This window comes from Lontra canadensis, unplaced genomic scaffold, assembly GCF_010015895.1.
Source record: "Lontra canadensis isolate GAN:19392208 unplaced genomic scaffold, GSC_riverotter_1.0 scaffold4, whole genome shotgun sequence".
NCBI classification, from domain to species: domain Eukaryota; kingdom Metazoa; phylum Chordata; class Mammalia; order Carnivora; family Mustelidae; genus Lontra; species Lontra canadensis.
In genome coordinates, this window is record NW_022630998.1 from 35,388,609 (window position 1) to 35,532,787 (window position 144,179).

General features: G+C 39.8%; 2 protein-coding genes and 1 non-coding gene across 11 annotated transcripts; 2 read left to right on the forward strand and 1 right to left on the reverse strand.

Annotated features, from left to right (window-relative positions):
• Positions 1–50,859: 50,859 nt before the first annotated feature.
• Positions 50,860–62,151, forward strand: ZBED3 (zinc finger BED-type containing 3). Of its 6 annotated transcripts, none has more exons than XM_032848078.1 (5): positions 50,860–50,972; positions 53,471–53,540; positions 54,456–54,555; positions 58,318–58,452; positions 59,082–62,151. In XM_032848078.1, exon 5 carries the CDS (start codon positions 59,096–59,098, stop codon positions 59,813–59,815), a length of 720 nt encoding a protein of 239 aa, XP_032703969.1. In that variant the 5' UTR covers positions 50,860–50,972; positions 53,471–53,540; positions 54,456–54,555; positions 58,318–58,452; positions 59,082–59,095; the 3' UTR covers positions 59,816–62,151. The 6 variants fall into 6 exon arrangements, with proteins under 6 accessions (XP_032703969.1, XP_032703958.1, XP_032703941.1 ...); XM_032848067.1 differs by lacking the exon at positions 54,456–54,555 and adding an exon at positions 56,779–56,930; XM_032848050.1 differs by lacking the exon at positions 54,456–54,555.
• AGGF1 (angiogenic factor with G-patch and FHA domains 1) lies at positions 52,472–110,676 on the reverse strand. 4 transcript variants are annotated; one of them, XR_004381492.1, is made up of 16 exons: positions 110,117–110,676; positions 107,321–107,423; positions 105,974–106,182; positions 104,439–104,603; positions 101,842–102,030; positions 96,945–97,275; positions 94,914–95,025; positions 93,892–93,943; positions 87,632–87,733; positions 86,597–86,762; positions 85,088–85,170; positions 78,371–78,498; positions 76,191–76,290; positions 74,436–74,638; positions 69,229–69,319; positions 54,829–55,208 (listed from the first exon to the last, which is right to left on the reverse strand). XR_004381492.1 is itself a non-coding variant. In XM_032848033.1 (15 exons), the coding sequence occupies exons 1-14, from the start codon at positions 110,324–110,326 to the stop codon at positions 74,438–74,440; spliced, it is 2,151 nt and encodes a 716-aa protein (XP_032703924.1). In that variant the 5' UTR covers positions 110,327–110,676; the 3' UTR covers positions 52,472–52,534; positions 74,436–74,437. The 4 variants fall into 4 exon arrangements, 3 of the variants coding, with proteins under 3 accessions (XP_032703924.1, XP_032703918.1, XP_032703908.1); XM_032848033.1 differs by lacking the exons at positions 54,829–55,208; positions 69,229–69,319 and adding an exon at positions 52,472–52,534; XM_032848027.1 differs by lacking the exon at positions 69,229–69,319.
• On the forward strand, positions 56,533–56,670 carry LOC116863992. Its single transcript, XR_004381893.1, has one exon. It is a non-coding gene; the product is annotated as a small nucleolar RNA SNORA47 (small nucleolar RNA).
• Positions 110,677–144,179: the final 33,503 nt, after the last annotated feature.

Sequence of the window (144,179 nt, forward strand, 5' to 3'; positions counted from 1 at the left end):
AAGCCTCTATGGCTTCTGACCAGAATCACTGTCAGAATTAACCAGGCTTCGTGCTAACCCTGCTCTTTTCCTTACCAAGCTACTGAGCAGAATGAGTCAGGTGAGTTCTCTATAATACCTGAACACTTGATTCCTTTTCTGAACGTTGTTACTGGCTCCCCACTGCCAGCAGTCTGTCCCTCTTGGATCCTCACACTCAAGCTTCTCAAACTTCCAAGGGTATTTAGGATGGTCTTCCCGAACTCTCTATCTAGACAATTCTTTCTCTCTCTTTCAGAAGCAGCTCCAGTAACAGCCCCTGGGAAGCCTACCATATCCGTCAGAGCCCACCCCGAAATATAGACACCACTTTCTAAATTCAAATGGAGTGGATTTAGTACAGGTGATGGAAAAACTGAGCCACCAACCAGGGGACAGTGAGGCACAGCAGAGATTAGCTCCAGCAAGAAGCTGCTACCACTCCCAGGCTGGAGGTGCAAACAGAGGTCACCAGATCCCAGGCCTGTGATCACCCTGCTGAAGCTGGACGCCAGTGGGCCTGTCCAGTAGGAGATGGAGTTATGACTCCCTCTCTTCCATCCTCTAATCTGTCCCCGTTGCCTCTCATTGGCTGAATCAGCCAGAAGCCAGCTGACATTGGTCTGCAGGAGTGCCCCACTCCCAACCCCAAAACAGAGCAAAGACAAGGAAGAGTGAGGGATGGAGCTGCTCCCCTTCCTAACTCCCTTAGGCACATTGTCATGGTCTTCCCTCTGCTCCCTTAAATCTGATCCCATCTTTTTTATAGCGCTCATCTACTAAGTTGTGATTTCTGTGTTTACAAGTCTGTTTTCCTTAATAGATTGTGTAATTCCAAGGGGAAAGACAATAGCCTTATTCATCTTGGTGTCCTTAGCTCTGGGCATAATGAAGGGTACATAACGGATATTTACTCTTTGTTGGGTATTTGTTAAAAGGAAACTCCTGGAGTCACCTCCGGCTAGCCCTCCTTCTCCACCTCCTTGCTTGATTTACCTACCTTGACTGAACTCTCGGCACTAAATAATAAACAAGAAGGAGCTTGGGGGTCTCTTGAACTCTCTGGGTCTGCAATCCATAGCCTTATATTTAAATATACCCATCAACAAATTACCATAATTATTTATACTCAGAGCATCACCCACATATCAACCTTCTACCTTCCCATAGCTACATGAAAATTACCCATGGAAATTCCCCCCAAATCTCAAGATACCATCCCTCCACCACCCAAGATGCTTCTAGGCCACCTCTCCCTGCTGTTAATCAGTGTGTGCTCAGGGTAAACAAACTAATTTTAAAATCAGCTTAAGCGAAACATAATTAGGAAGATAAATTAGCTGCCCCCCCAAATTGCATAATGAATGCCTAAGGAGAAATTATTTTTATTATCTACCATTTTCATGATCTGTGTAACATTTTCTCTTCCGTCACTGGAGAGGACACTTAGCTGACGGTGTAGAGAAATACCACAGAACCTAACTTCCGACCTTGATCATCTGTACAATGATTACCAAAGGAGAAAAACGAACTGTTTTGTTTTTGTTTTTCTTATCTTGAATTTACAACACCAGCCTAGCTATTGAGGAAAAGAAGCCTGTAATTACAGTCAGACAATCAGGGTTCAATTCTTGGTTCTGACTTATTGCTGTACAATCACAGGCAAGTTAGGTCACCTCTGAACAATCAGTTTCTTCACATGTAAAATAAGGACGATGACAAAGCCGAACTCAACCACGAGAGCCCACACGTCCTTCCTATCTGGTTCTAAGCACTTCATATGAACTAACTCCTTTCATCTTTGCCCTGAATTACCTACTGTTATTTTTATTTTACACATAAGGAAACAGGCACAGAGATTAAGTAACCTCCTCAAAGGGCTGCTGTAGAAATTTAGTGTGATTTTATATTTTGAAATCATTAAGAAATTATCTGAAACAGAGTAGGGGCTCAATTAATTTTTTCCTTTACAAGCCCCCTCACCCAACCCACCTCTGCATCAAAATAACTAGTGTTTCTAGAAATTGGTTTGTTATTGAAGCTTCTTTGTTAACAGGCCTGGATTCTTCATTCCTAGATGTGTATTAACTATGTCTCAGTTTCCCTCTGTGTAAAATGAAACGTCAGACTGTATCAGCAGGTGCCAATCAATGGCTCATGAGAGGAACCTGGCCTACAGTTACATTTTGTTATGTTGCACAATATTTATATTATTAAAAAGTAGCTGCTAACATATGAAAATCAGTAGGTCTATTTCCTTACACCACACACAAAAATAGACTCAAAATGGATGAAAAGACCTCAATGTGAGACAGGAATCCATCAAAATCCTTGAGGAGAATGCAGATAGCAACCTTTTCGACCTCAACCACAGCAACTTCTTCCTAGAAACATTACCAAAGGCGAGTGAAGCAAGGGCAAAATGAACTATTGGGACTTCATCAAGATCAAAAGCTTTTGCACAGCAAAGGAAACAGCCAACAAAACCAAAAGACAACTGACAGAATGGGAGAAGATATTCGCAAATGACATATGAGAGAAAGGGCTAGTATACAAAATCTATAAAGAACTTATCAAACTCAACACCCAAAGAACACATAATCCAATCAAGAAACGGGCAGAAGACATGAACAGACTTTTCTGCAAAGAAGATGTCCAGATGGCCAACAGACACATGACAAAGTCCTCCACATCACTCAGCATCAGGGAAATACAAATGAAAACCACAATGAGATACCACCTCACACCAGTCAGAATGGCAAAAATTAACAAGTTGGGGAACGACAGATGTTGGTGAGGATGCTGAGAAAGGGGAACCCTCCTACATTGTTGGTGGGAATGAAAGCTGGTGCTGCCATTCTGGAAAACAGCATGGAGATTCCTCAAAAGGTTGAAAATAGAGCTACCTTATGACCCAGCAATCATACTACTGGGTATTTACCCTAAAGATACAAATGTAGTGAACTGAAGGGGCACGTGCACCCCAATGTTTATAGCAGCAATGCCCACAATAGCCAAACTCTGGAAAGAGCCCAGATGTCCATCAACAGATGAAGGGATAACAAAGATGTAGTATATGTATACACACACACACACACACACACACACACACACACACACACTGGAATACTATGCAGCCATCAAAAGAAATGAAATCTTGCCATTTGCAACAACATGAATAGAATTAGAGGGTATTATGCTGAGCAAAATAAGTCAATCAGAGAAAGACAATTATCATATGAGCTCTCTGATATGAGGAATTTGAGAGGCAGGGAGGGGGGTTGTAGGGGGTAGGGAAGAAAAACTGAAACAAGATGGGATTGGGAGGGAGACAAACTATAAGAGACTTTTAATCTCATAAAACAAACTGAGGGTTGCTGGGGGTTGGGGGGGGATGGATAGGGTGGTTGGGTTATGAACATTGGGGAGGGTATATGCTATGGTGAGTTCTGTGAATTGTGTAAGCCTGATGATTCACAGACCTGTACCCCTGGGGCAAATAATACATTATATGTTAATAAACATAATTTTAAAAATCAGCAGGTCTCTCACTGTCTTCCTCTCTCTTTCTCACACACACACACACACACACACACACACACAATTTCAGGCTTCTCTTGAAAAACTGACCCATATGGCCAATCAGGCTCTTACTCCCACAGGTCAACATTCTTTTCGAGTTGTGCATGGCCACCTCCTTTTACAAAGGACACCTATTTCTTGGTTTGCCATAGTCACATTTCTTACAGCTTTTTGCAGAAATAGAAGTCTTTCCCCCTTCCATCACTAAGGATCCATGATTCCCTGACACCTGACAACATTTCCCACAAGAAGTACCCACTATAGGGCACCAGAGTTTTTCACTGAATGTTGTTGTCCCAAAGGGTGACCAATTCATTCCAGTTTCATTAGGACTTACCCCTTTTTGGACTGAAAGTCCTGCATCCGGGAAACTCCTTGGTCGCAGGTAAACCAGGTTGGTCATTCTACATCATAGCACAAAACAAACCCCCAATGGCCCTTCCCATCTAGGACATGCCACACTGCATCCTCTTGCTCTGGAGTCTCCTTGGGCCATTCTGCGATGCTAGAAGAGCATGTATCTGTGTATTGGGGGAGGGGGCAGAGTCAGGAATTAGAGAGCCTAGACCTTGTTATATGACTGGTTTTCCCGAAGGGGTTCTATATGACCTTAAGTGGCTCTTTGAGTCTCTGGGCCTCTCTGCTCTGCCATTCGTTCATTCGACATCTGCTTCTCAAACGTCTTCCATATGCCAGGCACCTTTCTAGGCACTGAGGACACAGCAGTGAATAAGCAAGAATAGGGTCCTTGCCCTTAGAGAACTCACATCTGTAAGAAGATACAGATATTAAAACAAGTAAACAATATCTGATAAAATTTCAGGTGGTGATAATGCCATAAAGAAACCATTGACCGCATGAGAAAGGCAAAGGCTACGGGGGCCATCACCAATTTTGGTGGGTGCCGAGGAATATCAGAAATCAGCCAAAATTCCACCTAGCCTCTTGTTTTAAACACTATGTAATTCTTAACTTGAGATCTTTTGGTGCAGGGGATATATGTCACAATTTAATTTTTCAACTGCAAAATATTTCTCAGTAAAAAAACTGCTTTATGGCAACAATCCATATCAATATCAAATATGGGTCTCATATAGAAGGATTGGAAATGTATCAAGACAAATCCACCCAAATAACAGCACAAGGGTTGAGAAAAGAGGGAAGCCCAAGCTTATTAACAAATTTGACAATATTTTATTAAACAAAATGTAGCTGGAGTCAGAGGCCCATGTGCTAACACTAGAAGCAGAAAAATAAGTGAATGAATGAATACACAGACTGTCCAATACCTGTCTCTCTCCCCTCCAAAGAGATGGATACTGCTTTAAAGAAGGAAGTAACCACTTGATAAAAATTCAGTAAGGAACACCACTATGGTATGCCACTCATTCATTCATTCATTCATTGCACAATTAAATATTGAGTACCTACTATACACCAACATTGTTATTAAAAATAATGAAAGAAGGTGATATATGGGAAGCCCAAAATATTTTTCTAGATTTAAAATAACCCTTATTGGAGGCTCCTAGGTGGCTCAGTCCATTAAGTGTCTCCCTTCAGCTCACGTCATGATCCTAGAGTCCTGGGATTGGGCCCTGTGTCGGGGTCCCCACTCCTCAGGGATCCTGCTTCACCCTCTCCCTCTGCCTACTGCTCGCTCCCCCTCCTTTGCTCTTTCTCTCTGTCAAATAAATAAAATCTCTAAAAAATAAAATAAAATAAAATAATCCTTATTTGATTTTTCTGGTTATCAAATAATAAATAGCTTTTTGTAATTTTGAAGCTTAAAAATGTAATACAAGCCATCCTTTAATAAGCCAGGGTTTTTCAACATTGGCACTATTTATATTTTGGGATGGGAAATTCTTTGTTGGGGGGCCATCCTGTGTGTATCACAGGATGTTTAACAGCACCCCTGGATTCTACCCACTAAATGCCACCAGCTTCCCCCACCCCGCCACCATACAGACACACCAGTTGTTAACACTAAAAATGTCTCCAAGCTTTGCAAATACCCCTAGGAGTCGAAGTCACGTCCTTGAAGAGCGCTACTACGAGGAATCCACTTTGCTCACATAGTAGGGAGCTCAGAAATGAAAGCCTATGGAGAGGCCCCTTTTTCCTCCAGGCAAATAAACAGGAGATTTCCACCTGGAAGATCCTCAGCACTACCCTTCCCTCCTTGATGCCAAGACACCAGCCCTCTGGAGAAAGGCAGCACTGCCCCAATCTGGGATGGGACGACAGGGAAGGGGGTGGGGACGGGCAGGCTTGGGCTCTGCTAAGGGGATCAGGGAGCTTCTGGAGCTTACACTGTTTGCGTCATGCCTGCTGATCCAGGCCATGCCCCAGACCTGTACGCCTCCAAAGGAGCTTTGCCAACAACCCTGGGAGAAAAGCTTCTGTTTGAGGCTTACCCACATGTAAGTCCAGCAGTCTGTGGCTGCTCTAAGCCAGGCAGATTAAAATTGCGCCTATCTTGAGCACTGATAGGAGCGAGTTTCTGAAGCTGGAAGCAGGGCACGCCTGCCCGTCCTCGCCCTTCTACAAAGACTTGACAAAGAGTTCATTGTGCACAACCTAATTGGAGACGGAATTAATGCACCTGCCTGGTCATTCACCTCCACCTTTGGCTGGTGCTTCAGAGCAAATGCTAGTTGTATAGAAGCAAACGTTTTCAGTTGATAGAATATGTCAACACGAGCCCAAGTCAGGCACAACGTTTGTTAAGTACCTGTAATCTGAGTCCTGGCTCTTAGAACAAAAGGGAAATAAGTCTTGTGTGTCACCACTTAGTGTCTCAGAGTCAATGGTTCCCAGTCACAAAAAGGAGGAGAGTTGAAGAAACGGAGATGGTAAGAGAATCCAGATTCTACTTTTATTCATTAATTTCCTAAATATTTGTTGAGTCCCGGTTATATGCCCAATAGTGTGCTCTACGCATGGGGAGAGCTTAGCTTTAGGTGGAAACCTTAGGGACTACTCAGCTCCAGCTGCTTCTTGCCATAATCATTGAGAAGCCAGTTTTGCCAAATCTTCCAAAATTTCAAGAGAAATTGGAAAACATGACTTTTATGTAAAATCTTTTAATTTTAAAGCATAAGCTGAAATTTTAAAATGAAAACAAAACAAAAAATTCCTATGTGGACAAAACCAGTCCAGTTTTCAAGCCTTCAAACCATAACTTCTGCTTTAGAGACAGTGAAAAGTTGTAGCTACGAGTAAGGTACTCTGTGATGAGCACTGAGGAACATATAGAACTGCTGATACCATATTGAACACCTGAAACTGATATAACACTGTATGTTAACTAAACTGGAGTTGAAATTTAAAAAAAAAACCTAATTAAAAAAAATTAAAAAGTGAGGTACTCTGGTTCTACCCCTTGCTCGCTGTGTGATCTTGGACAAGTTATCTAACCTCTCTGTGCCTGTGCCTTACTCTCCTCATGTATAAAATGAGTATGATAAAGCATAGTGTAGATTCTTAAATTTTTCTTAAAATTGAATTAATTAACATATAGTGTATTATTAGTTTCAGAGGTAGAGTTCAGTGATTCATCAGTTGCATAGAACACCCAGACCTCATTACATCACACGCCCTCCTTAATGTCCATCACCCAGCCACCCCATCCCACCTACCTTCCTCCCCTCCAGCAACCTCCCTCCTCAGTTTGTTGCCCATGATTAAGAGTCTCTTATGGTTTGTTTCCCTCTCTGATTTTGTCTTGTTTTATTTTTCCTTCCCTTCCCCCTATGCTTTTCAGTTTTGTTTCTTAATTTCCACATATAAGTGAAATCACATATTGTAGACATAAATGAGAGAATATATGTACATGCCCAATCTATAATATCTCAATAAATGTGAACTATTATTTTTGTAGGTCATCTGGTCCACTCTCCCAGGAATCTCTTTTACAACAGCACTGAGAGTCGAACATTTAATCACTGCTCATGCACATCCTGAGACAGGAAGCTCATGATTTCCTAGGAAATGCCAGTTGTATATTAATCCCTAAATCACAGTGGCTTAATCCAATATATGTTCATTTATCGCCCATGCCCCAAACTAATGAGCTCAACACACAGACTGCTCTGTTCTACTCTATGCCCTGTGAATCCATGTATCTCCTATCTGGTGGCTTTACCATCCTAAAGGACCTTCCCAGAATCCTCTAGGAAGCCAAGCATTTGACTCCTTTGGCTCAGGTCATGATCCCAGGGTTCTGGATCGAGTCCACATGAAGCTCCCTGCTCAGTGGGAAGTCTGCTTCTCCCTCTTCCTTTCCCTCTGGCCCTCTTCCCCTCCCTACCCCTGCTCATGGTTTCTCTCTCTCTCTCAAATAAATAAATAAAATCTTAAAAAAAAAAAGTAGACTGAGGGTAAGGGAAGAAGTAAAGCTATTTATGTTCATAGATGACCATCATTCTGTGCATAGAAAATCCCAAGGAATCCACACACAAAATGACCAGAACTGATAAATGAGTTTAGCAAGGTCGCAGGATACAAGATAAATATTCAAAATTCAATTGTATTTCTGTATTAGGAATGACAAATCCAAAACTGAAATTTAAAAAATTCTATTCATAAAGTATAAACCAAATAGAATATGTAAGCATAAATTTAATAAAAGAAGTACAAGACTTGTATGCTATTGTATTATATGTATTTAAAATGTGATTAAGAGAAGTTAATGAAGAATCAAATATATGGAGAGACATTACCCTTTTATGGGTTAGAAGACTCAATATTGTCAAAATGGAAATTCTCCCCAAATTGATCTATATATTCATCACAATCCCGCTCAAAATCCCAGTAGCTTTCTATTTTAGCTTTTTTAAAGTTTATTTTTTTACTAATTTCTACACCCAGTGTGGGGCTTGAACCCATTACCCTGAGATCACAAGCCACATGCTCTCTTGACTGAGCCAGTTACTGTACTTCTTGGGATTCTTTTTTGGTTTTCCTCACTCCTGTGCATGTGTTTAGGTATGTGTTCAGATGAAGGATGCCGGCTTCTGTAGGATACCCATGTGGACAAGGTCAAAGGCAACAAGAACAGCAACAAATTTTAATCTTTCCCGGTGGGACAGTATTCCTTATGTTCCTAAGATGCTAGCCTGCTTGTGATCTTCCCTTCCTGCCTACAGACTTCAAAGGTTTGACTGGGATCGGGTCTGCTTCCAAGTTCATGTAGCTATTAGAGCATTTAGCTTCTTGCAAGTTGTCAGATTGAGAACCTCATTTTCTTGCTGACTATCTGCTGGAGGCTGCCTTCGGCTCTTTGCTGTGTGGCCTCTCATATGGCAGCTCAAAACAGGGCAGCTTGCTCTCTCAGAGCCAGCAAGCGAGAGGGGGTCTGTAAGCAAGGTGGATTACAATCTTAGGTTATATAATCATGTACAAATAACCACATACATCCCATCGTCTTTGCTAAATTCTACTCGTTAGAAGGAAGTCATAGATCCCATTAACACTCAAGGGAAGATCACACAAGGGTTTAAACCAGGAAGTGGGAAATGTAAGGCTACTGTAGAGTCTGTCCATCACAGTCCACCCTCTGGTCCCCAATGATGTGTGTTCCTCCCACATAAAAACAAACAAACAAACAAAAAAAACACACATTTACTCCCTCCCAAATTCCTCAAGAGCCTCATTCCATTACAACATCTGCTTAAAGTCTAGAATTTTATTTTTTTTATTATTTTTTAAAGATTTTATTTGTTTATTTGACAGAGATCATAAGTAGGCAGAGAGGCAGGCAGAGAGAGAGGAGGAAGCAGGCTCCCTGCTGAGCAGAGAGCCTGATGCAGGGCTCGATCCCAGGACCCTGAGATCACGACCTGAGCTGAAGGCAGAGGCTTTAACCGACTGAGCCATCCAGGCGCCCCAAGTCTAGAATTTTATTATCTAAATCAGGTCCAGGTATGGATGAGGTTCTTGGGCATAGTTACTCTCAATTTATAAAACGAAAGACAAGCTATCTGGCTCCCAACACACCCAACATACAACGGAGGAACAGATACAGTAAAATAGTTACAGACGCTCCTTTTAAAAGGGGAGGGGAGGAATGGAAGGTAAAAGGAGTTAAGGAGTTACCAGTCCAAAGTAGTTTTTGACATTCAGCCTAGCAAACTTCTGCCAGAGCTCCTTGATTAGATTTCAGGGCCTGGGTATAATTCACTCTTGGTTAATAGCTCTTGGTTCTGCTCTCAGTCGTCTTTCCTTTTTCATGAAAGGTAGCCCATGTTTGCAGCTGAGTAGTTCTACCATCCTGCTCCTAGAACTGTGGAAATCTAACAGCCTCCTTTGATTTTGTACTCTTTCTGTCCTATTCAGTTTAAGTTGGCAGTGCTTTTGCTGACATAACGCATTTCTTAAATGCACTTTGGGTCTCTTGTCCGTTTCCCTCTACACAAAAGCAACATTTACCATTCTTTCTGAGACAGGCCCGCCTTTACCTACAGTCAGGATGCTGAGACGGTTGAAGGACAACTCAAACGTGGAAAGGTTCTATTGTTTGAGGAGTTGTATGAGGCACACATCTGTGTGGAGAGGGCCCCTTGTGAATGATTACTCTTCTGATCCTCTGATCTTCCTGAGATTTTAACAAAAGCTTGTACAATCACTACTTGGCTTTTTCTCTAGGCAAGGGCTTTTCTCTATGCCACAAGCTTGAAATTTCTTCCTTCCTTCCTTCTTTCCTTCCTTCCTTCTTTCCTTTTTAAGATTTTATTTATTTGACAGAGAGAGACTCAGTGAGAGAGGGAACACAAGCAGGGGAAAGTGGGAGAGGGAGAAGCAGGCTTCCTCATAAAAAAGCCCGATGCCAATGCCCCGCTTGATCCCAGGACCCTGGGGTCATGACCTGAGCTGAAGGCAGATCCTTAACAGTCTGAGCCACCAGGCATCCCTTGAAAGTCATTTCTTAATTTTAACACCTTTTGCCATCTGGAGAGACTAAGAATTTTCAAAGTCATCAAGTCCTGGTTTCTTTCTGACTAACAGTTCTTCCCTCAATTTTTCTGTCTCCCCTTGCACTTTATTACATGTAGCAAGAAGGACCAGGGGGCACCATCAACACTTTGCTTGGGAATCTTTGCTAGATGACCTACTTTATCACATACCTATTCTGCTTTTCCCATCATTGTAGGAGACAATTTTGCTATACTTTCTGTAACCACCCAACAAGAAAACCTTTTCTTCAGTCTCCAATGACATGTTTGTTATTTCCTTTTGAGCCCTCCCTGGCAACATCCTCCAAGTTTGAGTTTTTGCTGACAGTCTGTTCAAGACAACATGGCTTTCCCTACATTTGCTCCTCAAAATCCTTCTAGCCTCTAACCAGTGCCAAAGTCACTCCCACTGTTTTAACTATTTGTTATGGCAGCACCAAAATATTGGTATTTCAGTACCAAAATATACCCTTTTGTTTCTAAGTTTTATTGATTAGATCTGTTAGAATTTTAACTCCATGGAAAGGGTTTGTACGTTTGTAAGAAATTTCAAAACCAAGCATCTCATTCCTGTGCAACTCAAAAATGACTTTGTTTGCTTCCAATTTTAAGTAAATTACTATACCATCAGGCAAGTAAAGATACATACTTTAAAAAGCTACCCTATCCCCTGTAAGAGTACAAGAATATTTTTAAGAATAAGTATAGCAGGATGCTTGGGTGGCTCTGTCATTTAAATGTCTGCCTTCGGTTCCTGGGATGGAGTCCTGCACAGGCTCCTTGCTCAGCAGAGAGCAAGCTCTCTCTCATTCTCTGACAAATAAATAAATAAAATCTTTAAAAAAGAAAAAAGAGTAAGTATAGTGATAAAGAAATACATTTAAATATCTAAATATTTCACAAGTTTAAGTTTTAATGTAACCGTAAGTTTTGTAATCATTCTGAGGATTCATTTGTGTGTGTTTCTGCTTTTTAAGGCACTTGTAGCCTTTAAACTATTCAGATATAGGACATTCGTGATTTTAGCAGAGTCCAGTTAGTTTGGAAATTAGTGCTAAAATGTCTGGAAAACCCATTTGTTAACTTGATCAGCTTTAATTTTTTTTAGTTTTATAATAAGGGAGAATTTGAATTTTTAGAGAAATACTGTTTAATCTATTTATATGATTAATAAACTAAGCATTAAACAAAGTACGGATAGCAGAAAGGCACCTCTTGTGGACACAGGCCCCCTCAGACACCAAAGAATTTAATCAGATGTAAGCATTCCACAGAGATTTGTGGAGGAGATGCAGAAAGCTGCAGAGTGTAGGAGACATGAGCCAGAAGCCGGTACCAGTTGCTGTCCTGACTCCCTCTAGCGGCTCAGACTGCAAAGCCTGTCTTTCCAGGAGTACCAGGAGAAAGATGCTTATTGTAGGTCATCTCACTCTCCAGGAAGTTTCATTTGATTAGCAAGATAACAGTAACAATAACAACAACAACAATGACGACAACAACAATAATACAATAACTAAAGGTCCAGAATTTCTTCCACCAAGGTTCCTTCCTGTGAGGCATTCATCCAGCCTTCGCACAAACACTCCCTAGTCACTAGGCACTGCAATCTGCTTTGAGTACCCCTAAGGATGACAAAATGCTTGCTGCTTTTCTGTGGACACGCTCTCCCTGGACCCTGTACTCAGTGGCTCTGCGTTTGCCCTCTGGACCGGCACAGCACAGTTCTAATCTCTCTTTCACCTGACAGCACTTCAAATATTTGGAAAGAGCTTCTTGTCACCCCATCCCCTACCTCACTTCCACCCCCTTTAAAAAGGTTATCTTCTCCAGGCCAACGGAGCTTTTCCTTTCAACTGCTCTTCCTTTGACCCAGTTTCCAATTTCTGTTCCAGTTACTTTCCTCTGGAGGCATTTCTGCTTTGTCAACATCTGCCAAAACCACACTGACCATAGGGACTGCACTCGTTCCCTGGGACATGATGCAACTGTCCCACAGATGGTGGGGGCTGCCGCGGCCCTCCCTACACATGCCACTACTGGGGTTCAGTGCTCTTCGGAGAAGCTTTGCCAAATGATGGACAGGAAGCTGAGATTTCTCCTGTCTGGGTCTTCCCCACATGAGGCAAGTTCATATTTGCCTTACTCTATCCTCTTTGCAGTCCTGAAGCATTTTCTATAGTTGGGCAGAACTCCCCAGTTTCCCAAATAATAATGTACGCAAACAACAGAAGGCAGGTGACCAGGTCCTGGTGAACTTTGCCTGCTGCTGATCAGAGAGCTTAAAAAAAACCCAAGAATGACTTACTTCCCTGTGAGAGGGAAGCCTGGCCTCCGGAGAATGGGTTCTGATCTTCAGGTTGGGGACATCAACGAGCCCAAATCCCTTCTGTTGTTGTTTACACTAATTTTCTCTCATATTGCTCTGTGGGGACACTGAGGAAAAAAGAGACTTGGTGTCAATAATGTAACATCTTTTTATAGTTTCAAGACTGATGTTCAGTCTCCTCACACTTCACTTCTCTGAACTAATGCAGACTTTTCCCTGAAGGGCTATTTTTCAAAACCTTTCATCATTTACTTTGTCTCCCCTGGCTCCTTTCAAATGTCTCTGTAACATCCTCCACTCATGGGTCCCAGGACTGAACAGTATGTTTTAATGACTGATATTGGCTATAGATTAAGAATTATATCTGTGAAAATATTTCCATTATAACATAGCTCATTGTTACTAAGATTTATATACTAAGGAGTCCCTGGCTGGCATATATAGGTTATGTCTCCAAACTTACTTTGTAGATCAGATATCTGGTCACATTTTTCCACAGAAATCATGTTATATCTGGCACTTGGGCTCCCAGCCCAGCCAACAAAAGCCAATTTAATTCATAGAGCAATAATGCTATCAGGCTGAATTTACAAAATAAGAATTCTCTGATCTTAAGAATGAGAGACACAAAAAGAATGGCAATTTCTTCTTTTCTTTTTCAGTAGAGGCTACTACTTGAACTGGGAGACTCTTAACTTTGGGTATTTCCTTCTATCTTTTCTGGCCTTCTTCCACTTCTTTGGGTCCTTATCCCAGTAGCCTAGTGTTACTCAAAGTCTCCTACCCTGCTGCCACACTTAGATCTCCCCACACCAATTCTCTCTGCTTCAGCACATCTTGTTACCCTCTCCCACAACACAAGCAACCCACTCTCCTAGTGAAGCTAAACTCAGGTTGGTGTTAGGATGAACCAACTGCCATAGATGAGTTGTTCTCAATCATGCCTCTGGTTTTCCATGGGTACATTAGCTCTCCACAAGACTCTCGTTTGTGCACTTTTGGACAGGGTCAGGAAATGAAAAACTATGTGAATATGAAAGCCATTATATTAGGTTTGCTTCTTCTACTTGTGAGTCTATTCCAAATGGTACCTGCTTTCCATAGATTCCCTCCTTCCTCCACTTCTGAATCAAAGATCATATGTTCGAGACAGTTTTTCAGCAGTTACAAGATTTTTAAAATCATTTTTGAGAAATTGGTATTCTTTGGAGAAAGTTAGTGAAAGCAACTAGACAAAAAAAAAAGTACATACTGTAGGATTCCAGTATTCTAGATTGCATAAAATTCTAAAGAAGCAAACTAATCTATAATGATAGAAAGCAAATCAATGTTTACTCAAGTTCAAGGGAAACGGGAGAAATGGATTACAAAGGGGTGTGAGGAAACTGTTAGAGGAGATGAAAATGTCCATTATCCTGATTGTGGTAAAGGTTTCATGGGTATACACCTGTCAAAACTTATCACACTGGGGGCACCTGGGTGGCTCAGTGGGTTAAAGCCTCTGCCTTTGGCTCAGGTCATGATCTCAGAGTCCTGGGATCGAGCCCCGTGTTGGGCTCTCTGCTCGTCAGGGAGCCTGCTTCCTCCTCTCTCTGCCTGCCTCTCTGCTTACTTATGATCTCTCTGTCAAATAAATAAATAAATAAAATCTAAAAAAAACAAACTTATCACACTGTACACTTTAAATATGTATAGATTATTGTATAGCAATTATGCCTCAATAAAGTTATAAGAAAAGGAAAATGTAAAAAGGCTAATCTGTATGTGTATATATATTTTTCCTCTCAGAATAGATATTTTTTATTATATTTGCCTCAAGTGTTGTTCACAGAAAAGAAATGAAATAAAACAGATAATAGTGAAGTCTCCACCCACAGTTCCATTTCTTCACCCCAATCCCTACAAGCAACTATCAGGAATTTAGTATGTATCCCAGTCTGTCCCTTTGTAATAACTTCATATGCATACATCTATATTCTTAAACAATATATATCGTTTCTCTGTGCTTTAAAATTTACATAAATGAGAGCATATATTTTATTCCACAAATTAAGTTGACATTATGTAGAGAGATATTTTGCATATGGATATATTATATTATAGTTAAGTAATATCTATTCCTCCTAATGACTATTATAATAATTCATATCATAATATAATGGAATATAATGATAATCCATATCACAATATACTATGGTATTATGATAATTCCTATCATAATATAATGTGAATGTATCACACTTTATTTACCCATTTCCTCTCTGATAGGCATTTCAGTTGTTTTCAATATTTCATAATTATAAGCAATATTGCAATAAGCTGCAAGGTTCTCAAAACAAATCTCATGGTACTGGCAGTAGGAATTACTAGGTAGTGACCACCAAGGGCACAGACAGGTTTTCTGTGAGTCAGAGGTTGGTAAGGCAAATGTCCTGCTTCAAGGATCTATGAACTGCACAAAAACAGCCGAAGTTGGATATGACAATGTCTCCAGACTGCAGTGTAACAAAGCAGCTCTGTGAGGTATCCTGCAGTGTTGAGGATGATTCAAAGGACATTCCAGTGACTGACAGAGTTTAAATCTGACTTGGACACACTAGGAATCCAAAGCAGATGACCTTCCATGAAGCAGGTGGGGCAAATGCTCATGCAACAAGCCACGAGCAATTCAACTGTACCTATTGCTATTTAAATTCTTGAGAGTTTTAATGTTAAGTGAGCATCAGAAAGAGTATATTCAGGGGCTCCTGGGTGGCTCAGTCAGTTGAGCATCCAACTCTTGCTTTTAGCTCAATTCATGATCTCCAGGTCATGAGATCAAGTCCCACATTAGGCTCTGTGCTCAGCATGGAGTTTGCTTGAGATTCTCTCTTTCCCTCTGCCTTGCCCCTCCCTCCACTCACATGCTCACTCTCTCTCTCTCTCCCTCAAATAAATTAATAAAACCTGAAAAAAAAGCATATATTCACTGCTTCTAGATTAAGTTTGATATTTATGTATTAAAACTATGTTGTTTATAGCAATATTTGGATCCTTCCACTGTCCTTAATTTTTATTTTCTTGATTTAGTAAAGTCTCAAATGGAGCATATTAAAACCTCCATTACTGGAGCACCTGGGTGCCTCAGTTGATTAACAGACTTGGCTTTTGATTTCGCCTCAGGTCATAATCTCAGGGTTGTGGGATCAAACCCTGCCTTAGGCTCTGTGATCAGCAGGGAGCTTCTAGAGATTCTCTCTTTCTCTTTCCCTCCCCCATACACACTCTCTCTCTAAAAGAAATAAATAAGGGACGCCTGGGTGGCTCAGTCAGTTGAGCCGCTGCCTTTGGCTCAAGTCTTGATCCCAGGGTCCTGCAATCGAGTCCCACATCAGGATCCTTGCTCTGAGGGAGCCTACTTCTCTCTCCACCGCTACCTGCCACTCTGCCTGCTTGTGTGCTCTCTCTCTCTCTGACAAATAAATAAATAAAATCTTATAAATAAATAAATATTTTAAAAATATTATTTAAAAAAACAAATGTCCATTGCTCTTGTGTTTCTAAAACTTATTGCTTTGTATATTTTGATACGTACTGATTCAGCATAGACATATTCCCAAATGTTAGAACTTTGTTGTAAGTTTTACCTTCCGTCATTATAAAATTATATCTCAAGAGTGTGGAGGGACTATGGACTCTGAGAAACAAACTGAGGGTTTGGAGGGTAAGGGGGTGGGGGGAGTGGGTGAGCCTGGTGGTGGGTATTAAGGAGGGCATGTATTGCATGTAGCACTGGGTGTGATGCATAAACAATGAATGCTGGAACACTGAAAAAAATAAAATAAAATTTTAAAAAATTCAAAATGTTTAAAACAGATGGCTTTGGTGAATAAAGTCAATTATCTTTTTTTGTCTTAAAAAAAAAAAGAGTATGGAAGGAGAACATCCCACAATTCAGCGGACTAAGATGATGCAGAAGAGTTCCCCTTCTGCTACTACTGTTATTACAGAGAAACACTGTATGAAATAGTTGTATTTATAACTGAGAAAGAGAACAGGAGCTCTCCAGAATACAGAAGCAAAGAGGAAACTCAGAAACTGGGCGGTATGTATGGGCTAACACCACCGTAGCCTGTTCAGGGTTTGGACCAGCTCTAGGCCATAAGAGTTCCTGGTATTTTAACACCCTCGCAAGCCAACATGTGTTGTCTGGTGTGAGCAAGGAAGACAACTGGGATTGAGCACGCTCCAAAAGTTGAGCACATTCCGGAGTGCTAGGCTGTTGGCAAAAACAAGGTCAGACAAATTCCTATATCCTCAGGCTACAGGTGAAAACAAAAGTTCATCCAGAAAAACATGGAACCAAGCCTATGCCATATACTGACACGAGTTCTGAGTTTTCACTGAGAAGTAGAAATATCAAGCTGAGAAAAAGCATAAAAGCTGGTTGAGGACTGGTGATATCTCTAGGACTCGAGCAGAAGCAAACTCAGAAATACAGTCAAGGGACACTCTAACAGCCGCAAGGCACAAAGCTCTTCCCCAGGGGGAAAATATCCATGCTGACTATATATAAGTTCATAACAAAAATTACAAACCACAGGAGGAAAGCACATTGCATGGAGGATCACAAAATTAAGTCAGATCAGGAGAATTAATCCCCTCCAAATTGGAGAAAATAGATTTACAGATGATGATATAATAAGTATATTTTAAATGACTTATAAGATTTTTTACAAAAGGAATAGAAAATAGAATGAAAAACTGGAAAATATGTAAAAAGAAAGGCAGATTTAGAAAAGGACCAAGCAATTCTTTTGTAAATGAAATTTAAATTAATTTAAAGTCAAAACTAAAGATATATAATACCTGAATAGAAAATAAGGGAACTGGAACAAAGGAAATGACACAGAGTGCAGCAGAAAGAAAAATGGGGAAAAAATGAATGAGAGTTTTAACAATCACAAAGGACAGAATCATAAATGATAGAAAGGATATCCAATAAAGAGTTATAGAAGGGGTGAAGGGCACTTGGGTGGCTTGGATGGCTCAGTCAGTTAGGCGTCTGATTCTTGATTTCGGCTCAGATCATGATCTCAGGGTCATGAGATCAAGCCCAGTGTCAGGCTCTGTGCTGGGCATGGAACCTGCCTAAGATTCTCTCTCTCCCTCCTTCTGCCCCTCCTGCCCCAGGTTGCATTCTCTCTCTCAAAAAAAAAAAAGAAAAAAAAAAAAAGAGTTACAGAAGGAGTGAATAAAAAATGGGAAGGAGGTAATACGTGACTCATGATTAGCTTTTTCAGAACTGACAAAAGACGGATTCTTCAATTGACGAGCATACTATATTAGTATCTGTTGCATAACAAACCACCCCAAAACCAAGCGGATTAAAACAACAATCCTTTAAGTCATAATTCTGTGGCATTAAAGCAACCCTTTATTTAAATCGTAGTTTTGAGGGAGAACAACTTGGGCTTGGCTCAGCTGAGAGTTTATGGGCAGATGCGGTCAGTGGGCAGTGGCCTCACTCACATTAGCTGACTGAGAAATCAAGAAGAGAATGAGGCTCAACCCATGAGGGCTCCCTGCAGAGTTCTCTCTGTTTTACTTGGCAACTGTCATGCCAAAGACAAGTGAGCAGCGATCGAAGGCCTCTGTGTTCTGATTTAATGTTTTGCAGCTGGGTTTTCAAATGTGCTGTTGTATACATGTTCTGCCCTTCCACAAAGATTGCGACAGATGTTGACTTACTGGGAACAACCTGGTTTTAAGAGGGGAGTTGGAATCGTTTTCATTCATAACCTGGTGTTTCTTTGCCTCGCTCTGTTGCAAGCTTGAGGTAGCTAATTTTTAGTTTTACCTATGACCACTTCATCTTCCAAATTCAGTTCAAAGGAACTAAATAAAAAACAAATCTCCTTGGTCAGTGTTAAATTTTGCTCTGCTCGGACTGCAGCACTAAGATTTTGTGTGTGTGTGGATTATGGTTAATGTTTATAAGAATCAATAGGAATTATATTTACATAGTCTTGTAGATGGATGATGTGAAAAATATGAAAGATGGGTCTGGACTGTGGAAAATAAAAGGAGGTTGGAAAATTGGAAGTACAGATTAATTAAAAGAAGAAAACGACAAGATTTTCCTATTTGGGATTTCCTATACCATAAATCACTATTCCTTTCATCCAAGAAGTGGAAGCTAGAAAGTAATTTGTCTTTCCTAAATAAACTCCACATTCAAGTCTTTGATAAACTCATAGGAAATAAGGAAATCCTGTTCATAAGCACAAGTTTTCAGAGTGAGAGTAGCCTATTTACATCTGTTCTGGAAACTCTTTGTTCGGGAAAGGGCTGTTGGGCAGGTAATCCCCACACAACTGTTCTACTCAAAATATATAAGCTATTGGGCAAAAAAACCTGAGTGGCAAGAGAGAAAGGTGTCACCAATCCTAGCTAACATAAACACTAACGTAATCCATTTAGGATTAAGGCAGGACCAGAAGATGAAGAGTTGGGAAGGGTGGGTCTTGACAAGAAATCATTGAGGTGCTTCAGGGCGAGATGGGCTAGGAAGATGGCACTCCAGGCTCCAGATTTCCTAGGATGGTACCTGTTTCAAACATTCAGACTGGAATGTCCTTGTACTTGTCATATTAGATGTGCAGATCTGTGGTTTTGAAAATTTGGTCACTATCAACACAGGGAGTCTAAGGGGCTGGGGAAGTGCCAGGAGCCTTTCCTGTTGCCTGGGTAACCATTCCAACTTTCAGTGATTCTGGGGTGTCTGTGCCTTTGCTCTTATTAATCTGTATTTTATGTCCTTCCGCCACTGGCCTGAACTTTTCAGACTTTGAAGTCTGCTCTTAGCTTTAATGATGACCAGTCCCTGGCCATACAACCCCACATACCCCATATCCTATTTTACTCCTGCAGAGGAAAACACCCAAATTAGACAAGATCCACAAAGTGTGGGGACAGAGGAGAGCTCCTAACTAAAACAGGAGTGTGACTCTGAAATTTCAATAAGAAGGCCTTCTCTGCAGGGTACACAGAAGGCACTTGGTAACCACTTGTGCTTCTTCGTGTTAAGACACTGAGAACCAGAAAACAGTCTTCCCTGGGGCAGTAGCATCAAGACAGGCCTGACATGGCCACGAGGAAAGCTTGGACAGAAATTCAAATAAACTGCTTCAACTTTGGCTCTGCTTTGCCCAGCCCATCAATACTAGCACATCTCATATCTGTTCCTTCTTCCACATATGACTGAGTCCACTCTCAACCCAATCACCAGTTCCCATTCCAATTTTTTGAAAGATTTTATTTATTTATTTGACAGAGAGAGCGAGCAAGAGAGAGCACACAAACAGAGGGAAGGGCAGAGAAGGAGAAGCAGACTCCCCGCTGAGCAGGGAGCCTGATGTGGGGCTCAGTCCCAGGACCCTGGGATCATGACCTGAGCTGAAGGCAGACACCTAACTGACTGAGCTACCCAGGCGCCCCTCCCCCTTTCCATTTTTGAAATGGTCATTTGGAAAAGAGCTCTTTCCCAGCTCATTTTCCTGCCTTTGGCATTCAAGCCAGTTGCATCTGTGGACACCTCCCCTGCTGGACTCCCAACCCTCCTAGGCCAGGCCCTCCTGGGATAATCTACACAAAGTAGTTATAAACTAGGCATTTACTCTTTCAACATGAAAAGAGCAAAGACTTACAGTTTTAAGATGGTAGAAAAAGGCATTTTATTCTCCTTTCCCCTCTTAGGAGTGAGTAAGATGAAAACAAAAACACACATGCAGCATTGATCAAACTAGTAGGCACTTCTGTTCTCAAATCATAGTATGTGAAGACAGAAAGTAAGTGGAAGATTCCAGTCTTAGCAGACTTTAGCCTTTCTCTAAAAGTAGAAGACCTGCACCTGCAGAGAATGAAATCACCAAGAAGCAAATGGATTTTGTGTTGTACAACTCCTGAAAAGTTTGGGTGAGGCGATTGATGAAATAGGGAGATTTGTTCCAAATCTACTTAATGAGACTTTGGTCCTCACTCTCAACCTAAAGAAAGGGATAAAACCCTTTCCTACGTATATTTTTTTGGCGAAAAAAATGAACCAGAAATTTTCTGGTATGGTGAAGTTAGATTTTGGAGTAAAAATACTGAATGATGCAAATGTCTCTTTCTTGTAGTCCTATGATATGCAGTTAAATACAACTATCTTGTACTTTCGCCATTTTGTCTGGAGATCTCAGGCAGAAATCCAAATATTTGTAGGTGCACATTCTAACTTCCAAGTTACCAAATATTTATAAAGCAGTTCATCTCTACATAACACAGGTCATCATTTTCTTTCCAGTATCCTATTTGGCCTTTCCAGTTCCCAAACCAATGCCCCTTATGTTTTGTTCTTCTTGTGTCTCTAACCCACTACTGACACCAATTCCTAATTCCAATTAGAACCAATTCCTGAGACCAAAAGCTGTTGCCACAAAATGTTACATAGCAAACATCCAAAAACTCAGGACCTTCAAAGTAAATGTAATTTATTATCACTGATCTGTGAATCATCTGAGGGTCGGTAAAGCTCAGCTAGACTTGGGTGACTGCTCTGCTGACTTAGGTTGAACATGGCTAGGACCAATTGGCTTAGTTCTTTGTATTACTGATCTCCTTGAATTGTTAACATGTTCTTCTGCTTCTGGTGGTAGAGCATGGAAGAGCAAGCTCAGCCACATAAATGATTTCCAACCTTTGCTTTCAACATAGCTGCAATATCCCATTACCTGGAGTATGTCATATGGCCAACCTTAGAACCAAAGTGCAGGGAAGTACATCCCACCCATGTAAGTAGGAGAGTGAATATTTTTGAGCAATAATCTAATTTACCACACATGGTATTGTGGAATTTTAGATCACTTCCAAAGAGGAAAAGCTATCAGATCCAAAGTATTGGGAATTAGAACGGCAAAACTTCTCAGAGCAATTCCTAAAGTTAGAAGACAATGGAATGTCTTCCCAATTCTGAGTGAAATGATTTAAATCTAGAAGCCTATATCCATCTAAATAAGTCAATTATAAGGCTAGAATAAAATAAAGACATTTTGAGACATTCAGAGTCTCAGTCGATTAATTATCTCCCACATACCTTTCTTCAGGAAGTTATAGAATAAAATCCACCAAAAAGGGGGACTAGAAAGAGCAAGATGAGGAGTACAGGAAATAGGAAATCTAACACAGGAGGAAGATGAAGGAAATTTCCAGTGTGACAGCACATGGAAATTCCATAGAGCTGCATGGTGAGAAAGAACATTCTGGATCAGAGGGATGCTTTGTGGCTCTCTGCAGAGTGGACAATTTAATTGTGTAAAACATATATATATATAATGCTATTGTACAGAATGGGAAAACTCAGGTATGAGTACAATGAAAAACCAAGCAAACAAAAAAATGGTGAAATTATTAACTTTAGAAAAATACAAAAAAGTATATGAAAAATATATTCATAGTTCACTATGGTTCAGTTGTAAATAATATTTCATATTAAGGTAGTCATAAAAATTGTACTATTGGAAGAATGGGAAAAAGAAAGTGAAATCCTATCTACCACAATAAAAGTCATAGATAATATCCAACATGGATACATTAGTAAGCAATATATCAGTAAGCAATGTAATACAAATTATTTAGCAATATGGAAGAAATGTATTGACTCTGGAGAGTGGAATTAGAAAACATGAAGGGTGAGACATAGGACCGCTAGCTATCATAAGTTTTTGTAAATTATATCTCTCCTCCCACCAATGGCCTTTTTTGTTAAGAAGACTGTTTCTTCCCAACTTCCAATGCATCATACTTCTCCTTATATAGGCTTGGGCTTTATTTAGAAATAAATACACATTTTGTATATACCTACTGTATATTCACAATTTTGTATTCTTTTGTTTAAAAAGGGCTCCCCCCTCCAATGATATCAACTTCAGGTTCCATAAAACCTGAATTAATCCCTGTAAGTAATATATATCCCATTTTACAAATTAATGAATAAGGGTAAGTAGCTTTGCCCAGATTTCCACATCTGGATTTCAACCCAGGTATTTGAATGTTTGAACTCATTTTCTTTCTATTATTCCACAATACATGTCTAGATGGTGAAAGAAAGGTTAAGAGGCATCAGCTACTTTTCTGGCACATGGGTGGAAAGGGGGCAAACCTGAGCCGTGAGGACTTATGTGGTGGTGTTCTGGGTAATAGGCAGTGGCAAAAAATACAAAAGGAAAGGTCACTGAAGACAAACCATAATGACATCTAATCTATCTTCAGCTGGCTCTGCCAAGTGGTTGGAAAGCAACTACACTAAAACACCTCCTGTAAGATGCCACATACTTGAGTAGGAAGAGGAGGTCTCTTTTTTCCCAGATGTTTCTCCTTTTATTTTACTATTTTTTATTTTTTTATTTTTAAGCAGGCTCCATGTCCAGTATGGAGCCCAACGTCAGGCTTGAATTCACAACCCTTAGATTAGGAAATCAAAGATTCTTGGATTGAAAGAGACAGTTGTAGGGATTTAGCCCAACTCCTCAATGAAGGGAGACAGAGCATAGTGGGAGGCTTAGTGGTTAAGAGCATGGTTGAGGGACACCTGGCTGGCAGAGTCAGTGGAATGTGTGACTCTTGATCTTGGGGCTGTGGGTCTGAGCCCCATGTTGGGTATAGAGATTACTTAAAAATAAAATCTTTTGAGAAAAATGAGCATGGTTGAACTTGGCTTCTGTGTAGAAGCTACTCTGAGCAATTTATCTAATCTCTATGTCTCAGCTTCTTTACTTATAATCTAGGGATAGCAAAATGAGTCCCTATTCCCTTATGTACAATTCAGAATCCATAATCCTAAAATTACTTCAAAGCTTATTTGGTGGGTAGAGCTAATCTGAACTGATTTGGAAGCAAAACCTAACCTGCTTCATGTACAGGTATTTGTTCCTTTTAATGTAAAAATTGATATGCCTCCAGATGATGGGTATTAAGGAGGGCATGTGTTGTGATGAGCAACGGGTGTTACACGCAAATAATGAATCATTGAACACTACTTCAAAAACTAATGATGTACTGTATGGTGGCTAACTTAACATACTAAAAAAATTCATATGCCTCCAATAGACACATGAAAAGATGTTCAACATCACTCAACATCAAGGAAATACAAATCAAAACTACAGTGAGATATCACCTCACACCTGTCAGAATGGCTGAAATCAACAACACAAGACACAACAAGTGTTGGCGAGGATGTGGAGAAAGGGGAACTGCCTTACGCTGTTGGTGGGGATGCGAACTGGTGCAGCCACTGTGGAAAACAGTATAGGGGTTCCTCAAAAAATTAAAAATAAAATACCATATGACCCAGCAATTGCACTACTGGGTATTTATCCAAAGAATACAAAATACTAATTCAAAGGGATACATACACCCCAATGTTTATAGCAGCATTATCTACAACAGCCAAACTATGGAGTGTCCATTGACTGACCAATGGATAAGGAAGATAGTGTGTGTGTGTCTCATGGGATATTACTCAGCCACAAAAAAAGAAGGAAACCTTGCAATTTGCAATGGCATGGATGGAGCTAGAGTATATTATGCTAAGCAAAATAAGTCAGTCAGAGAAAGACAAATACCCTATGATTTCACTCATATGTGGAATTTAAGAAACAAAACAAAAACAAAGGGGAAAACAAGAGAGAGAGTGGGAGGCAAACCAAGAAACAGACTCTTAACTCTAGAGAATAAACTGATGGTTACCAGAGGGGAGGTGAATGAGAGGATGGGTTAAATGGGTGATGGGGATGAAGAAGGGCACTTATTGTGTGAGCACTGGGTGTTCTAGGGATGTTCACCTAAAACTAATACTACACTACATGTTAACTCTACTCAAATTTCAATAAAAACTTTTAAAAAATTCATATACAGGACCACAGAAATATTAATGTATTTAATTATGGAGTACAGTCCCCTGAGGGTACTTTCTAACACAAGATAGATGTACCATATGACTTTTCAAATCCAAAGATTTTTGAAACACATCTGGTCTTTCAGATAAAATACCATGATCTGAAGTACCTCTCTCATGAGGCTTAAATTAGTAACACAGGAAAAGTGCTTAGGATAGTACTTGGCACAAAATAAGTACTCCATACACAGGTGTGTTATTATTACAGGGAACCCCCCCAGAACCATATTTCTGAGAGATGTTATTTGGCATTTCTCTGACTCCTACAGAGGAGAATTCACTTGTTTATGAGACAACAAAGTTTAAATGCTGGACATTTCTAGTCTAATCTTATACTAGCTGCATTTTGCGTCCCTCTAACTTCTCCCCACTGTTCAGCTCTTGCAGACAGCTGCCGTGCTGCTGTGTCTGCCTAGTCTTTTTCTCCATGATTAACTGTTCATCATACACTACTCCCAGACCATCCTGTTAGCTCTGACCTAACGCACTCCAGTTTGCCAATCTATCCTCCCTAAAGTAGTGCCCAAGACAAAAACCCAGGAATCCATATGTGTTCTAAGAAGCATAAGTACACTCCATGTTTTTCCTGTGCTCCAGACTGTGAAAAACAACGGTGTCTCAGTGTGAAAACAGAAGTGAAATGGAAGGAGATTTGGAAAAACATAATCAAGGCCATCACAGAGTTTCATTAGAAAAACACACTAAAAAAATTCAATTTCAAAGCAATTTTTTCTGGTTTCCCTGAACAAAGATGGAAAACAGTGAGCAGCTTAGACTGATTCCAATACAAGAGTCAAGCAGTGTAGAAGTAAGGTCAGTGACGTTACACCAATTCATTTACTGTGAAATACTACAGACAGGGCTGCTGGCGCCTGTGTGAAGGTCATGGACCATATCCCACAGTCCAAGAAAAACTAATGATATTCCAACAGAAGGAGAAGAAGAACAGAGCTTAAAAAAAAAAAAGCAGGGGGGATAGAAAAGGAAAAAAAAAGAAAAAACTTTTGACAAGTATCAGCATCAATTTACAGAGAATTACTGAGGAACAGAAAGACACTGCTCCCTCCGGTGGGCAGCTAGACCCTTCCTCATCACTGGCCTTCACCCCTCTGGTTAAAAAGAACCTGAACAAATAAATCCACTAGAGGGGAAGAAATCCATTTCCAGGGGAGGCAATGTGATCACTCACACGAGCTGTGATGGGGAAAACATTCTTCTTTTGCAGTGGCCAACTTGGCTACCTGCATAGGATGCCTAGAATTAGAGATTCTTTGGAGTCTTGGTAAAAATCCCTCAAGAGCTGGTTGGTAGGTACATGGGGATTTGTTATTCTAAACTTTCTATTTCATGTATGTTTTAGATTTTCCTAATACAATGTTTTGAAAAATCCTCAAGCACTTACAACTTTTTAAAACAAATGATGACAATTTAATAATTTAATCTGTCCTCCTTTTCCCCAGAAATACTCCCCCCACTTTTTTTTAAAGATTTTACTTATTTATTTGAGAGAGAGAGATGAGACCGAGCATAAGCATGGAGGAGAGGGCAGAGAGAAAGGGAGAAGCAGACTCCCTGCTGAGCAGGGAGGCTGATGTGGGGCTCGATCCCAGGACCCTGAGATGAGAGCCTGAGCCAAAGGCAGCCAGTTAACCAACTGAGCCACCCAGGCACCCTTTGAAGATACTTTTTAAACCAGAAGTTACCTTCATTAATAAATTGGTTGGGAAAATATTGGTAATTTTTTATGTGGACCTATTAAATCATCTACTAGTTTCTATATCTAATAACTAAACACAGAAATAAGCTATTAGAAAGAGTTCTGACACTGAAAAGTGTGTTCAAAGCCATGTTGGTGAATGAAGGCCAATCCAGTTCATGTCTGGCTGAAGGCAAGGATGTTAGTGTGCGAATGTCTAGCCTGGTTTGTCCTTTAGTCCACTGAGGAATGGCTTTGTGATCATAGTCCTCAGACTCACACCAAACCTCATACCAGAACCACACAGATAAAAGCATAGTCAGAAAATTGATTAGGCAAATAGACTTTGACCTTCTTCTGCTCAAGTGCAGCTAGGAATGGACCTCCAATTTACTTGGGTTCAAGTAAATGCTCAGAATGGGCTGATAACATTTTATACATGGACACTCAGCTAGAGGCCAAGCCTCCAATGTCCCAGAAGTCTTGAGCAGCATTTCTTACCCTGGCCCTGCCATTTACTCCAGTCACTGCTACAGCCAATCAGCTCCACATCGGCCTGGACCAGCTCCACACTGGGGTAATCTGACAGCACCTCAGGCCCCGATATGGACCTCGAGGCTTTGCTTCAGGGCTTCTCTGACAACGAGATGTATGATGTCTGTGGAAAGCTGCTTGGCAGTGACACTTGCACAATCCAAAAGTGTTGAACAATTACTACTTGTGAGGATCCATTTACATGGGAGGTTGGAGGTGGACAGAAATAAAGACCCCATTGCTGGTGGTAAGTGTGGATCTAGTATCCACACAATTGGCTCTCACTTGTGGTGGACTGGGATGAGGTACAGGTAGAAGGGAGAGTGTGGGTGATGTGGTAGCTGTGCACTTGAACCATATGCAGACAATATAATAATAAAGAATGGAGACTTCACTGGCTTTTATGAACTGCTTTGGAAGTCTTAAAAAAAATAAAATGATGAATTCAGGTTAGCCAACAATCAATTCAAGCAAACTGGGAGCTTTAGGTCTCCATGGCAATGTTTGCAAAGCTTTATCTCGTGCAGACTCAGGGAATACTGTCTTGAACATTAAGCCACTGATTTAGTCATAAGATGACAAAGTCAAAACAAGAGAGAATTGCAAAACCTTAAGAGGTCTTCTATTTCAAAGTTAGGATCCAAATAGAAAAGTTTAAGATCTAAAGACCTGGGATAGGATATACAAGTCTGAGAATACTGAGTCACTAGATTGATTTTAATGTGAGCAGAACCAGTTTTCTTCCCCTTGGGTAGAAGAGAACACCCTCATCTAGCTAGGAGGGTGAACACCCTCACCCTGAGTCTTGACTTGCAAGGTGATGCCTGTCCTCATCAATACCTTAACCACTTCCACTCATTACCTCCAGGATAACAGGAGCCAAGTTTTGGCTCAAGTACGCAGGAAAATATATCCTTGCTCCCACAGGAAGTAGTTTACTGCAGAAACTGAAGGCCCTGGCTTTTGCATACATCCAGGAACCTCCAGATGCTAACAAAAGTGGATCTTGAGGATGCTGGACCAGGGTTGGGTGAGCGAATAATAGAGAAGTTTGACAGTGGAACACTCTTCCTTGATGTAAGCTGACCTGGCAAAAACACGTGGAGCAATCCACTGCAAGCTTGGTTTCATGAAGCTTGGACAAAATAATGACCTACAATAAATAAATTGCTGGAATTTGCCTGGCAAAGCTCTGAGGAAAAAGTTACAAAGCTCAGGCAAGCAGAAATATTAGACTAATCTTTTTTGATTATTCACTTAGGATAGATTACAAAAAGTATTGACTAGCAATTTATAGAGGCAACATGTAATTTCAGTTTCTACAAGCACCTATGTTTTCAAAAGTTTTCAGGAAAAACACATAGATGCCACTCTACGTAACTGAATTCCATCAAACTCTTCGTTTTCTGTCATCATCATCAAATGACTGATACTGGCAAATAAAGCATAGTTTGTTCTTAAACAGTGGTGAGTAACTTTAAAAATGTGGTAAAATATACATATATAAAATTTACCATTTTAACTATTTTTAAGTCCTGTATTCAGTGGCATTAAGTACACTCACACTGTTGTGCCACCCCCAGCACCATCCATCTCCAGAAAATTTTCAACCCAAACTGAAACTCTGAACACATTAGGCAATAACTCCACATTCTCCCTCCCTCCAGCCCCTGATAACTTTTACTCTACTTTCTGTCCCTAAGAATACACCTATTTTGAGAACCTCATTAATATGATTCATGGACCCATCCAGTATTTTCCTCTTAAATCTGGTTTATTTCACTTAGCATAATGTTTTCAAAGTACTTCCATACTTTGGCATGTTTCAAAATTTCATTTCTTTAAAAAAGATGAATAATATTCCATTTTACATATATACTACATGTAGGTTACCAGTTCACCTACTGATTGACATTTGGGTTGTTTCCACCATTTGGCTTTTGTGAATAATGCTTCTAGGAACATTGGTATACAAGTAACTGTTTGAAACCCTGCTTTCAATTCTTTGGATAACATACCTAGAAGTGGAATTGCTATATCATGTGATAATTCTGTTTAACTTTTTGAGGAACCACAAACTGTTTTCCACAGCAGCTGCACCATTTTACATTTCCACAGGCAAAGCACAAGCGTTCCAATTTTTCCATGTCCTCACCAATGCTTACATTTCTTTTGAGAAAAAAAGAAAAAGCATCCTAATAGACAAGAAAAATCAGACATTTTTTACTATTACCCCTTCAAATATTTTTTGATCCCTTCCCTCTCTTCTTTCCTTCTACTCTATCAAATGACTAAGTGGTAGACCACAAATATAATTCTGTACTTCAGTGATGTTTTGTTTTTCCAATCTTTTCTTACTGTGCTTCAGTGTGGATAGGGTTTTTTTGTTTGTTTGGTTGGTTTTTTGGGGTTTTTTTTTTTTTCTATGTCATTATGTTCACTGCTCTTTTCTTCTATAGTGTCTAATTTGTTATTATATCCAACCAGGGTGTTAATTCTCTAGAAGCTTGAGTTGAGTCCTTTTTAAATCTTCCATTTTTCATCTCATCATTTTCATGTTCTATCTTAAACTTTGAGTATATGGAACAAAATTCTAATATATGCGCTAACATTTCTGTCTGATAATCCCACAGTCTCTGTCATTTCTGAGTCTGGCTCTTGTGACTAATTTTTCTCTTATCATTCATATTTTCCTGATATGCACATGCATATGCATATGATCTGCATATAACTATTCATTTTATATTGAATTCTAGATATTATAAATTGTACATTGCTGGGTACAAGACTTTGTTGTATATCTTTAATGAGTATTAGACTTTTTCTTTTAGATTTTTACCTTAAGATTAGTCTGATCCTTTCAGGAATGTTTTAGGCTCTTCTAATCTGGTTTAGAATAGCATTTACTTGCGATACAACTCAGCCCCACTTCAAAGTGTTGCCTTTCTAGGATTTCTACTGAGTTTCATGTATATTCAGCAAGGTCTCTTTACTCTGGCTAGAGGGAATTCAAATGGTTTTCAACCCTACGTAAACTCATTATTGTTTGTCTCAGAGCTGACACATAACTGGTCTTTCCTTGGAAGTTGTTCTTGCTCAGATATCTGGAACTTCGCTGTCTTCCTGAGTAGATTGATATTCAGGCAAAGACTAAAGGGGATTCCTACAGAGATTGCTTGGGCTTTTTTTGCATAGTCATTCCTCTCAGGTATACTGCCTTGGTCTTCTTATAGTTACTCTAAATTATCTTGGTCTTCTTGAACTACAATCTCTATCTACTTAACTCTGTATGATTTCCCCTTTCTTAAACATAGCCTTAGAGCTACCTGCAAGCAGAAAATCTATATAATGTTAGGACTTGCCTAATTTACTTTCATTTTCTCAGATCACAATCTTGTTTGGCTCTCATCCAATGTTTGAAAACAATGATGTCCTATATTTTGTTTAGTTTTGTAGTTGCTTATGTTCCAAAGGTGATTCCAGACTGGCTTGCTCCATAATGGCTGGAAGAAGAAGTTCTTGGAAAGTCATTATAATAACTCAACTAACGTGTCAGCTCAGGGACAACATCCATTGTTAGGACACCATCCTCCAGGATATTATATATATATGTGCTAAAGTAACAGCTGGTATATGGTGCCATGTCCCCAACTTCTAGCAACACTGGTCCAAGAAACATGAAGTGGAAGAAGATTGGCCCCCCTCTCCCTGTCACTCTTCATGATCTAAATAAAACTTTGTGTTTCCTATTCCCAGTTGGATAGGATTGGATTTTGTTGGATTAACAGTCATATTTTTGGGTAGGAAAATATTTCCCTAGGGGAAATGGTTGTGCTTCCACTAAACTTGAGGACATTACTGCCACCAGTTAATTGGACTCCTCGTGGCAGTGAACCAGCAAACAAAGAAAGGTGTTACCATATTGGAAAGAGTAACTGGCTCTGATTACCGCGAGAAGCTAGGCTGCTGATACATAGTGTGTGCAAGGAAGAGTATGCTTGGAACACAGAAGATTTGCTGGGACATTGATTGATGATTCTAAGACTGAGGATGACGAAATGGGCAGTTGCAGCAATCATGGCCTTACAAAGACAACTAAAGCCTCAGAGGCCTCAGAAATGAAGGTCTGTGGGGCACCTGGGTGGCTCAGTGTGTTAAAGCCTCTTCTTTCAGCTCAAGTCATGATCCCAGGGTCCTGGGATCGAGCCCCACATTGGGATCTCTGCTCAGCAGGGAGCCTGCTCCCCCTTCTCTTTGCCTGCCTCTCTGTCTACTTGTGATCTCTGTCTGTCAAATAAATAAATAAAATCTTTAAAAAAAAAAAAAGAAAGAAAGAAATGAAGGTCTGAGTCAGGAAAGCAACCTAGATCAGTCAAAGAACTGACTGAGGACAAGGGAAACCTGAGCAGATAGTGGGAAAGGGAGATGACAGATTACAGACTTGGGAGCTGTTACAAAAGCAGGGATGGTAACTTCTTCCACTAACTTTCCTGTATTAAATCTTTGTAGTGTCTGGGTCTGGCCACTACCTCGAAGAAGACACTGGCTAGACTGGATTAAATGCAGAGCTTAAAGTATCTAAAAAGTAAAGGGTGAACTCTATAAAAAATCTGTTGTAGTTTAAAAATACATCCTCAGATGCTTTGATGGTCCTTCCTTCAAAAGGAAAACTAATTCCCTTCCCTTAAGTGTGGACTGTATTTAGTGACTCAGTTCTAAGAAACAGAACATGGTGAAAGCGACAGTGTGTCTCTAGACCTCTGAGACTAAATAAAAGGCATGTGACACACATCTCTCCCCTCCCATCCCCCACCTGCACACACACACACACACACACACACACACACACCTCCAACTATTTCTCCGCCCCCCATTTCATCACTCACTCTGGAGGAAGCCAGGTGCCATGTCATACGGACATCCAAGTTGTCCTTAATTATGAGGCTGAAGGAGTGGTTTTGTGCAGCTCCATATGGCATGGTTTCCTTCTGAAGGGTAGGCAGAGTCCTGTGGTATGGCTCCAGAGTCCCCAATCTGGAGGGCTTGTGGGACAGGAATCTGGGGACCAAAGTCTGAAAAAGTACTACTGAAAGAGTACCGAAGCCTCCTGCCAACAGCCATGTTGTGAGACACCTTGGAAATGGTTCTTTCAGCCCTAAATCAAGTTTTCAGATAAATGCAGCCCCAGCTTTAAATACTGGATATAATATCATCAAAGACCATGAGGTAGAACCACCCAGCTAAGCTGATCCTGACCCAGAAACTGTGGATAACAATTGTTTATTGTAAGATACTACAGTAAGATACTATGTAAGATACTAAGTTTTGGGGTACTCCCTCATGCAGCAATAGGTAGCTAACATAGTAGCTAACATATAACATATAGTTATATATGTTATAAGTATATATAACATATAGCTAACATATAACATAACATATATAAGAGCATATAACATAGCAGCACATTATATGCTCTTAACTGACTCTCAACTCCAGTCATAGCTACACGTGACCAGTTCTGCACCTGCTTTGAACAGCCGCACCCAGATGTAACCTGAAGCATCCCACCTTAGCCCATGCTGTGCACCTACAGTGGGAATTCCATAAGGGCCCCCCTCCAGTACTCGTGTGATGGGTAAATGCGTTCCCTTTCATCCCCCTCAAGCTAGGTTCTGAGTAGATTTCCTCAGAAGATTCCAATGGGCTTGAACACCACTTGCTGAGCTGTGTCTAACTTGACATGGTATTCTTCTTTTTACTCTACTCTTTATTATGAAAATTATCAAACATAAGGAGAAGTTTAAAGAATTTTACAGCCAAACCCCTGTATCCATTACCTAGACTGTACAATTAACATTTTACTCTCCCTTCATTACATGTCTATTCATTTATCTATTCCTCCATCTATTAGTTAATCCTATTTTTAATAAGATGCATTTCAAAGTAATTTGCAAGCAACAGACAATTCACCGCTAAATACTTCAGCATGAATATCACTGACTAGAATTCAATATCTCTTTATGATTTTTTTCTTTTAAGGCAAAATTTACATGCAATGAAATGCAACAATTAAGTTGCAGTAAAGTGCACCATTACATAATTTTTGAAAAATAAATTTGCCTGTGTAACCCAAACCCTCTGAAGATAGAGAGCACTCCCTCATGCCCATTTTCTGTCCATCCCCATTTAAAGACACACCGACCACTGTTTGGATTTTTCTTCATTGTAGATTGCCTGTTCTAGAACTTCGTATTAATGGAAATATATAGTACTCTTGTGTGTAAATGGAAACACATAGTACTTCTTTCACCCAGCATATTTTAATATTTACCCCTAGGTTGTAGCAAGAGTCCCCCTTTTTGGGGCACCTGGGTGGCTCAGTGGGTTAAGCTTCTGCCTTCGGCTCAGGTCATGATCTCAGGGTCCTGGGATTGAGCCCCGCATCGGGCTCTCTGCTCATCGGGGAGCCTGCTTCTCTCTCTCTCTCTCTCTCTCTCTCTGCCTGCCTCTCTGCCTACTTGTGATCTCTCTCTCTGTGTCTAATAAATAAATTTTAAAAAATTAAAAAAAATTAAAAATTTTAAAATTTTAAAAAATTTTAAAAAATTAAAAAAATTACTGCCAAGCAGTACTCCACAGCATGAACAAAGCAGTTTACTTATCCATTCTGTAAGTATGCTGGTTCTAGTCTTTTACTATTATAAATAGTGCTGCTATAAGCGTTATTATATAAGGCTGTTTGTATCTGCATATTTGATATTTGCACTGAGTAAACATCTAGGAAAGGAATTGCTGGGCCACGGAGATGGGTGTTTCATTTTATAACAAACTGCCAGAACTCTCTAAAGCGGGTGCAGAATTTTTACAGTCCTACCAACAATTTATGAGAGCTCCAACAGACTCGCCAACACCTGTTGCAACCCATCTTACGCTTTAGCCATTCTAGCAGACATTCAGCAGGTATCTCACTTATTCTAATCTTAATTTCCTCAATGACTAGTGATATTGGGCACTTTGCCATGTGCTTATCGCTCCCCTGTGTATTGCGAGTGCAATCTTGTATTGGTTTTCTCCACCTTCCCTGTTTCACTCCCCCATTCCTCACTCCTGGTGTCTAGTATTCCTTCTCAAATAAACTACCTCTTTATGATCCCTTGTCTTGACTTGACTTTAGGGATATCCAGGCTAAGATATCAGGAAAAGCTGAAGAGCTAAAAGGATACAGCTCCACCCTCTTCCCATTCCTGTGAAAATAGCAAAGGGGATGCTTCTCTGTTCTGGTGAAACCTCACCCCTCCTATGTTACTAGATGGGCTTCCACTTGATTTGGGGGAGGGTCCAGAAAAAGGCACCTATGACTGGGAGTATTCTGTACTGACCAAAGGCATAGAGGTTTCTAAAGCTTTCACAACTAAAGAAAACTTCTGTCTTTCAACTTTCTGTTGTCACTGTTAGAATCACTAAGATGGTCCTTCACACTCAGTTCAAACACAAGAGACACTGGTCTAAGAAACAGGCAGAGAAATGGCTTAGAAAACAAAATTCTTCTTCTATTCATCACTTGGGCCTCACAGGAGACCCAGATTGGCCTTCACATGGTGGACGCCACCTTTCCTCAGAACCCAGAGTACCCTTAAGTACCTGTGACTCTCCCATATCCAAGCCCAAGAGAACAAGGGGAGAGAGAAGCCCCCCTCCACTCACTTTCTCCTTCAGCCTGCCTTATGCTTACACTCAGCCCCAACCAACAACAGGAAAAAAAAATACTAAAGTTTAACTGAGGTTTCTAGACTTATATACAGAACTACCATCCGGAAGAGTGTCTTAGCACACATGCATTCAGTAACTGTTGGTTGAAAAATAATGAATGTAGATGTGAACAGATGCACATTTAAATAATAGGACAAAACGGTGTATGGTAAACATACACATATCACACAGAATGATACAAAGAGCAAGTTCCATAGGGAGGTCCAAATATGGAAAAGGAAAACACATGCTCCTCCCACCCCTCAACTGGTTTGGGGGCCATCAAATCTGCAGCCTCCCTACTCCCAATTATGCCCGAGAGACCCACATCAGTACCAGAGGTTCTGAGGAAGACAGACATACAGGTGATGGCAGACACGAGTGGTGGCAGCTAGGGGACCCTTGCACTCCTGCCACTGAAGTCCCCTGAGGAGGGGGTACACTTTGGACTCTGTAGGCTGTGACCACACTGCCCAGTTGGTCCATGGGGGTCATGGTTACAAAGCCACCAAAACGAAGCAGGAAGAGGCTTCACCTCTTACAGGGGACCTGGAAGCAGCCTCAGCTTGGGTGACAATTAACAGCAGCTTGAAAAATGACTCTCAGGGTGGACAGCTGTGAGGCCCTGCCATACAGATGCCTCTAGAAACATGTGGCACAGAGGGGTCAGGGTGTCAGGTGATGGCTGGGGTGAAAGGCATGGAAGTGACAAATGGAAAGCATACCATCTTCTCAGTGACAGCAGAAGAGGAGGCACTGGAGGAGGAAGAGGCCAGTAGGCAAAGAAATGGATATGTTCAAACTGAGATGTGCTGTAAGTGTAAAGTCTACAATGGACTTCAAAAACTTAGTACAAAAAAATGTAAATTACCTCAATTTTTATACTGATTACATGTTAAAATACTATGTTTTATATATTGTGTTAAATAGGATTTAAAAAATTTTTAGTGGAGGAAATCAGTGGGCAGGAATGGATGTAAAAGATTTGTGAAAGATGAAAAATCTGAATTGAGCCTGAATCGAGGATTGAGGTGGTGGGAGAAAAGGGAAGCAGCCTCTGAAAGAAGATCCAGCCTGTAAAGGCCTGAATTCTTTCTGATGACCCTCTTCCTGGCTGAAGTTAACTTTCATTGTAGCACTGAAAAGGTCAGGGACACTATAATCAAAGATTTAGGCTTAAAACCCCCTTTCACCATTGATTAGTGCTGGACAAATCAATAAATCTGAGACTCCGATTTCTCAATCTGAAAGCAGGTATCAGAAAAGCTCTACCTCACATGATTGCAGAGATATGTAAATTAGATAGCATGTTAAAGAACTTTATTATGAAGCATCTCGAAATAGATCATTCTCACTTCTTTCCAGTATTTCAGAATCAGCACATCTTCCCAACACTTTAGTTTAGTGTTTCTCCTTCAATGTCCATGCGTAGTAAGGGAGGCCTGTGTATTTCAATATATTTTCATATGCCTCACTCCCCTTCCAAAGATAGCACACTCTTCTTGTTGACTTTGAGGCAGCCATGGTAGAAAGAGTAGGGTATCTGCAGAAGAAAATGGCCATATGCCATTTCCTGAATTTCCTGCTCAATGAGTGGCAGCCCCACCCATCCAGGTGAGCAAGCTAACACCTAGTAGTTCCCCTTGTAACATTCCCTCTATCCCCACATCCAATCTGTGAATGAGCACTACCTATTCTGCCTATCAAATGTCTCTCACTTCTCTGGATGCCACCCAAGTCTAAGCTTTCAGCTTTGCCCAAACTATTGCAATCATTTCCTAGATGGTTCTATCCCTGACTGTTGCCCAACTCTCTACAATCCATTGTGCATTCTGCAGCCAAAGTGATTTTCTCAGTATTAAGGAAAAAGCATTCAGTCATTCACCATTCAGTCTGCTGTTAGATGTAAGGTTTTTGTAGATGTCCTTTGTTAGGTTAAGGGAGTTCCCTTCTGTTCCAAGATGTCAAAGTCATGAATGGATGTCAAATCCTGTCCAGTGCTCTTGATATTGTTTATTATAGGAACTCTGTCTGTTATCTAAGTACTGAAAGAAATTAGCCAAATGGGAGACAGAGTTGGAAGGAGAGAGCAAGATGGTATTGACTGAAATAATGGGGTGTACTATGGCCTGGTAAAAGGGAAACAGAGACCATCTGGCAGTCTCTGCTGCCCCCATGATTCAAAGGCAACTGGGTACATAGCATGCATCTGAAACAACTGATTCCATCTCAGTCTGTAGTGGACAACTGGGATCCATTCTCCCATCCTGGGATGCCCCTAGGAAGTTTTGGTTAGTATTCATTCCATCTGCCTTGCTGTCCTTCAACAAACAGCAATTATGACATCTCCAACATGAAATTGGGGGTGCAGATTACTTACTATTTACAGGCAGTCCTTCTAATTAGCTATTAAGCTTTAAGTACCAAACCCCAATGCAAATCTACTCAACAGAAGATAATTAATTAAACTTGACTTCCTCATTAGAAACCTACAGTTTTCCTAACCTTTCATTCAGGTCATGGATTCCAGGTGATGAATGTCACCTTAAAATTTATCCTATCAGTCAGATCACCGTATTTTATCCCACAGAATGGGAGAAAATATTTGCAATACATACATCTGACAGAGAACTTGTATGCAGAATACATAATGAACTAATAAAATTCAAATATGAAGACAGAAACCAATTAAATATAGGCAAAATATTTGAAAACGCACTTCACAAAACAAGATATATTAGTGACCAGCAAACATATGGGAAGACCTCAACATCATTAGCCATTACGAAAATGCAATTTAGGGATGCCTGGGAAGCTCAGTTGGTTAAGGGCCTGCCTTCAGCTCAGGTCATGATCCCAGGGTCCTGGAATCAAGTCCTGCATCAAGCACCCTGCTCAGTGGGGAGCCTGCTTCTCCCTCTGCCTCTACCTGCTGCTCCCCCTGCTTGTGCTCTCTCTGTCTCTCTCTTTGACAAATAAATAAAATCTTAAAAAAGAAAAAGAAAAAGAAATGCCAACTAAAACCAAAATGAAAAAAAAAAAATTAGGTCCTACTGCACACCCACTAGGATGACCAAAATTAAAGAGATAGACAATATTAAGTGTCAGTGAGGAAGTGGACCCCTGGAACTCTCACACATTGCTGGTAGAAGTGTAAAACATTACTGCTACTTCTGAGAACATTCGGTAGTTTTCACAAATTTAAACATACACTCACCATATTACTCAGTAATTCTACTTCAGGTTTTTATTCAAAAGAAATTAAAATACTTATCTACACATGTCTGGCTGGTTCAGTTGGAACAGCATGTGACTCTTGATCTTGGTGTTGTGAGTTTGAGCCCCACTGGGTGTAGAGCTCACTTAAAATAAATAAATAAAGCAAAGAAGAAGTCAAACTATCACTCTTTGCAGATGATATGATACTATATGTGGAAAACCCAAAAGGCTCCACTCCAAATCTGCTAGAGCTTGTACAGGAATTCAGTAAAGTGTCAGGATATAAAGTCAATGCACAGAAATCAGTTGCATTTCTTTACACTAACAACAAGACAGAAGAAAGAGAAATTAAGGAGTCAGTCCCATTTACAATTGCACCCAAAACCATAAGATACCTAGGAATAAACCTAACCAAAGAGGCAAAGAATCTATATTCAGAAAACTATAAAGCACTCATGAAAGAAATTGAGGAAGACACGAAGAAATGGAAAAATGTTCCATGCTCAGTCAGAATGGCTAAAATTAACAAGTCAAGAAATGACAGATGCTGGTGAGGATACAGAGAGAGGGGAACCCTCCTACACTGTTGGTGGGAATGCAAGCTGGTGCAACCACTCTGGAAAACAGTGTGGAGGTTCCTCAAAAAACTGAAAATAGAGCTACCCTATGACCCAGGGATTGCACTACTGGGTATATATCCTAAAGATACAAACGTGGTGCTCTGAAGGGGCACGTGCACCCGAATGTTTATAGCAGCAATGTCTACAATAGCCAAACTATGGAAAGAACCTAGATGTCCATCAACAGATGAATGGATGAAGATGATGTGGTATATATACATAATGGAATACTATGCAGCCATCAAAAGAAATGAAATCTTGGGGCGCCTGGGTGGTTCAGTGGGTTAAGCCTCTGCCTTCGGCTCAGGTCATGGTCTCAGGGTCCTGGGATCGAGCCCCGCATCGGGCTCTCTGCTCAGCAGGCAGCCTGCTTCCCTTCCTCTCTCTCTCTGCCTCCCTCTCTGCCTACTTGTGATCTCTGTCTGGCAAATAACTAGATAAAATCTTAAAAAAAAAAAAAAAAAGAAATGAAATCTTGCCATTTGCGACGACATGGATGGAACTAGAGGGTATCATGCTTAGCGAAATAAGTCAATCGGAGAAAGACAACTATCATATGATCTCCCTGATATGAGGGAGAGGAGATGCACCATGGGGGGTTAAGGGGGTAGGAGAAGAGTAAATGAAACAAGATGGGACTGGGAGGGAGACAAACCATAAAAGACTCAATCTCAAAAAACAGACTGAGGGTTGCTGGGGGGAGGGGGGACGGGAGAGGGTGATGGGGATATGGACATTGGGGAGGGTATGTGCTATGATGAGTGCTGTGAAATGTGTAAACCTGGCGATTCACAGACCTGTACCCCGGGGATAAAAATACGTTATATGCTTAATTAAAAAATAAATAAAATTTTAAAAATTAAAAAATAAATTTAAAAAAGAAAAATAAATAAATATACATATGTATGTATATTCATTTGAATATGTATATATATTCACACAAAGACTTGTACACATATATTCATAACAGCTTTTTCAAAATATATACAACACCCCCCCAAACCAGAAACAACATGAATGACCATCAACAGGGGATGGATAAACAAATTGTGGTATATATAACTCAGGAATTAAAAAAAAAAAAGAATCAATTGATACATGCCACATAAATGAATCTCGAAAGTATTATGATAAATGAAAGAAGCCTTTCACATTCCATTTATATGAAATTCTAGAAAACTCAAACTTTTCCATAGTGACAAAAAAACAGATCAGTGGTTGCCTGGAGTGGGAAGAAGGAAGATTTACTGAATAGGATATAAGAGAATTTAGGGGAGTTATGGAAATAACTGGATTTAGGTGGTGCTTACATGGCTGTACACATTTTTCAAAACCCAACAAACTATACATTTAAAATGAGAGCATTTGATTGGACATAAATTGTACTATAAGATTCATTGTTAAAAATAATAAAACACAAGCTCCTAAAATGCTCAACTAGTTGCCCATTTTCACCTGAGATCTAGGGTTACAAAGGGGGCATCTACTATCCTGAGACCCCTCCAGGCAAACACGTCCCTGGCTCCCAGGCCATCATGTGGTCTCTTACCACGGTGGAGAGACTAGCCTCATGTGAACCCCAGCATGGGGCCTGGATCACATGCTGGCCTGAGGGCCCTCTGTTCTCCCCTCACCCTCAGATCCCACTTCACTTTCTCAGGGGAATGAAGGGTACTTCCTCCCAAGCAGGGAGCTCAGTGGTCTCAGGAGGAAGGAGAGGAATAGAAGATATCCTTGTTCTGTTTACAACTCATTCACGGACGACTGTCGTGGTTTATTGATGACTCACACCGAGCTGAACATTGGGGTAGGAATTTTCCACCTGCTATCATGTTCAGTTCTTGTCCTAACCCTAAGAATGACTCCTTCTGTTAGGCCAGTTTAGAGAGGAAAAGGCAAAGGAAGCAGAGAAGCTAAGAAACCGTTCCAAGCTTTCAGAGCTAGTAGATGGCAGAGCTGAACCCAAGCAGCATGTCAAAGCCCTGTTCTTCACCACCACACTGCCTTTGCTTGTGAGCCAGCTCTGCTTCCGATTGCTCATGCCTGTCCTTCCCCTCGTCACCCTGCCCGAAGTGCACACAGCTGGGGGCAGGCCCAGAGGACAGTGTTCTGAACAAACAGGACCCAGGCCCAGAACACGGAGTCCTGTTCTCCCTGCTCCAGCTACATCAAGAGAGTCCAAAGTTTAGACTTACATTAAGTCATTTTCTCTATAATTCAAATACAGAAGTACTTTTGAGAGCCACACAGCATTCTGACTATTCCTGTGTGCTATAAATATGTGATTTATGGGGAAAATGGGTACTCTGTGTCACATTCAAACTGAGAAATAACTGAAAGAAGGAGAAAAAGATCCCATCCTATTGAGTATTGAAAAGTATGGAAAAATACTTACAGTGTGTCATAAGAGTAAATAGGCACGTAAAAACAGCTTCTGTTTGGAAGTGCAAATCAAATGTTAATGTGGCCTTGAGTTTATTTCAAGTATTTTTCATGAAGCATTTTCATTTTCACAACTCGGTAAGTTCCCCATATTAAACCAGAGTCAAATGATTTTAGATGCCTACTTGAAAACCCTTAAGATCAATGCATTCAACTCCCTTTGTAAAGAAGAAATACACTGCAACTGTTCTTTGAAAACAGATTATCATGGCATATAGGTCATTAGTCACTAAAGAACAGGATCCTTGAGGGTAGAGTCGCAGGCTGATTTTTCTTTGCCTTGCACAAAGCTCAGTGTGGGGTGGATGCCTCATTTTTCTTGGCCCAACGCCCCTTTCTCTCAGGAGGCAAGGAGTCCTCTTCACTGGGAAAACTCCCTCCCCAACTCTGAGTCAAGTAAGAGTGGCCAAACCCATCCCCCTGACCACACAGGGGAGAAAGCCATCCCCCCAGGGTCTCAACGTGTCCTGTCCCAAGATTCTTCACGCTTCCACTAAAGAAAGCGCGAACAGGGGCCCAAGAGCCCAGGAGCTGCTGGCAGCTGTGTTACTGGCTGAGAGGGGAAAGTCAGTTTGAGAGAAAGATCCCTTAAGGGCTTTCTTCTCTGAGTGGGGATGCCCCACAGCCACCAACTGGGTGTCTTCCAGGGATTCGGTTACATGTGGGATCACACATCACAGACAAGGCCATGTTGATCTGAAGGCACCTGTGGTCTACTTTCTTTCTTCTCAGATCCAAGTTAAAATCACAAAATCAAAGCATTCTTAGCTGCCATTTATAAACAAGGAGCCATGCTTTCCAGCTTCTATTCTGCCTCAAGTACCTGAGAGACATTTCAGGCCATTCCTATCATGTAATCCTCCCAACAACCCTACAGGGGAAGGAAGCTACTATTATCATCCCCCTTTTACAGACACAAACCAAACCAAACCGGACACTATATTGAGATCTTTAGTAAATTGCCCACATTCACACCATCACTACTAGCCTTCTGCCCTTACTTGGAGGGCAGCTGCAACACTGTGTGGTCTAGATTTGGACCTCTCCTAACCATTCCTGTGTAGGCATGAATTACAAAAACACATCTAAACTAAAATCCTGGTACAAATGTTCTCATTTAAAAAAGAAAACAAACATGGAGCTAGCAAGTGGGAAGCTGAACCCAGAGTCTAGAGTGGACCCAGCAAGCCCATCAAACTAGAAATTTCATTCACACACAGTATTTATTGATCCTACACATGGGCACCAGCAAGGGCAGCCAAGAGCAGAACTAAGGAAAAGCCTTAGATTTTTACAGAATGTGCCTTTTTGAAAACATTTTTTTTTCTACTGTGGTGAATATATATAAAACTTACCACTTAAGCCTTTTGTTTATTTATAGCCTTTATTTATTTTAGAGAGAGAGAGAGAGCATGCCTGCATGAGCAGGGGAGGGAGGGACGGAGGGAGAGGGATAAGCAGACTCCCCGCTGAGCAGGTAGCCCCACACTGGACTTAATTCCATCACCCTGGGATCACAACCTGGGCTGAAGGTCGTGATAACTGAGCCACCCATACACCCCAAGAAGAGTGAATCTTAAGCAGGCTCCCCACTCAGGACGGACCCAACATGGGGCTCCATCTCATGACCTGAGCCAAAATCAAGAGTCAGACACTTAACCAACAGCACCATGGAGACACCCCACCATTTCAACCCTTCTAAAGTGTGCACTGCGGTGGCAATAAACTCACATTGCTGTGCAACCGTCCCCACCATCCATCTCCAGGACTTTTTCATCTTCCTAAACTGAAACTCCATGCCCATTAAACATTAAAATTTCCATCCCATCCCCCAAGCCCCTAGCAGCCATCCTTTTACTTTCTGTCTTTATGAACTTGACTACTCTGAGTTTCTCATATAAGTGGTAGAGTACATGCTTTCAGTTTTCAACTCCTCCAAGTACTTACTGAAACTGACTACCTGTCCAGCACTGTGCTAGGCTTTATGAGGGGAATATATAAAAAATGAGCTCCAATTCCCACCACAGAGATCATTATACAGCTGACCCTTGTACAACATGGTTTGTACTGCACAGGTCCATTTATATGTGGATTTTTTTTTATCAATATGGTACTGCAAATGCAATTCTCTTCCTTGTGGTTTTCTTAATATTTTTTCTCTAGCTTACTTTATTGGAAAAATATAGCATATAATACACATAACATACAAAATATGTGTCAGTTGACTATGTTATTGGTGAGGCTTCTAGTTTGCAGCGAGCTATTAGTAGTTAAGTTTTGGGAAAATCAAAGTTACTTGCAGATACTCAACTCTGAGGAGGATGGTCAATGCCCCACCCCCTGTGTTGTTCAAGGGTCAGCTGTAGTTGAGCTGTGAAGGCAAGCCTCACTTCTAAGAAACAATGGGAATGTTTACTTGCAAGATACCAAATGGAGGACAGGAGCAATTTAGGGGAGAGAGATCCTAATAAGTTGGTGTAGCCTAAGAAAGCTTCATAGGAGTGGTGACTTGAGGAATAAGAATGAAGTTTGGTTGGGCAGAGAGGAAGGTTCTGGATTGATGAAATCATTCACAAATCCAGGCAGACTGGATCTTCCCAAACAGCCATAGCCAAAGCCAATGGGCCACAGCATTCTGATCCAGTGTCTCCGAGGACAGGATGATAAACCCTAGGTCTGTGAATCAGACTTCTGGTTGTATCCCCAAGACACACATGCAATGGTTTCCTTTTCTCGTATTGCAAAAGAGACACAACAGAAAATCAAAGGTTCCTTGTTGTTATTATTCTTTGTAATTACCTCAGAAAATAGCCAAACCAGCTCTTTTGTGCAAGTCTGTCTTTTTACTTTGGCAAAAGGAATTGGTAAGGACTTCTGAAACTTGAGTGGAATGTCTTTACAGCAGGGTCGGGTGCCATCAACACTAACCACAGCTGGGGACACAGACCCCTGGAGTTGTGGTGAGTGAGATAAGCCTCCAGATACTCACTCTAACCAGTCCCACAGGCCATTTAAACAAGCAGTCTGGGGGTGCCTGGGTAGGTCAGTCATTGAGCATCTGCCTTCAGCTCAGGGCATGGTCCCAGGGTCCTGGGATGGAGCCCCACGTTGGGCTCCCTGCTCAACGAGAAGCCTGTTTCTCCCTCTCCCATTTCCCCTGCTTGTGTTCCTTCTTTCTGTGTGTCTCTCTTTAAAATCTCTTTAAAAAATAAAAAGAAACAAGCAGTCTGCAACACCACCCCAGCCCCGCCAGCACTTTGAGCAAATGGCCAAAGGAGCAGCACCCAAGAGAGAACTTTCTGAGCATAACATTCACTAGGGACTCCGTGTAAGAACAGGAAGGCCTGCATCATTGCATCATATCCCTTTGTCTTTTCTTGTCTGTTCTTTCTCCCCTTTAAGTTTTTTTAAAAAAACTTGTTTAAAAAAATAAAAAAGGTAGTCCTTACATTAGACATAAACATTCCTTAGTGTGTCTCACAGCATATAGGCTTGATTCTGACTGTACATTTGATTCTAACTATATGTAGATTAACAAAAATTGCAAATGTGGGGGCAAGTGAAGCAGCCAGAAAGTGTACCACGGGCCTTCATGAGGAATTTTACAATGCTAAGAACAATGGAAATGGAAGCAAGCGGGCCTGGCATGCCTCCCACAGTCATAGGCTTGGCATAGTCCGTGGCAAATGAACCCACATAAACCACAACAGAATACAGGATGGGGAACCAATGGATTCTGAAAAGGCATTAAAATTCTGAGATAAATCCTTATACGGTTTCCTCCTAACAGTGCTGAGAACTAGAAATCAATGTCTAATGCCTCCCTGAGTATTCCCCTTGGAGGGGCTACTATCATGCTTTCCTCTTGTTGCAGGGACCCGGAAAAGGCCACCCTGGGGATCGCTACTTTCTAGAAGTTAGTACCTGGGGGAGTTGCTGTCTGAGCAACAGCCTAGTCTCAAGTATACCGAGGCAGGGAACAGGTGTCAAGGATTCGGGGGAACTACAAACCATGTTGGAGCTACTTACTACTAACCTATCGCCCATTCTCCTGTTTATTACTTTCTGCTACATATTGAACAGGTTGAATCTCCAAAAGATCTCAGTTCTCACCCACAAAATTGCAATAGTCCAACTGGCCTACTGGTCTCCAGTATGTTCTCTTCAAACACATTTCCCCTACTTCCCCAAAGCGTTATACTTAAAATGCAAATCTTACTATTAACGCAGTTGCTTAAAACTTCCTCCAGGACAAACTTCAAACTTAGTTCACTGTGTTTCAAGCAAAAAGTAATGTGCATATATATGTAATTGCAGTGAAAACACAGAGTTTCAAAGATATGTTTACATAATCACATCAGTCTTCAAGCAAAAAGCCATCCAGGGAAATAAGCATGAAGTCTATGTTAACATGGTTTCTAACATTAGATGACAGAAAATGATAAAGATAAAAAATGAGACAGTTGGGTCTGAAAAAGCCAAGAGGTGAGGACTAAAAATAGTCCACCATGTGGGAATAACTTTTGTTACAACTGTAATTACAGATACAAAATGAAGACATTATATGAAGGACACACATTCACAGTTAACAAATCAAGCCTCTTCATTTTGGCATGCATTTCTTTCTTACTCTCTCTGCCACCGCAGCCCTGCTTCTTGTGATCACCTCTAAGACCACCTGCATTTAGCTCTTGTCTCATCACTGCATTTGTGGGAGCCCCAGGTAAGAAAGTAGGTATCAGAGTCACTCTAGAGAGTAGAAGCTTGGAACCTCAGAACCTCCAAACCTGAGGATGGGATTTTGGAACTAGATTACCTATCCCTCTGGTGGTAACAAGGACCACATTTGTACTGGTAAGGGCGTGATGATAACCCTTGCTGCACTGTAACTGAAGGATAAAGATTCTCAACTGTAATGGACTAAGGTGAGGAACAGATGAAAGGGGAAATGGTTTATTCAGTAGCTTTGGCTGATCCTATAAAATACATACACCTAGAAGCAGCTAGCTTGATACACCACTAGAACAGTCTATTAAACTATCAGCTAAGGTGTCATCTGGGGAAAGATATCCCATAAGGATAGGACATTGCCCTCTAGGGTAAATTGTATGCATTAAATCAATGATATGTGGGTCTATTTCCCCAGTAACTAGAATATATGGATTCTCAACACTGTATAAGCTTTCAAGCACCACAAAACCTGGATCCATATTGTGTCTATTAGTATGGGTATTACAAGTAGCTAGATCAAATGAAATCTTGCCACTTGTAACAACATGGATGGAGCCAGAGTATCCTGCCAAATGAAATAAGTCAGTCAGAGAAAGACAAATCCCATGCGATTTCATTCATATGTGGAATTGAAGAAATAAAATAAACGAACAAAGAAAAAAAAGAGGAAACCAAAAAATAGACTCTTAACTACAGAAAACAAATTGATGGTTAACAAAGGGGAGGTGGGCGTGGGGATGAAGGAAACAGGTATGGGGATAAAGAGAACACTTACTATTATGAGCGCTGAGTGATGTACAGAATTGTTGAATCACTGTACTGTACATCTGAAGTTAATTTAATACTGTATGTTAACTACACTAGAAATAAAAAATATGTAAATAAATAAAATTTTTTTAAAAGATAGCTAGATCCTACCCTTTTTCCCAGTCCTCAGCTCTTCAAACTACCTTCTACTTTTTTCTACGTCAGCTAAACTATAGGCAGCTGCTAACCACTGCTCCCATTCCCCACCCCCACAAAAAGAGTAATTTTGAGAACACTTTCCCAGCCAATCTTCCCTATCCCATTGCCCATTCCTGCAACTCTGTTCCCCAAGTTCCAGGTTTGACTTTTCTTGGCAAACTTTTCTTCCTCCCTCCCTTCCTCTCCTTTCTTCCTTCCTTCCTTCCTGCCCTCTTTCCTTCGGATTCTGCCAAGATGCATACAATTAGTTAAAAACTAAATAATCCAGGGAATCAGGATAAAAGGAAAATAAAAGATTAACACAAAGAAAAGTTGACAGTGTTGTGAGTTGAATTGCGAACCCCACCCTGCAAAAAAAAAAAAAAAATGTTGACATCCTAATGCCAGGTACCTGTGAATGTGACCTTATTTGGAAATAGGATGTTTGCAAAGGTAATCAAATGAAGACAAGGTCATGAGGGTGGGGCTTAATCCAATAAGACTGGTGTCTTTATTTTTTTTTAAGACTTTATTTATTTGAGAGAGAGCACTCACCACATGAGCGCTAAAGAGCAGCGCTGAGGGGGACAGGCAGAGGAAGATGGAGAAGCAGACTCCCCACTGGGCAGGGAGCCCTATATGGTGCAATCCCAGGATCCTGGAATCATGACCCGAAAGGAAGGCAGACACTTAACCGACTGAGCCACTCAGCCACAGCTATTTTTTATTTTTATTTTTTAAAGATTTTAAGTAATCTGTTTACCCAATGTGGAGCCCACAACCCCAAGATCAAGAGTCACATGCTCCACCAACCGAGCCTGCAAGGTGTCCCCAATATGACTACTGTCTTTATAAAAAGAGGGAAACTTAGACACAGACACACAAGGAGAAGGGCATGTGACAACAAAGGTAGAGACTGGAGGACATAGCTGTAAACCAAGGATGGCTGGCCACCACCAGAAGCTAGGAATAGGCAAGGAAGGATTTTCCCTACAGGTTTTAGACAGACTATGGCCCTGCTGACACCCTGATTTTGGACTTATAACCTTCCATACTGGGAATAAATTCCTGTTGTTTAAACCATTTAGTTCATGGTAATTTGTTAGAGAACCACTAGAAAACAAATAGAGTAGGCATTCATTATATATTTGACTCTTAGTCTCTTCCTAGTAGCTAAAGCAAGGAAAAGTCTGTTACATGAACCATAGTGCCCACAGGATTGGGGGATACAGATCTTTTCATGACACTGAGAGTTCAGAGAATGGTCTCCACTAGGTCCTACAAAAAATAAAAAAAACAAAACAAAAACAAAACAAAAACAAAAAAAACCACTGTGGGAATCAATGGACCACTATAGTGGATGACATCATGGCACTAGCCCCAATAACAAATTTTATGCAGCTATTTCCTACAAGAGGGGTATCCAGGAATCAGAAACGAAGAAGACAATAGTATTACCAACTTTATAGAAATAAAAAGGACTATAAAGGAATACTAGATATAACTGTCTACCAATACATTAGGTAACTTGAATGAAATGGACAAATTCCTAGAAAGATATAAACTACCAAAACTGACTTGAGAAGAGATGATCTGAGTAAATCTAAACAAATGAAAAGATTGAATTAGGAATCAAAACACTGTTCATAAAGCCCAGGCCCAGATGGCTTCCCTGTGGAATTCTACGAAACATTTATTTCTCAAAGATTTTTAACTTAGTTTATTTAAGGGAGAGAGAACAAGCAAGTACAAGGAGGGGAAGGGCAGAAGGAGAAGCAGACTCTCCACTGAGCAAGGAGCCCAACATGGGGCTTGAACCCAAGATCCTGAGATCAGGACCTGAGCCAAAGGCAGACACTTAACAGACTGAGTCATCTGGGAACCCCTCTACCAAACATTTAAAAAAGAATACCAATTCTTCACAAACTCTTCCCAAAAAGAGAAGAGGAAGAAATACTTTTCAACTCATTTTATGAGGCCAGTATTACTTGGACACCAAAACCAGACAAAAACGTCACAAGGAAACTACAGACCAAATGCACATATAGTATGTTCCAAGTACACAGCTCTATAATTTTATGCATTTGAGGTAATCTCCATAAACAATTTTCTCATGATGGGTTTTTGGTAAGATCAGACAGCAGATTTCAAGGCTATAATCTTTGGGAAGCATCTGGGGAGTAAATATTCTGTGTTACCAATGAAATGCAGGTCTTTATGCTTTGCCAGCATCTAGAACAGGGAATAGAAATGAGATCTTCTGACAAAAACTAAATGTTATTTATTTATTGTTAAATGGATGACAAAAGTTAGGGGAACTGCCACTACCAAAGCAAGAACTAAAGAGCATTTTTCTTGCTGCAACTTGAACAAAGAACATGGGACAAAGAAGAGTTATTAGATAGTTGACATATATTTTATAATTTATTTAAAATTTAATTTAAAACTACAAGAAAGAGATTCTAACTCATAAGAAAGTTCAAGCATCAACTCAAACACAGAAAAGACAAGCTCTATTTCTCTGGACTTCAAAAATAAATTCAAAACACATCTTGGCTAGGATAACAAACATGTAATTCTAGGGAGTCCAAATCCTATACTTTTTCAAGTCTTGCTTAAATGTTGTCAGTTTTTTTAAAAAAGTGTAGCTGTTTTCAAATTAGTGTGGCACCTGAATGTTTCCTCTTACATCATTTTCCACTTTCTTCTTGGAGTTGCATTTGTCGTACTATCTTACTGAAGTGTAATCTTTTTGAGGGCAGAAACAATCCCTCGAATCTCCAGACTCCTACTCAGGTTTAAAATAGCGCTTTGCTCATAACCAGCACTTACGACAAACTGTTCCATGAACTAATGAAAATATTATGTATCTCATTACATGGTCAGCCTAAAGCCAAATGGATTTTTAAAGTATTCAAAGTAATAAAAGTATTCAAAGTAATAAAGTCTCCTGTTAAAAGGATTACCAAATATAATAATCTTTAAAAATATGAATTAAGCCACAAATAAGAGATGACTTAACCAGATTCATTGATACTAGTTACTGCTCTTGTAATTGATGTCCACAGTAGTTAAGTGTCCCTCTGAGAAGAAAAAGGTCAACCTAATAGTTTACCTTCAAATTGCAAAATTATCCCTTTTAAGATGCCCAGCCAGTTTCTTCTGAAACCATTCTTGGAATGGTAAGGAGAAACTCCATTAATGGACAGTGACACTTAGACATTGTCCTAATTCATAGAAAAAAGTGAGGTTGAAAAAAACTCGCTGAAGCCAATAAAATGTGAACAGAATTGGGGTGCGCAAATGTGAGCTGTTTCAAGAGCACCATGTGCCAGCAGTGTATAAGAGTTGGTTGTAAGATTTCCAGAAATTTGGCACGTCACTTGTGACACTTGTTAAAAGTGGCTTTTAACAGCTTTTCCCAGCCATGGTGGGAGTATTTACAACATGGAAATAGCAAACACTACAATTCAGGACTCTTCTTCCCTCAAAGTTGGTTCCAGCACACGGCGGCAAAGTGAGAGTATCCCCAAAAAAGTTGATCTTTCAATCCAGAGAGTGGAGTAAAGAAAACTAGTGGAATCGATGTAGCAGATGTAATTTGCCTGAGAAATGAATATTTCTCTCTTATTGTAAATCACTGAGTTGTAGGCATTGTTACCTCAACATGATCCATGCAAAGCTGATACCCTAGCATTATTAAGTTTTCAAACACCAAGGAGCCCTACCTTTACCTGTCCAGACTTCCCTTCGGTGGGTTTCTTTTAACAACTTGAACCATCTGACACCTTGAACCTGAAAGGATGCAAACTGCACTCAGACTCAAGACAGGAAACCAGGTCTTGGAAGGTTAATGCAAAAGTATAAAATAAAAATTAAATTAAAAAAAAAAGCACTAAACAACTGCATCATTTTTAAACCCTGGCGAACACGAGTCTGTCACTGTGGACCTGGATGGCTAAGGAGTGACCGTCCAGCCCTTTCCCCTACGGGTCACACGTTACCGTCCCCCCTTTCACACCCCCAGAAGCGTGAATTGAGCGCTGTGTCTTTAAGGCAGACGCGCGGAGGTTTCTGCACAGGACAAAATGTCTGCGAGGATCTGGAGGGGACCGGCGATCCCAGACTTCTTGTAGCCCGCCTCCTGCTCCCGCCACGCTTTGGGGGTGATGGGGTGAGTGTGCGCCGCCACGCAGGCGGCCGTGCTCCCAGAGGCCAGGTCGGGTCTAGGCCCTGCAGGGGTTTGGGGGAGAAGGGGGGCGGCGAAGGGAACGGGGACCAGTCTCGGGCCTCAGCGGCCGCAGGTGACAACCCACAAACGCCACTGTGCGGTATCATAACAGGCTGGCTGCTGCGCGGGCTGCGGGACGTGCCCTTCCTTCTCTGTGCTCAGATTGTTCCTAGTGGAAAAGACTCATGTGGCCCCGAATTCTGTCTAAAGGCACTGTTGAGCTTCTTTCAGCACCTTTTTGCTCCTCCTGTCCCCTTTCAAAAAAGTTATTTGAAAATATCGAAAATCATCTGCTCTCCTTTTAGTAAAATTGCCTTTTTACAGACTTTTAACAGTGGCAAATGGCTGTGTGCCCTGTAGTGTGCTCTTTCTCTGAGACTTTTTTTTATTGTTTCTCATTTTGGAGAGGAGAAGCAAAATACGAGCCAGATGCTCAAACAGGAATCCCTGCCCCCATCTCCACTGTGCTCAAACAAAAGAATTTTCCGATCCTCTCTGAGTCCAGAGGAGCAGTTTGCTGTTAACTACTTACAGTAGCCAAATGCCCGAAGCTTACCCAACAAAATTTTTTTTCTTCCTTGAAAGAAAAAAATACCACCCAAACTTTGAATTAGCCCAGAGTACATGGATATGGTGTTAAACAGAAGCTGTTGTAGAAAAAGCTTAATAGGGGCGCCTGGGGGTCTTAGTCGTTAAGTGTCTGCCTTCTGCTCAGGTCATGATCCCAGAGTCCTGGGATCCAGCCCCGCATGGGGCTCCCTGCTCAGCGGGAAGCCTGCTTCTCTCTCTCCCACTCCCCCTGCTTGTGTTCCCTCTCTTGCTGTGTCTCTCTCTATCAAATAAATAAATAAAATATTTAAAGAAAAAAAAAAGCTTAATAAATTGACATAATTAGGGTAATTATTTTATGCACTTTGCATTCTTGTATTATTTGTATGCCCTGTTTGGCCAAAACTGGCTTGAGGCAAAATACAATAAAAAGTATGTAACAATGTGTAAAATGGCCAAGAGCCAAAACAAGGTAATTCTCTATTAAAAATTCTTTGTATGACAAAGACTTCAAAGTAGGGCAGTTTTAAATTCCTGTAATTCATACTACGGTATGCATTTTACAAGACAAAATGGATCAACACCCTTCTTTTGAGGAATGTATGTATTAAAGTAATGTAGACCTAAAATAAAGGTTCAGTTTAGGATAGAAACTTTTCATTTTTAAAAATGCATTAATTGAGAATACATCTGGCCTTTTAGCTAATGGTAGAGGTATCTAAAATTTTGGCTTAACACATTCAAAGAACATCTCTGACTCACCATACAATTAGCTGTGGGTTTAGTACAATTTTTACAGTCCATGTGTAATCTTTTATCTAAATATTTTCACACTTACCCTGTACTGTCTGAGCTGAGTATCCACACTTCACAGTTTGGAGGCATTTTTTTGCTTTTTAACTTCATCTAAGTCTTCAGCCTCATGATCCCAGACTAATTTTTCTGATTGGCTGGATCTGTTTATAAAGAGATGAATCCATGGTAGTAAACTAATATTTTTTTAAATTATGTTATGTTAGTCACCATACAGTGCATCATTAGTTTTTAACAGAGATGGACAAGTAACAGGTGAACAAATTGTGGTTTCCTTGATATTTCAATTGTCAAGGCTAATTATTTGTTTTAATTATTATGTTCTGCTTTGACTGAGTTACTGGTGGATGAAGTAAATGAAAATTTTTTTTTTTAAAGATTTTATTCATTTATTTGACAGAGAGAGATCACAAGCAGGCAGAGAGGCAGGCAGAGAGAGAGGAAGGGAAGCAGGCTCCCTGCTGAGCAGAGAGCCCGATGCGGGGCTCGATCCCAGGACCCTGAGATCATGACCTGAGCCGAAGGCAGCGGCCTAACCCACTGAGCCACCCAGGCGCCCCGTAAATGAAAATGTTTTTAGTGTTTCCACCCAAGTAGTAAATTTCACATTAGTGTGAATTTCTTACCTAAGATCCAGGCTCAACATACATGTATTTGTTTATAACTCTGTCAGATTAATCCATCTGAAGTGATTAGCCTTGTCTGTGGAAGAACAAACAGAGTTATAGTTCATTTGCTATTCCTTTTTGAGAACATTGCCTGGTTCTTTGGTCTTTAGCCTGCCTAATATTTTGTATGTGTCCTAGCATAAGTATAAAGTAATAAAATTAACTTCTGTGGGTGTTTTATAGAATGATTCCTAATGTTACAGTCATGTATGTATATACACCCAAATTTACAAAAATTATTCATCCAACTTTTGATCTCCCTTATTCTCTATATTGTTATTCAGGGAGATGATACTGAAGCATCTGGGTTTTAATCTGATATATTATTAGAAAACTAGAAATTTAGAGAACTGCAAATAAAACTTCAAATGCAGTTTGAAATAATTAATGTGCATTTATTATCTTCCACAGGCTTAAACGTCTTATCATTCCTTCCAGATAATGGATACTCAAATGAAACTCACTATGGGCAAGTTCAGAGGTGTGGTACCAACTCTTCCCTCTTCCATGAAATAACTAAAATCTACTTTTCTTTCAGCTTTTTCCCCTCCCCCAAATTGGACTAGAACATTTCCATTATTAAATTAATTTCATGCTAGCTACTTCCACTTAGCATCAAGAAATCTTACTTTAAAATATGAGCTTGGAAGCCTAGTTATAAGACTAAAGAATTGGAACTTTATGAGAGTCAGCACTAGTGACTATGTGTTTTTGTGAATTTGGGGCCCTGAAGGAGCTCAGGAAGGGAGGAGATGCTGAAGCAGGAGAGTCTGCATGAACATTTGTGTTAGGGCCCCCAATGCCCACCCTTTCCCCAGTATAGTCATTGCATGATGGAATTCACCCTCATGAGCGAACAGTGCTCTGACCTTTACCATGTGTATCAGAATTATTGCGGAAGCGTCTCCCCCCACCAGACATTTTCTTCACTTTAGCTGACCATGTAGTTAATAGGTGTGTGTTTTTCTTGGTTACTTGGTAAGGAAGTATTACACATCGTAGGGTTCCAAGTCACCAGACCTCCCCATCATTTTCTACCTGAGAGAGGAGCAACCTATTTTTCGTGAAGGTTCATTTATGAAGTGAAAATAAATTCGGCTGGGGAGGTTAGATGGATCTGTGATTCTTTTTTGCTTTTTATATTCAAAATCCTCCAGAGAATATTTCCAACTTAAACTACGTACTCTATTGAATAACAATGTCAAAGAGAGTAATAACACTCCCTTTAGCCACTAAGATACTAATGTGGGTGTGTTTGAGCAGTAAAGCCTGGTAGTCTTTTTTGTTCAGGCCCTGAAGTTATACAGCACTGCAGAGTCCAACAGTAAGATCATTTGGATTATCTGATTTCAGCCACAGGTTTAGAGGCAGATAATCTTATCATTTTCCTTGACAGATGGAGAGACTGGGATTTGGTGAACTGGGTCTAAGAAAACTAGAGTCAAGTTCATTGCATTGAATGTAGCGTCCCTTGAGTGCCAAGAGAGATGAGCAAGGTGGGCAGTCCTCCCACAGCACCTCCATCTCCTGTGCATATAGAATCTCCTTCTGTTCAGGCAGGACCAGCAAACCACCTGATGCTGAGCAACCTCACACACTGGGTTCCCTCCAGGGCCGGATGGCAGCACGCTATGCCCCACAGGACTGTGCTCTCCAGTCTCCATAGTTAAGGCTGCCTAGCCCAGCTTGCACTCACATGCCTGAGGATTTATAAAATTACTTTGTATTTACGTTGTTGGGAAGCTACTCTGTGAAGGTGCATACACAGGTTGTGTCTTTCCATAACATCCACTTTATTGAATCATAAAGCAATGTTAACACAATTGTAAAAGCAGGTTCAGAATTCCAAACTCAATGACATTTCATTGTGCATTTAACTTGGCTTCATACGAGACTTAAAAACAATAGAAAGTACAATATAAAAGTCACAAGACAAGATAAAATAGGGGATGTTAATGAACCAAATGCAGTCTGTCTATGAGCGCACAGCTGAGATGAGGTCTTGACCAATGTGGGTCCACTCAGTGCTTCCCTTCCTGCTTAGTACGTTCAAGCAGTGGAGGATCCCTGTTATTTTCGGAGATCAACTGGGCAGAATCTTCAGTAGCAGTTGCCTTTTTGATGCGGTCAGATGTGGAAGGGTCAGCATCTGGAGAATAGAACAATTTGCTCTAAAAATCTTCCCTTTTTAAAGGAGTTTGATGAGTCTAGCCCTTCCAGACTTCTGATTCTACTGATTACCACTTCTCGGTTCATCCAGGCTCTCTTGCTGGTCATCACTTCTGGGTGCCACCAGGCTGAGACTTTTGGTGATATTTATTCTTAGTTTATCACCCTTGTCTGCTTTCCTGATTCATGACATCATTGCTGGACATGAGTGACTCCATCTTGCCTCTCCACATTATATGTAGACCCTGCCATATATGTAGTCTACCTAAATGTACCCACAAATGTGCATACTTTCCTAGGACCTCTTTACTCCTCTCCTCCTTTTGTGTTTACCTCTTCCCATTCTCTTTTCACACCAGCTGCCACTCCTCAACCGACAATGTATCTTCCTCCTTATTTTTCTTCATATATATATATAAAATCTTCATATATGCTACACAGATCTGTATTAATAATAATGACATCATAATATACATATTTTTCTGCATCTGGCTTTTCTTCCTGAAGAGTTCCTCCAGAAATCCCTCTAGGTCGTCTAGCAAGAGCTCCAATCCATCCTTTTTAATGGCTGCACAATATTCCCAGGTGTGAATACACATTATTTACCCAGCCATTTTCCAGTCGATAGGTGTTTCTGTGTTTCCAGTTTTTTGCCATTCCAGACAATACTGTAATAAACATCCTAATACACATTATTTTACGTATTGGTACTTTTAGTTCTACAGAATAGATTCCCAAGAATGGGATCCCTGATTGTATCTATTTTTAATTAACAGAAGTCACCAGACTGCTTTCCTAAAAGCCTCCACATCTCCACTAGTAATGCACTAACGTACCCTTTTCTTTGCCTCCCTTCTAGCTTTGGCTGACAGACCTCTTTTGTTTTTGTTAGGGTGATGGATCTAAAATGAGACCTTACTATTACTTTAATAGCACTTCCCTGAATATAAGTGCTGTGTATCTTTTCACAAATTCCTTGGCCATCTGACTTTGTTCTTAGGTCATTTACCTACTCGTATTTCTTGCCCATTTTTCTATTGGATTGTTCGTGTTTTTCTTGTCAGTTTGTAAGAGCTCTTTGTGTATTAGGGTTGTGGCTGAAGTTGCTAAGGCTTCTCTCCCAACCCAAGATAGCAGACTAGGAGGCTTCTCTCCCTCTGTACTGTAGGGATAGTTGAAACAAGCCCAGGGGTTGTTTAGCAGAACTAGGAAGGCTATGATGACCTCTGGCCACAGACACCTGGTCACTGTTTAGATACTTAGTCTGAACAGAAGACTGTATTGAGCCAGAATGTAGCTGTGTGCGGAGGACTGAGAAGGTGAGGCAGTTCAGTACTGTGCTGCTTTCTACCGGTTAAGACCTCCGAGAGTGAAGGCCTGCCAAGGCAGAGGATGTCCCTCTGCCGCCCTTGGAGGGGCAGCGCTGTGCTGGCCAACATTTATGGTGCTGCGTGTCCCTGGCTCAGATGAGGCAGTCCGCTATGTCCAAAGGATTAAGACATCAAAATCAGTGCTTCTCACTCTTGTTTCCACCTTCGCTGTGACGACAGATGGCATTCATGTATGTGGCACTCCTCTGGGCATCCCAGATTTTGAAGAAACTCAGAAACATCTTGCAGGGAGGTAAAGCATGACAGTAATTGGTCACCCCTGACACTTTTAAGGGCACATCAGTAATGCTCACTCTCAGACTTTGGCACAGGTAAGATAGTCTGCAGTTTTATATACAGTTTTCAACCCCCCCAGCTCAAGAAAGCATATCAGAATGCAAAGTGTTAGTCTTGATATAGAAAACCTTTAAATCTCTCTTAATTTATAAAAATTCAAGGATTCATAATCCTATTCTCTCCCCTTTGTGTCTATCTAATAAGAAAGGAACTCTGTAAAGAGAGGATTCTAATGTAAAAGAAATGAACTTTTAAAAAAAAATAGAAAAAATTTTAGGTGAATTTAGGTTACCAAAAACAATTTTTTATACTAAAATCTGGTCTGTTTACTAACCATAATGTTACATAACCATAATGTTTACTAAGCATAAATGTAAAAAATTATCCTTGAAAATGGGGTGTAACTCCAGTCCTCATCCTATTACTCCCCCTTCCGGGACTTCAGGGATTTAGTAAATCTCTTGGAGGAAATCTAGCCTTTTAATTTCCAAAGACTTTTTATATACTAATTGGCCTTCATGAGGAACTACATTCAAATCAGTGCCTGCTGTATCACAAGATATGTAAATAGCTAGGTTTTTTTGTTAGAAGAGGGCTGTACTTGTCTTTTTTGATGATTCTGGTAAATTTGTTACGTTTTTTCAAAATCTGATATGTTAAATGTCATGTCTGACCCTGACTAGAACAGCTCGGTAACAAGACTCTTAGCAACTGAAATAAAAGCTTACACTAAATACTACTACTATTAGAGCAACTTATTTTTCCTGTTCTTAACTGTGTCTTCCGTTATTCCCAGTGACATTATAAAAAGAGATTCTGGACATTTATCATCTCCACTGCTGTTGGTTCAAAACTTGACAGTACGAATGGACACAGGCTATCTCACTATGCATCTTGGCCTTGATTTTCCCCCTGAAATAAGCTCTCAGAAGACCTCTAAGCCTGCGTGTTCTCTTATTATTTTTAAATTTTCAAAACAAATTTGTTTAGAATCACACATTTGGTCCTTTATGAAGTTACATCCTGAAGAATAAACTTCACCTTTTCTGTTTCTCCTTGTTTGACAGATTATTGCTGTGATAAACAGTTTTAACAGGAAAGACTTTACAATGATAGTCCCGAGGTTGTGTTTGTATCCTTTGATATTTGTTGGATATTTGTTGGACAGAGCAAGAAGCTATTAGTTTTCTTTATTTCCTTCCTCAATTAAAAGCATTGACAAAGGTTTTTATCTTCTAAATGTATAAAGGGGATGAGCAATACAGAAAACTGATTTGTTTTATAACTGGAGCAACTCTGACAGGGTGAGAGGAAAAAAAGAACACGAGAGTAACGTGGTGCTAGCCAGCATTTCTAGTATCTGTTTAGGGAGCTGTTTACTGAATTTCTTTTACTCACCGCCTGCCCTTTTATTACTCCTAGCACTGCTGATGGTTCTTTAGAACTCGGGATTCATGCTGCAGTGTTTCTACAGGAGAACTGACATTGGCTGGAAACCCTGAGGCATGACAGGGACCCCCAAGGCCCACAGAATATGGCCTACCAACTAACTTAGAGGTAAAATTTTACAAAACTGCTTTGTATATTTGTTTTCCTAAATATGTATACTTTTAAAACATTTTAGTGGTTTTTAGTACTGCCATTTTCCTCAGAAGCACATCGTTTTTAAAGTCATAAAACAAAGACTTGTATTTTGAAAAACAACGTCCTCACTGAAAGGTCTTTAAAAAGGCTGTTCGCGCGGGGCACCTACACCCATTAAGTTTAACAAACCAATTTTCTTTCCCAAGGCTTTCTTTTAGCCTCGTTTTTACAGTCTGTCCCCTAACCCTGAGAGCAGAAGACAAAAGGAAGTTTACTCTGCCAAAAGTAACCTTTGTATAAGAGAGCAGGGGAGACTAGTTAAAACTCGTTAGTACAGCACTGACTGGGCTGGGCTTCCCCTTTGTTCGTGTCAGCCCCTGTGAGCGGGGGACTCGTCTGATTTTGAAGAGAGCTCCCAGTTAAGGGGCGGAAGGGCTAAGCAGGGCTAACATTCCCTGAGGACTAAACCATGTAACAGGAAAAAGAAACCCAGGTACCACCCAGACGTAATAAAAAGGCGGCCACCTCTGGCCACCGAAGTTGTGCGTGTGAGTGTGTGTCGTCGTGTGGCTGTCCTTACCCCTTTCTCCCTCGGAACGCAGGCGCGGCGGAGAGAATGCGGAGTGACGAGCTGGCGACGCCCATGGAAGACACCCGCGGGCCGGACAACGCGGCGGCGCGGGGTGGCCCGTGTCCCGGCCTGGCCCCAGCGCCTCCCGGCCGCCTAGGGGCGCCGTACTGCGAGGCCTGGGGCTACTTTCATCTGGCCCCCGCGCGCCCGGGCCACGCCGCGGGCCAGTGGGCCACCTGCCGGCTGTGCGGGGAGCAGGTGAGCCGCGGCCCGGGCTTCCACGCCGGCACCCCGGCGCTGTGGAGGCACCTCAAGAACGCGCATCGGCGGGAGCTGGAAAAGAGCGCCGCCCGCCGCTCGCCGCCCGCCGCCCGCCGCTCGCCGCCCGCCGCCCCTTGCCCGGCGCCGCCGCCGGGCCCCGCCGCGGCCGCCGAGGGCGACTGGGCGCGCCTGCTGGAGCAGATGGGCGCGCTGGCCGTGCGCTGCAGCCTGCGTGAGCGCGAGCTGGCGCGACGCGAGGCGGCCGTGGAGCAGGGCGAGCGCGCCCTGGAGCGGAGGCGCCGGACCCTGCAGGAGGAGGAGCGCGCGGCCGCCCAGGCGCGGCGCGAGCTGCAGGCGGAGAGGGAGGCGCTGCAGGCGCGGCTGCGGGAAGTGAGCCGCCGCGAAGGCGCCTTGGCCGCCGCCCCTGTCCCGCTGCAGACCCCGCTCAAAGAAGAGCCCGAGGGGGAGAGGGACGGCTACATAATCACCAAGGTCCTGCTGTAGGCTGTGGCCGCCTTCCGCCCCCAGTCCCTCCCATGCCAGCGCTGCTAAGTGTCCCTGGACCGGCCTTACCTAGGACCTGAATCTCAGGCCCGCCGACATCACCGGTGGGCCCTTGAGAAGCACTTCAGAGGCCAAAGCAAAACCAAAAATCACTAACGCTCCGTGACAACCCCCAACCCCGGGGGCCTGGGAGCACAAGCTCCAGTGGCCTCCTTAGCTCTTGGCCTTTAGTGAGCACCGGTGCAGGAGCTGGTTTTCCTCCAACTGCCTTTGGAATGACAGCTCCAGCAACTTCATGAGACTAGGTCACCGGAGCAGTCTTGTAGCCAGTGACTTTGAAAGGACAGAAACTTCCTCGTGTACCAAAGACTATCCTACTACGTGCCTGTACACCAGCCAGGGCAACCCAGGGTGGAGGGTGCTTGGAAATTAGGATAAAGCATTTTATTCAAGAAGACTTTTACTCACTTCCCAATGAATAAATCAATCTTTGGTAATTGGTTTGCCTAGCAGGAAGTTCTGAAAATGGGGCCATTTAGCTTCCACAACAGCTCTTTACCCTGCCCTCTCTAGTGCCTCATCAGAGCAGTCTGGGAGAACCCCTATTTACTCCACTCCCTAGCTTGCAGATAGTACCAAGTGCACCCTGTCCTCACACCAGCTGTTTTCTTTCCGTTTCAGACCTAGTGCCAGCTGTAGTGAGTTTCCCAACTTTCCTGCCTCACACTCCCTTACTAGCAAAACATGACCTCCTCCCTCGTTGTTAGGAAGATAACTTGGTTTCCCACATATCCACAGTCCTCGCTTCTGGGCCACAGTAGAAGGAAAGCATTCCTTCAATCTGAGGCCATCTCTGCCTCTTTATCTGTTCTCATCCATTTCTCTTCCACCATTACTGGACCTTTGCTCCATTATTATTTCTTCTTTCCTCTTATTCCCTCCCTTCCCCAGACTATGGTTCCTCAGTAACACCCAGTCTACCCTTGTACTAAAAAGAAAGACTCCCCCAGCCTGGCTGCTCCCACTGAACACTAGCCAAGGGAGGCCTGGTTATTCTTGCTGCCTATACTTCCTCCCATACTTCAGTTCTTCACTAGTGGTCAGCTTCCCATCCTACCCTGGACCCTTAAGAAGCTGAATATGACAATTTATGTTCAGCCTTCATCTTGCTAGTACAATGAACATCACATATACCCTCCACCTAGACTGAGCAATTGTTAACATTTTGCCTTATTTGCTTTTTCGGCCTCTCCCCCAAACACACCTCTCATTTCATCCATTAGTATTTCAGCATATATATCCTAATAGCCTCTAAAGTAGTCCTTAATCAAAATTCTGCAATTGTCTCAGAACTGTCTTATCTTCTCTTAAAAAAGGGGGAGGGGTCCAATCAAGGTTCATTATTTTTTATTATAACTTTGTCTCTTTTAGTCTAGAACAGCTCCTACGACACTTTTGAGAGTTCCAGCCATCTGTCTTATAAAATGTCCTTTATTCTGGGTTTGTCTGATTGTTTCCTTAAGTCAATTTATGTACTCATTCTTGACTCATCTACCCCTGTGCCAGTGACTCCTGACTACCTCCAGCCTCGAGGTTCTTCCCAGTTCTGTCCTTCATGTCCAAACCCCTGCTGCATGTCTCCACCTCTATTTGTATATCCTGCCACTGCTGATCCAAAGGGCAAATCTATTCCATTTCATGTTCCCACCCCTTACCTAATAACTAACATTTACTGGGCTCTTAAAATGTACAGCTACGTACTGCACACTACATGCATTACCTCACTTTATTCTCATAGCAGCTCCCTAAGGAGGTAGTAATGTAATGCCCATTTACGGCTACGGAAACTGAGATACAGAGGCGTTAAGCAGCTTCTACAGGATCGCAGCTGGTAAGTAGTAGCGTTGAGATCCAAATCCAGTCTCCACCTCCAGACACGCTGTTCCTAGCTGCTGTACTGTCTCCCTTGCTAGTCACTGAGCTGACACCAAGTTTCCTCCCTCTCATTCCAGGTACTACTGTCAGTGACATTAACATGCACTGAGCGTTCACCATCTGCCAGAGCTGTGCCAAATGCTTTACAAGAATAACTGCCTACCATAGAGCAACCCCATGACATATTTAATACTATGCCCATTTCAAAAAGGAAGAGACAGGCTTAGGGAGTTAAGCCATGTCGAGGCAGAATGGGAATTGAACTCATGTCACTGAATCCCAGGTCCCTGATTTACTAAGTCTATTTCTACAAATCGTCACACCTGTCTTCCTTCTGATGCCACCTGCCAAGCTCAGGCCTCCCCTTCCTAACACTCAACTTGACCAAAGGGAACTGTTTTTTTTTTTTAAGATTTTACTTATCTGACAGAGAGAGACACAGTGAGAGAGGGAACACAAACAGGGGGAGTAGGAGAGGGAGAAACAGGCTCTCTGTGGAGCAGGGAGCCCCATGCAGGGCTCAATCGCAGGACCCTGGGATCATGACCTGAGCCGAAAGCAGATGCTTAACTACTGAGCCACCTAGGCGCCCCCAAAGGATCTGTTCTAAGCCAACATTGATTATATCACAATTCCTGCTCAAAGGCCCCCCAAGATCACCCATCATTAATAAGCTTCAACTTTGTAGCCTGACATTCAAGTACCCCAACCCTGCTGCCAGTCTTATCTGTCCCCTCCCCTACCTATACTATATGCTCCAGCCCAACCGGACTCTTTGTTCTTTTTGACATGCCCTCGTCTTGGCACCTGTATGCCTGTTTGCCTCGCTCTACTTAAAAGGCCTTTTCAGTCTCTGAGTATGAAGAATTCCACCCATTTTCAAAGACCAAGCTCAATTCAACTGCCTGCATGAAGCTTTCCTTGATTATTCCTAATTTAGAGATGATTCTTTACTTCTCTGGACTCCTTAGCATTTTATAACCTCTTAACCCTTAGAACGTGCCATCTGGCATATAATTCTATGGGTTCTTGTCTTTCCTCCTGCCAGACCCGAACCCTTGGGTCTATTCCTACAGTGCTTTGCATATAATAGCTGCTCAATAAATATCTGAGGCATTGAACTCAATGTGTTGAGTTTTACAAGTCAGTTTTCCCAGTTATTAATATAATTATTCATTTATCTTTAATTCTGAGAAGTCACAGCAGAAAAAAATAGCCTAGAAGGAATTAGCAGTAATAATTTTTTTAAGTTTTTTAGTCAAGTGTCCATTATTGCACTGTTCGGTTTGAATCCAAATTAGTATTTCACTACTAGTATGTCATTATAAGGAATGTTTTTCTTAAAATGTTTTTCATTACCCAAATAACACAAAGGCAATGCCCCAATCTAGGAAGAAATCAGAACAACCACCCCCAAGATCCTGTCACCTTAGGAAAACTGTATAAACATTTTAATGTATTTTATTCTTTCGTCTTTCACAGTCTTTACATTTCCTAAAAATAGTATGTTATTTCTATTAAGTACTGAAATGTAACTTCTTCATTTGGATGTATAACTTTGGCTATATGAGGAATTTGAACATTTTAGAAGAAAAAAATCATCTACAAACGTTACTCTTCTATTTCACCAACTGTTAGAACCATTAATATCAGCAAAGATTGACTTTTAGAGTCTCCAACTGCTCGCTCAAGAAAGATGACTAATGGGAGCACCAATAGCTTCTGTTTGCAAGACAGGGGGAAATAGCCTGACTATAACTCAGTGCTGGCGGTGGGAGTTAAGCAAAGAGATTTTACTTTCTGCTTTATATAGTTCTGCATTATTGTATTTTTTTTTACACCAAGCATGAATTACTTTTATAATAAAAAATAAAATTATTTACATTTCTCAAATTAGAACTCCTGACAATTCCACTTTCTTAGGTAAAATACACAAAACCCAACAAAGACTAGTGTAATCCCCACTTTTAGAAAAGCCTAGAGAGAAATGCAGCCCTTGTCCAGTCTAACACTATCATTTGACAGAAGAGAAAAATGAGCCCGAGTGACTTGCCCACTATTAGGAGATAATGGCTATGGTGGTTCAGTGACTCCAACCCCAACAGATACTGTGCCTCTTTAGCCTTAAGGACTTCTGCTGGCTCATCTGTCAAAGCCCAAGTGCTGTCAGGACCAATAAGTCAAGCTGGCCTCCAGAGAACATAGAGATGGGTTATGGGGACTGCACTGGTCTGCCTGTGACCCAGTTGACTCACAGCTGTCATTGCTGATGGGTGACAGTGACACAACTCGCCTAGATCAGCTGGGCTTCCCTGACTTCCATGACTGGGTTTGCTAATAGAGCCACCCACATGCTGCCTTTGAGAGCAAGCACTCAGTGGCGAGGTGGATGGCTGGAACGGGGATGCAGAATGCCCTGAACCCAACTTCTGAACTCCTCCCATGATGTAAAGTCATCAGTTACTTCTTTAAGTTAAAATTTGGCAGAGACGAGGGGGAAGCAAAGCAGGGTTACTGACAGCCAAAGTTGAAACAGCTAGAGCCCTTTATATACCCAAGTTGTCATCCCTGGAGCTGGGGGACGGAAGAGCTGGTTTGGGCTTTCTATTTTAAATAGCTGTCCATATCTTTGACATCTTAGGCATTCATTAAGACTGGGCTTTTGTTTTGCTGTCACTCAATAGGGAATTCTACTTTTAAATGTTTGAACTTCTTACCTTTCCACAATCTAAATCTGCTTGTCTGCAAAATGGATGAGGTGATCATTAATGTCCTCTTTGGCTCCAACATGATTACATGCAATAGTTTAACATCAACTGACCTTTGAGTCATTGAGTTGTTTAACTGGATTTTCTTGTTCACTTTAGAAGAAATGTTGACAGTAACATGCTTATTCTCAAAAACAAAAACATAAACAGGAGTATATCAAAGTTCTTCCACAGTATTGAGGTACTCACTCTATCGTTCACTCCCTAGAACCAAAGATGTGTGCAACGGTCATGAGTATGCTCTCTTGTACCTACTCCTTTGTCCTCATAACATAATTGTCCAGATTTTACAAATGAGGCCACACACTTCAACAAGGCGAAGTGACCTGCTGAAAGACAACAGCAAATTGGAGGCTGGAGCTCAGTCCATGGATTCCAGTCATACCTGGGACCAAATTTCCTCCCAGGCTTCCGTTATGGTCCACCTCTTCACCAGTGCTATCCTGGGTGGAGTACTGACAGTTGGGTTGATATTGGCTGCTTTCCACCCACAAGTTCTATTGCCGGGGGTAAGCCAGACCATAAGGAAGTGAGGCTGACCATTGTATTAGTTTGCTGTTGTAGCAAATTACCACAAACCTCGTGCCTAAAAACAACACAAGTTAATTATCTTAAAGTTCTGTAAGCCAAAAGTCTGAAATTGAACTCAGTGTCTGCAGATTCATGTTCCTTTCTAGGGGCTCTAGGAGATGGTTTTTTGTTTGTGGTTTTGTTTGTTTGCCTTTGCCAGCTTCTAGAGGCTGCCCACATTCCTTGGCTTGTGGCTCCTTCTATCTTAAGGTCAACAAGGGCCATTCTTTCTCACATTCCATCACTCTGATACCCTCTTCCACATTAAATGGACCCTTCTCCTTATTTTATGGTCTGTTGGTTAGCAACTTAATTCTATCTGCAACTTTAATTCTTCCCTGACAGGTAACATACTGATAGTTTCCAGGGATGAGGACATAGACATTTGCTAAGGGGCAAGTGTGGGAATCTATGGTCTGCCTACCACATAGCATTATCCTGCTTTGCTTAGGTTTGGAGGTATATGAGAAAGGCAAAGTGCTTGATGGGGAATCCCTATTCCCCAGAAATCGATAATTTAATGGGGGTCCTAATCTCACCCCCTTTTGTAAGTCTGCTCAGAGCAGAGAGTGCTCATAGACTTTTCTGAGATAGATACCTGCTAGGTGGGTGTGAAGGATGCCTCTAAGGGGAAATCAGAGGCCTCCATAGTGTTCAGAATTAAATATTTAAATATCTGTGCACTCACTAGGACCTGACTGACTAGGAAGGTCAAGTGGTGATGTGTGACTTGTAAGCCTTTGGAGTCAGATATGAATTAAAATTTAAGCTTCCACCAAAGAAGAGAGTACTCAAATATTACAATTAATAAAGTTGTTGAAATATTTTTTTAAGAATCTTAAGCTTCCAGCCATGCATGTTACATGTCACCTTGGCAATCACCTTAACCTCTCTGAAACCCAGTTTTCTCATTGGTAAAATGGGAATAATATATACAACGATTAAATAAGATATTATTTGGGCAAATTTTGACATATAGTTTAAACTCAGTAACTATGACTTCTTTCTTTTTCTCTTAACTGAATGGGAGCTCATAACCAATCCAAAGGATCTCAGAAAGAGCAGGTTCCCTGGGATGATTCCTGAGAGCGGCTGCTCACAAGCCACACAGGTTTGCAAGTCATTTTCCTTCATGATAAATACCTGAGTTCTCAAATAAGCTAATCCAGTCAAAATTCTGTAACACTTTTGACTATAAAGTAGTTTGACCAAAATTACAAGCCAATATATCAAAACCTATTCATCTAACTACTTTTCCCTTCAAAGCAGTTACCTTGAAAGACTAGAGAGTTATTCCAAAAATGCTTCCATACTTAAAACATCTCTGGAACTCCTCTTCTACGGTAGCTCTCAGTTTCTGTAACATTCTTAAAAACATCCTTAAGTTGGGAAATACTCATCTTTCCAGGAAAATTCTGATTTTTTTAAAAGAGCAGCCAGTAATTCAGAGCCCATTCTGATAAATATGGTAGATGATTAACCAGATTAACATTACTAGTAAATAAGGTGTACTATAATAAAGCAATAATTATTTTTGTGTGGCTCATAAACTGGCCTTCATAGTGTTATATATTAAGGTTAAGTAAAGATAGCATGGTCATAGTAGACATTAAGGCCCACTTAGTGGGTTTATGATGGGAATTAATTCAAATAGCACTGGGAGTCATTACATATTTAAATAGTATTAAATGTTTCTTTTTATGAAAATTGTAATTATGACATTCTCTGAAATCTGATTTCATAGTACTAAAATAAAGGCTTTAAGGAAAAGCATTAAATGCTAATGAAAGCTTTATTATTTCAGTATATATTCTCCCAGGCCTTTGGTCAAGGTAAGTAATGATCAGATGAAGGAGTTGGCAACCTTCCTGGCCTCTACAGTCTACTAGTAACTGAAGGCTAAGTAACACACATGTTTAAATATATTGAATAATATTCTACCAACTTCTTCCTCTCTTTGCTTTCTGGACAATGAAATATCATGGCATCTTAACACAGATGAAGGAAGCTAGCTTTTTGTTGGAAGAATTTCTGAAAAGTCATTCTTACTCAAACAGGTGGTTTGAGTAAGATGACCTTTTGCCTCCATTCACATTAACTTCCCCAGGTGTGCCTGCTTCTCATCCTCCAGGGACTTTCTGATTTACATGTTCTCCATCAATTCCAATTTCCAATGACCTGATTTATGTTGCTTTTTTTTTTTTTTAAGTACTTCAGTGATCTATTGTTCAGACTCAGAACACAAAAGCCCAATGTTTGAGCAGGCAGAGTCCATACTGTTCATAGGTAACTAGAGGAGATACATAATGAAAGGCTGCAGCAACAGTAAGGTTTTACTGTTGTCTACATATTCAAAACCCTGAATAAACATTTTTTGAAGGCAGAGTTTATAAGATTCCCCTAAAAAGGTCTGGTTTAGGGGCAGATATGAAACATTTGAAAAACAAAAACTGTTCCTTCCCCAAGAACTCTGGCTTTTGCAAAAACTTTGAAATGGACAGAAACGGTTTTGGATTAATACTCTGGACTATCAAGGCCTTCATGTGACTACTTGGCCTTTACATGCTACAAATACTATCCAAAAATAAATGTAAGCTCCAAAATTACAGGAGTCTTGTTCCATTTACTACTGTATCCCAAGCACCTAGCATAATGCCTGGTTAAGTTCCTCAAGGCTATCTGCTGAATGAATACATGCCGTTCGAAGATTTTACTGTCTGAAATCAGTCCCTTTTGCAGTTCTCCTACAGTTCTCCTGCTCCTACAGTGTACTGAAAGCCAGGGTGGGCCTGCTTGATGTCCCTATCACCTTCTCCAGATGGTTTCATTTCCAAAGTCATGCAGAATCCACCCCTTCTTTGAGGAAGACCTCAAAGTCTCACCGACAAGACCTCCTACACTTTATCACTATAATCTACTAGTCTCCTGCTCATTCTGCAGTACTAATTAGTAAATGTCCCTCCTATCATCACCTGAAGGAATGAAGATGACGCATCCACTTACTCACCCCACCCCATCCTCTGACTTCCTCTAATTTCAGAAACCCCCATACCCACTCCAAGATGCTTCTCCTACAACTGTGCCCTTGCTATTGGTAGCATGGCATAACAACACTAATAACTGCTAATATGTGAGGGCTTATTATACACCAGACACTGAACCACATAGGCCTTATCTCATTTAAACTTCCCAATAGTTACATGCAGACAAAGTATAGAGGTTTAAACAAATTTTAAACATCGCTCAGCTCAGGAGTGGTAGAGCTAAAATGCGAATCCAAATCAGCCAGGCTCCTTAGCCTGTGCTCTTAATAGTGCACTGGGATGAAAAGAAGCAAGATTTAAACCCTAGCTCTGCCACTGTGCCACAGAAACTTTTTGATTTGGGGCAAAATAAAAACCTCTGAAAACCTCAGTTTTTTTTAATTCATAAAATACTGGCAGGAATAAAGAAGATGATGTATGTTAAGTGCTTAGCAGAGCATCTGACATTCTACAGATGTGGGTTCCATCCATTCTACCAACACATGCTCTTTGAGCACATCATAAACATTGAATGCTGTGACAGGTATGGAAGATACAACAGTGAATTAAGACCAAAATGGTCACTGCCTTCACAGGTCTGCACAGCTCCTGATGGGTGCTCAGTAATATCTGATAGATGGAAAAAGCCCTCAAGGAGGTCTGTTAGCCTCCTTCAATCAGCCCCTCTTCAATCAGCCCATTATTCTGATATAAAGCAATCTAATGAGAATATTTTGCTGCTTAAAACCTTTAGGAATTCCACACTGTGGAAGAGATAAAATCCAAATTTCTTTTTTTATTATTATTTTCCTAAAGTAGGCTCCACACCCAATGTGGGGCTTAAACTCACAACCCTGAGTTCAACAGTTCTATGCTCTACCGAATGAGCCGACTACCAACTGGGGCTCAACCAGGAGCCCCAATCCAAATTTCTGAACACAATATTATAGCTATAGGTATGTGGTTCAGTTCCCCTCCCCACCAGCTCCTGTTTAAGCTGTGAAATTCTTTCTACATATGAAATCTGGAAGTCAAATCAACAGACTAATTCTGGGCCCACCCCCATCACTTATTCACACATACACACACATACGCACTCACATACATACCCACCTACCCACAGCTCCTTTAAGACAATGCCATGGGTTCTGTCAAACCATCTGAAAACCAAGTTTTAAATCCGGGTGTTTCTAACTGGAGAACACAACCTATCAGGGGATTATGAAATCAATTTAGTGGTTGGAATTAGTGATTTGGAAAACAAAAATAAAGAGTACATTATGTGAACTAACAGCTAAGTATTGGTATATAAAACCTGTTACAGGGGAGCCTGGGTAGTTCAGTCCATTAAGCGACTGACTCTTGGTTTTGGCTCAGGTCATGACCTCGGGGTCCTGGGATTAAGCCCCACATCGGGCACCGTGCTGAGCGTGGAGTCTCTTGTCCCTCTCCCTCTGCTCCTCTTCCTGCTCTCTCTCAAATAATAAAATCTTAAAAAAAAACCCAAAAACCTGTTATAAATGCACGTGCAACATACTTATGTTCTGAGCCATAATATAAACTGTATTTCTTAACATGGACCATTGTCAAAATGGTTTGAAAACCATTGCTTCACACCCTCTGTGTAGCTAGCCTCAGTTCCTTCCATGCTTCCTCAGTCACAGAAAACTCCATCTGCATTAAGCCACTTGCAATTCCCCAAACCCACCTCATTCTTTCACTGCTTGCCTGTAAGCTATAACCCAGGCACAGTGCTAGGCGCTGGGAATACAGCTGAGAGAAAAACCAAGGTTTTGCCCATATGGCACTTAAGAATCTAGACAGACAAATGCTATACTAATCACATTAGTCTCTGTGACCCAAAGTAAACAATCTACATGAAGCAAATATGGATTCCCAAGAACATTTATCAAAGGCAATCGATCAGTCTAGGGGACAAGGGATGCACCCCTGAAGGGAATTAGCACAGATCTAAATGTCAGAGTTACCTAGGTAAAAGGGTATAGAAGAGCAATGCAGACACAACAGAAGTTCAGTGGCCCTAGGGTAGAGAGGGTATAGCATGATTGAGAAACTAAAAAAAGGCTAGCATGCTGAAGCCTGACAGCAAGTGGGAATGATAGGAGAGAGGACTGGAAAAGCTGGCGGTGGCTAGACCAGGTAGGGTGTTATGGGCCAGGATTACTCCTCAGAGTAATGGGAAGCCACAAGCGGGTTTTAAGTAGGAGATGACAAAAGAGGTGCTCTGTGAAGAAAGCACACTTTGTCTGCAGTGTGGAGGATACACTGGAGGGAAGGCAGGAGTTGGAGATGTATCCTGCCTAAGAAAACCTGAAGTCAAGGGAATGTAAACAGTCAATGAAATGCGGCACAGGAGAGTGAGGAAAATGCCTGGGGTTGAGCCCTGAAGGCCTCTCCACTTCCAAGTGTTATATTCCTACCTATTATAAATTTGTATGAGCACACATAGGTAAGTGCACAATTATACTTGCTTCAAAGGTCACATACAGAAAAAAAATGTGAAAGTCTGCTCACTTCTTTAGCAATTAGTATTAACAATTTGACATGTACGCTTACATTTTTTAAAAAATGAGATCAGGCTATACACACTTTTCTACAATCTGCTTTTTCAAGTCAGTGATGTAGTGAGAATATTCTTTATCAGGATATAGATAATTCTAACTAACACAGTTGAATGGTTTCAAAGTATTACACAGTAGGACTGCAAAAACAATTTAACCAATCCCACAGAATTCCCACTGATGGATAGTTGAGCTATCTGAGCCCGTTACCTGTCCATTCAATAGCCTCTGTCCTCTTTCCACCTTATTCACCGAACCCTGATTTTGTTCCAACAGCAACATGTTCAGCCCCACATGATGGTTTGTGACTGTCCAAGTAAGACTGTCCTGTTGCCCACATTTCCAACTTCCCTCACAACTATAGGTAGTCACATGATCAGATTCTGGCTAATGACCCTAAGGAGACGTTTGCTATGAGATTCTGAGTAAACCTTTACCTTCGTGGTAAAACAGAACACAAATATTGCTCTCTTTTCCCTTTCTTCCTGTTTTGGACATGAATATAATGACAGGGGAGTTCCAAGTCATGTGCAACTATAAGGCCATAAACCAACGCCAAGATTAGTAAAACAGAAAGGCAGAGAGAAAGCCTGGGCTCTGATACACATATACACACACATAAACACTAACTCATTTTGAAGAATCCAAATTATGTATATATTTCCACTTTAAAGTCTGAAAAAATAAAAGTGTTTCAGATTAAAGATTCAGAGCAGAGATATAAGTGATGCTCTATAAAAATAAGAAGCACGCTTAAGAGAAGATCATAGGGAAACACTGCGAACACCTTTAATTTAAGTCTTGGGTCCAGAAATGCCTTGCTGGCTTCCTGCCAAGCACATCCCTCTGTCCTGCAACTTGATGGGATGACCTTGCTGCACAATCTCTGACAGCTCTTGCTTTCCCTTATTTGAGATTTCTAGCTTCTTTTATGGACTCTTGGAAAATGTGCCAAATTAAGACATAATCTTTTACACAAGAAGTTGGAAGGTATCGGATTTGGCTGAGTGATTAAATTTCATAAGAATAAAAATGAAACACCAGTATAAAAACTTTTAAAAGCCTGGGTAGCTCAGTTGATTAGGTATCTGACTTCGGAGTGGGCTGTGATCCTTGGGTCCTGGGGTGGACCCATGTCCGCCTCCACATTCAGCAGGGAGTCTGCCTCTCCCTCTCCCTCCTCCCCCTCACCCCACTTGTGCTTTCTCTCAAATCAATAAATAAAATCTTTTAAAAAATTAAAATAACAATAAAAGCGGGGGGAGGGGGATCCTCTTTTTGAGAAAAAGTGCTACCTAGCTATTTAATTCTAAAAAACAACTTCTGTTAGTTTACTTTAATGTTTACAGTTTCTCAAATTTTGCCAGCTTCTCATGTTCTGGTAAAAATGAAAGATGTTGGATTTCTCAGAATTCAGCAACCTGTCGCTCCACTTAAACCCTTAGGGCTTCTCCCTCTCCCTCTGCCTCATCCCCCCTGTTCATGCTCTTTCAAATAAAGAAAGTCTTTTTAAAAAGGGGGGGGGGTCACCTGGGTAGCTCAGTTGTTAAGTGCTTTCAGCTCAGGTCATGATCTCAGGGTCCTGGGATAGAGCCCCACATCAGGCTCCAAGCTCAGTGTGCTTCTCCCTACCCACCCCCCCGCTCTGTCTGTCTCTTTCTCTCAAATAAATAAATAAAATTCTTTAAAAAAAAAAAAAAACCACACCTTAAAGTCTACTACAATGAATTCATACTGTGTGAATAAAATGAGACACACAACAATTTTATGTGTAATCCAAATTGTACATAATTCACATCTTTGCTTCTAAACAAACAGAAGCTTACATCTCCATACTACTTTTACAGTTTACAAAGTGCTTTTATATACATCTTCTCATTTTCTATTCAAAAGACATGAGAGATAAATATTATTCTTATTTCACAAATGGAAATAGACCCAGACATTATTCAGTCCTTTAACCACCATACAGTATAGCCCTGAGACTTTAGATCTGCAAAGGGTTTTAATAACGCAAACATCACATATATTTCAATTTTTATCACCATTTTCAAGTCTCCATTTTCTTAACAAAAGAAAGCAATGAAAAAAGCCTTCCACAATCTAATAATAAAAATGGGAAATATTATATATACAGTGTATACTTTACTTAATGAGTGAAATCTACCACAATTCTAATTTGGGCCTCCTATATTATTACCTATATACAGGGCACCAGTACCAGAACCACATTTAAATGAGCAATTTTTTTCTATTTTAGAAAAAAGAATGCAGAATATTCCTGTTGCCTTCAAGTTTAATGTATATATTTAAGTGTCAGGGTGTGTAGGTGGATAGGAAGGATACAGAAAATTACTTTTTGCACATTTGGAGTTATAGGACCTCTGATTATCCCAGCTTAGACACACAGAGTCTTGACAATTCATTTGGTCTATGTCTCATCTTCAGTAATGTATTTACTTTTCTCTCCCCACCATGCCCTTTTCTTCCTAAGTACCCTGTACGAATCAGAGTAGAAATTCCAGCACATAGCCTTTCTTTCTGAATTATCTTCCCCATTATGTAATTTTTTTCAGAATTTTCTTTTCCTATTTCTAAATCTTGAAGACATTTCTTTATAGTAGATGAGGGAGCTATAGCTTCTATTCACTGCCAGAAAAGAGCCTATTTCAGCATTATTAATCAGCAAAAAGCTGAGAGAAAAGTTGAACAGAAAGAACAGAACAGTTACAGCTGGCAGAGCAGCGACATCTGCACTCAGAAAGCTGCACTGCAGGTCTCTCTGAAACTGCAAGTTATCCTGGTGTTACTGCTCTGCCAACTGGAAGAGGAAAATTCTGGCTGGTCCTGAGTTCAAGGCAGACCAATAGGTTTAAAACACTGGTTCAAGGAATCACCTTCTTGATGTTATAATGTTTTTATTGCATTTGAAGACATTTTCAACAAATATCTTGTGTTTGAGGCCTTGGCTAGGCAATCCTTGAGCAGTAGAAATCAGATTTCTCTGGCACAACTCCATTGCCAGCAATGGGATTTATCAAAACTATAAATACCAGCACATGGAATATTTCAATACTGTACTCAATTGCTCATATCTAAATATTTCAGCTATAAAACAAACCAAATGTAAATGCTTTATAGTACAAATCAACAAATTCTTCACAGAAGAAAACAATGAAAGACTAATTTTCTATAACATATCACCTGTTCATTAGTTCTTCAATTATATTACTTAGAATATTTCAAGAATAATAAAATTTATGCACCACTAATCCCTGTGTTCTCAACATTTTTTATCTAAGTTCTAAAGGACATAAACAAGGATGCATATAATCAGACTTGTTTTTATAAATTTTTGATGTATCTCTTGTTGCATATCTTGTAATAATGAATACATGGAGACAAGGACAAATGTACATTTAAATCATTACTGATTATATGAATTTTGCTTAAATGGGTCTTATAAATGTCAAGATAAAATAACAGTTTGATAAGCTCAGCCGTGCCCTGTGAACTTTAGTCTGCTCACAGCATAACCTAATTACTATTTATTAATTTAAAAAAAATGTTTTTTTTAAAAGCTGCAAACCACAGTTTATTACACATATCTGAATCATGAGAGGGTAAATTGTGATACAGTTCCCTCATGCCACCAACTCATTTGGAGGGAAAAGTTCTACAATAAAATAAGAGTTTATAAACTCTTTATAAAAAAAAGCTTGAATTGTGTTCTATGACTAACCTTTATTCTATGGTCCCTTTGACCCAAGGGACGGTTCCTGGCACATCTTTTTGAGATTTAGTTTCTGGGAAGTTTTCAGCAAACCTCTCTCGTGCTTTCTCCCAATTCTTTTTGCTCTTGTTTTGGAGAATGTGAACATCTTCAATCGAAGATGGTTTGCCGGTCCCCAAGCCTGCATGTGTTCGCCGAAGTTGAAGCTGGATCTGTTACCAAAAGTTGAGCAGAGGATTTACTATAGAATCTAAATACACTGAAATTTGCTATACCCAACTTGGTACTTTAATTCTTTGATTTACAAAGACTGATGCAAAAGATAAACCTGTTAAATTTATCAAACACATGCAGGAATGCATACATGATTCTATATAGAACTTCAAGTCATTCATCTACATTGTCTTGCTTATCAGTAACTACAGCTGACACTGTACAGAAAACAGAGTACTCCTTAAAGAGTAGCCACCAAATTTCACCCAGATGCCACAGAGGCTGCCGTCCCACCTTAAGAAGAAGAAAAGGCAATGGACATACTTAAACCTATTGCTGCTCTAGCCTTGCCTAAGAAAGTAAAAGCAGAGATTAAACATGAAGAGTCATAAAGAGAGGAAGGTCTGGCTAGCTCAGTTGATTAAGTGACCGACTTTCAGTTTTGGTTAAGGTCATGATCTCATGGGTCATGGGACTGAGCCTGGCATTGGGCTCTGCACGTACATGCTCTCTAAAATAAATCAATCAATCTTAAAAAAATAAATAAATAAGAGCCACAAATAGAACTTGATTATTTTCATAAGACGAGGGGCAGGACTTCTGATTGTTTTGAGAACTATTAAAAGCTACCAGTGCTGAGTGCCTACTGTATGCTGGGCACCATACTAAGGGCTTTAGCTTCACCTTGGAAATACCCCTTGGAAAACAGTTCTTATAATCCCCATTTCTACATATGAAAACTGAAGTTCAAACCTGCCCTAAGTCACACAATTAGTAAGTGATAGAACACCTAATCTAACAAAATAATTCTATTTTGTAGGTTTGGCTATAAAATCCATGTTCTTCTCATTGTACCTCAATAAGTGAGAAAATTCACATTAACCCTCACACTGATCCATCCATTATTTCCTTAGCTACCAGATAATTATCAAAAAAGTTCCTTAATCATGTTACCTTGTAAGGTTTTTGTAAAAGATAATCTAAACCTCTGATGAACCATGGGGACTGCAAAATTAATTAGTGCATTGTTTTCCAGACACTATTCCCTTTACTGCTTGTTACATGACCTGATTCTTAAATCTAAAACAGATACAGGATCTGCCTGTTTGTAAAGTAACACTGTGGGGGTGCATGGATGGCTAGTCGGTTAAGCGTCTGACTCTTCATTTCAGCTCAGATCTGAGATGGAGCCCCATGCAGGGCTCTGTGCTCAGTGAGGAGTCTGCTTGAGATTCTCTCTCTTTGACTCCCTCTTGTCCCTCTCCTGCTTGGGCTCTCACTCTTTCTTAAATGAATAAATCTTTAAAAAACAAAACAAAAACCCAGGAAAAAAAAACAAACAACACAAAACAATGTGCATATGTGTGTGTGTGTGTGTGTGTGTGTGTGTGTGTGTGTGTGTGTGTGTATTTGGTAACTATGAATACTACAAAGACAGTAATCATGTCTATTTGTGCTTGATACTATATTCCTGGCACTAAGGTACAAAGCAAGTACACAGTAAATACATCTGCTGTACGAATAAAGAATGAAAGAAAACACACATCTTACCGGAATTTTCATTCCTCCACCATCCTTCCCTAGGCCCTCTCCTTTTTTCCAACCCATCTTCTCCAACATCTTCCGACCTTTGTTGCTATCAGTAATTTCACTTGAAAGGAAATTAAGAAGATAGTTGATTTTGAAAAGGCCATGTAGGTCACATTTATAATAAACTAATAAATTAAAAGTAACTGGTACAAATACTATAGAAAACTGGCCTACCTAATACAGTTAAATAAATTCTCTTATATATACTACTTAAAAGAAAAACACATACTGGTGCACCAAAAAAAAACCAGGTATAAGAATGTTTCTCCTGTGGGCACCTGGGGGACTCAGTTGGTTAAGTGACTGCCTTCAGCTCAGGTCGTGATCCTGGAGTCCTGGGATCGAGCCCCACATCAGGCTCCCTGCTTGGCAGGGAGTCTGCTTCTTCTTCCGCTGACCTCGCTCCTCTCGTGCTCTCAATCATCCTCTCTCACCCAAATAAATAAATAAAATCTTAAAAAAAGAAAAAAAGGAATGTTTCTGCCACAAATCTAGTAACTTTAAGTTGGAAATAACCCAGATGTCTATCAATGGTAAAATGTATAAATGGTGGCATATTCATGTAAGAGAATTATTATACAGCACTGAAAATAAAATATACCTAACAAAGTATGTTGGACAAAAAGAATATAGACACAAAATAAATATTGAATTATCCCATATATTTAAAAATTCAAAAACAAGTGAAATTAATCTGTTCCTACTAGAAGTCAGGAAAGTGGTTGTCTTAAGGGAGGAAACAGGAATTAGTGATCAAGAGGGGGCATTAGGAGAGGGCAGGTTTCTGGGGATTACTGATCATTTTCTATTTCTTGACCAAGAAATGTATACTCTACAATGTGTTAATCTTAAAATATGTTATTGATAGTGATACTTACATTTGTATATTTATATGTATATAAATTATACACCAATAGAAAAATAAAAGTAAAATTAAAACTCTCATTCACTATTTGCATTTTGTTCTATGACTTTATGTTCTGCTAGTTTAAGGATATTTTAATTTTATGTTCCATCACACTGTATTTTCAGTTCTACAAAATATGTTAAATTAGCTTAATAACAGTAAACCAAGCAATGTCAGACCAATGTATTTCATTTTTTATTTCTGCCTTTTAATTTAACTCTAATGCTATCATCGTATTTTCCAGCAATTATATAAAAAATATTAAACTTAAAAAAAATCATCATGTTGTTTATATGATTCATAATGCTGTATTTCATCAAGGTTGATGGATGCAAGTTACACTGCTATTTTATGTACCATTAAGAAAACACCACTGTCATATATATGTAACTAAAACTCTATCCTAGTATATTTTAGAATTAATAAAATACATTTAATCAAAGTTTATGGTTAGTTGTCAGTCTTACACAAAAGATTTAAATTCCAATTAAACCCCGAATTTATATTCTGGAAAAAAAATGTAGCTAGTATATGATTAAATGGAGAAATATGGCCATATCATACAGGCCACAAAAATCACATTTTTCATGTTATCAGTGCTACTTTACCAAAAGAAAAAAACTGAACCAAAGAAAAATAAGAAAAATAGTATTTCAGAGTCAACAAGAACAAAAGTAGGTGAGTATTAAAATAATTATAAAAAATACCCCCCAAAAACACAGTTCATACTGATTTCTTACTAGTCCAAACTTTAAGATATCTATTATATAAAAAATATGTTCACTCAGGGGCCCCTGGATGGCCCAGTCAATTAAATGTCCAGCTCTTGATTTTGGCTTGGGTCATGAGCTTGAGCCCTGCACTGGGATCTGCGATGGGCATGGAGCCTCCTTGAGATTCTCTATCTCCCTCTCCCTCTGCCCCTCCTTCCCCCACTCCCCCACCAGATTCATGGCTCTCTAAAAAAAATGTTCACTCAAGGGCATGGCTAGAATGTTAGGTATGTGTATATATGTCTGTTTAAGTATTAGTACTTTCATATATGCTAAGTAATCTTCTAGGGAATGGAATTCTAATATTAAAGGAAAATGTAAATAGAGACAATATTTCCATCTTGTTAAGAACCATTCCTTTAAAGACTAATTACCAGTATATATAGTCCTATAAGTCATACTACTCTACAATGTGATTACAGTACAAAGAATGTTTTGAGAAATTAAAACTTAGTACTCACGAATGAACAGATGCAGGAGCATCATCTCTTTGAAAAGTCCCTTCACTTCCAATCTGCTCCCTCCGTTTTCCAGCTCTATCTTTGTATTTTGGATTCTTCAATGCCTTTTCATCTTCATAGTCTGTATTCTTTATAAACATGAAATATTCATTGGAGAAAACAAACTGATACATAAAAATGAACTGTGTATTTGCTTTACTTGGTAAATACGGTTCAATGTAGTCTCTATTAAAACAACAAATTAAAACAGGCTATGACATAAATTAAGACAATTATGTTAGAGTATGCTATTTTCATTCTATCTCCTTTGAAAGGTTTATATTACTTCAAGTTGCAGAACATAAACTGCATATAGAATATAAATCACATATAAATTGTAGTATGTAATTGTAAGTGAATATATAGTACATTTTGATTTAATATTGTGTACACATATTCTCATGAACTGCCAGTATTCAAAGAAATATGTAGAACTCCTGGGTTTGGCAAAACATTGATGACTTCTTTTCTCTAAGGGACTGAAAGTTCCAACAGACCTAAAATAGTTAGGTGTTATTCCTTAGAAGGGAAAAAGGTAGAAAGTGTTTAAAAAGTGGAAAAGAACAGGTACTCTTTTGCCATGGCAATTAAAATAGATTTTTGCTTTGATATAGCTCCATTTATATGATTAGTCAGCCAGTCAAGAAATATTTACTGAATAAAAGGCGTGGTATGCAAAGAATTTTGTAATCCCAGAAGGCAGACACATCTGCTTTCAGTATGCTATTGTCTGACTGGTTCAACAATAAGAGTATGCACAAGACACAGCAGCGGCACAAAAGCAGAGGTAGTCAGTTTTGCTTGGGGCTTCAAGGCTTCTTTCTCTTTCCCTTTCTTATGACTTGTTGATCTTTATATAAATCCCTGAAAGATGCTAGGGAATGTTAATAAAATTCAAGGTAAGTACTACAGAAATTTTTATTTAATTTTGATTTTAAAGGGAGAAGAAAAATATAGAACCACCAACCCTAATGGGTTCCCCCCAGAAGACAAGAGAGTAAAACTTTTGAGAAAACATTTTATCCTCTCCTCATTATCTTCTATTTTCCTCCCAAATTAGCCCCTCAACATTTTTTCTATTATGATTTTTCCTAGTGTGAAAGCTAACAACAAAAAACACAATTCTGCAGAAAAATATGTTATTCTGGCAGAAAAATATGTTATTCTGGCAGCATTTTTTCCCACAAATTCATGAAGTTTAAAAACCACTGGACAAATGCACTTAAGCCCTAGATTCCAGGGGCATGCACCTGGCTTGGTCAGAGAAGCATGCAACTCTTGATCTAGGGGTCATGAGGTCAAGTCTCACGTTTGGTGTAAAGATTACTTAAATAAATACAAAATAAATAAAATATAAAAAAACTCAAAAAAACCCAGATTCCATAGCTAATTCTGCCACTTAGCAGCTGAGTGACCCTTAGCTTAGGTCCTCAAATGTAAACGGAATACTAATTACCTTCCTCATCTACAAAAATGTTTTTTTAAAAATGTTATTGTGGGGGTTGCCTGGGTGGCTCAGTGGGTTAAGGCCTCTGCCTTCGGCTCAGGTCGTGATCCCAGGGTCCTGGGATCGAGCCCCACATCGGGCTCACTGCTTGGCAGGGAGCCTGCTTCCTCCTCTTTCTCTGCCTGCTTCTCTGCCTACTTGTGATCTCTGTCTGTCAAATAAATAGATAAAATCTTTAAAAAAAAAAAATGTTATTGTGGGGGCTCCTGGGTGGCTCAGTGGGTTAAGCCTCTGCCTTCAGCTAGGGTCATGATCTCAGGGTCCTGGGATCGAGCCCCACATTGGGCTCTCTGCTTGGCAGGGAGCCTGCTTCCTCCTCTCTCTCTCTCTGCCTGCCTCTCTGCCTACTTGTGATCTCTCTCTGTCAAAAAATAAATAATATCTTTAAAAAAAATAAATAAAAATGTTATTGTGATAATTAACAATACATAATTAATATGTTACACATAAAATACAGAATTAGGTATGTCTGAAATTTGTATATACCCTTGAAACCATCACCATGATCAAGATAATAAATAAATCTATCTCCCACAAAAGTATCCTCAACCTTCTTCGTAATCCAGCCCTACAGAGCCTTCCTTGCCTCTCTTGTATCCAGGCAACCACTAATCTTTCTGTCATGATGTGCTAGTTTGCGCTCCTAGAATTTTATATAAATGGATGTATACAGCACATATACTCATGTTGTCTGGCTTCTTTCTCTCAGGATAATTATTTTAGGATTCATCCCATATTGCAGCCTGTATCAACAGCTCATTTTTTTATTGCTAAAGAGTATTTGACCATACAGATATACCATAATTTGTTTATGTTCATCAAGAGATGAATGGGTAAAGATATGATGTACAGGGGTGCCTGGATGGCTCAGTAGGTTAAAGCCTCTGCCTTCGGCTCAGGTCATGATCCCAGGGTCCTGGGATCAAGCCCTGCATCAGGCTCTCTGCTCAGCAGGGAGCCTGCTTCTCCTCCTTCTCTTTCTGCCTGCCTCTCTGCCTACTTGTGATTTCTGTCAAATAAATAAATAAAATCTTAAAAAAAGAAAAAAAAGATGTGTACGCGCGCGCGCACACACACACACACACACACACACTGGAATATTAGCCATTAAAAATGACATCTTGTGTTTTGGGACAACATGGATGGACCTAGAAGTTAATATGCTAAGTGAAATTAAGTCAAGAGAATGACAAATGTAACATAACATCACTTATATATAGAATCTAAAAAACAAACAAAAACTAGCAACAGAGAACTAGAATACAGTACAAGCTGGTGGTTGCCAGAGGGGAAGTGAGGAAGTGGGGAGGTGGGGGATGGGAAAAATAGGTGAAGGGGTTTAAGAGACACAAATTTCCAGTCATAAAATAAATAAGTTAGGGAGATAAAAAGTACAGCATAGAGAATATAATTAATAATATTTTGGTAACAAAAAAAAATATTTTGGTAACATTATATGGTGACAGATGGTAACTCCACTTACTGTGGTAAGAATCATGTAATGTACAGAACTGTCAAGTCATTATGTTTTCCATGTGAAACTGACACAACACTGTATGTCAACTATACTTTGAGCTGAAAAATAAAAATTTTTAAAAAAGGTTTTCAAAAGAAAAAAACCATCATAAACATTTGTTTCTAAGTCTTTGTATGAACATATGCTTTCATTCCTCTTGGGTAAATATGTAGGAGTACAACAGTGAATCACATGGTAGGCATACATTTAACCTTCAGAGAAACTACTATTTTCTTTTCTTTTTTTTAACATTTTATTTATTTATTTGATAGAGATCACAAGCAGACAGAGAGGCAGGCAGAAAGAGAGAAGGGGAAGCAGGCTCCCTGCCGAGCAGAGGGCCCGATGTGGAACTCGATCCCAGGACACTGAGATCATGACCCGAGCTGAAGGCAGAGGCTCACCCACTGAGCCACTCAGGCGCCCCAAGAAACTACTATTTTCCAAAGCAACTACACCACTTTATATTCTCACAAGCACTATATGAGAATTCCAGCTTCTATATGTGCCTACCAACATTTGATGTGGACAGTCTTTTTACTTGGTTTTAATTTGCAACTTCCCAGCAATACTAGACATCTTTTCATGTGTTTAGCTGCCATCTGTACATCTCCACTGGTGAAGTGTCTATTTAAATCTTCTGCTCACTTTTATTTATTTTTTTTTAGATTTTATTTATTGGGGCACCTGGATGCCTCAGTCAGTTAAGCATCTGCCTTGGGCTCAGGTCATGATCCCAGGGTCCTGGGATCCAGCCCCGCATTGGGCTCTCTGCTCAGCAGGGAATCTGCTTCCCTCTCTCTCCCTCTGCCCCTCCTCCCTGTTTGTTCTCTCTCCCTCACTCTCAATACCTCTTTAACATTTTACTTATCTGAGAGAGAGGGAGAGAGAGCAAGCACAAGCAAGTGGAGGGGTGGAGGGAGAAGGAGAAACAGACTCTCTGAGGAGCAGGGAGTCTAATGTGGGGCCCAATCCCAGGATCCTGCAATCATAACCTGAGCTGAAGGCAGACAGCTGAAAGTGGCCAACTGAGCCACCCAGGCATCCCCTTTTTGCTCGTTTTTTTTTTTTTTTAATTTAAAGATTTTACTTATTTGTTTGAGAGAAAGACAGAGAGGGCAAGCATGAGCAGGGGAAAGGGGCAGTTGGAGAGGAAGAAGCAGGCTGCCTACTGAGCAGGGAGCCCAAGGCAGGGCTCAATCCCAGGACCCTGGGATTATGACAGGAGCCGAAGGCAGCCGTTTAACCAGTTGAGCCACCCAGGTGCCGCTCTTCTGCCCATTTGTAAATTATTTTCTTATTAAGAGGCAGAAGACATGAATAGACATTTTTCCAAAGAAAACATCCAGATGGCTGACAGGCACATGAAAAGATGCTCAACAAAACTCATCATCAGGCAAATACAAATCAAAACAAGATACCACCTCACAACCTGTCAGAACAGCTAAAATTAACAAAGGGAACAGATGTCTGCGAGGATGTGGAGAAAAGGGAAACCCTCTTACACTGTTAGTGGGAATTCAAACTGGTGCAGTCACTCTGGAAAAAAGTACGGAGATTTCCCAAAAAGTTAAAAATAGAACTACCCTATGATCCAGCAATTACACTACTTGGATATGTATCCCAAAGGATAAAAAAATACAGATTCAAAGGGGCACATGTACCCAATGTTTATAGCAGCATTAGCAACAATAGCCAAACTATGGAAAGAGCCCAGGTATCCATCAACCAATTAATGGATAAAGAAGAGGTGGTATGTATGTGTATGTGTGTGTATATGTGTGTATGTGTGTGTGTGTGTGTGTGTGTATATGTATATAATGGAATATTACTTAGCCACTAAAAAGAATGGAATCTTGTCATTTGCAAGGACATAGATGAAATGAGAGTGTATTATGCTAAGCGAAGTCAGTCACTCAGATAAAAATGAGTATCATATGATTTCAATCGTATGTGGAATATAAGAAAAAACAAATGACTATATGGGAAGGGAAAAAAGAGAGACAGAAGCAAAACATAAGAGACTCCTAACACTAGAGAACAGAGGGAGGGTTGATGGAATGAGATGGGTGGGGGGATGGGTTAAATGGGTGATGGGTATTAAGGAGGGCACTTATGATGATCACTGGTGTTATACATAAGTGATTAATCACTAAATTTATTCCTAAAACCAGTATTACACTGCATGTTAGCTAGAATTTAAATAAAAATTAGAAAAATAAAAAATGAACAAATAAACAAAACCAAATTATTTTCTTATTGTTTTGGGATTTTGTTATATATTCCAGATATAAGATCTATGATTTTCTTTTTTTATTTTTTAAAAGATTTTATGTATTTATTTGACAGACACAGTGAGAGAGGGAACACAAGCAGGGGGAGTGGAAGAGGGAGAAGCAGGAATCCTCCTGAGCAGGGAGCCCGATGTGGGGCTCAATCCAGGACCCTGGAATCATGACCTGAGCTAAAGGTAGATGCTTAAAGACTGAGCCATCCAAGCGCCCCAAGATCTATGATTTTTATCAGATTAAGGATTTGTAAATATTTTTCCAAGTGTGTGGCTTATCTTTCATTCTCTTTTTTTAAAGTAGGTTCCCACGCCCAGTGTGGAGCCCAGTGATGGGCTTGAATTCACCACCCTGAGATCAAGACCTGAGCTGAGGTCAAGAGTCAGATCCTCAACCAACTGAGCCACCCAGGGGTCTCATGTCTTTTCATTCTTTTAATAGTGTCCTTGGAAGAACAGAAGTTTTGGAGGAAGTACAATTTATTAATTTGCCCTTCTATAGATTGTGCTTTTGGCGTTAGGTATCTTAAAAAAACCTTTGCCTCTAGAAACTTTGAAGTTTTAAATTTGTATTTATGATCCATTTTGAGTTCATTTTTATACGTTATAAGATCAAAGTTATTTTTTTTTTTAAAGATTTTATTTATTTATTTGACAGAGATCACAAGTAGATGGAGAGGCAGGCAGAGAGAGAGAGAGGGAAGCAGGCTCCCTGCTGAGCAGAGAGCCCAATGCGGGACTCGATCCCAGGACCCTGAGATCATGACCTGAGCCGAAGGCAGCGGCTTAACCCACTGAGCCACCCAGGTGCCCCAGTTATTTTGTTTTTGCGTATCGCTGTCCAAGTGCTCCAGCACATTTGTTGGGAAAGATCCTCCTTTCTCTACCCAAGTGCCTTCACACCTTTGTTGAAAATCATACACACACACACACACCCTCATACACACCTATGTATCTGTCTGTGAATCTATTCATTATTCTATTATCTGTTCTATCAACTCATTATTCTGTTCCCTTGACCTATTCATCTTTATGCCAATACTATACTGTCTTAATTACTGTGGTTTAAAGTACATTTTGGATTCAGTACTAGTACTCCAACAATGTTCTTCAATGGCACCATCTTAATCCAAGTTTTTTAAAAACCAGAAGTGGCTACTTGAATGTTGGGTATTATTACCATTTTTATACTCCAGCCTCAATAGTCGTTGAAGTAAATAGTAACCAACTAAAAGAAATTACATAAATCTTGAAATCACTCCAAACAGCCATATTTCTATATATAAAATGGACTATGTATATCTAAAAACATTTTTACTCAAAACCAGATGCATAATTAACAAATGTAACTGTATTTAACATCCTTACCTGCAAACCATATTTTACTCGTATTTTCTTTAATTCTTTTCTCCTTTCCAACTCTTTTTCCTCCTTACTTAGTGTTGGACCAACTAAAAGGAAAAAGTTGAGTTTGGTTTAAAAGAAAAAATTCTAAGTCTGATAGATTTTACACAAAATTAATATTGTTATTTAATAATAAAAAATTAATACTATCCATCTGCATATTAGCTAAAAGTTCAAATAAACATTAATATAAAAGAATCTTGGGTTGTAGTGATGTCCTTTCAGCATTTTGGTAACTAAATCTACTTGGAAAGTAAACCAAGTCCCAAAGACTACAGGAATGCTACTGTATAGGTAACAAAAGAACACTAAACACCTTAGTTTTCCGATATGATTATTATAATGGAATTTCAAATGCAGAAATATTATTAATTTTCTAAAGGAATATAGGCATGTAAAAATCACCAAATCTAAGGTTCACATTACTGTGTAATGTACCATACTCATTTTCATCATCTAGAATCAGAAAAAAAATATATAATGAACACGTACAGTTGGTATTTGGGGGAAAACGATGTAAAAAAAAAACTTCTTACTGGTTCAAGGTATCTATTCAAAATTTAAAAGCCTTTGAGGAGTGGATTCAAGTAAGATAAGAACCTCTTACAGTGTTGTTATAGAAAATAATGGTATATATATAGATAGATAATAGAGCAACAGAAGTTCTAAGTAGGAAAGCAAACATATTGGGATGCCCAGGTGGCCCAGTTAGTTAAGAATTTGCCTTCAACTCAGGTCATGATCCTCAGGTCCTGGGATCAAGACCCACACTGGGCTCCCTGCTCAGCTGCGAGTTTGCTTCTCCCTCTGTCCCTCAAGCTTGCTCTCTCTCTTAAGTAAGTAAAATGAGAAAGAAAGGGAGAGAGGAAGGGAGAGAGGGAGGGAGAGAGGGAGGGAGGGATGGATGGATGGATGGAGGAAGAAAACATATCAATCAATAACTCTTAATACCCTGGCCTATTATATTATTATATGACAGAGTTTAACCATGGATGACTTTTTCACATCCATAAATAGAAGTCAAAAGGAAACCAATCTTCACTCTAGTTACAATTCACTCTAGTCACAATTAACCTTTTGAAGGACATTTAGCTATCACTACCATGCTGCTTCCAAAGCCTATTAAACTTTATTAGCAAAAACAGCTAATAATTACCTTATGGGTCAGAAAGCAACCTAATGCTATAATAGCACAACTAAATTGTTGCAGAGAAAAATTAACTAAAATCACAATCTATTAGCTTAAAAAAATCTATTAAAATCATAATCGACTAGCCTAGGTTTCAAATTTCAAATATATGTCATTTCTTAGTCTCATGTGATAATATTCACTAAAATATAAATGTATCTCAATACAGTATTACATCAATTAAATATGAAGCTGGTAGCTGATACTTTATAGTTTTTTAGAATACTCCAGTGAATTCAACAGAAAAGTTATCATGCTTACATATAACAGTATGTTTCACATACCAAAAGATTCATCTTTCTTATCAAGACGAAGGTGAGCTCTAACCTGTCCTGGTTCACAGCCATCACAGGTATCACTGCCAGGGTGGATGTGAAAAGACAGTACGGTCTCTCCAATTTTCACTTCATCACCATGCTCAAGGACGTAAGGGTCACATTTAGTTTTAGGCTAAAGGAAAAAATTACAACACAGAAACCCAAGAGAGTTACGTAAAATTATTTTATGTCTACTCTAAGTAATATCTGATTAAAACAAAAAAATATTTAGGATGGTTCTCAATGAGACAGACACACATATGTACACACAGCACACATTCCCACAACTTGAGGATGATACAATGTTCAACTAGTGGAGAAGATACCTGAACTGAGCAACTTCTTTTATATTATCAAAACCCGCTAATCTCATCTCCATACGTAATCCTAGAGAAATACCCAACCCAAACATCAAACAATCTATTACCAAAATGAATAACCATCACAGTTAAAAAGATAAAATATTAAGGGGCTAGGTGCCTATTTCCTTTTTTTCCTCTTCTGATAATTCAGTTTTATATCATTTTTTATTCTTATAGACTAAGGACTTCCCCACCCTCTTCTATTTACTTTCTTCCATATATTATGTGCCAAGCACCTTGCCAAATGGTGATACAAGAGTTAACAGGATAGACATAGGCCCTGTCTTCAAGGAGTATCCAGTTTAGCAACTTTTCCATTTAAACAATTTTTTTAAAAATACAAAAAAAGGAGTGCCTTTTAAGTTACTGTAAGACCATTACTCTGAAGAGCTTTAAAATGCATTTACTTCTAAAATAAGGCATAAATCCATAATTAGAAGATAAAACTCAAGAGTTAAGTATCCACTTGCTATATACTTTTTTCATCCCTATCTGGGAATCCCCTTTCATGTAATGCATTTGGGCTTGAATAGTAACCTGACCCAAATTTTAGGTATGTGAACAACTATGGCCTTCAGAATAAAAATTTCAGTTCATTTTTTAAGATTTATGTGCAAGTAATAAATATATACACACTCACCTGAAGAATCTGTTTTCCATTAACAATTGTACCATTTTGACTACCTTGATCCACAAGAACGTAACTTTGTAAGTCATGGTCAAAATAAATTTCTGCATGAAACTTAAAAAAAAAGAAAAAAAAAGAATGAGGTCATTATAAAGTATAATACTTTTTTTTTAAAGATTTTATTTATTTATTTCACAGACAGAGATCACAAGTAGGCAGAGAGGCAGACAGAGAGAAAGGGGTAAGCAGGCTCCCCACTGATCAGAGAGCCCGATGTGGAGCTCGATCCCAGGACCCTGGGATCATGACCTGAACCAAAAGCAGAGGCTTTAACCCACTGAGCCACCCAGGTGCCCCATAAAGTATAATACTTTTTTTAAACCATAATTTCTCTCATAGGATATGAGAGACTTAAGTCTACGACAATTTAATTTTTATTATTTTATCTTTTTTTTTTTTTTTTTTTTAAAGTAAGGTCTACACCTAATGTGGGGCTCAAACTCCTGACTCTGACATCAGGAGTTGCATGAACTCAGCCAACCAGGTGCCCCAAATTTTACTATTTTTAATGTTTTTTTTCCTGAATACAAAAATACAACGCCTCTGGTAGAAATGTGAAGTCTATGGAAGAAAGTCACCTGTAATTCCACCTACTACTGCCATTAATAATTCAGAGTGTGTCTTATATTTTCTATTTTTATAATATATTTGAGATTAGAGTATTTAAAACATTTGAAACTATTTTCACCTAATAAGAGTATTGGTCTTAAATGTGTAAGCCTGACGATTCACAGATCTGTACCCCTGGGGCAAATAATACATTTTATGTTAATAAAAATAATTTAAAAATTTTAAAAAAACAAAAAGGCAAAAAAAAAGCATTCGTCTCTATATTAAAAGTTCTTAATATAAAATATTCAAGATGAACTTTTTCTTTTAAAGATATTTTTTTCTTTTTTTTAAGATTTTATTTATTTATGTGAGAGAGAGACAGTGAGAGAGAGCATGAGAGAGGAGAGGGTCAGAGGGAGAAGCAGACTCCCTGTGGAGCTGGGAGCCCAATGCGGGATTCAATCCCGGGACTCCGGGATCATGACCCGAGCCGAAGGCAGCTGCTTAACCAGCTGAGCCATCCAGGCGCCCCTAAAGATTCAATTTTTTAAAAAACAATCTCTATACCCAACATGGGGCTCAAACTCCCAACCCCTGAGATCAAGAGTCATGCTCTACTGACTGAGCCAGCCATGTGCCCCTCAAGGTGAACTCCTCAGAGTTGTTTTCCAGATTTTCAATACTCAGGACTAACATTCCCTCCTTGCTCCATAGTACTTTGTTTACATAACAATTACACTACACAAAATTACTGCATAGGGGATAGCTGCTGTAGGGCTAACAGTTACTGCTTAGCTTACATTTTTGCTTATGACTCAGTACATATAACACAGATCCTCACATGTAATGGCATATACTCAGTACATGTCTATTTAATTGGATAAAGAATTACAGACATTTCATTTAAAATTTCATAAACAATACACTGCTGGTAGGAATGTAAAACTGTGTACCTGTTTTAGAAGGATATGGCAGTTCCTCAAAAGATTAAACAGAGTTACCATAGGATCCAACAATTCTACTTTTAGGTATATATCAAGAGTAATAAAAACATACAAATAAAAACTTGTACATGAATGTTCACAGCAGCATTACTCTTAGTAGCCAAAAAATGGAAACAATTCAAACAACAACCGATTAACAAAATGTAGTATATCCATACACTGGCATTATTATTTGGCAATAAAGAGAAATGAAATACTAATATATGTTACAACATGAATGAATCCTCAAAACATATTAGGTAAAAACAACTATGTATTATAGGATTCTATTTACGTGACGTGCAGAACAGGTAAATCCACAGAAACAGAAAGCGGACTGTGGTTGCCTAGGCCTGTGGGAGTTGAAAGGAATTGGGGAGTGACTATTACCGTTTTTTCTATGGTGATGAAAATGTTCTGAAACTGGGCGCCTGCGTGGCTCAGTCAGTTATGTGTCTGCTGTCAGCTCAGATCATGATCTCACGGTCCTGGGATCGAGCCCTGAACTGGGCTCCCTGCTCAGCTGGGAGGCTGTCTTCCCTCTCCCTTTGCCCCTCCTACTCATCCTCTCTCTCTCTCTCAAATAAATAAATAAAAGCTTTAAAAAAAAGGGGGGGGTGATGTTCTGAAACTGATTGTGGTGATGCCTACACAACTCTAAATTCACCAAAAAACCTTTGAATTACACACTTTCAATGCATAAATTGTATACAGGATATGGACTGTATCTCAATGAAGTTGTTCTTAAAATTTTTCATAAACAGGGGTGCCTGGGTGTCTCAGTTAAGTGTCTGCCTTCGGGTCAGGTCCTGTCTTGGGTCGAGCCCACATCAGGCCCCTTGCTCAGCGGGGAGCCTGCTTCTCACCCTACTTGTGCTCTCTCTGTCAAATAATAAATAAAACCCTTGAAAAAAAGAAGAAAAAAAAAGTTTTCATAAACTAATTATCAAGTGTTCCAAAAACACAAAAGAATATACTGAACTGGTCTACCCATGACCCAGCTTTAATAAATTTTGCCTTATTTGACCCAGATATTTATTTTTTAGGTTTTATTTTATTTTATTTGACAGAGAGAGGGTGTAAATGGGGAGAGGGGCAGAGGGAGAGAGAGAATCCCCAGCAGATTCCAGGCTGAGCATGGAGCCCAAAATAGGGCTGGATCTCAGGACACTGAGATCATGACCTAAGCTGAAATGAAGAAACTTCACCAAGTGAGCCACTCAGGCCCCCCTGCCTCAGATATTTTTTTAAAAAAATTATTATTCTTGGATGTGTAACTCATTCTGTTCATCCCACACCCTTTCTTTTCAAAGGTTTAATATTTAATCATGATATTACTTTCACCCCATATGTATGCATCCATAAACAATTCATGTTTATTTTGCCTCGTCTGGAACTTGACATAAATGGGAATTATACTGTATGAATATTTTCTTGAGATGTAACTTATATACAGAAAATTCAGAGGTCTTAAATTTAGTTTGAGAAGTTCTGACAAACATATGCTACTGTACGTATTTCTTCCATTTTGCTTCCTTGGCTTAACATTATATTGTGAGGGACATTGAGTTGTGTACAGTTTTGCTATTTTGCTCAATGGTAAAATTCACTGTAGGATTCTTCAACATATTCTTCTGATGGTGAACATTCAGTTTTTTCATCCCAAGGTTTTACTATTTTTTAAGATGTTTCTATAAATATTCTTATATTCTTATTCATATATATGCAACTTTACTGTAGACCATGCAAGGGTTTCAGGGGTATATTCTTTTTTTTTTTTAAATTTTATTATTTATTTGACAGAGACTGAGAGCACAAGCAGGCAGAGCAAAGGGAGAAGGAGAAGCAGGCTCCCCACTGAGCAGGGAGCCTGATGCGGGGCTCAATCCCAGGACCCTGGAATCATGACCTGAGCTGAAGGCAATCGCTTAACCAATTGAGCCACCCAGGTGCCCTTCAGGGGTATATTCTTAAGAATAAAAGTGCTAAGTCATAGTATGTGCAAATCTTAAACTCCATTAGATACTGCCATAATGTTTTCCAAAGTGTTATAACCAATTTATATTCCCAAAAACAAACTATAAGAATTCTTCTTACTCTATATAGTCATAGCCAACATTTGGTATTATAGAATCTCCAGTTTTTGCAAGCATAACAGGTATGAAATTAAATCTCATTATCGTGATTTTAAGTTGTATTTCCCCAATTACTACAAAGATTGAAACCTTATATTTTTTAGCCACATGGATTCCCTCTTCTGCAAATTTGCTCTTCATGTCCTTCATACATTTTTTTTTCAGCTGGGTTCTTTAGAATACGAATAACTATACCAAAGCATTTACATAGTTTCAAGGTTTTTTTTATTTGAAATCTTATTCCAAAGAGCTGTTTTAAATTATGCTCCCAAGAGGAGTGAAATTTAATAAATATGACAAATGAAAACTGACATCTTGACTTCATTTGGATTTCTTAAATTTTTTAGAAAGACTGAATGGTTTTCTCATAGTAATGATATCCCCTGCATTGTGAATTGTTTATTCATATACTTTGCTCACTTATCTATCAGTGTCACAATCGGGTTTGAAAAAAATGAATCTGTATGAGATTTTAGAACATAAGAGATATATATTTTGTCATATCTGTCTTACTGTCGTAGTCTGCCTTTTTTTTTTTTTTTTTAAGATTTTATTTATTTACTTGACAGAGAGAGCACAAGTAGGCAGAGCGGCAGGCAGAGGGAGAGGGAAAAGCAGGCTCTTCACTGAGAAGGGAGCCCAATGCAGGGCTCGATACCAGGACTCTGGGGATCCTGGAATCCGCAGGATCCCTGAGCCGAAGACAGCTGCTTAACCGACTGAGCCACCCAGGCGCCCCTTTTCTTTTTAATTACTATTAAGTAAATCCTACCTCCAACATGGGACTTGAACTCCCAACCTCAGGATCAAGAGTTCCACATTCTACTGACTGAGCCAGCTAGGTGCCCCATGTACTCTGCCTTTTAAATTTTTTTTAACAAGAACTTAAAACTTACTCAAAATTATGTCTTCTGTGATTTTTTTTCCCATTTTTTAAAACTCAGAAGGTCTTCCCCTATCCAGTGATAGATTTCCATTTTTCCCTAATATTAAAATTTAATATTCCCTAAATATTAAAAGAAGTTTTTTTATTTTTTTCACCTACCTGGATATATGTGATACATAGTCAAACTGATTTCATAAAGTAACAAACCATTTACCCCATCAGTGAATATCTTAGTTTTAAAGAAAGAAAAAGCAGAAATGCCACTAGAGAACTACCTATATTTTATTTTATTTTAAAGATTTTATTTATTTATTTGACAGAGACAGATCACAAGCAGGCAGAGGCAGGGAGAGAGAAAGAGAGAGGGAAGCAGACTCCCTGCTGAACAGAGGGCCCGATTTGGGGCTCAATCCCAGGACATCGGGATCATGACCTGAGCTGAAGGCAGCAGCTCAACCCACTGAGCCACCCAGGCGCCCGAAGAACTACCTATATTTTAGACTGAATTGCTATTTAAATCAGAGTGGGTTTTCTTTGGAGGCAGAAGGGTCACAGCAAAGTAAAAAAGCAGGATAATCTGGTCCGAGTTAAGATTATGAAAATTTTCTCCCTTCTGAATGAGTTGAAACAAAGTAAAAATAAGTGGACTTTCAAACTATAATGGAAAACAGATTTCATTCCCAAAAGAAAAAAAAACACATAAAATGTATACCTTAAATCCATATTATAGTCTATTAAATAGAAACAAAATGGAGATGATGAAAGGTCAGAAAAAGATAACCACCATAGAAGAGAGGGAAAAACTACAGAAAATACAGTAAAGAAAAAGATAAATACTAAATATAAAGAGTATCAGTAGCAAAACCTTTTGTTTTTCTTCTTGTAACTAAAGTTACAAGCAACTCTGCTCTGTTTGTTTTAAAAACCCAAGTATTCCTTTTCCTGAAACCATAGTTCTTGAGTTGTAAAATACTCTAGACTCAACCACCTAATAAAATAACCATCTAATATAGGATCGGGAGGGAGACAAACTGTAAGAGACTCTTAATCTCACAAAACAAACTGAGGGTTGCCGGGGGGAGGAGGGGAGGGAGAGGGTGGTTGGTTATGGACATTGGGGAAGGTATGTGCTATGGTGAGTGCTGTGAAATGTGTAAACCTGGCAATTCACAGACCTGTACCCCTGGGGCTAATAATACATTATATGTTAATAAAAATAAATAAATAAATAAATAAACAAACAAATAAATAAAATTGAAGCAGGAAAATGTAAAATAAATAAATAAATAACCATCTAATAAAAGTAACCATCTAATAAAATAGCCTGAATCCAGGTCTGATTCATTTTTGAACTGCCAAATCAAGCACATTTATTTCAGTCTAAATATCTGTTAAATGGTTATTACTTTAATACTTAATCTACATTTCTATTCCTGCTCTAGACTGTTAAAAATTAAACATCATTTAGATTACTCTAATTTTGATAAAGAATTATTCTTGCAAGCAGTGGAATAAAGAAATCTGAATTGCTTTCATCCATTACTACCTGGACTATTAAACTTTCTACTAAATAAAAAAGCTCTTAAGCTTTCTGTCATAATGAGGGTTTATAAAATCATATCTAGGGCTCTATATTGGAAAAATCAAAGAGCTTACCTTACTAACACCAACTTCAGGGATTCGGAGAGTATGCTCCATATCTTTTTCTCTGCAGAGTTAAGTAAAGTGTCTTTAATAATTTTTGAACCACATATAGATTAAACACAGTTAACAAAGAAATGATATTTAAGATTTTGTCGTCGTTGTTTTAAAAGATAATGTTAAAATGCAAGTCTCTCTATCACACTAAGTCATTTCCTTAATCCTACTCTTCATTTCCTGTTTGAAAGAAGTTCCAGGGTTACTTTTACTTTTTGATACATCTACCCCATGTTAATAATAAACATCCAGAGGTGCCTGAGTGGCTCAGTCAGTTAAGAGTGCAACTCTTGGTTTCAGATCAGCTCATGATCTCCTGGGTCAGGAGATCGAACCCTGGGTCAGGCTCCATGCTCAGGGTGGAGTCTGCTTGAGATTCTCTCCCTCTGCCCCTCCCTACACTCATATGCTGTCTCTCCCGCTCTAAATTAAAAAAAACTTTATAAAAAAATTAAAATAATAAACATCAAGTAGGACAGCATATCCTTTGTACTAACATCATTTAAGATCCGTTGACTACATTCCCACGTCTATTACTATATGTAAAAGGACTACACTATTCCTCAAAAATTTAAAGCTAAGATATTGTACAGAATATGAATTAAGGATAGATTTCTCTTTCCCATTGGGAAGTAATGAAATGATCCTACTTACGATTAAAACCTCTCTACCAAGCTGATTATGAATTACAAAGGGGTAAAAGAAACAGAAAGGAGATTAAATACTAGACAAACACTGGATTTAACTAATGAATTTAAACCTAAAAAGAGCAGTACAAAGAGGAAGAAAATGACAAAATTTCTGTGGCAAAGATTAAGTGTGAACAGTATTTTCTGAGTGGGAGAGGGAGGAACATGGATGTCATTCAGTGTTTGCCTATTCAACAAGTACCATGAACATTTTATGATAACCGCTTGAGGAATACATAATCCACTGGAATAAGATAAATACACAAACATAGTAACATGAAATATTTTTACCTTCCAATTGTAGCAGGGTTTACAGCTGTAATGATAAAAAGTGATCCTGTCTGCAATACTGGTGATCTAATAACAATTACTCTAATACATGGGGGCCAAATTTTTTCTTCATCTGTTAAAGAAAGAAATGTGTAAGTATTAATTCAAATGCTATGGAAAAAATTTCTAGGCAGGAATAGGAAGCATCCATAAAATAAAATGTATTGAGTGCCTGGGTAGCTCAATCAGTTTAGCACCCAACTCCTGATTTTGGCTTAGGTTGTAATGTCAGAGTCAGGAGTGTCAAGTGCAGGACTCCACACTGAGCATGGAGTTGGCTTGTCCCTCTCCCTCTGCTCTTCCTTATGCCCCCGACCGCGTGCTCTCTCTCTCTCACTCAAATAAATAAAAATCTTTTAATATTAAAAAAAAATGTATTGGTCTGGGTGACTGAGTGGCTCAGTGGGGTAAGCATCTGACTTTGGCTCAGGTCATGATCCTGGAGTCCTGGGATTGAGCCCCGCATCAGCCTCCCTACTCAGCATGGAGTCTTCTTCTCCCTCTGCCTGCTGCTCCCCCTACTTGTGCGCTTTCTCTCTCACTCTCCTTCTATCTCAAAAATAAATAGTCTTTAAAAAAAAAATGTAAGTTTCCTTTAAAAAAATGTATTGATCAAAATCTTAATTCTGTTTGAAACAACTTCTTAAATTCTGTTATATGACATACTTGATAAAATTTTAACACTTAACCAATTTGAAGTGATCAACCTAAAGATACTCAGGGTCTATCACAATTACAAAATAAACAATTCTTTCTCTTTTTTAAGGTGCTAGAATTTGAAAATATCCTAATCAAGAATTTTTATATTAACTTAGAAAAACTGAGTCCCACTTAAAAAAAAAAAAAAAAAGAAGTGAGAGAAACTGTATCAAGAACAAAATAAGCTCATAAAACCTAATGTAATATCCTGGGCTTTAAAAGTATGTCTTTACGGGGCACCTGGGTGGCTTGGCTATTAAGCAACTGTCTCTAGCTCAGGTCATAATCCAGGGTCCTGGGATTGAGCCCCGAATCGGGCTCCCTGCTCAGTGGGAAGCCTGCTTCTCCCTCTCCCACCCCCCCCCTGCTTGTGTTCCTTCTCTCACTGTGTCCATCAAAAAATAAATAAAATCTTTTAAAAATTAAAAAAAAAAATGTATCTCTTTATGACCTCATGTTAAAAAAATGTAAGATTTGGGGCACATAGGTGGCACAGCCAGTTGAGTGTCTGACTCTTGTTTTCTGCCCAGGTCATGATTTCAGAGTCGGGAGATCGAGCATTGTGTCAGGCTCCACACTCAGTGTGGAATCTGCTCTAGATTCTCTCTCTCCTTTTCCTTCTCTTTCTCTAAAATAATTTTTTTTTTAAATGTAAGATTTACCATAGCATCTATGTAGCTAAATCATGGACTACACTTTTTTTTAAAGCTCCTACTCATTTATTTGACAGAGAGAGAAAGCGTGCAAGTGTGCACTCACAAGCAGGGAGAGCAGCAGAGGGAAAGGGAGAAGCAGGCTCTCTGCTGAGCAGAAAGCACAATGCAGGGCTTGATTCCAGGACCCTGAGATCATGACCTGAGCCTAAGGAAGACGCTTAACTGACTGAGCCACTCAGGCGCCCCTGGACCACACTTTTTACATGTAATTTACTTTTTCCCCTCAGTTACAAAAGCAGACTACAAATACCTAAACCATCAAAAAGCTTTAGTATATACTTTAGAATGTAAGTAACTTGGTTTTGTTCCATTGACTAGGCCATTCAATGCAATAAAACTTTAAAGTCCAAGTATTAGTAATTTATTCAAATTCTTCCCTTTAAAAATAATCATAATGGTACTGGTGACCACTTTGTTGGTAGCTCAAATAATTTTCAACAATGTCATTAAAATAATCAGTTTAAAACAGTTTATTTTTCGCAGACATAAGAGTTACTAACATTTTTAACTCTGTTGCTCTTTTACCATGACCAGACTGGGTTATTTACAGAAAATTAAACAATAGTTATTTACCCACCTTCATCCTCAGTATCTTCTGCAGTTACATTGTCTTCACTGGTAATGTCTTCATCATAACTGTCCTCTGTCTGAGAGTCTGTAATTTCACCTTCTTCTGGCTCACTATCAGTCTCCATGATTTTCTCATCTTTAAATGACGTCGAATTATAAATGTTTTCACTAACAGAAGAGTCTGTAGTCTTTCCGCTAACTGGAACAGTAAATTTGGCAGGACTACTTTTGTAATGAATGTCTACTTTGGCCTTCTTTTTCACATTTGCAAAATCTTCTCCCTCACTGCAGCTTACACGTTCAACACTGGATGCTTTCTGATCTTCTGAATTCAAATCCTGGAAAGACACGGGTAGGGAGGTAGGAACAGGAGAAAACAGGTTAAACATGACCACCTTCTAATGCTAAATGTTTCAAAGAATTAGTGAAGATATATGTACAATATTTTATATGAAATACCAATAGCTATTACCTATAAGCCCCTCTTCCTCTCATGTTCCCTTTCTTACTTAATGACATTACCATCCTCTAATAACCCAAATAAAAAATCTTATAGTTATCTTTGACATCCCCTTAACTACCACTTGGAATCCATTCCCAAGTGCTATGGACTGTTTATACTTTATCCCAATTCTCCGTATCTATTCACTAACTATCCCAGTCCAGGCCCTTATCACACATTCCTTGGACGATGTGACAGCCTAGACCACTTCTAACCAACAAAATATAATGCAAGCCATATACACACACATAAATATATATACTTTACAATTTCCTAGCAACCAGGGCGCCTGGGTGGCTCAGTGGGTTAAAGCCTCTGCCTTTGACTCAGGTCATGATCGCAGGGTCCTGGGATCGAGCCCTGCATCGGGCTCTCTGCCCTGCATCGGGCTCTCTGCTCAGCGGGGAGCCTGCTTCCTCCTCTCTCTCTGCCTACTTGTGATCTCTGTCAGTCCAACAAATAAATAAAATCTTTAAAAAAATAAAATAAATAAAATAAAATTTCCTAGTAATCACATTAAAAAGGTAAAAGTCAGTAAAATTCGTTTTATCTATCCAATGTTTACAAAGTATTACCATTTATTATAACAAATAACATTTAATCATTATAATACTATTAATGAAATATTTTACATGGATTTTTTGGTACTTCAAGACTTTCAGTCTTCAAAAGTGAGCATGCTGTACTTTATACTTATAAAACACCATAATTAGGACAAGCCTCATTTCAAGTGCTCAACAGCTGTATGAGGCTAGTGCTGACTACCTTTACTGGGTAGTGCAGGCCTAGAAAATATATTTACCCTAAATTTTCTTTTTGAACTTTTAACCAATAATCAAGTCAAAACACATAAAATACAGAATCAGCTTTTTTAAGATTTTATTTGTTTATCTGACAGAGAGAGACACAGTGAGCAAGGGAACACAAGCAGGAGGAGTGGGAGAGGGAGAAGCAGTCTCCCCACAGAGCAGGGACCCCGATGCGGGGCTCGATCATGGGACCATGATCCTAGCTGAAGGCAGATGCTTAATGATTGAGCCACCCAAGCGCCCCAGAAACAGCTTTATTACAAGAGTGATTTAAAGATCCAGATGTGGGGCATGTGGTGTGTCAGTCGGTTAAGTGTCTAACTCTTGGTTTTGGCTCAGGTCATGATCTCACGGACTGTGAGATTGAGTCCCAAGTTGGGCTCCACACCCAGCCTCTCCTCCCTTTGCCTCTCCCCTGAGATGCGTGCCCTTTCAAATAAATAAATCTTTAAAAAAAAAAAAAATAAAAGCCCAGATGTAGCTAATGTAGCAGAGCTACAGATTCACTAAAATTTAGTACTTTCATTGAGGTGGTCTGATTATACAAAACAATTTAAAGTATAAATGAATTAGTTACATCTCTTTTATTCTAAAATTCCAAATTAGAACATAAGCCTTTTATTACTCATTATACATGTAGAGTGGGCAAACCTTATGACAAATGAAACCTATTATTTTAAACTTAAAATAATCAGTTATTTTCCTTTTTCCTTTGTTTGTAACATACTTTGAATTTTCTTTCTGCCTAAAGTAACATGATGAAGTGCATTCATATGGTCTTCTTTTATTTTATAAAATATGAGAGCATCTTAAACACTTATTTTTAACAGTAGCATAAATTCAGTTTGGAGACCAACTAAACTAACTCACAGTATGATAAACTATATACACTCCCAGCAAAACAAACTCCTCAGAGGCAAGAAGAAGGACAACAAACTGAAAAACTATGAGAGCTTTAAAAGCCACTGCAAATATAGCCAAAAATTTCCCTATAAAAAACTTCCCTATTAAAAACTTCCCTACTTTAAAAAAAAAAAAAAGGCAGTTCCCAATCTTTTATATTTTATTATTACTACTGAGAGGAAAACACATGTGGGGTGGGAATGAATGAAAATGTCAGAGGTGCTACTTCTTAAAAACCATCTACCAGTCCAGAATGTTAGATTAACATTTATTAAGAGATAAGAAAGGAGCCTATATGTGGCCATTGAAGCATATATGCATATTTCAAGTTATTTATGCCAATCTCTTTCCACATACCTCCAGTTGCAAAGAGTGAGGTTCGAGAGTATCTTAATAAAAAAAAAAGGGGGGGGGGATGAGGATGTCTTAAATGGTCTCCTATGTTTCACAGCTACCTTTTAGACTCTTAGAGGAATTCTCAAAATCCCAACAGGATTGTTTGTAAGTACCTATCCTAACACATATTTTTAAAAAAAGGATGGTAAAGATGAGCAGTTATGGGAACAAACCTGGAGTAAAATCTCACAAAACACTTTCAAATTTCATTCTCCCGTTTGTCAGGAAAAGTCATTTAAGGACCCTCTATGTTCTTTTCCATTGCTTGAAAGAAGTACCTTCGCAACCTATCTTTTCCAAAAGTTCAACTACTAGCAACAGGTTTAAGTCATTAAAACAGAAGTCTTGAAAGCAAACAGAAAAATCATTTTCACTATTTCGTCACATTCTCTTTTATTCCTAGGTACGTCAGTGAAAATAAGAGAAATACAAACAACTCAAATAGAGAAAGTAAATCCAAAAGAAACCTAATTCCATATGTGAACTTTAGTATTATACGTTAAAAAAACTTTTGTCTTTGGTTACAAGAAAAACATGAGATGAAATTTCAAGAACGAAGTATCCAGTAGTTGCCACAATTCACAAAATGCCAATGTAACAAATAAGCCTCCTTTCCTGCATATAAACCACCAACCTTATCTGTCTGGGAATACACTTATATAAGAGCACTGGTAACATTTTTTATGTTTTCCTTCTTTAAATTTAACCCTGCATCATAAGCACTTTTTAAATGCCCCCCAGTCTTTATAAATTACCATTTTAAGGCCTAAAGAATGCTTTTTCTTTTCTTTTTTTTTTTTTTTAAGATTTTATTTATTTATTTGACAGACAGAGATCACAAGTAGGCAGAGAGGCAGGCAGAGAGAGAGAGGAGGAAGCAGGCTCCCTACTAAGCAGGGAGTCTGATGTGGGGCTCAATCCCAGGACCCTGAGATCATGACCTGAGCCGAAGGCAGAGGCTTTAACCCATTGAGCCACCAAGGCGCCCCAAGAATGTTTTTCAATTAAACATACTATCATTTTCTAAACCAATATCTTGCAGGCTATTTGAACTCTTAATTTTTTTGTTCTTAAAAATATTGCTATATAACTACACAAAGGCATCTTTCTTTGGATTTTTTTTTTTTAAGATTTTACTTATTTGAGAGAGAAAGCACAAGCTTGCATATACACGAACAAGGAACGGGGCAGAAGGAGACAGAGAATCCCTTGGGGCTGGATCTCACAACATGGGACTGGATCTCACAATCCCAAGATCATGACCTAAGCTGACACCAAGAGTCAGACATTCAATCGACTGAGCCAAAAGACACTCTTCTTTCTTTGGATTTAAAAAAAAAATTACCCAAAATGGTATTTTCCAGTTAAAAAATATTAACATTTTTATGGTTATTGATACAAATGGCCAATTTTTTCCCAAAAGACACCAAGGGCACCTGGATGGCTCAGTTAAGTGACCAACTTTTGGTTTTGGTCCAGGTCATGATCTCAATGTTGTGGGATCAAGACCTGCACTGGGCTCCCCACAATGCAGGGAGTCTGTTTGAGGACTCTCTCTTCTCCCCTCTGCTCCTTCTGCTGCTCGCTCACTCTAAAATAAATAAACCCTTAAAAAAATAAATAAATAAAAAGACGTCAATTCCCATTTCTAATAAACACATACCTACCCCGTATTTGCTAGCAACTGATTTAATGTTTGCTAACATAATAGGTAAGAAATTGCTCAACATGACTAAGAAGCAGAACTTTTATCTTTATCTAGTTACAATCTGTGCTTTTATTGTGAATTGTGCAATGACACCAACTTATTTTTTAAAGACTTTATTTATTTGAGAGAGCGAGTGAGGGACAGAGAGCACAGAGGGAGAGGGAGAAGCAGACTCCCCATTGAGCAGAGCGCCTGATGCAGAGCTTGATCCCAGGACCCCATGATCACGACCCGACTCAAAGGCAGACCCTTAACTGATTCACCCTGGCACCCAAACATCAACATATTGGTTAAGGGTCTGACCGCTCTTCTTCCAAACTATGAAATACATGAGTATTTTATCTGCCTTAAATCTACCTCCTCCAAACTTTAAGAAGTTCCTTTTACTTCTAAGTGACTAAGAATTTGTGGAAAAAGTCCATCTTTGCCCTCTGTGAATGCTCCTTGGTTGATAGATTCTGATATCTTATCTTAATGGATATGTTTGAAATACAAAGTTACTGAATGATAATTTTCAGTTTCATCAAAAACCTTGACATAATTACATCATCATTAAGTAACTTTTTAAAAATTATGAAGACATTACCTTTTCCTCATTTGTTACAGAAGAATCTGGATCCTTTCTTTTCTTCTTCAATTTTTTTTCCTTATTTTGTTTTGTGCCACATGTCTGATAAGGTTGCAAATCAACTCGAGAATGAAATTGATATCGACCACTTTCCACATCACAGTAGTAATAAATTCCAGTGGAAGGATCATAATATAGTTGATTTTCCTTTCAAAGTAAAAAAAAATAAGTTCTAGTCAGGTACAACAAAATAAAATTAAAAAAAATAAATAGAAATGCTACATATATTAAAAAATGGTCAATGTTTCTTTTAAGAACTCTTCTATTTTCTGAAGATAATGAGTAAAGATGACAGAAAGAAAAATGCTTCTAAGTTGCAAAAATATTTTACATTCACTATTTGTTCTAATTTTCCCAGTACGAAAAATGAATACATTAAAATATTAAATTGAATCTAATGAAATTGCCAATATTTTTACCATTTTCATACTTAGAGAAATAGCAATTTCATATGGTTCAACCTAATACATTAATGAAAATGATATTAAAAAACCTTTTAGAAGTCATGAAAACTAAGGCATGCATCGGAAAAAGCTGGCCATATAAAAAGTAATTCACTCCTTATCCTTATGATTACACAATAATGATTTGTTTTTAGGTTCTGTCCTAGTAACTGGTCCAAATTACATGTCCGATTCTACACAAATTCCCTAGTTCTCAGTCCTAAGATCGATTTTTTTTTAAAGTGAAATGCTTAAAAGCCACAGAACTTTGAAACTAATAATAAACACGTTATTGAGAATTCAACCCTCCTCTCAGTGTCATAAAACAAGTATTTGCTCGTTCATAACTAAAAGCCCTGAAGAAAAATTCAAAAATAAAATTAAGCTCATAAATACATTTTATATATAAAGAAACTGATAAACTGTCTTCCTTAATTAATTCTACTATAAGTAATTAAATGAGTAAAAGAACCATGTAGAAATGAATTTTGGCAAATTATGGATAAAAAATTTATGTAATCATCTCTGCTTATTAGCTACTGGCCCATACTCTTTAACCAAGATGTAATTCAACAGTGTATATTTTATATACATCATAAATCCAGTCAGATCAGACCTGGGTTTATCTTATGATATACTAAGTTTAAGCAACTAAAACTGCCTAGAATGAATATTTTTTTAACTGTTGATATTACTGCAATTTATTGTCTTTAATTCCCTTTGCAGATGTCTTACAAAAATATTTAGAATTCAATCTTACAAAAATATTTAGAATTCAATTTTCCATAACTAAAAAACTGAGTGGAAGCTTTCTAATCTTTATTACCAGTGATAATAAAACTTTTACAACTCAAACTTGTTTTATCTCTTACTTCTTTCAGTCCAAAACACATTTTCAAAAATTTAAGAAAGACTATTTAATTACAATAAAATGAAAACTAGTACAATAAAAAGGGCAAAACAATGAAGTCCCTAATTCACTGAAACATAAAACCAACAGAATGTAACTAACCATTTATAGAAGAGATGTGAGGAGGAAAGATACAGAAAGGAAGGTAGAAGAATGATGAAGACTAACATCATATACTTGCAAACTCTGTATTTTCCTCAAAACGAGTAAGTAATAGCTGGTCTCTTTGGTAATAAGAATTTAAACATTAATTAGCATGGTCAATTAGCATACTCCTTTGAAAGAAAATCCTCTCTTAATGAGGGATTTACAAAGTATACCAAGTACAAACCAACAAGCTAATGAAATCCTTTCTCTAACTTAGGTACCTAGTATTATCATTATGTTCTCTAGATTAGTTAACAATAGTTCCAGTGACCAGAATGCCGAACATCTGCTTCCTTTTTGGGTACCACATTCTATAATTTCTGAGGACCAGACCACATGCCTAGACCACTGAAGCTGAGGTATATAGGTGTGTAAGTTCCATCACCATTGTTATCAAATTCTGAATGAAATACAGTTAAGTACCAGATGTCAACAGCCATAACACAGAATTGTAAATCAAGAACTTTATTTTTAAGTTCTGTCCTAGTAAGTGGTCCATTACATGTCTATTCCACACAAATTCTCTAGCTCTCAGTCCTAACACTGATTTTTTTAGAAGTGAAATGCCTAAATGGCACAGAACTTTTAAACTAATAATAAACAGGCTACTGAGAATTCAAAAAAAAGGACTTCCTCTGAAGCTCAAGTGGATTCTTAAGTACTTGAAACAATTTTTTTTTTTTACAATTTAGCTCACATACCAAGCCTAGAATTAACAATGTCACTTCCTTATTGTTAAAGTTCTTAAACACTTTATAACAATGCAGTTAACAATCTATTTTTATTAATAAATGTTGTAACATTTTTGTGTTACATTACATATAAAAGACCAGCTCTTTCTCAAGTATTAATCTATAACAATCACAATTAACTTATTTAATTAAAAACACAGAAGTATAGCTTCATAAGCTATTTTATAATTCTTTACTCATGTCAAATACCTTTGAATCAAATAAAATTTTTCAATGCAGTTTCCTGCCTTTCTTAATTCAGTTTAGGGTTTAATACTTGATATCAAGCAGCAAGTACAACATTAAACAGCCCAACATACTTACAGAATCATAATAGAAACCAGTGCTGTGATCAAAATATAGTCCAGTGTTCTCATCATAACTAAATCCAGTCTGAGACACAGCAGCTTCTGCTGCAGCTCTCAAACTTTCAGCTAATGAAGAACCTTCTAAGGATGTATCTTCTGCTGCTAATACAGATGCTGGCTCCTAGGTAAGACATATTCATGTCAAGTAAGACAAAAACTTCCTTTTATCACTTTAAAAGCAGAATTAGAAACAATAAATACACTTAAAACAATTTTAAACAAGACTTCAACTTCTGCAATGGAAAGAGATGGCTATCAATTGCAGTTTGGTTCACTTTAAAAAATAGTTACTAGTATTTAATTCAATTATAACCTAGTTTTGAAAACATTAAAAGTGAGTGTGTGACCACTACTCAAAAACAGATACCTGACACCATAAGATAGCTATCTACAAAATAAAGACCATGAAATATTCTTTAAGAATAACTACAGATGGGGTGCCTGGGTGGCTCAGTGGGTTAAAGCCTCTGCCTTTGGCTTAGGTCATGGTCTCAGGGTCCTGGGATCGAGGCCCCCATCAGCTCTCTGCTCAGCGGGGAGCCTGCTTCCTCCTCTCTCTGCCTGCCTCTCTGCCTACTTGTGATCTCTGTAATGTAATCTTAAAAAAAAAAAAAAAAGAAGAAAGAAAGAAAAGGAAAAAGAATAACTACAGGTTCAGGGGCCCCTGGGTGACTCAGTTGGTTAAGCATCTGTCTTTGACTCAGGTCATGATCCCAGGACCCTGGGATTGATCCCATCAGGTTTCTTATTCACTGGGGAGTCTGCTTCTCCCTCTCCGTCTGCCCCTTTGCCCTTCTTTGTGCTCTCTCTCTCTCCCTCTCAAAATAAATAAATAAAATCTTTAGAAAAAAAAAGAATAATTACAGGTTCAAAGGGAAAAAAACTTTAAAAAGAGAGATGGAGGAAAAAGCTATAGATAATGTGAGATATCACACACTAAGAAGTTATACTGGATCTTGGGATCCTGGAATTACTGGGATCCTGGTTCAAATAAATTAAAGAAATAACTTTATATGACACTCAGGCAACAGTGGCAAGGTATCTGACATAAAGCATTAAAAAAATTTTAATATGGGGGCACCAGGCTGGCTTAGTTGGTGGAATGTGCGACTCTTAATCTTGGGGTTGTGAGTTTGAGTCCCAATTCTGGATGGAGAGATTACTAAAAAAATTAAAATCTTGAAAAAAAATTACTATGAATGTGATACTGTGGCTCTTGCCCAAATTTTTTGTTTGAGTGAAAATACAGTGAAAAATTCTTTTAGTTTATATACATCATTAATTTCTAGAACACAACAGAGTAGAAAAACAATTATACTTATTAATAAATTCTGATTTTTTTCCTAAAAACTGTAATATTCACTCTACCATTATACACAGGATGTTTATAAGCCTTGTACACATTGTAATGGACTAAAGAAGTCTCTTTTTTTATATAACAATAAAGGACAGTCTTGGGCATCAAGAGTTTCATGTTAAGCATCTTATTACCTGTGAATTTGAATTTGAGGCAAAATGGTCCTCTTCTGCACATTTAACATGTTCTGTTATATCAGCACCAGCGTAAGCATCATTTTCTATTTGTGACTGATCTTCAGAATTAAAAGTGGAAGCTTCGATATCCTGATCTTGCTGAACTGAGAGTTCAGTCGCTTTATTTGGAAGACTGACATCCTTATAGTATGTCTGATAATAATAATCTGTAGCAAAAGTAAATTAGGTGATATCATATTAGAAAAATGTATATAAGGAGAAATTAATTCCAAACTACCAGCACTGAACATAAAACAGCACACAATGCTAACATACCATATTTTCACAACTGTATCCAATTTAACAGATTAAATGGATGGTGCAGATAAATTGGCAGAGTATTTATCTTTGATCCTAACATCATCTTCAGTACCCTAGCTGTTAATTAAAAGTTAAAAAATCGGTAGATTTATTCACAAAAAATAAAATGAAAACTTCTTTTAATTGTGGATTTGATTAGATTGCATTTGTTTTGTTTTAAATTCCTATCAACTGTGGACATACTGCTAGTTGTAGGATATTGCCAGCTATTTCATTCACAAAAAAAATGGTAGATTTGGATTTTCCATTGCAAGGATATAAATGAAAACAGGTAGTTTGTGTTCTGTCAAAAAAAAAAAAAAAAAAAAGGAGCAACTCTTAACTTCTAATCACATACTACCTGAATACTATTGCATTACCAAATGACAATGGACATAAAGATCAAGAGTGGTTTTTTTCTGTCATATTTCTCTCATGATGACTTTTAAAAAAATGTATCATACAAATATGTAATGTTAATACTAATGCTGTGTTTAACAATTTAAATTACATACTGATTAAAACAGGGCAAAACTTAATGGGAAGATCATTTCTTCTGATCCCTATTTCTTAAAACTCAGTTGCTCAGTTATTTTGTCTCACAATGCCACTCATGAGGTCATGGCCGTGAGCTCATCACTACCATAAGGGCCTAAGACATTGACACTGAACATAATGCTAAGTGGAATGCATCAACAAGAAAACACAGGTACCTGGTCCAAGCAAGGCCAGATATGAGTAAATGGTTGAGAGCATGGCAAACATTACTCCAGTAATGTGCCCCCCAAAACACACTAGCATTATTATGTATTTATAGAATGACATTTCTATTTTCCCACCAGAAGAACACAGAGATTATCTGAAAATACCAAATCGTATGAAAAGTCAATGTTAACAGTTCTCAGATTTATCTAGATGTAGGTCTATTTTAAGTTTAAAGAAAACTCCACCTTATCATGATGTGAACGTAACAGCACTAAGATATCTTCACTATAAGTCGAATACCTGAGATTGACCAAGCAGGATGGTTCTCTGTTTGTACTTCTACATCAGACTTCTTATTGTCTTCATTTCTCCCACAATGGAGTATTTTACTGAGCTCTTCTACCTAAAAGAAAACAAGGCCTTTAGAAAAATAGATCATTTAGCAATCTAATAATATACACACCATTCTCCTGAAATTACAATAATTATTTTTCTTGGTTGAAGTTTTAGAGAAGTACCAAAGTAGCTTGTTTCCTTTTCAGAAAAATTAAAAATAGTGTAATCTTCTTTCTTTCACCTTTCACATTTGTAGAGAGTAGTATTTTTCTTCTTATACTCTCTTGCTAAACCTCAAAATAGTCCTTCCAAAATGAATTTAGATGAACTAAATTAAAAGGACTTTGTGAAAGCGGTCCCTTACTTCTAACAGTAAGAATGTTTTATACTAAAATTTTAATCTGCAGTTCTTCCTAAAGAATTAGTTTAAAAAACCATTAATTCTAATTCATTAGATTAAATTATCTAGTATCATTCAGTGTCCTCCACCTGGAATTACCTATTCACTTAAATATATTAATACTCACTTGTATGCTTTAATGCACTTTTTTTTTCTTTAAACAAAAGACAGCAGTCATAGGCCTAAACAACTGCAGTGGAAGGGAAGAGAAGTGACTACCTCAGAAGGGCATCTGTCTTCCCTATGCCTCACTGAATGCCAGGGCCAGAACAACAATGTGGAAATACCCACAAGCAGATGAAGATCAACACCACAAATACCCTTCATTCAGAAAGATCTTGGTGTGAGACAATGTCTACTACAGGCCTGAAAGTAAATCAAAAACCAAGCTTTTAAATAGTTAATGACACATAAAGCTTAAAAGAAGGAAGGTGGTAAGACTGACTACATACAGATTATTTAGGCACTTCGTTAGTTATCAGATCCTATTAGCACCAGTGCTCAAACTAGAGTGAAGCAAGCAAGGCACCTAGAGCACAAAGTTTAAGGAGACACTCATTCTCAGCTTCTCACAAGAGGGTCTGTACCAGAGAATGAGTACTCCTTACATTTTTTTGCCCTAGGTTACTGATTGCCTTGCCCCAGTCCTGGCTCTAGCTACTACCACTATAACTATAAACTCGGTGATTTATTTAGTATCTCCCTACATGCTAGGAACTAAACAGTACTCTGGATAACCTCTCACTAACTCTTCCAAACTTCTTACAGAATAGTAGCCCTAATCACCATTTTACATGAGAAACCCGAAGAGACAAAATAATTTGCCCAAAGTTCTTTGGAGTCCAAAACCTGTTTTTCTATCAGCTCACCGTCAATTCCCAAGCCACCTTTTTACCACTCCAGGTAAAACAATACTCAGTGATCTGAGATGACAGTTAACCAACCTATACCCACCACCAAAGGAGGCTCACAAAGAAGAGGGTAAAGAGCAGTTACTACTATCTCCAGTAGGGTCAAGGCTTTTTATGCATTTCAATTTTTATATTAGACCACTATCAAATTCACACTAATAAAAAAATGCTGGCTCCTCAAAGACTATCAATAATGCTCTCTTTTAGATCTTCAGATTAAAAATTTGGAGGGGCGCCTGGGTGACTCAGTCCATTAACTGTCTGCCTTTGGCTCAGGACATGATGCCAGGGTCCTGGGATCTAGTCTCGCACTGGGCTCCCTGCTCAATGGGAGTCTGCTTCTCCCTCTGCCACTCCCCCTGCTTGTGCTCTCTTACTCTCTGTCAAATAAGTAAATAAAATCTTAAAAAAAAAATAGAATTATAAAAAGGCTTTTATAAAGGAATTGTAAATATTTTGCTCGCCTTTCCTCATGATAGTTTAGCCAAGGACTCCTAGCACAGTCCTTGTGCATTCATTGTAAGAGTTCAAGAACTAGTTATTGAGTAAAGAAATATTTTCTATAACATCATATAAACATCTATACAACAGACACAATGCACTACATCTCAGCAGCTGTTTTCATAGATCATTTGATAACAAAGCATAACAAAGTTTGCCAATTTTTCAGTATACAACCTTTATGTGCAGTTTTAGGAAATATTACAATATATTACAAAGGACTACACAACAATTTACATGAATAATTACAGGGAAATAACTTGTTGGAAGAGTGTAACTGCCCAACAAATCAAGCTGGAAAAAAATATTATGCTCCTTTTTAAAATTAAAAAAAAAAAGTGACAAAAATACTAATCCTTACTCCGTTTTATGAATATGAAATTAACTGATTAGTGTGTCTAACAAAGACAGAGCGCCCTACTTTCACCAGAAAACTCAAGCAGAAAAATAACCTGACACAAGCATAATGTTCAACAGTTCGTAAAACTCGAAAACCGTTCATGCTTAATCTGATTTAACCTTCACTTCCGTGGTACTAGCACTCTCATTTTATGGATAACCAAGGCTGAGCATCAGTTCACACACCAAGTGTGTAATAAATGGAATGCTGCTCTAAGTCCAGAGCTTTAACAAACTCAAAAGTAAGGCAAATATATATATATATATTCCTAATGCCAAAGGAACGTCTCAAGTGAGAATGATAAGGGTAAGGTAATGAAGTTCACTTCCCACGAGCAGCTCGCACACTTATCTAAACCCGAGGAACCCGAACTCTTAGGCTAGCTTCAAACGTACTTGGAATTATAATCCAAGTGAACTTTTCTTTCTTTCAGAATCTCTATAAAACAGTTCTCGGCCCCTGCCACGGAGCCCTTCCGAAGCTATCAGAGGCTTCGGAGACCTCCCCTTGGGCTGGATGGGGCGCCGGGCTGGGGGCGGACCGCGCACCTGGGTGCGGAGCTCCTGGTTGTTGCTCTCTGCGCTCTGGTACAGGCGCTCCGTGTGATGAAGCAGCTTCTCGATCTCCCGCACCTGCCGCTTGCAGCTCCGCAGCTCGCGTTCCAACTTCTCCACTTTCCGCCTCAGCTGGGCCAGTTCAGGCTCAGGGGAGGGAGGTGAGGACGGCGACAACGAAGGCGACGGAGCTTCGGAGGCCATGGGGTCCAGCACAAGGCGGCCCGTGGGCGCGGAGGGACTGCGCTCACGCTGAGGCGGACGCCTGCGGGGCCAAAAGCCATAAGAGAGCGCGGGCAACGAAAGTTGGCCTCAGACCGGCCGGGCCGGACCGGCCCCTGGCCATGACGCCTTGAGACTCCTTGCCTGTAGCCTAGAAAGACTGAAGACAATGAACAAGGGGACAGAGGATGCGCCCGGCCCAATCCGCCAGACTTTCAAACGGGGAAACTTTATTGGCAACTACCTTCCCCACCAACCGAAAGACCTGGAAAAACGTTAGAGAAATGGTCGGCCCAGAGAAGCGGAAGGCAGAAACACTCGGAAGCCTCCTGGGCTGACCCGGAAACGAGGGGCTCTGGTGGCGGGCGGGGCCAAAACCTAAAGGGAAGCTACGGATACCGGGAAGGGCCTTATAACACATGCGCAGTCTCTCTACCTGAACACTAGGTTACAGCACGCTTGAAGAGTCTATCTGAAAGCGGCTGCCTAGCCTTGCGGGTAGTTTTAAGGTCGCTGCCTCTGGTCTTGGGTTTTTGCACTTGCCTGTGTCGGGGAGCAAGAATTCCTGTCTCCTCCAAGGTCCTTCTAGCTGCACGAAGAATTAAATTTACGAGACAGATTAACAGAGAAAAATAAAAGTTAGTATACATAGGTATGAGGAACTACACATAGACATGAAAATTCCAAAGATAGGCACAACGAGGTATATATGTCATTCTGAACTAAAAAGGAAGTATGAGTTTGGGACTTCAGATGAAAGGAATGTACTTTGCGATAAGATGAGCAGATGTTTGGTAATTAGATGTTTGCCTTATCATACAGATGGCTCACTCAGATAAAATTTATGTGTTAACAGTTATTCTGGGAAAGACCCCAATTTAGAGCCTTCTGTGTGTTTGAGGGAGGACAAAAGTTTCTCTTGAGCCCTCAGAGTCTAAAGCAACTTAAGCTTGAGATAATCCACAAGCCAAAGTGTCACATGAGAGGGAAGGGGTCCTATTTTGTACCCCTTCACCTACTAGCAAAAAGTTTTCACACTTTTTGCAGAGTTCACTTTGCAGCTCTTCATTTTATAGCACTCTGTAGATGAGAACACTGAAATCCAAAAATATATTGTCAAGATTTATAGAGATAATGCTAGATCAGGGCTAGAACATAGTTTTCTGATGCTCGGCTTATGTACCATTTCTGTTGATTTGGTGAGTTTAGGCCCCCAGGAAATAAAAGCAGATTCATTAGGTCTGAGGTAAAGAGGGGATCATCCCCAGTGGGAAAATAAACACCTAGATTCTGTGAAAGTAGAAGCAAAAAATGCTCTGGTTCAGCGGATTTATTTGGTATTTCAGCTGTGTGGAACTGGCATTTGTTCACCAGGCTTTAAACTGATGAGGGCCTCTTGAATCATCTTTCCTTCACCAAGGTCAATTAGAATTATAGCCTGAGATGCTGTGCCTGAGAACTATGGAGGTCAGCGCCTATGTCTTGCCAGTCCCGTCCCAGGGTCCAGCACAGTGCCTGTCACAGAGCAGGTATCCTTAAATGTTTGCTGAACATAGCCAAACAAAAGAATCATATTTGGATTCCCAGTTCAGCATGCTTTCTGTCACGTGCCCACATCTTCAGTCACGGGCAGCGAATTCTGCAATAGGGATCTCACTTTTCTCAGTCCTGCACACATTATACGTTAGTCCCTAAGAGCACTTTTACAAGGCACCCAGTGACAAGGCAACAGTGATCTAGTAATGAAAGGATGTTTAGTGAGAAGACATAGCATGTCTTCCCTGATGTAAAATAGACACGTGCTGGAAAAAAAAATTCAGACTTACCTTAGCTTAATTCAAACTTACCTTACCTTAATGTATTTTGACTCTAGCCAAGAACTTATCAAAACCTTTTAAAGTAAAAACTCTATTTTTCTACTTTTTCCACCTTTGGGGTGTAAGAAATCCCATGAATACCACCTATGAGGTAACTTTAAGATAGAGTGTACTTTCTAGGTCCTCTTTTTATAGATGAAAAATTTCAAGTTTTAACCATTATCAAATGAATAAATACTTATTAGCTACTGCTTGAAACAGTGTTTCTTTGGCTTGTCTTAGAAGTAATCCATTTAAGCCTAGATTCTGGCCTCATCATGCTACTGTCTATAACCTCTGGCCATTAGTCTTGAAGAAAAGAGTGACTGTTAGGGCCGATTTAATGTTAAAACCTGTTTAACTATTAGGGCCTGCTTAGCCAGAACGACTCCATATTGCATAGGTAGCCATATTGTTGTTTATATCCACGGACTTCATTCTGGGAATAAACGCCCCAGTAGTTCCTGGTATCGGTTCTGGGTATCAATTCCGGGAGTAAACGCCTTAACAATAGAAGCCACATACCTTGGGTCTGCAGTTATGCCCTATAAAACCAGCCTGTGAGATCGGGACGGGGTCACTCTCTTCGTAGGCGGCCCTGGCCGGTCAGTCTGACTTCTAATGCTTGGCACAGAGTAAAGCTTTTTTGCATAACTTTCACTTTGTCTCAGTCTTGTTCCTTTGATAATGGACCCCAACAGTGACTTTCTTTTTTTTTTTTTTTAAGAAAAAAGGGAAAACCATGTGTATCAGGAATTGCATTAAGGTTTGTAATGGCAGTTAGTCTACAATGGCTTATTAAACAAATTAGGAGGTTATTCTATTACATTAAAGAAGTCCAGAAACAGGCTTCCAGAGCTGGTTTAGTGGCTTCACCAGATCTTCAGGACTCAGGTTCCATCTGTCCCTGCTCTGCTGGTCTCAGAGCATTATTTCCAGCCTTCAGGTTAATTCATTGTACAAGAGCACGGGACAAGAAGACTTTCCCATGGGGTGTCTGGCTGGCTCAGTAGAGCATGTGACTCTTGATCTCAGGGCTGTGAGTTCAAGCTCCATGTTGAGTGTAGAGATTAATTAAAATCTTAAAAAAAAAAAAGACTTTTCCAAAGCCCTATTCAATGAATTCTGTTTATAACTCAATACCCACCCTTGTTATGAGTGTGACTAGGAATATTTTGTGTGTGTGTGTGTGTGTGTGTGTGTGTGTCTAAGTTGGACACATTACTCCCAATAATAAGGGGTTCTGTAAATATGGAAGAGAGGGGAAATGCCTGGTGAGTAGGTGAACAGAAGTTTTTGCCAGAGAGGTTTCAGATCAAAAGTGACTTAGTACAGTGGGCAGGGCCAGTGCCCTAGAGAAGCAAACTACCTGACACTCTTCACAATTTGCTTTTGTTTCTGTAATATTTTTTCTTAGTTATTATTTTGTACCTCAGACGGTAGTCATAGTTTCTAGTTCACAACATATTTTCAACATTGGCCCATGAATGGCTCCTCTATTTTTTTGTTTTGGTTTATACCCCCAGTATAAACCAAATTGGTCTATACTCCTAGTCTCCAGGCCCATTACCTCCTTTCTGCCAATGGACACCCACTCTTACATGTCTGCTGTATGTCTTTAAATATAAATTTACCCTTATATGTTTTATGTGTATTCATTTAACATAAATAGTATTTAGGAATTTTTTAAGGTTTTATTTATTTGTCAGAGAGAGAGAGAGCGTGTGCACAAGCAGGGGGAGCAGCAGGCAGAGGGAGAAGCAGGCTCCCTGCTGAGCAAGGAGACTGATGCGGGACTTGATCCCAGGACACTGGGATCATGACCTGAGCTGAAGGCAGATCCTTAACCCACTGAGCCACCCAGGCAGCCGTGGTATTTGGTTTTAGATCTTATACTCTTTCTTATTTTTTCCACGGTAAAAGGATGTTTTTAAAATTCATATGTATTGCTATATATATATATATATATATATATATATATATGCTGCATAGTATTCCAAAGTGTAAGTACACCACAATTAATTAATCCATTAGCTTTCAACATCTAAGTTATCTCCAACTGAGATATCCATTATTCTCCATTGATACAACAATGAAAACCCTTATTCATTCTACTTTATAGGCCTGTGCATTCATTTCTTTGGAATATGTAACAAGGGATGTGACCTCTGGTTCCTAAGGCAAACATTTAATTTCACTCTATTCCACTAGGCTGCTTTCCAGAATGGCTGTACATTCCCTTCATTAGAGAGGCAGAATCTCCCTTCTACCTTTGAAGCTGGGTTTGGCCAAGTGATTTGCTTTGGCCAGTTGAATGAGGTGATTTCCAGAGCAGTAGACCAGTTCTGAGCCTACATCTCAAGAGGTCCCAGGATTTCTGCTTGCTTTCTTGGATTTCTTCTATTGCCGTGAGAAGAATACGCTTAGGTGTGTCTGTTGGTCTTAAATGGGGGATAAATGACACGTGGAACAGATCTGTTCCAGCTGAGATAACCCAGCTCTGCAGCCTACAGTGGAGGTTCCAAGAAACCCTCAGACAGTCAGCAATCCCAGTGGAGATCAGCCAGCCACCACCTCACCCCAGGCTTGGAAGAAATAACAAATGTTTACTGGAAGTTTAGGGGTATTTTGCATGTAACAATAACTGACACTCAACCTGATCTAGAGGCACTCCAGGACCCTGTGAGTTTCAGCAGGCCAAGTACCAGGGATAGTCCTATATTCTACAACAGAGGAATATTGTCAATTAAATAAAACCTGATTTACATCCAGTTTCTTTTAGAATGTCATCAATTCTACATTTAATGAACATTCGCCTGTCATAATTTATGTTGGATCCAATGGGTGGCCAACACTCTCCTACCTGATCCTACTATTTGATGTCACATGAGAATATCCAGGGAGCCATGGCGTTTCAATAGTTCTGATTTATTGCCCTGTATTACTTTTGGTCAATTGACCATTACCTGTTTCCTTCCCCTGGAGACCTAAGGAAAGAATGGGTGGGTGTAACCCTAAAGCACTGGAGCGATGATGGTAAGGGGAGGAAGCCAAAGGAAACAAGGCAAGCTCCTCTTCTCTACCGCTCAGCTGAAATACTTACGTTTTGCACTTTTATTTTATGATTGTACAATGAATTTTAAAATTACTGTATTATAAATTTTCCCATGCTATCCCCTGACACACACATCCCCAATATTAAGAATGCTGACTCCTTGAGGGACTCTATCTCCACTCGACTGATTCGAGGCCTTCAAAATGCAAAATCAATGCTTTGGACTAGAACAGCACTTTCTCAAACTCTATGTTGAAGGATCACTTTTTTTTTAAAGATTTTATTTATTTATTTGACAGACAGAGATCACAAGTAGGCAGAGAGGCAGGCAGAGAGGGGGAGGGGGAAGCAGGCTCCCTGCTGAGCAGAGAGCCTGATGCAGGGCTCCATCCCAGGACCCTGGGATCATGACCTGAGCCAAAGGCAGAGGCTTAACCCACTGGGGCACCTGGGTGGCCCAATTTATTGTGGATTGATACTTTTGTAAAATACCACAAAATCTATGAGTGAATAGCAGAAAATAAGGGATGCCAGAGATGTTGCTGGGTAGTATGAAATGATCCCCCTTGAATATTTAGTTTTTCAAGAGATCCAAGTTAGAGATTGAGTCTCTTGTTACTTGGCTACTTGAGCAGTACTTCTTTGAATGCTACTGGTTATCAGGTGAGGAATTCATTAGTATTAAAATTGGATAAAAATTGCAAAAACTAGCAACCATGCATCATTGCTAAATTCTTTTGAAGCTGTTTATCCCTTGGTTGGGCCTTTTCTTTTCTTTTTAGATTTTATTTATTTATTTGACAGAGAGATCACAAGTAGGCAGAGAGGCAGGCAGGGATGGGAGGGGAGAAGCTGGATCCCCGCTGAGCAGAGAGCCCTATGTGGGGCTCAATCCCAGGACCCTGAGACCATGACCTGAGCTGAAGGCAGAGGCTTAACCCACTGAGCCACCCAGATGCCCCTTGGTTGCACCTTTTAGGCATCCTATAGCATAAATGGGAAGTCCCTGGCTTTTCTTGAAAAATCACTCAAGCTAGCCTATGCTGAACAATGTCTAATTATCCAAAGCTGGGAACATGAATAATATCTTTGTCTTGAGACTGAGCCTATAAGAAACTTTTATTCAAAATGTTAACTTCATTCATTTTCTCACTCCCTTCAAAGATCTTGGGACTTAAATCCTTTCCGAGTTTAATTTTAAAATGTGTTTTTGTGGCAGATTCTGCTAGTTGTCAACCCAATAGCCACTCTCTTTACTTTTAGCAAGAAAATCTGAATTTTGTTCAGGGTAACAACACACCTAAGCTGGGCCACCATGTAACGTAGTTATAGTCATTAGAAGTCCAGAGGCAAGGTTCCTGGCAAAGCTATTGGTTTCTAATAAAAAAGGACAGATTCAGCTTTTTGACTCTGTCCTTCTCTTTCTTTTTATTCTTCCTAACTGGAAAATGGATGTTATGGTGGTGGTAGTGCAGCTTCACTGTGACCACGAGGCAATCACAAACATGAACACTGCACCTTAAGAAAAGCAAACTGGAAAGATAGAAGGATCTTGAGATATTGATGATACTGCCTCTAGACTTCCTCTTAGGTAAGAAAAATAAATCCCTTTTAATTAGGTCACGATGTTTGTATTTCTAGCGCATTCAGCCAAATATAAGGTTTAAATGGCATAGTCCTTTAACTATATAGAGTAGTTCCTCTACTTGTTAGAGGTCTTCATAACTTTTCATAATCTTTTTTTTAAATGAGTTAAGCATTTACTACACTGGTCTCTAGTCACACTTCATGAAAGTTTCACTCAAGCAATGATTGCTGATAAAATGATGCTAGATCTTAAAACTTCTGAGTTCTTGTTACTGTTTTGCCTACCAATAGAAGATTTGAGAATACACAGGCTTTTTCTTTTGACCATCTTTTGTTTTTCCTCCATGTGACAGGTCTAGGAACATTTCCAGTTAAGAAACATATCTGCTGGCTCAGAGATGAAAGTTTTATACCTTCCAAACTTTTCTCTAGAAGTCAAGTACTAATTAACTGAAGTCCCCAACATTTAATATCTTAAAACTTACTAGAGAGTTCGCAAAGAAATTTTTGTGGATTTTTCCCATCTGATGTGACATAAAACTGTTCCTGGTGTGTTTTGAAGTTTCTGGCTTTTCTTCTTCCCCTTTGGTGAATATTAGTCAAGAAATGAAGTATCAAAGTTGTAACCAGGGTGGAAAGTGGAGGCTGACTGTGTGTGTGTGTGTGTGTGTTTGCATGCACTTGTATATGTTACAGGGGTTCAAAGTACAAATTGTATTTTGTTACATTTGCAAATAACTGTTTGATTCAGGCTTTTACAAATGAGTAGTAAAGGGGCGCCTGGGTGGCTCAGTCGTTAGGCCTCTGCCTTTGGCTCAGGTCAGGATCCCAGGGCCCTGGGATGGAGCCCTGCATCAGGCTGCCTGCCCAGTGGGAAGCCTGCTTCTCCCTCTCCTACTCCCCCTGCTTGTGTTCCCTCTCTTGCTGTCTCTGTCCCTGTCTCTCTCTCTGTGTCAAATAAATAAATAAAATCTTTAAAAATATACGCATGGGGCACCTGGGTGGCTCAGTAGGTTAAAGCCTCTGCCTTCGGCTGAGGACATGATCCCAGGTTCCTGGGATCGAGCACAGCATCAGGCTCTCTGCTCAGCAGGGAGCCTGCTTCCCCCTCTCTCTCTGCCTGCCTCTTTGTCTACTTGTGATCTCTGTCAAATAAATAAATAAAAATATTAAAAAATATATATGCATAAAATCTTCAAGATGGGCTTTAAAGGCAAACTCAGGTAACATCTATTTGTTCAACAAATATTTATGGAACACCAGCTATGTTCCAGGCATGGTGCTGGGCGCTGGGGGTACAATGGTGAATGAAAATAGAGTCAATTCCTTTTCATTTATAGTCTCATGAGGGAGAGAGACATTATTCAAGAAATCACACAAAAGTATAATTATAAAATGAGATTACTATACCAATAGAACTGTATCATCCATTGAATGTAATTTGTTTCATAGAACCACAAGTCTAAAAATGTAGTGGAAGTTATCCTTTTAGGACAAAATTACTAAAAATGATCAGAGAAAACAGAGTTAGGGATATAACATCAGAGAAGGTAAGGAGCCTTAAAAAAAAAAAAAGACAGGTTTAAGGGCTGCGTTGGGAGCAAGGAGATACTGTTCAAGAAGAGCTAGGTGGGTGGGTCAGAGGAAGGGCCACCACGAAGGCTACTGATGCAGGGCCCAACAACTGCTTGGAAACTGAGCCATCATCACTTGTAGTTTGCCCTTCTTTGATTCAAGGGTGTGTTTCCACCACCTGCACGGGGCGCTCTGATAACTGCCCCCGCCTTGGGATCCATGAGGACTCTATTTCTGCTGCATCGTCTCCCATGGACTGCCTAGGAGAACTTGCAGACCACCCCCTCCCCATTTGGTTGCCCAATGATCACAATACTTCAAGACACCCGGAGACATATAGGATAGGAAGAGGACTGATGGAATCATGTACTGGACCCCTCAGTGGAGTTGGGGTAGAGAAGCATTGTACGTACACTTGTACTTAAGGTGGAGGTTGCTGACTGAATGTATCTTGATGCTGGAAGAGCCTTCTCCTCCCTGCAGGATAGAGCAATAGCTGTTAACAATTCTCTTGTAATAATTAAAAATATTTAAGAGTACAAAATAAAAAATTAAAATTAACCAAAGGAAGTATTACAGTCCCAAGAATGCACATTGACCTTCTTGATGTTTTGAGGTAGGGTCTGGACGAGATCCTATCATTTACTGAAATACATATACTTCCAGCTTCACTTGACTTTGTGATAATTTAATGTGAGATCACAGTGAAGGAACATTTACTCACCAAAGTCATGGCATTCATTTGTTGAAACAGCCTCTTAAAGAAAAAGGGCAGATTGTGGGCATAACCACTTCTTTACTATCTTCATATGTAGATTAAACAGAGTCATGGTTTTTCATTTGGCATTAAATGTATCCTCATACGACATAGTTATAATCAAATTAAGTTTCATCTGAATATATGCCAAAAACCTAAAAAAGAAACACAAAATTGGGAGTTTATGCAGATCATTAGGGTTACAGAGGACATGACAGTGTAGAATTAACTTGATAAATTAGTGAAATGGTATAAAGCAACAAGGAGAGGTGTGGGTTAGTAAAGTGATTTTTTAAAAAGATTTTATCTATTTATTTATTTGAAAGAGAGAGACAGCACACATGAGTGGCAGGGCAGGAGGGGGGTGCAGGGCAGGGGTGAGAAGGAGAAACAAGACTCCCTGCTGAGTGCTGAGCCTGATGTGGTCCAACTTGGTCCAGGCGTGGAGCCCTGAGATCATGACCTGAGCTGACGTCAGATGCTTAACCTACCGAACCATCCAGGCACTCTGTAAAGTAACTTCTAGACAGAGACATGTTAACTGAATTTCAGCTCTGCTACATATTAACTGTGAGACTTTGGGCCAGTTACTTAAGCATACTCATGGTTCAGTTTCCCCATAAGTAAAACAGAGATTAAGTAATACCCTTCACGGAGGATGGTGGGAGGATGAAAAGCAATAATGCAGGTAAAGTGCTAACTTTAGAACCCGGCACATGATAATATTAATTATTATAATGATTGTTTTCTTTAATAAATGTTTATATAGCGCTTGCTGTGTTGTACCAGGCATTGTCCAATTATTTTACAAAAATAACTCATTTATATACTATTATGTATATGTATTATGTATATGTATATACATATATGTATTATGTATATGTATATATTATGTATGTATGTATGCATTAAGCACCGTGTAGGTATTAACTCGTTTCTCATCACAGTCCTGTAGAATAAGTACTATTACTATCATTATCCCACAATCCTGTGGGATAGGTACCTCCATTTACATAGGAAGAAATTGCAGCGCAGAGATTAGGTAACTTCATTAAAATAACCCAGCCAGTAAGAGTCAGGTTTGGCATTCAAATTCTGATTTCAGGGGGCAATGCTCTTAGCCATATGCCATCAATTCTCTGTACCTTAGCATCATCACCACCATTATCTTAAGCCATAAACTGAATATGATGCACAAGGTATTAATGTGCGTGTGTGTGTATTCACACACACACACACACACACACATACACACACACATATATATACATATATATATTTGTTTATTGATTATTAAATATGAGATCATTCTAGAAAAGTTAAAGAAAGTCAATAGGACAGGAGCAAGTTGCTGGCTCCGTTGGTAGACCACATGACTCTTGATCTCAGGATTGTAAGTTTGAACCCCACGTTGGGTATAGAAATTACTTAAAAATAAAAAAAAACTTCTAAAAAATTATTAGAATAGCCAAAAGAATGCTGGAAAAGAAAACCTAAGCTGGTGGCATCACAATTCCAGACTTCAAGATATATTACAAAGCTGTAATCATCAAGACAGTATCTTACTGACCCAAAAACAGACACAGAGATCCATGTAACAGAAAAGGGAACCCAAAATGGACCCTCAGCTCCATGGTCAACTATTTTTGACTAAGTAGGAAGAAATATCCAATGAAAAGAAGACACCATACACAAAAATAAACTCAAAATGGGTGAAAGACCTGTGAGAAAGGAATCCATCAAAATCCTAGAGAACACAGGCAACAACCTCTTCGGCCTCAGCCGCAGCAACTTCTTCCTAGACACATCTTCAAAGGCAAGGGAAAGAAAAGCAAAAATGAACTACTAGGACTTCATCAAGATCAAAAGCTTTTGCACAATAAAGGAAACAGTCAACAAAACTAAAGACAACCGAAAGAATGGGAGAAGATATTTGCAAATGTCTTATTAGATAAGGAGCTAATATCAAAAATCTATAAAGAATTTACCAAATCCAACACCCAAAGAACAAAAAATCCAGTCAAGAAAATGGGTGGAAGATATGAACAGGCATTTCTCCAAAAAGACATACAAATGTTCAACAGACACATGAAAAAATGTTCAGCATCACTTGTCATCAGGGAAACACAGATCAAAACCACAATGAGGTATCTCCTCACACAGTCATAATGGCTAAAATTAACAACTCCAGAAACAACAGATGTTCACGAGGATGTAGAGAAAGGGGAACCCTCTTACACTGTCAGTGGGAATGCAAACTGGTGCAGCCACTCTGGAAAACAGTATGGGGGTTCCTCAAAAAGTTAAAAATATAACTACCCTATGACCCAGCAATTGCTCTACTAGTTATTTATTCAAAGGATACAAAAGCGTAATTCAAAAGGACACATGCACCCCAATGTTTATAGCTGCAATGTCCAAAATAGCCAAGATATTGAAAGAGCCCACCCACAGGTGAATGAATAAGGAAGAGATGGTGTATATATAAAATTTAATATTACTCAGCCATGAAAAAGAATGAAATCTTGCCATTTCCAATGACATGGATGAAACTAGAGGGTATTATGCTAAGAAGAATAAGTCAGTCAGAGAAAGAGAAATGTCATATGATTTCACTCATATGTGGAATTTGAGAAACAAACCAGATGAACATAGGAGAAGGGAAGGAAAAATAAAATAAGATGAAAACAGAGAAGGAGACAAACCATAAGAGACTCTTAACTCTAGGAAACAAACTGAGAGTTGCTGGAGTGGAGGTGGTTGGGAGGATAGGGTAACTGTGTGATGGGCATAAAGGAGGGAACCTGATGGAATGAGCACTTGGTATTATATGCAACTGATGAATCACTAAATTCTACCTCTGAAACTAATAATACACTATATGTTAATTCATTGATTCTAAATTTTAAAAATGAAGATTAGTAGGATAAAACACCTGTGAGGAAGTTTAAGGGCTCATTAATAATTCCCTGTCTTTTTAAGGAATTGCTATAAAATATTTTCTTGGGGCACATAGGTGGCTTGAACATCTAACTCTTGATTTCTGCTCAGGTCATGACGTCAGGGTCATGATATCGAGCCCCACATTGGCTCTATGCTGAGCATGGAGCCTGCTTAAGATTCTCTCTCTGCTTCTCTCTCTGCCCCTCCCTACCCTCACTCTAAAAATAAATAAATAAATATATATTTATATATTTGTGTATATATATGTGTATATATATGCACATATATATATATCATTTTATCAATCATCCCTACTTGCCTCTCAAATTAATAGAATGACCAAATGTGAAAGCATTTTATGAACTATTTTTCAAAAACCTGTAGAAATATAAGTTACAATTATCTGGTTTTGGACCCTTACAGATTCAGAACAGTATTCATTTGTGTGTGATATAAATAGACATATACATGCATACACATCCTTGGAAAGTTTCTTATGAGTTATATACTTTTCTATCTATGTCAGTTGCTACTGGCGATGTGGGATTGCTGATCTGATAGGGACTTAATTTCTCTCAAATCCTTTTGACCAAGACCAAAAACGTGAAATGAAGAAATATGACAAAACACATTTTGACCAGCAGGTGGCAGTAAAGCATTGGTATTTCCCAAAGATTCCAGGCACAAGAATTAACTTCCAGCAAGTGTGGTATATCCCAGGAGACAAAATATTGCCTGGAACTTCTGATTGTCAAGATCCTGTGGGCACCTCCCTACACCGACCTGCCTCATCCCTGCCCTGGAGGAGCCAAGCCTCAGAAAGAGATTATGGGGACACAATATGATAAATGCTGCCATCTGAAAAACACATGGGCTCTGGGAGCAAGGTCATTTATCCGAAAAGTATATCCCCATCTTAGAATCCTCATGTAAGTTAACTTTATTGCATAAATGGAATGATTACTGGGATATTGTGATTATCTTATTTTAACCCTTTGATGAAGTTTTTCTACATACCAATTTTTCTGCATCTAAAAATATGATTTCTCTTTGTTCTTCAAATAAGGAATGGCAAAGAAATACTGGTAGAAATGGTATACCCTTTAATTAGGCCCCCTCACCATTCACCTTGGTGATTGCACTTCAGGCAATCAAGAAGACCCCTAGAAGGCTCCCTGGATGCTGGGAAATGCACGTCGGTGTTGTCTAGTATAGACTGGGCCCGGAGTTCATAAAGGAGAAAAGGTATTCTGCCACTGGTAAGGAAGAATTTATTCAGGACTGTTGTCACAGGTATAGATGTCAAGACTATGGCAACAGGAGAAAGAGATCAGACTCAACTCCAAATGCAACAAGAAGTGGAAATCTACAGTCAAGGAGCAGGTAGAGGAAGTTGGGGGCCAATAACTCTGGGAGTCTGATACAAGGAGACATATGGGGGTGTGGTTTGCATGTCAAAGGCAATTCCAGGGGCAAGTTGTTGGCCATCTCTAGGAATTAGCTAATCCTGGAGGAGCAGCCACTCCCTTTGTCTATAAGACCCCAGGATGTTGAAGCACCATAAAACATAGGGAAAAAGTGGAAACATGATTAATACAAAGTGCTTTGCTCCTAGCTTCTAAAACACTATTTCTGTCAACCAACGAAGGAACAAATGAAATTAGGAAGCACCGAATAAGTGAGCTCATATGATTTCACCTAATAATCATGATATGTAACATTTACTTAGTTCCTTCTATATGCTACCTCTTGTGCTATGCACTTTGAATGCTTACTTGTATTTAATCCACATATTTGTATCTTGATGGTAGTGAAGCTTATATGTGATAAGGTACCTCAGAATTACACACAGAACTCTACCAAAAAAAAAAAAAAAGCATAAAAGGGGTGCCTGGCTGGCTCAGTTGGTAGAGCATGTGATTGCTAGTCTTGGAGTTGAGAGTTCCAGCACCACATTGGGTGTAGAGCTTACTTAAGAGAAGAAAACAAAAACAGTACAATACAAAAAATGAGTGTATGCAAAAACTGGCAAAATTTGCTAAGAGCTATAGCCTAGTTAGTTGTATTTGCCCATTAATTTCCTGGTTTTGATCATGCACTATAAATAAGCTTCCCCCATTGGGGTAAGCCAGGTGATGGATACAGGAGACCTCACTGTACTATTCTTACAATTTCTTGTAAATCTGTAATTATTTCAAAGAAAAAAAGCGCTAAAAGTCCTTCAAGACCAATACTATTATTATCCCCATTTTACACTGGAGGAAACTAGGCTTGGAGAGGTTAAGTAACCTGCCTCAGGTAATTTAGCAAGTAAGTGACAGAATGTGTGATTCCAACCCAGAGCTAATATACCAACAACTTCCTCCAACACAGATAATCCTCAAACAAAATAATGATTCCTGCTACTCACAGAATGTTTCTAGGTTCCAGTAAGTTTTGAAAAATATGTAAATAAATTCAATTACCCTACACTGTTTGAAAATTAATCAGCAGCACACTTAGTATAGGAATTGGGATGGGTCTTCAGCAAGAAACAAAGAAATGACAACATTTCACTTTATGGGCTTCCTTCAGCAACAAATATTTGATATTCTTATGAACACTTTATTTTTTTTTTTAGCTGTTGTAAAACACCAGATATCAGAATAATAATTACATAAAGGGGCACCTCGGTGGCTCAGTCAACAAGCGCCTGCCTTCGGCTCACATCATGATCCCAGGGTCCTAGGATTGAGCCCCACATTGGGCTCCCTGCTTGGTGGGAAGCCTACTTCTCTCTCTCCAACTCCCTCTAATTGTGTTCCCTCTCTTGCTGTCTCTCTCTTTGTCAAATAAATAAAATCTTTAAATAATAATAATAATAATAGTAATTACATGAAGATTGTATTCATTTACCAAGAAAAATCTTAGACCTGAGTCAAAAATAACAATGTATTTTGTACAATTTAGTCTTCTCTAATGGCAAAGAAATTGGCAACGCAGGTCCAGAATTCTAATTCCATTGTAGGTAGATGAATCATAGCCTTTTCTATGACACACTTGTTAGAAGGCTTTTCACTTAGTCTTAATTACAGTGGCAGCATACGGTGCTAGACTAAGTACTCACATCTGATCCCAAGGTCTGTAAAATGTCAAAGACACATGGTATTCAGAGACCCAGTACCTTTTCTTTAATACATTATGTGCCTATAGAATTTAACTCATAAGGTACAAGTCAATGATCTCTATAGGTTTATTAACCACTTTGTGTCATATCCTTAATATTCTCAATTACTTTTATCTTTGTTTATTTCTTTTATTTGGTTTAGCGCGACACAGGGCTGTTAGGTTAATGGACAGGAAGAGACTGTGATGTGTCTTTCTCAGCTCTTCATTGCCACAGTCCCTGGTTCCTCACTCTAAATTGTCTCTGTAGAGCAGGAGGCTTTCCTATAATAGGGTAACCCAGTGCAGGGAAGCACTAGCCAATAACTATCACCAACTCCACCCGGGTCTGCCTGCTTACATGGAGCGAGGAAAACCAGCAGTTTTTTTTGTTTTGTTTTTAAAGATTTATTTAAGTAATCTCTACACTCAACATGGGGCTCCAGCTCATGACTCTGAGATCAAGAGACACATGCTCTTTTGACTAAGCCAGCCAGGTACACCCAGCAGAGATTGTTTTAATCAGCCAATGACTAAAAAAGAAGCTCTTAGTGCGGGGTTTATTTATGTAAAATACTATACAGATTAACTGGTGATCATTTTCAAAGTTGGGGGGAATGAAAGAAACTAGTATGAAACCACTAACATTTTTGAGAATTTGGGGCTACCTTGGTGGCTCAGTTAGTTGGGCATTGGACTCTTGATTTTGGCTCAGATTATGATCAGGGTCATGGGATCCGTCCCACACAACAGGCTCTTCACTCAGTGGGGAGTCTGCTTTGCCCCTCCCCCACAAAAATAAATAAATAAATCTTTTAAAAACACATTTGAGTATTTGAATGAATCCCCACATTCATTTTTTGTTTACTCATTGTGACTGATTTCAGTTTCTTCAGTGTTTCTTTACGATTGACCCAGAGTATGACATTAGTGAGAGACTTCTACAGACAACGAATCCTATTCAGATACTAAGTATCATGGGATGTGAACGATCATTTGTTTTAAAGATTCTACATACTTATCTTAATTAGAGAAAGAGAGTGGGGGGAGGGGCAGAGACAGAGGGAGAGAATCTCGAGCACACTCCACGCTCAGCATGGAGACTGACCGGGGCTCAATCTCACAACCCTGAGATCATGACCTGAACCTAAAATCAAGAATTGGATGTTTGAACATCTGAGCCACCAGGCACCCCAGTGAATGGCCATTTTTAAGGCTCATTTATTCCCAGATACATTTTCCTTATCAAAAGACTGAAGTAGAGTTAGTGAATTAATAGAGTTTTCCTTACTGTATTCCACACAATTTGGTTAAGGATACAAAAAAAGATTTTATGCAACCAACCACCAGGTAACTCTTCTGGGCCGTGATGGAGTTAAAGGTTGCTGTAACCACATAGGACACTGTGGGTCTCTCTGAGGAGTGGACATCAAGCTAACAAGAGAGCTGAGTCTAAGAAACAAGATCTTAGCTGGCTTTGAAAAGACAAAAATCAGAAAGGGATATAGATATAGAACTATAAAATATATTCATACAGTGAAATGCTCTGCAGATGTCAAGATAGTAATATATGAATATATTGATTATGTATTTTTTTATTTTTTTCTTAAGTGGGCTCTACACCCAATGTGGGGCTCAAACTCATGACCCTGAGATTAAGAGTCACACACTCCACTGACTAAGCCAGCTAGGCACCCCTTGGTTATATTTAAATGTATATAGATTGCATATTTTAGTGTGAAAAATCAGATTGCAAAACACTGTATCTCATTTCTATATATAGAATGTATGGATAGAAAATAGTCTGGATAGATAAACACTGTAATAGATATGGGTGTTATATATGGTTGAGAGGTAATGGGTAATTTCCCTTTTTGGGGAATGTGTAGAGTACCCAGGCTTTAAAATTAACTTACATTAATAATACTTTAAAGAATAAGTGAAAGAAAAAAAGGAGAACCTATAGTAGCAGAACCTATAGAAATCTGAAAAGTTAACACTTAACTCAGTTAGCATTATTCACTCAAAAGATATTCAGCAAAGGTTTATTGTCTATTTACTACATACACAGACCTTTGCTATGTCCTTTTTTTAAAAAAGATTTTACTTATTTGTCTATTTATTTATTTATTTACTTATTTATTTGAAAGACAGAGAATGTGAGTGAGGGAGAGCATGAGCAGGGGAATGGGCAGAGAGAGAGAGGGACAGGCAGACTCCCCACTGAGCAAGGAGCCCAATGCAGGGCTCGATCCCAGGGTACTGGGATCCTGACCTGAGCTGAGGGCAGCTGCTTCACCAACTGAACCACCCACGTATCCCTACTATTCTTTTTCTTTTCTTTGTTTTTTTAAGTAAACTCTTCATTCAACATGGGATTTGAACTTACAACTCTGAGATCAAGAGTTGCACACTCTATCAACAGAGCCTTCCAGGTGTCCCTGATCTTTGCTATGTTCTGAGGGAGATTTAAATGTGAGTTAACAACTTATCTACTGTCAAGGACTTAATCTTAGTAGAGATGGAGGCATCCATTTAAACAATGAAAATTAACCCAGAAACAGAAGGAAAGACACAGGGAAAAAAACAGACAAAGGGCTGTGAGAAGACAGAGGAAGGGGTCAGTGACTGCTGATGAGACACTTGACAAACACAAGAGGACCAGACTGAGAAGGTGACCCATTTACCTATTAGGCTATGCTTTGGGTTGGGGCTTCAGCAATATACCCAAACCAAGCTGGGGGTCTCTGATGGCAGAGCTCAGTCCAGACTTCTACTTGTGCTTAGGCTCCTGAACTCTTAACTATAAACTTATCAAAACAAGCAAGAGCTCTTGCTAAAGTCTGGTATTAGGCTTTCATTGGAAACAATCTGGATGTGTTTGCATTTAATGCATAAAAAGTATTTCTCGGGCCCCTGGGTGGCTCAGTGGGTTAAGCCTCTGCCTTTGGCTCAGGTCATGATCTCAAGGTCCTGGGATCGAGTCCCACATCCGGCTCCCTGCTTAGCAGGGAGCCTGCTTCCTCCTCTCTCTCCTTGCCTGCCTCTCTGCCTACTTGTGATCTCTGTCAAATAAATAAAATAAAATCTTAAAAAAAAAAAAGTATTTCTCATCACTTGAACCAATATGCCCAACAATATGCCCAATTTATCATGAACAGTAGGCCGATGGCTAGCAGACAAGCGGCAAAGATGCACAGAAGGGAGACCTAAATAAGTAGCCTTGTTACTAATCACTCAGCATCAGAGAAATACAAATCGAAACCACAGTGAGATACCACCTCACACCAGTCAGAATGGCCAAAATTAACAAGTCAGGAAATGACAGGTGCTGGCAAGGATGCGGAGAAAGGAAAACCCTCTTACACTGTTGGTGGGAATGCAAGCTGGTGCAGCCACTCTGGAAAACAGTATGGAGGTTCCTCAAAAAGTTGAAAACAGAGCTATTCTATGACCCAGCAATCACACTACTGGGTATTTACCCTAAAGATACAAATGTAGTGATCCGAAGGGGCACGTGCACCCCAATGTTTATAGCAGCAAAGTCGACAATAACCAAACTGTGGAAAGAGTCCAGATGTCCATCGATAGATGAATGGATAAAGAAGAGGTGATATATACATGCAATGGAATATTATCCAGCCATCAAAAAATTGAAACCTTGCCATTGGCAATGATGTGGATGGAACTAGAGGGTATTACACTAAGCGAAATAAGTCAATCAGAGAAAGACAATTATATGATCTCACTGATATGTAAAATTTAAAAAACAAGGATCATAGGGGAAGGAAATGAAAAATGAAACAAGACAAAACCAGAGAGGGAGACAAACCTTAAGAGACTCTTAGTCTCAGGAAACAAACTGAGGGTTGCTGGAGGGGAGGGGATGAGGGGATGGGGTGGTGGGGTAATGGACACTGGGGAGGGTATGTGCTATGGTGTTGTGTAAGACTGATGAATCACAGACCTGTACCCCTGAAACAAATAATACATTATATGTTAATAATAAAATAAAATTTGGGGGGAAAGCAGGAAGATGAATTTTTTCTTTCTGGGGACTCCGTCTGAGTTGAACTGTTTAGGTGCCCACCAGACAAAGAGAAAAAGGCAGTGGAATGAGAGAGTCATGGCTGTTGATAAGGGATCAACTGACTCACCAAATCACACCACTGACCTTCCATCAGCGGACTCACTATTGCTTAGGAGCACACACTCTACATTCTCTTCCCCGCTTATCCAAGTGTTGCATATGGAGATAAAGCTCTTCTGCTCAATTTCAGACCCTGCTTCAAATTATCCTGTCCTTGGAGCTTAATCACACAGTTAAAAAGAACATGCAAATGGAACTGATAATTACCAAAATCATCAGAATCCAAAGGATTATGATAATGAATGTCCTCTTATGAATAAACTGGTTCAGGGATTAGCAAATGAGTGCATCAGGATACCAACAATGTTATAAGAACATCAGATAATCTCCCACCTTGTCTCACCCTTCCTTCATGACTCACCCTGCTTTCCTCAATTAAGAGACTCAAGAACCCTCTTGATCATTTGGCTGATACTAGATGTATGCCTATTTTGTGGCAAAACTTCAGGTTTGGGATCATTTTCTGATACCCATAATACTGAGTAGGATGTCAATTGCAGCAACTTATTAAAGGTTGAATTTTCCGGTTCCAAGAAACAAAATTAAGTTGAATGAAGGTGTGAACAAAGGACTGGCTAAGAGTTGTGAGTGCAGCACACCTAGAGTTTATCCTACAGTGTCGAGTGCTTTTCAGTCACTAGCCGTGCACTGTCCATTCTGCTCTGCAGGGCAGGCTGATTTCTTTCCCAAGCTAATGGGAAAGTATCATGTTGCTATTCATCTGTAGTGAAGTATATATAAATCATTTGCAACTGTAGAGAGCTCATCCATTTCTCTTACAGCTTAACTTACCACTTTGCTATAAAACATGCACAGGGAGGCCTTTATGCAATGGGTATATTCTTGGCAAAAGCTACTTGACAACTGAATTGTTTCCTCACTGAATTGCTTTATAATTTAGAATGCAATGATTCTTTTTCAATTGACAATAATTTGCCTTTAAAATTTTTCTAACAGGGGCATCTGGATGGCACAGTCGCTTGAGTGTCTGACTCTTGGTTTTTGGCTCTGGTTGTAATCTTGGGGTGGTGAGATCAAGCCCCACCAATGTGGGGGCTCCCCACAGGGCATGGAGTCTGCTTAAGATTCTCTCTTCCTCTCCCTCTGCTCCTCCCTGCCTCTTTTTCTCTAAATTAAATCAATCTTACAAAAAAGTTTCTAACAAACTATTCATTATGGTCTGATCACAAATATATGTAGTTTTCTCAAGAAGGACACAAAAAATGTAAAATATGGTCCCAGTCCTCCAATAGCCTAAAATCTAATTATGGGAAGCAAGACATTAGAGACTTTAAACAACTGAAAAAGAAGGTAGGAAAGTAATGATTAAGTGCAGACAATATTCAGGACAAAAAGGGATTAGAGTAATCTGAAAGAAACAGTTCTCCAGCTGAACCTCAATGACAGAAAATATTTAAATAAAAGGGAATGGAGAGGCGCCTGGATGGCTTAGTCAACAGGCCACGTGACTCTTGATCTCGGAGTTGTGAGTTAAAGCCCCATGGGTGTAGAGTTTACTTAAAAATAAAAAATCTTAAATAAATAAATAAAAGGTAATGGAGAGGGCATTTTAGGCAGTGGGTGAACCTGGGAACACATCTGGAGTCACTACTGAGCCTGATTTATATGGAGGTTAGAGGACTTTTTGGCAAACAGAAATACCTTCTAATGTACGCAGTCATTTACCCCATATATTGGTTTTCTATTGCTGCTATAACAAATTACCACAAACTTAATGGCCTAAAACAACACAAATGGTATCTTCTCACTTATATGTGGAATCTGAAAACCACAACAACAACCCAAGCTCAAAAATACAGAGAACAGATTAGTGGTTGCCAGAGGTGGGGGTGGGGAGTGGGTGAAATGGGTAAAGGGGTCAAAGGATATAAACTTCCATATCAAATAAACAAGTCATGGGGCACCTAGGTGGCTCAGTTGGCTGTCGTCGTGCTCCATGGGGCTGTGCTCAGTGGAGTCTGCTTCTCCGTCTTCCAGGGCTCCTCCCTCTGGCTCAGGCTCTCTTGGGCTCACGTGCTCTCTCTCTCAAATGAATGAATAAAATCTTAAAACAAAATAAAATAAATTAGTCATGGGAATGGCATAATTCATATTCAAAAGTTGCTAAAAGAGTAAGTCTTAAAAGTCCTTATCACACAGAAGAAGTCTGTAACTATGTATGATGACAGACAACCAGGTTTATTGTGGTAATCATTTTACAACATACACAGATATCAAATCATTATGTTGTACAATTGAAACGAACATAATGTTGTGTGTCAATTATACCTCATTTTAAACAACTGTACTACCTTACAGTTCTGCATGTTAGAAGTCCAACATGCATTTCACCAGATGAACGGTGTCAACAGGGTTGTGTTCCTTTCTGGAGACTCAAGGGAACGATCTATTTCTTGCCTCTCCCAGCTTCTAGAGGCCTGCCCCATCCCTTGGCTTGTGGCTCCCTTCTTTCCTCTTGAAAGCCAACAGCATGGCAAGATTGCATTCTTCCCTAGTTACATCTCCCTCTCTCCACAACCAGGAAAACTTCTCTATTTTTAAGGACTCGTTGATTACACTGGGCTCATCTGGACAAACCAGGATACTCTCTCATCACGAGGTCCTTAACCTTAACCACATCTGCAAAATATCTTTTGCCATGCAAGGTACCCAATTTTCTCTAACCCCTTTCTTTCCATTCTCATTCCCATGGTTTTAATCAGGGTCATATACCCTCACTTGGGATTATAGCAAAACCTGCTAATTGCTCTCCTCTACTTCAATCCATCCTATGCATCCGTTTCAGATAAATCATCTTAGAACACTACTAAAAAACAAAATTCATCTGAGTAAATTTTAAAGATCTTTCTGGCTTTATTCAGTGATTCATGAATTGGGCAGCACCCAATGTAGGAGACGGAAAGGAGCTCCTAGGAACTATGCAAAAGGAAAGACTTTTATAGGCAGAAGGTGGTGGGAACAAGCAAGAAAGAGGATTGGTTATTTCAAGGGTCCTTTCCTTTAAGTGACAGCAGGGAGTCTTTTGGGCAGATTGATTAGTACTAATCACGTGATTCCTAATTAGCTGGTTTAAGATTCCATTTCTGGAAAAGCCAAAACTAATTTTTGCAGCTATTCATATATATTCCAGTTACACATAAAACGTTTCTGAAAGGATACCCAAAAAACTGTCAATGGATGGAGAAATGGAACACAGTAGTGGTAGAGAAGGGGGGCATAAAAGGTTCTAGAAGGATATACTAGAAATTAATAAAATTGATTAGCCTTAGGGATGGAGGGCAAGAATTTGTCAAAAAGGGGATGAGAATCAGAAACACACCAAAAAAAAAAAGGATGTTTTTATATATTCAAACTTTTTGAACTATATGACTAGATTCCATATTAAAAAATAATCAAAAATTTAAAGAAAAACAGGGAGCTGGATTCATGTTGTTTATGCCAGTTGGCGCTGTGGTGCAACCTCAAAGGTTTTGTTTTTGTCATTTTTTCTTTTTTTACATGAATTCCTTTTCCTCCTTTTTTCTTTTTATTATTACTGTCTTTTAAATAGGCTCCATACTCAACATGGGGCTTGAACGCACCACCCTAAGAGATTAAGCCTCTCCTGTTCTACTGACTGAGCCAGCCAGGTACCCCAAGATGAATTTATTTTAAGAGTTCATTCAAATTCAAAATTCAAACGGTAAAAAAGAGCACATGGTAAAAACGTGTCCTTCCCACCTTAGCTACAGAATTCCCCTTCCCTCGGCCAACCAATGTTGAAAAAGATTCTTGAACATAAAGTTTTTAGACATTTAGGATTTTAAGGTGTCTGAGTGGCTGGGCCTTCAAGGGGGATTATGCTATCCTGTTCTTGGCAAGTCAGGACTCTCTTACAAAAAGCAATCTCTCTTATTTTTTATTTATTTTTTAAAATATTTTATTTATTTATTTGAGAGAGAGCATGAGCGAGGAGAAGGTCAGAGAGAGAAGCAGACTCCCTGTGGAGCTGGGAGCCGGATGCGGGACTCGATCCTCGGACTCCAGGATCATGACCTGAGCTGAAGGCAGTCGTCCAACCAACTGAGCCACCCAAGTATCCCAAGCAATCTCTTTTATTAAACCATGTTTTCTTATATCGCAGACAGCTGCCGACAACACGGATGTGATGATGTCGCCAAGAAGGACCCCTCTGGAGGCCGGGGGCACACACAGGCAGGAAAGGCTACCAGGCCCACTACCTCCTGCTTCCACGCGCGCTCGGGAAAGCTGGGGCTCCCTTTGCCAGCTCCGGACTCCTTACGGGAGGCAGAGGCAGCGATGGGCCACGAAAGCCCTATTCTCGCACTGCAGCACGACTCCCCAACTCCTCGGTCCTGCACCCAGAATCCCCTCTTCCCCACCCCTACCTCCACCCCACCAGGCTCAAGCCTCCAGGGCAAAGGGATGCGGAGGCCAAGGATTCGCACAGGGAAACCGTGTTGTGGGAGTTAGTGTTTCTCACAGGGCCGGGTCCCGGGCCCAGCAGCAGCAGCATCCCGGGGGAACCTGATAGACATGCGAACGCTTGGGCCCCGCCCAGACGGACAAAATCCGGAGCCCTAGGGAAGGGAAGTTTTAACCAGCCCTTCAGGTCGTTCTTAGGCGGGCCAAGTTTGAGAATCACTGGTTTCAATCTACATTTTCTCCACTTGCGTAAAGATAACAATCATCTGGAGGGGGGAAGGAGGAGGTGGGAAGCTCGTGAAAAATGTACACCAGGGGCCTACCTCAGACTTGCTAGATCAAAATAGTTGATAGAGGAGCCTAGAATCTACCCCTAGGGACCACTGAGCAATGGATTCCTAGTACCAGATGCACAATGTTAGCAAAACAAACTCGCCTTATCACTCCCTGAACATATCAGATGTTTCTTTTTCTCCGAGCAAACATCCAGCCTGGCCTTACAGCTCAAACAAGACTCTTTCAGACTACCTAATAAGGAACAGTCTCTTCGGGGACATGCTTGCCGTTTCCGACCCACAGCTGCGCTGTGGTCTACATCTTGGAATCCTAATTCGCCAGTCATCTGAATAAGGAAATACAGAGCCTTCAGCTGCTTTGCTGACAACCATTCCCATAATAAATTCACGGGTGATCCACCTAAGACCCACTCCCCACTGTTAACACACGGAAGGGGTTGTTAGGGAATGAGACCTGAGATGATGAACTTAAGGAGAGGTGAAGATAGAATTTGGGAACCCTGTGCTTCTTACTGCCCTGCGTGATGGCAGACAGCTCCAAGGAGAGAAGCATGGGAGGGCACAGCTACGCTCTCCTCCTGAGTCATACCCTGTAGTCATGTCCTGATGGACAGGCTGCATCAGTCCTTAGTTCTAAAAGCAAGAGAAATTTGTCATGCTCAGCCCTCCATTCCAAAGCCCCTCATTCCCTGCCCTGGGGTGTGGTGCAGGGCAGGCAAGTAGAAGAGCCTGGTGCATAATGTGCACGTCTTAGGACTGGGTAAGCCCCACGCTTTGAAAGCACTCTGAGAAGCTCCTTCTTCTCAGAGTCTGGCTTCTTCTCTGGCTAGGAACCCAGGGGGAGAGTGTGATGAAGCCTGCAAGGGTCCAACTCCCATGGGCAGTGGCTGCAGGAGATGGCCTGAAGTCGGTACCTTCAGGAAAATGAAGGACAATCATAACTTAAAGAATAACTTCATACTTCCTATTCATCATACATACTGTGAAGTCATCAGTGTCTCCGGCTGCTTTCTTCCGAGTTCAGCTGTGTTTCACAAGTCAGGCCGCAGCTCACTGGTCCAGGGTGTGGGAGCAGAGAGACTGCAGGTTCCAGGGGCAAGACTGTTGTCTGTGACAAACAGGAGCATCTCTGTAGCATTAGAAGGATCCACAACGGTTAAACGCCGCCAGTGTTTGTGAACAGCGACTGCCACAGAGTGTTTCCTGTCCACCACCGTGCTAAGCACCACTCTGCAGCTGGGAAGGCTGGAGGCCTGTTTATTCTCTGCACATTCTGCGGAGCACATTCTAACAGCAGAAAGAAAAGGGATGTGATGAGAAGGACCAGACAGGGCAAGAATGCAAGCAGAGAGGCCGTGCATGTAAGATTACTTCAGGATGAAGACCAAGAGGAATCTCAGCCTCCACCTGCTAAGGTGAGCTGGTGTTTTACTTTTGTTTTTAAACCTGGACTTAAAATAACTTCAGCTAATTTTTTTGTTGTTGTTTAAAAGTAGGCTCCAAGTCCAGCATGGAGCCCAATGCACGGCCCGAACTCACAACCCCGAGATCAAGACCCAGAGATCAAGACCTAAACTGAGATCAAGAGCTAGAAACTTAAGTGACTGAACCACCCAGGCAGCCCTCAGGCCATCTTTTTAAAATCCACATTCGTCGGACATTTTGTCCCAGACAGAAGAAAGTTCCCAAGCTGAACCCACAGCAGTACCAAGGCAGACGCTGGCACGTGAGATGCCTCGGGGCCTCACCTCATGCTCATCCCACCGCAGATACCACCTGCACCATCAATGGTCAGGGAAGCCAGGCCATTTGTGGTGTAATACCTTTGTCACCTCAGTGTATGTGACTTGCTGTATTTTACCCACTAAGAGGACCCAAAGAACACACAGTGGCTCCATCTAAATTGAATGTGAGGTGCGCCAGGGTGCTTCAGTCAGTTAAGCCTCTGCCTTCGGCTCAGGTCATGATCCCGGGGTCCTGGGATGGAGCCCCGCATCGGGATCCTTGCTCGGCGGGGAGCCTGCATCTTCCCCTCTCTCTGCCTGCCTCTTCCCTCTCTCTGCCTGCCTACCTGCCGCTCCCCCTGCTTGTGCTCACTCTCTCTTTCTCTCTAATAAATAAAATCTTTAAAAAAAAATAAAAATAAAATGAATATGAACTCCGTGAGGACAAGGATCTTTGTCAGTTTTGTTTACACTGCTATTGACTAAATGTTTGTTGTCCCCCTACATTCGTGTGTTGAAATCTTAATGCCCAAGGTGGTAGTAGTAGGAGGTGGGGCATAAGGTCATGAGGACAGAGCCCTCACGTTTGGCCTCAGTGCCCTTAGCAAAGAGACCCCAGGAAGCTAGCCCACCCCTTCCACCATGTGAGGTTATGGTGGAAAGAAGGTCATCTATGAACCAGGAAGAGGACCTCACCAGATACAGAATCAGCCAGTGCTTGAACTTAAACTTTCTAGCCTCTGCAACAATGAGAAATAAATTTCTGTTGCTTATAAGCTATATGGTTTCTGGCATAGGACCGACAAGTGCCTTTATAATTTATCCATTTATATGGGATTCATGAAACTTCTTTGCATTACTTTCCACCAGTTATATCTTGTTTTGTCACTACATGTATGTGTTTTACTTTATTGGCCACTTGTTTTTCACACTTGCTTCAAGAGCAGCCCAGAATTGTAGATGACTACAATGAGCCCTGGGGAGTCACAGGCCCACTCCACTTCCTTGGAAAACAGTGATAAGCCAAGGTAGGTGGGATAGGCATGGAAGGAACGTTAGCCACCATGTAGTCCAAATTCCCTGTTTTATAGACAGGGACACTCAGACCAGGAGAGAGAAACCATCAGATGATATCATGGCCCACTAATATCACGGTGATTTAGTATGACTTCTTTGGCTTTCCAGAGTCCTTGCTAAACAAAATGTGCTATTTGAGGAATGCTAATTGTTACTGGAATCCCTTAAACTGTTGGCTTCCCATGCTCATTTTAGGATGTGGGTTTTTAATGATAGGCTTTATGAATAGGCTTATCTAGTGAACTAGGAATGGGATACAGGACAAATTAGTTCTAAATGGGTGTGAAAAAGGTCTTAATTCATTGTACAAGAAAAAAGAAACTTTAACAATCATTTTGGAGCGGCAGTGTACCGAAGAGAATAACGAGGTTGGAGCCAGACAGCCTGAGTTCAAATCCCAGCCTTGCCACTGACTGGCTTGGGAAAGTTACTCACTAGTTCTTGGTCTCCATTCTTCTCTCAGTCCTTATCTGTCAGTAGGAGGCAATAGTAGTGGAGTTTGTTTTTATAAACAATTTAGTATAGAAAGACAAAAATTTTTAGATGAAAAATGCCAACAGATATATTAATTTAATTTTAATAAATTTAAGGGAAAAAAATTTAGTATAGCACATGATACTTACAAGTTCTCAATATATGGGGGCTATTGTTTTTTTCTTTCCAGAGCTCTTCAGGTAAAATTTTGCTTACATTTATCACTCGTTTCTAGAATAAAGCCCATCCAGATCTGTGATGCATGACCCACTCACCATGTCCGAAATTGTTGTCCTTCTACTTTAACCAAGGGTACAAGGAAGAAAGCTCCAGGGAGGAAGTGGTACTAGAATGCTGTGGATGGTGTTCCCTCTGAGGGAAGACTTTACAGAAGTTAAATTTATAGTTAATAACACCCCCATTTTAATCTATTTGAGAATAGTCTTCAGAGTCTGGATTGAGTTTGTGTTTATCATTATTACTTCAGGTTTTGGGGAGATCTACATCTGAAGGACATAAAAATCTCACAACAGAGCTGAATAATACAATTTGTGGAACTCAACAAATATCAGGCAATGTCATATACAAAATTCTGAGGGATGTGAAGGCAACTAAAAACCAGATCTCACTCTTGGGTTTAAACAAGAAAGTCTACTGAAAAAGACAGTTGGGGCACCTGGTGGCTCAGTGGGTTAAGCCTCTGCCTTTGGCTCAGGTCATGATCTTGGGGTCCTGGAATCGAGCCCCGTGTCGGGCTTTCTGCTCAGCAGGGAGCCTGCTTCCCCCTCTCTCTGCCTGCCTCTCTGCCTACTTGTGATCTCTTTTTGTGTCAAATAAATAAAATTTTAAAAAAGGAAAAAAAAAGATAGTTGAATGCATCTAATGACACTCCTATATAAAAACAGGCAAGGACAGAATCATTTATAAAAGATTATCACATTGTCACGAATTCCTTCCAAATGCTTCTTATCTACTTTGCCTCTAACGTCATAACATTATCCTAAACATCCATCTCTGAAGTTCACTTCGCTACAAATATCCTCCGGTGAACTGAGAAGTAAATTATATGATCAGAGATTATTCTGGGTGCCGTCAAAAAGGAATGAAGGTTTATTTTCTGAGGCAAAAAATAAAGTGACATTTCCACAGAATAGAATATGTTCTCTTCCCAGCTCATAAGGATACAGAGCTATAAAAGCCAGAGCAATTTCGTGTTGGTTTTCTGACAAATATCCAGTATGATTTTACTTAAAATTTATTTCATGAAATCCTCACAGGTCTATATTGTCAATATTCATTTTCGGGTTTTACTGTACGCTTTAATTATTGAAACCAAAATTATTTGAAACCAAACGTATTAGTATAGAATACTGGGGGAAAGGTCTTTAAATTAAATGTTTTATTACCTCTATTATAATTCTTTCATGTTCATGCTACACAAGTTTGAACTTCATTAGCATTTTACAATGCTGAGTTCTAAACACAAGCCTTCAATGATAGGTGGTTTGCCAGTAGTCTTTCTAGAAACTTGGGAGTTTTGAATGCAAATTCTAACTTGGCATTAACTCACTGTCAATCTTGCACAAATTTTAATCTCGTGTTTTCCTATGTCTTTAAAAAATAGATTTATTTATTTGAGAGAGAGAACATGAGCAGAGGAAAGCGGCAGAGGGAGAGGGAGAAGCAGGCACCTTGCTGAGCAGGGAGTCTAATGTGAGGCTCAATCCTAGGACCCCAGGATCATGATCTGAGCCAAAGGCAGATGCTGAACCAACTGAGCCACCCAGATGCCCTTGGCGTTTGCCTATGTCTTAAGTGAAGACACCCATTTTCTCCTGGTTCACAGGGTTGAGTCCTTGCACACTCTAGGGAATAAAGATAAATGAAAGTCCCTTATGAAGTGGTAAAAAAAAAAATACAAATAGCAGTAATAAGTCACTACATCTGTTAGAGCATAACTGTGCCAAAATACCCAAGTCATACTAATATGGCACATATAAGTATCTCTCATGGTTCTGGGGGCTAGAACTCTGAAACCAAGTTATTGGCCATGCTCCCTCTAAAGGCTCAGGGGAGAATCCTTCCTTCTCTATTCCTCACTTCTGATGGTTGCTGGCAGTCTTTGGAATTCCTTGGCTTGCCCCCAGTCTCTGCCTTCACTGTCACATGGCCTTCTCCTCCAAGTAAGTGTGTGCCCTATCCTCTTATTGGATGGGGCCAATAATTGGATTTAGGGCTCATCCTAACTGACTGTGTCCTTGTCTTAATCAATTACATCTACAAAGACTATTCCAGGCAAGAATCCATTCTGAGGTTCCTGTAGAAATTAATTCAAGGGAACACTATTCAACCCAGGACACTCATTAATGAAAATTTCAACGCAGTGTGATGATGTTAGGGAGGGAAGTAAAATAGAGAACCGAGAGGGAAAGTGAGAGCTGCACTGGCCTCCTAACTCGTGTCTCACGAGGTGTCAGATGGGACAGCAGTCCAAGAGTCCTGTGGGCCACAACCGAAAGGGAAGCGAGTAGGGTGGTGAGGAGTGGTGAGTGGCCGGGGGCCAAGGTCAGGAGATGCCTCAGAGAGGGCTAGAGACAATCCTCTTTTCTCCCCCCAAACTGAGGCTGTACCCACAAGCATAAAGGAAGTTGCTAGAAGGGAAGTTGTATGCCCTTCTTGTTTCTCCATCTATAGTCAGAAGTCACCAAGGCATAACAAATAATGAGGAGTTTCAAACAATTCAGACTAGCTACACGGAGAAGCCTTGGCATGTGCTGTGGGTTGGGGCTGCTGATGAGTGGTGATAACTGAGAAGGTAGTTTTCCTTCTCAGGCAAAGTGTATCAGATGTTTGGTTACAAATGGTCAGAAATTGTACTTAACAAGACAGGGGTATCGATCAGGAAATAATTGTTTGCTGGGAAAGGGGCAGTCTTTTCCATGGGTAATTAAGATGGTGTCACTTGATACCTACTCCAGGGAGAATCACTCTTCCAGCACAGTGTCATTAACCTGGTGTCATGGCAACAAGCTGGTGGCGAGTTCTCCCTCCGGAGCTTTCTTTTATTAATGTGTCTGCTGTTCACAAGTTACAGCTTGCCCTTTCATTGTGTTGCTCCAAACACAAGTGACAAGGTGGAAAGAAAGTGAGGTAGCTTTTATTATTCAGCACAAGCCTTCAAGAAAAGGGAAAACAAATAAACCAACCGTGGGCAAGCTACACTGACAGGTAATCTCCCGGGATGCCTGGGTGGCTCAGTCTGTTAAGCATCGGACTCCTGATTTTAGCCCAGGTCATAATCTCAGGGGCATGATATGGAACCTTGTGTCCTGCTCCATGTCCTACTCTCTCCTTTCTCCCTCCCTCTTCCCCCTCCATGCTCTCTGGTACATGTGCAGGTTCTCTTGCTCTCAAAAAATAAAAATTAAAAAAGGTAATCTTTTTCCATACATTTTTTCATAGGGATTCAAGGACCAGTAGCATAAGCCTCACCTGGGAGTTGTTACAAATGCAAAATCTCAGACCCCACCCTTGAATCAGATTCTGTTCTTCGATAACATCTGCAAGGAGATTCACATTCACATCGAAGTTTAAGAAGCACTGCCAAAAATAGACTTTCCTTTAGATAATGACATCAGCGGCAGCGGCCTCAGGAGAGACACCCCTTTTTTTCCACTAGCCTTGGTGGCCTATCAGATTTTTTAAAGATTTTATTTCTTTATTTGACAGAGAGACACACAGCAAGAGAGAGAACAGAAGCAGGAGTGGGAGAGGGAGAAGCAGGCTTCCCGCCGAGCAGGGAGCCTGATGTGGGTGGGGCTCAATCTCAACACCCTGGGATCAGGGTCTGAGCTGAAGACAGATGTTTAGTTAACAACTGAGCCACCTGGGTGCCCCTCACCTACGTTCATTTAATAGAAGTAACCAGTTCCTTACAGCATCTTTAGGGACATCACTTTTTCAGTTGGTAAATTTCAAGAGAACTGTTTTTAAAAATCTGCAAAGTATCTGAGAATATTAATCTCTCAGAACGAGGAGAAACACAATGCCTAATATGCAGTGGCCCCCATCAGATGTATGTCAGTGCATCTCGTTCTACCCTCCATACCTCTTGCTTCCAGAACTGATTTTCTCAGCTTGTCTGAGCTACTATGAAACCCACCCACTGAGCTTTGTATTTTACTGTCCTTTCCTCATTTCTTAAATTTATAACATTTTTAAAAAAATGAATCTTCAGGGGCACCTGGGTGGCTCAGTGGGTTAAAGCCTCTGCCTTCAGCTCAGGTCATGATCCCAGGGTCCTGGGATTGAGCCCCGAGTTGGGCTCTCTGCTCGGCAGGGGGCCTGCTTCCCTTCCTCTCTCTCTGCCTGCCTCTCTGCCCCTTTGTAATATCTGTCTGTCAAATCAATAAATAAAATCTTAAAAAAAAAAAAAACCTGTTTAAAAAAATGAATCTTCAGGGGCATCTGGGTGGCTCTGTCTTGATTTCGGCTCAGGTCATGGTCTCAGGGTCATGACATTGACCGGATGTCAGGCTCCATGTGGAGCCTCCTTAAGATTCTCTCTCTTCCTCTCCCTCTGCCCCTACCGCCCTGCACATGAATGCTCTCTCTCTTAAAAAACAATTTTTAAATTAAATTAAAAAAATGAATCTTCTGAGTTTCTTCCCCCATAATGTTCTCCTCTTTTCTTATTATATTCATCCCAGATGTTTCTGCAATCCTGGATAGAGCAGATTTCATTAGTGGCCTGAGGAAACACATTGTTCGTTCATGCATGAGGGAGTCCTTTCCAATTAAAGACACCGCTTTGAAAAAGTCTTCCAAATTGGTTTCAACGATAAGAAATGAAGGAAGCTAAAAGCTTTTCACTTAAGATTTGACAACAGCCAGAAAACTTTTGTTAATCATGACTGCTAAGTGATAACATTTAATTAGCATGGGTTATAATTAGAATATTGCCTGGAATTTACGTAGGCATAATCTTAAGTGTCTGTGTAACTGCTCCTGCTCTTTCTACAGTTCTTCCTAATACTGGGACAATGACATCTCACACCATTTTTATTTTGGACTTCCTTTTCAGAGATAGTTTATTTGGGTGAGAACCGGGTCTTACTTTGGCCCTTGCCTTCTTCAACACCTGCCTCTCAGGTAAGTAGACAGAAGTGATGTAGGGAAGGTGCTAATAAATCTGTTGGCATCCATTCCTCTGCCCTTTTGTGCTCCTGTACATGAAGGTCAGTTTGATTGTGACTGGGAAGTCACTTGGGACTATGTGGAGAAAGAAAAGACATAAACACCTCAGATCCTTCATTGGTAAATAGTGATTCAACAACAGCTTTGCTTACAGCACAATATGGCTTCAGTACAAGGGAAAGATTTTAAGAGAAAAACAAAATTAGTAGTATTTAGTGTGCTCTCCAGAAAAAATAGAACCAATAGGTTCCCTTTTCCTCAGAGGACCTCCATCTTTTTTTTCTTAGGAGCTTCAACTGATTGGATGAGGCCCATCTAGATTATGGAGAGTAATCTGCTTTACTCAAAGTTTACTGATTTAAATGTTCATCTCATATAAAAAATACTTTCACAGCTACATCCTGACAAGCGTTTGACCAAATATCAGGGTATCCTGACCTAACCAAGTTGACACAAAATATTAGCTGTCCCATTTGGCCACTCTGAGAACTGGAACTGGGAGTGATTTGTTACCCTCAGACAAATGCCCTAAAATCACTGTGAATGGTGTGAATCGTGTATTGTTTTCTTTTTAATATTTTATTTATTTGACAGAGAGAGACACAGTGAGAGAGGAAACACAAGCAGGGGGAGGAGGAGAAGGAGAAGCAGGCTTCCCGCTGATCAGGGAGCCTGATGTGGGGCTTGATCTCAGGACCTTGGGATCATGACCTGAGCCAAAGGCAGAGGCTTAACAACTGAGCCACCCAGGCACTCCCCCAGAATGGTGTGTTCTGTTAAAGGAATAAGGACCAGAAGGCATAGAGTGTTAATGTCAATTGTCAATGTACTGATACATAGGCAGAAACCCTCCAGGAAAGCAGTGTCTCATATTTTGTTCTAATAACAGTCTTTGGCAGGGTCGTGCAGTAAAATGGTGGTCAAGCTTTGATGTCAGATCACTGGAGTTTGTGTCTTGGCTCTATCACTTTCTGTGTGATTTGAGGCAATTTACTTTTATTTCTCTCTGCTTCACTTTCTCCATCTATAAAATGGAGATAGGTTTAAATGTTCTAACTCATAGGAAGTCTGTAGAACAGTGCAAGGTACATATTAAGTACTCAATAAATATTAGCTTTTACTATTCCCTTAAATTAATAATAAAGCCAAACATTTTCTTAATGTTTCTCTATCTTAGAGAGGTTTTGGTTTTTTCATTTTGTTTCTAAACCTGTGGCCTTATAGAAAGTGATACATGCCTCACCCCTTCCTACCTTTACCTTGGGGTTGAGGTTTCAGGGTCTCTTAAAGGGCACTCAATGTAAGCAAGTTGTTTTTCACTAGGAAGGTGGACATGGGGAGGAAAGAATTGGAGAGGTTCCTGTTAATAAGTAAGAACAGAATGGGTGGAAGATTGGCTTTCACTGAGAAGATGGCAACCTTTATGAACCTTGCAAATAAAAAAAAGATTTTTTTTAATATATTTAAGTAATCTCTACACCCAACGTGGGGCTCAAACTCACAACCCTGAGATCAAGAGTCACATGCTTTTCCAACTGAGCCAGCAAGGCATTCC

Coding starts and splice junctions, on each gene's coding strand:
- ZBED3 (XM_032848078.1), top strand. CDS start 59,096: ATGCGGAGTGACGAGCTGGCGACGCCCATGGAAGACACCCGCGGGCCG.
- AGGF1 (XM_032848033.1), bottom strand. CDS start 110,326: ATGGCCTCCGAAGCTCCGTCGCCTTCGTTGTCGCCGTCCTCACCTCCC. Junction 106,183..107,320: donor TCCTGCTTGGTCAATCTCAG/GTATTCGACTTA, acceptor CTTTTGCTACAG/ATTATTATTATCAGACATAC. Junction 102,031..104,438: donor CTGGTTTCTATTATGATTCT/GTAAGTATGTTG, acceptor TTACTTTGAAAG/GAAAATCAACTATATTATGA.